Source organism: Harpia harpyja, chromosome 14, assembly GCF_026419915.1.
Source record: "Harpia harpyja isolate bHarHar1 chromosome 14, bHarHar1 primary haplotype, whole genome shotgun sequence".
NCBI lineage: Eukaryota > Metazoa > Chordata > Aves > Accipitriformes > Accipitridae > Harpia > Harpia harpyja.
Genome location: NC_068953.1, coordinates 24,268,007 through 24,383,750, shown reverse-complemented (window position 1 = coordinate 24,383,750; position 115,744 = coordinate 24,268,007). Strand labels below are relative to the sequence as shown.

Sequence of the window (115,744 nt, the reverse complement as noted above, 5' to 3'; positions counted from 1 at the left end):
GCCAACCTTGTGCGAGAGCCCAGAGGGAGAGCGAAAAGTACCTCTGCTGTGTTTGGCTCCTTACTGTGCAGCGCTCTCCACAGGGCCGGGAAGCATCTGGAGGCATCTGAAGGAAACCACACGTGACAACCCTACAACCATCAGGCCAGTACAAAAACAACAGCACAGCTTGCTTGGGACACAGAGCAATTGCAGCTCACTTGTAAAAACAGAAGACTACAAAAAAAAAACCCAACCCATACGCACAGAGGGAGCACCACACTGCTGCCTCTGGGATCTGGACTGGGACAGGCACAGCTCCTGGGAGGTCCCTGTGGCTGCTCACCACTGCTGGGACAAATTGTCAGCCAGTAGCTTGCTTTGATGGGGAGATGGAGAACAGCAGACCAAACCAAGCAGGGAGCATGATCCATGCCAGCCTCAGCCTCCCCCCAGAGTGACTCTGACCAAGCCAGGAAGGAGTTTTGAAGTAGATCTAACAGCTAAATCACAATGGCCAATAAACTAGAGATGGAGCCCAAAACAGAGCATGTGCCTCCCACAGAGCAATTCTCATTACAGGGGAAGAGCAGCAACAGTCCTGGCCCAGCCCAGCCACGCCAACAGCTCACCAGTCCCAGTTACCCTCCACATCTGTCTCACTTGGTCCATAGGTAAAACACCACACACCGGTGAGCTCTCAGTGTCAGTCAAGTAGTGCATTTGGCAGGGCTTTTCTATGCTGTGGGCTCAAAGATGTCAATGTCCTGGCTGGAGATGGTGTTGTGTGTTTCCTCTGCCAGCAGCTGAAAGATTAGGAAATCTACTTGCTCTCAAGTAGGGAAAAATAACAGAAGATGATTTCTGCAGAAACACATGAGCCAGAAGCTTTGCCACACGCTCCAGGGAAGCTATCATCCTGGAGGAGAGTCCTTCCACATGCTGCAGGAAGGGCCACAGCTAAGCCCTCCATCCTGCTTTGGGTCTTAGCCCTGGCACAGCTGTAGGTCTGGCTCTGGAGCATTCCTCCAGCCAGCAACCTAGTGATCCTAGGAGAACCTGGGGGCTGACACAGGACTGTCACAACCTGCTCTCATCCACCAGAAAAAATAGCCCTTCAGTATTTTCAGGGCAGGCATTCAGCTTTTTAAGCTGATGCCATCTCCATTCTCCACCAGAGTGGCATCAAAGAGCTCTCTTGGCCAGAAGACAAAAAGCAACTAGGAAAGGCTTGAGCATCACTGGTGCTTGTGTCACATGCTGCAAGGGAGAGAGGGGGAGAAGATAAAGTCACCCCCCACCTAGCTCCCCAAGTTGGGCTCAGGGAAAGCTGAGCTGCGAGCCTCTGTCAACTGCCAAGAAAGCCACACACTCCTTTGTTCAAGAGCCTGCTAGACATCCTATGCTTAGCCACCAAGCCCAGCCTCAGCAGATGTGACAGCCAGGGCAATTGTTGGATGCTCCTATAAATAGCAGGAATTGTTAAGACTGACTTCTCCCTAGAGGCTTTCTGTAACAGCTCTGTCCTTGTTCTGCTCTCTGGAACAGAGAGGCAGAAGGCATCTCCAGCTGGAGATGACAGCATGGCAGGGGCTGGCACACCAAACATGTTTTACATACAGCCCCTGTGCAGTCTTCCCATTTACCTACTTGATACTCACTTCAGCTTTCAGTGGGCAATGAGCCAGGTCTTTGAGAGGTGGACACAGAAGCTGCAACAAGTGAAAGATGGAGAAAACACCCCCAACACTGCCACAGCTCTTGTCCTCCCCACCCCAGAAATATGGAAGGACTGCAAGCTTGAGGTTTCTCCCTCAAAGGAGGGATTAATTCACATTTCCTAGAACAATTAGGGCCCTTGCATTTACCACTAGAATAGCCAACTAGTGGGTCAAAACATAGAGGCAACACCATAGTTCATGAAACAGGAGTTACTGACAAAAGTTGTCCTGTCTGGAAGTGAGGGAGCAGCAAACCAACTCCTGCCTTAGTGTATACCACAGGGGTATAAGGACAGACTTCCCCCAAGAGTCTTGTTTTAGATAGCACTAGTGAACAGAAACTAACATCTAATACTAATTCACATGTAAGGCCTGGGACTAAAGGATTCCTCTTGTTCCTCCTTTAGCTAATCCAAACTTCATAACTGAGGGAACATGTTCGGATACCCAGTTGCATTTTAATCAGTATTACCTTGTTAGCCCAGTATATTCCCACATCAGATTATCTTCTCCCCACTGCTGAGGAAGCAAGTGAGAAAGCATGGCTGCTTTGCCTGTCAAAGTTGGACTTCATCACCTAGTAACATTGCACACAGTCACTACATGTAGCACTGACTTCAATAAGTCCTTTATTTTTAAATAAAGAAATCCCACTGAATCAAAGATAACAAAATTACATTTTGTTTTGCAATGACCTCCATTTTACACCACACAGAAGAACAAAAAAATCAAAGAAAAAATCAAAGACATTGTTTCATATATATTTTTATATATAATTTTAAAGGTAAACATCAGCAGATATAGAAAAATTGCATTGCTAGTTGCAAATCATCTCCCCTGCAGCTGTCAGCTCCAGAGAATCTGACTCAGAACATGGCAGCAGGGAGAGTGTCTCAGTATACAAGCTTTTTCAGGGCAGCATTTAGAGGTGGTTGCAGAGTATAATTTTGCCAATTTGAAAATATTTTCATAGTAAACTGCTCACCAAGAACATTAGAAGTCACTCAGCCTGTTCTAACACAGCTGCATGGGCAAAATGAGAAGAGCACAGGTCTGTTCTTCCTGAACTCTCCACACACCTCTTCAGCTTGGGATTTTCAGAGAAAGAGGTTATGCTTTCTCAAGAAGAATGTCTAGTGATCTGTCACTGAGAATTATGGTCAAGCTGTCAAGTAACACAATGACAAAACATGCTCCTTTGCAAAGCTGCTGACTTGGGCTAAGCAGTAGGGTTTGGTTATATCAAATACAAGTGGGTTTTGTTTGGCTTTTTTTTTTTTTTTAAAGACTTCCCAGTTGGCAGGGGCCATGAGAAGGGTCAACATCCCAGTAGAGCTACAGTGGAGATCCTAGAAGGAAGTTCTGTATCTAATCAAAGCTCTTGCATGACCAGAGATAGACAATGCAAGCTTGTCATTCAGACAGAAGCAAAAAGGCTTTGTATAGAGCCACCTCGTGGGATTAGGCTCCTTACTGGCATTAAAACTACCTGGCTTAGGCAAGGCCATTGGGTGAGACAGAAAGAAAAGCCTTTATCCACAAGTGGAGCTTTTGGAGAGTGTTATCAGATAGACTTGAAAAAGGCTGTTCGATACCAGCAGAGCCAACCTGATAAATGCTGCCCTGGATTGCAGTGTTTGTGTCCATGGATTAACCAGCAAAACCAAGAATACAGATGTTCAGAATGCAACGGTTCAGGATAACCCTAGAAACCCTTGCACCACAGCATGGAAAGCTGGCAACTGCTTTGACTCATTGATGGTACTTATGCCTAAGCTCCCCCAACAGCTGAGAAAGTCCAGGCCAGTGTAACAGACACTCCCAGCGATAAAAGGGGTACAGTTACAAGGCACCCCTCCCTCAGTCTGGTGTTGCACTGAGGCATTCTAAGCTTGGAGAAAACTCAGAAAGTCCTCACACCAAGAAGGGCTCTTTGCTTTTCACCTAGAAGCCATGAAGGAGACACTGCTCTGAGTCACTGTGGCTCCAGGACCTGCCCAGCCAACTGACCCATCTAATAAGTAAGGACACATGGAGTATGACTCAAGCCAGAAACAAGATGCTCTTCACAACAAATGACTTATGCACCACAAGGCTAGGGCCTTTTCTGGTCTCCTGGAAAAAGACTGTGAAGAATTTCAATAAGCTCCAGACAGGCATAATATTTCTAGAAAAACTTGGAAGCAATCCAGGTGACTAAACTGTTTGGCAATTAAATGCTGAAGTTGCTACTCTCTACTCTTTCGAGATGTAGTCACTTAGGCAACCTACCTCCAGCTACGCTGCTGGAGAGTTAATAGACACAAGAACTTTGGAATTATAAGGTAACAAGTCACATATTAGGCAAAGCAAACCCTCCTTCTATGACTCAATCCCTACTGCTAGAGGAGCAGAGAGCTGAAAATGATCCACTGCTTATGTACACTGTTATTTTAAGCCTTGAAATAGACTGTAGCTAGTTGTAGGCTGCCCACAAGGGTCCTTTAAGTTAGCACACACTTGTACAGTGTACACCACCAGAGGTGTCTCACTATCTAGTGTCTGAAAATTCATTTACTAAAAAGCAAAGCCCCAAAGGCTCTGACAGAGCTGTTACTGAAGTCTCTAGATATGCTGATGTCAAGGGAGGGGGGAAAAAAAGGGCAAGGCACCATGTGTCAAAGGGCTGTGGTCTAGGAACTTGTGACAGACCCAGGACAGATGACACACAGGTAGCTTGGCTAAATTCAGTACCAGAGCTAATAGTTCCCAACATCTTTGCTTAATGCCCTGTCTTGGTAACCTGTATCTTCATAAACAGGAACTGCAGAAAAAAAAAAAGACTACAGGGAAGTGCAAGTGTCTGTCTTTACAGTGCAACTACAACACTGCCAAACCCATCTGAAAACACCGTCAATTTAGAAGCTAAGGGACCATTAAAAATGCTGGCAGATCTGATGTAGTAGAAGCTGCAAGTTCCTTGTGTTCAGTAAGAGCAAGTCCTAGCTGCTCACCTACAATCTTCAGATCTCTCCAGACACTGACAAAGGAGATGGTTGGACCAGCCTAACCAAAGAGTAATAGTTCTACAACTTGCTATCTGATTGAGAGAGTCCTTGGGGTTTATGGTCAAGTGCTACTTACATCCAGTGACAGGAAAGAGGTGTGCATACCACATGAGACTACCTGTGGAAGAGCTCTGCTAATGCTTTTTCTAATCCCAGTTTAAAACTAAACAGAGCACATGACAGATTCATCATGCTGTAATTTTGTACTGCACTATCAGACTATACCGTAATGATCTACAAAAGCACACTTCAACACCTCATGTCCTGACAAAAGATGAAAGAGATGACTTCACCTTTAAGACTTAAAAATTCAGATTGCATTTAAGGTTGAGTTCACTGGGAAAATGAAGACCACCTGCCCACATCACACAACTAGTATTGCCTTATTTTGGGAGAAAAGGGTATTTCAGATCAAGACTCTACATCCTATGCATCTTGGGGTACTGGCACTAGGTATCAGTTGCCAGTCACTGTCAGCAGCAAGATTTAATACACAATTCCTTTCTTTGAAGGTCTTTAGATAACATGCACTGCAGCTTAACTTTCTCCTCTCCCACTTTCCTAAGATCTCTAAGTTACTGCTGCAAGTCTGACACCATGAGTCTTGCTCTGAAAGCAGCATCAAATTGGGTGAGATGAGAACATGTTTTTTGTTCTACTGCTTCCACCTACAACAAGCTTAGTAAGCTGAACCTCAGGCTCCAGAAACCTTGCACAAACAAGCCGTGACAAAAGTTCTCCTTCCCCAAAGAGGCTAGAATTAGTTGGTCAAGTCACAAGTGGTTTGAACAGCTGTAGATGCAAGTGCAAAAACAGGTCAAAGGAGCAAGACAGAGACCCATATTACTTCTGTAGTTGAGAGTTTCAGAAAGACCACAGCATTGGCACTTCTGAAGTATGAAGGCTTGGGTTGCGGGGGAAGGAAGGAGTGTTCCTCAAAAATACCCTCCAACTTTAAAGAAAAAAAAAATCTGATTAGACAAAGCCACAGCTCCTGCTGCTTTGAGAATTGCCCAGTTGCTCACCTTATTTTAGAAAACTTGCCTAAAAACTGGTCATTGATTGACTGGCGATCTGCTGTAGTGAAATCAGTTTGAAACAAGGGTACATTTGACAAGAAGGTCGCTTCCTCATACCTCAGGAACAGAAAAACCCATTTGAAAGCCTAGTTCATCAAGAATGATCTTCTTTACAAAATGGAAGAAGGAAATTTTTTTTCCAAGAAAAAGCTTTCCAAGACAAAGCTCCGCTTTCAGAGGGACTGGCATGACTTGGCCAAAAAGCAGAGGCAAAACACTTGCCTTGCCTCAGCATTAACCTTCCCAGACAGTACCCAGCCAGTTCTCACCCTCCTGACTTTCACATTCCAGGCAAGTCAACTGAACTGTTCTGCCAATCTGGTGTCCTGGGGAAGAAGGCAGCCAGTTGAGGAACTGGGCAGAGCACCCCTGCTTTTGATAAGGCTCTCAAGTTGAGGAAGGCAGATATTTTGCTCTCAAAGGAGGTCAGATGCATGCTGACCTTTCTTTCATAGGTATCCACATGTTGGGTTATATGATGGGCTTTTCACCTCAACAGTGGTATTGGTACCAAGGACAACTTCTGTTCCTCTAGAGCTGTCTGAAGTTGATACTCATCTCGGCATAGTAAAGCTGGATTGAGGAAGGACACATGAAGCATGGGAAGGGCAGTTTTGTTTCCTCAAGGCAGACAGCCATGACCTGTGTAAGCTACAGCTGTAGCATGAAAGTCAAAACACTTCTAAAGTTGTAACCCACTGGAGATAAAAACCATACTCCCTTAACACACCTAAATTTATACTGTATCTATTTGATGTGTACAAGTGTTGTTTACACTCCACTTCTGTTGACGTGAGAAGATATTTAAGTCATATCCAATGAATATTACATGAGCAGCTACTTAAGCAAAAATCTGAAATGTCTTTTATGACAGATTTTAGTGATATACAGATGCAGTATGAATAAGAGGATAACAACATAGAGACAAGATATCCATCAGCTAAGAATATCCTTGCTAACTGATGCCTTAAAATAGTTCTTAAGGAACAGCCACAAGCATGGCCAAGTCTTGCTATAGCTTTATTTGGTCACATCTTTTCTTTGAAGAAAAAAGGAAACCTGGATTTACTAACAAGGAGAATGTGCAGATATCCACAGTTCCTTGTAACAGGCCAAGGTGTCTGGCCTAAGGCAAATGAAAGGAATTTCCTGATATGATAATGCACCTTTGCTACAATAGTTAATTATTGCTTTATTTAAACAAAACACCACCTCTCCAACCTACTGAAGTTCAGTGACAGGACAGTCCAGAAGGCTTGTTCTCCTGTATTACCAGACTGAAGTCTTGCAGCTTGTTTCATCCTTAAGCTATAAACTAAAGTGCCTGTAACACAGACCAAGGCTGAAGCAATAAAGTGCTAATTGATGCCGGAAGTATGACAGGAAAAGAACTTTACTGATACAGTGATAGAGAAGTCCTGAGGATGGATTAATGACACTACCATATTGACAGAACAAACAGTAAAAAAAGATTTTGACCACGAAGTTTCAGTCTCCAGATTGTCATGGGACAACTTTCCTTCCAGGGGATAGACTAGAGTCTTTAATCATCTTGGCACAGAACATAACAGCCACTTGAGGGAAAAGCACAAGGGAGTAGGCATCTTTCCTGCAAACAGCTTTCACACTTCACTTTGCACATTAAAACTAGAAGAGGATGTCTGGGTGTGGAAAAGGAATTCAAGTGAGGAAGAGCCCAGTGTCTTACTGGAGCCAGTAATCCTACAGCATTTACACAGATATGGAAGTAGTTAGCCATGCAAAGATTATCATTTTAGTTGCACAGGGCTAGAGACATCCAGTTCCCCATCAACTGTAAGGCAAGTCATGTGTCTGAAAACCATCTGATGCTTTGAAAGCTAAGGGGAAGAATTTTGGTATGATTTACCCTGACATAAGGGGAATAAATCTAAAATAGATACATTCCCCCCAACAAATTAATCCCTAACAGAATACATAATTGTCTATGAAATATTCTTAAAAACAGATTGAGCTCACAGAAAGATCCTGCAGATTCTTAATCACTGGTTTCCATTTGGAAGCCAGAGCCAGCTTTAAAAAGCCCTGGGTTAAACAAAAAAATCCAGTACTAAAAAGATGACTACATTTAAAAAGAGGCAAAGATGACAAGAAGGTGACTGATCTGGTCTTGGTGTGAGAACAAATTAACATAGAAACATTAACTGGTATTACCAGCCTGCAGCTTTTCTCTACTTGGAGTCCCAGCATAAAGACAGCCCAATCCACAGACAGCTGAAGCATGGAAAAGTTAAGTATTTTTAAACTGATTGACTTGTGTAAGTGCATTCCTAGGAACTAAAGGGCCTCCCTTGAGATGGTGCAAGGCTGGAACTCCACTTGCAGTCAAGCATCTGTTTTTCCAAGCCACACTGTAGTGGCTTACAGACTGAACCACTCACTGGCTTGTGGCTTGGTACAGGGTTTTTCCAGCACCAGGACAAAGAACAGAGTCATAGTTACACTGTAATCTGCACCTAGACAAACACTTCAGATCAAGTTTTTGACCAGCAGGTGAAGAGATTTTGACATCTGAAACCTCTGCTATATTAAAGCAAGCAGTCTTTAGCTCAATAACCCTGTAACAAGTCAGAGTCAGCAACCTAATTCTTCAAGCAGAGCAGTAAATTACAAACCCAAGTGACTATATATGCAAAGATGCTCTGACCAGATACTAACCTCCACTTTAACTCCCCTTTGGAAGAAAACATTGTGATCAAACCCCAGCCATAGGATATCAAAGAGAATGGAACCTGAAGCAGCAGGTGAGGGAACAAGATGTTCCCAAAGGGCGAGATACACTGAAGTGATCCGTAGTCTTTGGGTCAACTACTCCTGGCCAGATACAGCCTGCTCTGTGTCTGAGCAGTGAGACTTTGTCTTCTCCCACTGGCAGATGGCATTGGCATACTGTACCACAAGCTTATCCATCCAGGTAAGAGGTTCCGGGAATAGTACAGACCCCTCAAAAAATCCCAGGTGGCCTCCATGAAGGGGCAGCACATGCATGACATTTTCCCTTTTCTCTGTAAAACAAAACAAGGCACAAAGTTCCAGAAGGTTAACATTTTGGAGCTGAGAATGAAACCATCTTAAGTTATGATAATCAACTTGACCCTTGGCATAGCATCTGAACCAAAGGAGCAGTCACATGTAGGAAGCAGAAATGCACTGAGAAAGGCCACAGCTGCTTTGAAGTCCAAAGCACATAACCTCACTACTTCACAGAACAGGACAGTCTGCAGGAACCGATCCCAGCCAGTAAGATTAGTCTGCCCAAGAAACACTGCTGGCTGGGCCCTTACAGCAGTACCTGTATTGCCATAACAACACTCAATCTTTAGCAAATGAGTATCTTTAACTCGCAGGCACTGGAACTAGGACTGTTAGCATCATGTCGAGCTGCACTAAGCTCTGACAGTATATCAGCCACCTTGTTCCATGTATAGTGAGAAAATCCCTGTGCTTTCTTCTGTCTGGAAGCAGCTGTGAATAAATTCTCTGCTCACAGCTTTCAAACAGGAAAATAATTAACCCTGCTTCCCTCCCTGTGCATCCACTATTTGTGTGACAAAGCAGCAGCCAGCTCCCTCTTCCGAGCTTCTAAAGGTAATTTGCCTTTTTCCTTGGCTGAAGATAGACAGCTCACAGAACTCTTTTCAAGGGAGAGATCCTAGTCCAGTACCAAATAACACAGCCATGCATGTGCCCCCCCCTTTCATCAGCAAAGGGGACTGTTCATATGTACTTGATCAAAACTTTCACTATAACAACCCATCTTTCTACTAAATCCCAGTGAGGAATGAAGACATGGGGGAGCATTTTTCCATTCAAGAATGTAACCTGAATGTAACCTGCTGGCTATCAACACAAGCCAAAACAGCAGAAGGTGCCTGAAAGGACCCAAGTTCCTCCTGCTCAAGGTTAGCCTTGTTAGTTCTAGCAACTGGTGATTTAAAGACACTTAGTACACCTCCCACAGGATTACAGATGTAAGGAGGCAAGTCAAGCTGCTTTGAAATCATGGATCATGATGTGATAAGGAAGCTGCAGGTACACAAATACGCACAGCTGGAGGAAACTGCTTCAACATACCTGAAAGAGCTTTTGGAATTGATAGAAGACTCTCATGCACAAGAGGGTCATCAGCAGCATTAACCAACAGAAGAGGAACATAGATCTGCATCAAGAAACATGGCAGAAAAGGAAAAACAGTAAGGGGTTGGTATTTAAATTTCAGTCTACCAACTGTAAAAGCATCTTAGCTTAACTTAATTAAGACATCTTATTTCAGAATGGCCCTGGACCTGCAGAAGCATCAGAAAAGCAGAAAGAGTCGAAATTTAAGGCTGGTGGCTTTTCACCAATGGAGATCGTAACAGCACTTGATTTTTTTTTTTTTCCTCCCAACTCAATTGTATGAAAGGGGCAGGGATGCATCAGAGCAAATACAGATTGAGTCACAGATCTTCCCCATTCTCAGAATTCACATAGCTACACCCTTTTTTGCTCTGTATTGCTTTGCACATCAGGCAGCTAGTACCAGCTCTATTATGGACACCTTGGTTGAAGTCCAGGGAACTCCCTTGGAACATCTCCATCCTCTGGCTCAGTAGATCTGAGGGGATCTCAGTGGAATTAATTCCACTTCTGCAAAACTTTGGTCTGCTAAGCATCTGCCTGCTAGATAGCATCCTGAGTGTCTTCCACAGTATTAAGTCTTTCTTCCTTGAAACTGCAGGTTCCATACCACCACCCATTTCTGACCTTATATCCTCATACACTCAGAGCAGTTCAGCTGAATGCATGGCTTTATCTAGATCACCTGGGTGCTACTACCTGTCAGAGTTATAAGCTCTTAAGAGCCCAGAGCATCTAGCCCCAGTATTAGAGGTAGCAAGAACCGAAATCCCACTCCAATATACTGTGTCTGTATACAGATTATTTCTGAAAATCCCAGCTAAGACAGCTGTGTCTAGATATCAACAACAGAAACCACAGTGTGTTCTCTCTCCAGTAGGAAAATGAAGGTACAAAAGCAGTCTCTATTACAAGAGATTACCCTGTGCAAGTAATGCAGGCAGCTTTCTTCTTCATAGTATTCCTTCAGGGAACTGTAGCCATGGAACTTCCTGAAATAGAGAAGACTGTCATTGCAATCATCTGCTTCTAGTATCCATGTGACTCTTACTTTCAAGTGAGGGCATACATGCAGAGACAGGAACAATGCCTCAATCTTCATAGACAATGCTTTTTTCCTACCCAGTGTCTCTGCAAAACTCACCTTTGGCAGCACATGCCTTTATGCTTTCTGTGCTTACTCAAACATTGTGATAGCATGGGCAAGTTAAAAATGCAAGTTGAAGTCTAGCAGCCTTCAGAGCATTTATTTTGAAGCATCCCACTTAAGTAATAGTACATATGGAAGAAAAAAAATTACTATCTTGTTCATCTTTACCTGAAAGCCTCTTCAAATACAAAACCACCACAGATTATGAACTTCATACTGAACAAAAGGGCATGCCTACAAGCCACCCAGAATTCACTGTGATTCCAGTTCTTTGCCAAATCCTTAGCACTCCATCCCAAACCAAGAACTCAGTCAACCTATACTCATGTGCATTTTTGTGGGGTTTTTGTTTGTTTGTTTTGGTTTGTTTGTTTTTTTTGTTTTTTTTTTTTTACATAAGAGGCAACATAGCTGTTGTCCCTGAGGCCTTTCTAGTTTGGGCCAAGGGATGAGTAGGGAGATTTCCCTAGGAATGGCTTTTAAAAAGCAGCTAGCAATACTCCCAGTCTGCCAAAAGTGTTATAGCTGTATAGCTGACAGTTTAAAGCTTCATTTTGGAAAGGTGTCAATGCCTCATACAGAACACACCATGGTATGAACACTGCCACTGAAGAAAGTGCTATGTTGTTTTCAAGGACACAGACAGTAACACACTAACTGCTTAATAAAGCAGAGAGCTTAATTTAGGTGTTAGTATGACAAGTAAAAAAGATTGTATTATCTCAGCCAATCCTAATGTTTATTGAGAAGGCAGTAGTGTTTTTTGGGGAGAAGTTGGTGTTTTGTCCCGTCCCCCCCCAAAATTCAAGCAGGGCTAAGAACATTCATGAGCAGTTCTGAGCTGCTTTCCACATTCTGCACTGCTTTTTGCTAGAGCTTGCAGCAGAACTGGCCTCTTCCTATGTTATTGAAGGCTGCAGTTTCAGATTTACTGATAAATAAATGCCTCCTGGATGATTCTACAGAAGCTGTGACTGTCAATAGTAAGTTGGGTTTTTTTCCTGATAAGTTTTATTCAATGTGAAGGCAAGGAAGAATTTCTGAGGTTGTCAGCACTGTATTTCAGCAGATTCCTACAGGTGCAGCAAGGCACACGCAAAAGCAACACTTGAAAGAAAAGGTACTTTCAGAGATCCACGCAAGATCAGAGAATCACCTTTCATACCTCATAACGTTATCATCAATCTGCATAAGTGATGTTGCTGTATAGAGTTTGCTCAGATCAGCATCTGACAGGCTTTGTGGCTTCTTCATGTTATCTCCAAAAAGAACTTGCCTGAAAGAGTAACGTCAAGAAAGACAACCAAATAACATAAGGGCAGCAAAGCCATGACCTGTTCAAGGACAAAGTTTACCAAGTCTGACAAGATAACAATAGAATTAGACTACATATACATGAGGCTTTCTTGGGACCAGCTTATTTGTCCACCTCCCTTTGCAGCAAGACATAACAGAAACCCTAGCAGCCTCTTTATAGAAAACAAATGTTTTCCTGTTATACTGAAAAACTGCATGAGGGGCCTCTAAAAAGAATCTTCCCAGAACAGACAGTGCTAAGGGTATTTGGAACAGAGGCTAGGTTACAGGGAGGGTCCTTTGGCTTCAGACCAAAGCCGTGGGTGGCTCGGGTGAGAGCACTAGCAGTCCTGGGCATAGCATCTCCACCATCTGGTCCTAAAGTCTCCCCAGCACAGATATTAGGTTCGTTCACACAGCAGAAATTACTTGGGACATTACCTTAGCAGAAAGCTATTTACTATGGACACTTGTCATAATTAGTTATTGCCCTCAGGAGAGGACGTGTTTCTTTACCAGAACAAGCTGCTCCCCTAACAAATAGAACAAAAGCCACAAGTTGGAAAGGGGTTTTTATTCTCTTTCAGAGGCAGCTGCAGGGCAGAGCAGAAGGGAGGCTAGGTTTGATTTGGGGGAGCTGCCTTAGAGCACAAGTGATTACAGAAAAAAAGTTTACTTAAGACTTGCCTTTCAGCCAGCACCGTTTTTTTCTGGGCTATGGATTTAAGTACCATTTAATGGGGGCTTACCTCACTTCACATGTGAAATTTGGGCAAGTTGTCTAAATATTTGTCAATCTGGAATGAATTATGTGGATCATCCTGTATGTCAGCTGTCCCAATTCCTTCTACAAGTGTTTCATACTGCACAGGAGTGTAAACAATGAACCAAAAGTTTGCAAGTGACACATGCTCTTAATTGGAATGGGTTTTAGATATTCCCCTCCTTTTCCCTTGAGTCAGGCAACTTCAGATATACACAGATGAGGTACTTACACATTTACTGCCCTAGAAAGAAGTACCCAGAGAACTTCTGATGGAAGAAACAACAATACTGAGCATGCCACCTGTTTAACAAACACATTCCTTTGATATGCGAGAGCCACAGATCACAACAGCAGCACTGGGATCCTACAAGTACACTGGCACTCCAGGAAGAGCAACACTAAGTATTTTGCTAGCTACATGCTCTTTCTAGAGGAACAGCTAGAAGCCAGAGCTACAGTTTGACTATTTGCTTATTTGATAAGCAGCAGCCCCATACAGCAGATCTTGGATTAATCCTACCTGAGGTAGGTGACAGAACAAGAGGCTCCTGGAATAGGGAATTCTTTGGCTAGAAGTGAAGCAGATGCGGAACACTCCACTTTGAAGTCTAATTGCAATGTTTTCCTGTGCGCATCGTGTTTAGTCGTTAAGGAAGTCTCCTCGGAAGGCAAAAAGACAACAAAGCCTGCTTTCTTCTAACAAGATCACCAAAGCTTATTTGTAAATTTTATGGTATATGAATGAGACTGACACGGGCTTCCCTTCTCTGTTGGTTCATCTAAAGACCACTAAGCAAGGAACTGGTGCATCATCTTTCAGTAGTCCTATTTTATTTTAAAGGACCAAGACAAATCCAACATAGCAATTGACCCAATCAATACTATCAAAGTGATGTACTGCAGTACCTGTGAGAAAGGATGATCTTCTTCATGTTGTCTGCCATGAGGAAGTTATAAAATCTTCTACATTGATCCCACTGCATGAAGGTTTCCTGTGCCCTAGAAAAAACCATGCAAAACAACCAAAGCTGTTAATGGAGATCTTGAAAGATCAGATTAATACTCTGTAACATCTTCTGGCAGCCTAGAGGCAATGTAAACAAATCTCCAGGCCTTCCTGCCACAGCTTTAACCTTTTCCAGGAAATGACTTCCACTTCGATGAAGTTGGTAGGATCAGAAAACACATCTGCAGTCTCATTTTGCACAATGCAATTAGCTGTTTTGATAAGAGCATTTAACAGCCATCAGTCAAGATCTGCAACACTGACAAGAGGATTTTAGTATCCCTTTGCATAAGTTGAATGTAATTTACCTAACGGGACTACCAAGGAAAGGACTAAAACTTGTTGCTGAACAAAGTGTTGTCTATTGTGTATATTAGCTTTGCAGAGGAAATAATGTGTGCAGATGTTTCCAGTATCTACAGACACTATTATTGTTTTAGATTCATTGGCAGGAGCTGTAGGAATAAATACTAGTTGCAGCTGCAAGTGGCATCTGAGTTGAAGTCTCACCCATTTTCAAAGCAGAACAGCACTTCACAGCTTATCTGTTGTTAAAACAGAATTAAAGTCATCCAGACTTGTAAGCTCTGCCAGATACCAGCACTCCTTTGCTATGCAGGGTCATGGGCAGGTTATAGCTTTACTCTTAGCAGGGTTCACTGTTACTGAGGAAACACACTATCATTTACTGAGCAACCTAAGAATGCTGGGAGCAGTTTCAGCTACTGAAGTACTACCATTTAAACATTAACATACCATGAGAACTATAGCAGATTTAGCATGACCTCCCAAGCCACAACCTGCAAGTCCCCTACCAGAGCAAAAGCAAGCTATGTTTTCTTGTAGTAAGCCATGCTGGAGTATGGATTTATTAATTTTTTTGTTTTAAAAACCAACTTTCATGTCTTTTTGTCTAGCCAGACTATACCTACCATGTTTATGCCAGGGCAAGGGAATGAAGGAAGACAGGAAGATGCACATTTCTTTCTTCACAAAAGATTTTCCAAGCAAACCTATTAAGTTACTACAAGATGTTATAAGTTAAAGCTACTGCATTTCCCTGCAGTTCCTCTGATGTACAGTAGTACTACTAATATGAAGAGCTGCAAGCACTGAAAAAAAGGCAGCTTCTGGTATTTTGAAGACTGCACGGGTTTCAAAGCTGAGGACTCTCCCCACGGCCTGTAGCTATGGCAAAGATGCATTCCACAAGATCAAGAAGCAGAATCAAGCCTGTGCAGGCAAGATTAAGGAATGAGACATGTCCCCATTCAGCCTTGGGGAACAAGTTCCCCGGACTGTGTTAATTCATTAAACTAAGAGTCTCGTATTCTTCTGGCACATCCTAGTATTGCTGCTACTTTATTATGCCCATCTATGGGACTCATGCTTAATGCTCTGGAAAAGCTTTTTCATATTTCAGATCCCGGCTTCACATTGCTCACCACCACTTTTTTCCTTCACTTTCTAAAGTTATTTGGGGGATAAAGGCTGTACAAGCTAATAAAAAAAGAAAATGGAATTGTAAACTAACTGGTCACATCTACCTGGCTAATCCATTTTCATGTAGCCCAGAGGGATGAGGCCAATTATTTTACCAGACCAAGCCCAGGAAGGCAAACACTTAACCATTCCACCTGGAGGTGCTTTGTACCTCCTCCCTCCCACTTCTATAACCAGGGGCACAAGGCCCTCCCTATCCTGTCTTTTACTTAGTAGATATTTATTGATGTTGCTTTCCCCTAGCTCTTCAGCTAATTAGCCTTTAAAGCAGAAGTAGCTATGAGGTAGGGAGACACAAGATCTGAAAAGCCTTCCTGCTGATTGCCCAGTAATGCACAGCAGATGTTTTGACTGGATATTTGCTAGTAGATATTTACCCAGCAGGTGGAGACAAGAGCTCAATAATCCACACAACCCACTGAAGACTTGCACTGAACTCAAGACAAGCAGCTGTTATTTTTCCACACAAATATCCAAGTGCAGTATTGTTAAACAGGTTGTCCTTGCCCTGCTATTCTACCAGCACATCACGACACACTACTACAGAAATCGGCTTAGGGAATAGCATTACTCACATAATTTTGGAGACCAGAAATACAATATTGTGTAATTGCAGAAGATGAACCAAGTGGACTGCAGCCAGATGTGATCCTTGCAAACCCCATCTGATGGCTGCAATTGAAGAGCTGGCTTCAAAAGGATGCTCTGTGCTCCATGCCAGAACCCCAAGACAACTAAGAACATTTTACTTGAAACAAAACAGAAAAACTGTTCCTGAAAGCATCTGTTCAGATTTTAAGGGTGTGAACTCATGAGGACCTAGCAGTAGATTATATACTCTTTTAGCAGTAGTCACATCTGATCTCAAAAGGGATTAGGTATGCTGGAATATTACTGAAGTGCATATCAAGTTTTTACATCTTAATGCTTCCAGAAAAGCTTCTTACTTTCACCTGTAAGAGCTTAACTCATAAAAGGTGTCTTCAGACTGTATCAAACTGGTCCCAGCACAGGCAGAGCATCAGCAGCACCAAGAGAGTGCCAGCTACCTTGACCAGGCTGCGAGACCGAATTCCATAGCAAGCCCCTCACAGGGCTGCCATAGTTTCACCATTATCTGCCCAAAGGATCTTGACCCAAATACCCTAGTTTCAGCAACCCCATTTGCCTTTCAAATATTCTCAGGGCTCAAAAGTGCAGTTAAGTTACTGTAAAGTCAGCTACACCTTAGTAGTTGTCCATATCTACAGACAGTAAAAACTGAAAGTAGTAGCTTAGCCAGTTACACTGTTTTAATCTTTATTAACTGTGCATACATGGAAAGTTACTGCACACTAGTTGAGACACCAGTTTTCAAGCAGCAGTGCTGTACCCAGATCCTCCATCACTAAATGCAAGTGTTAGCACTAGGTGGAGCTGTTACAGCTCTTGAAGTGCTACAGCCTTGGCTTCCAGGCAGGGAACCACATTTTAAGGCAGACTTTAGGGCTTTAAGCCTTCTCCTCCCCACCTTCCAAATGGTATAACAGAATTGCAAGTGGTTCTTCATCTACTCATTAGCCCAAAGCACTGCTTCAGTGACACACACTGAGAGGTGAGCATAGACTGACAGTGTGAGCTGTGTGTCTCTTTCCAGTCTCCACAAGTTAACAGCTGCCAAACTGCACACTGAAGCCAGACAAGCTATTATGAACCAAGGGATACTTCTCAGAGTGATGAGAAAGTGTAAACTATTGCTTGCAAACCTGGCATCATCTCAGCAGTTTGTCACACTGCCCAGCCTGCCTGGTTAATTACACTAGGACTGCACGGGGAATGCCTCCTCTCAGGACACTGTAGAGTCCTAATGAGACAGAATTAGGCCAGCTTACATGCACAGACAAGAAGCTACCAGCATGTACCTGGCCAGGTACAGAAAACTTATTTGCGTTGTTGACAGAAGCTTATTTGTGCTGCCAAATCAACAAAGCTTTGCCTGCTCCTTCAGGAGGGTGGCATCCCACATGCTGCAGTCAGACCAGTTCAATGCAAGAGAAGCAACACACTCTTCCCCCTGCCCTCCCACATGCACCCTGCCAAAGATCTGCCCACTCCTGCATCCCCAGAAGAGACCAGCATGGAGAAGTCTCTAGACCTACCTCAGTGCACTGTACCCCTGGCACACACTGACACAGCAGAGGACTCGCTCCTGGTTGGCCTGGCTCTCTCCCAGGTATTTGCACACAATGTTTCCACCCAGGCTGAAGCCCACAACAACCAGCTGAGTCTGAGGGTAGGTCTTCTTGATGTAATTAACCATGGCACCAAATTCCCAGGTGCAACCTAGAAGGTAAAGACAAAGTCAAGAATCATCTTTTAACAGACCTAGATTCCCACTTCAAGCTTTAAGTTCAGCTTCTTACCCCTTTCTGACTTTTTAACAACCTTAAGGTTAAGAGCTCCGATTCACACGTGTTCATGTATCTGTTTTATGAGTCCTGTGGACCTTAGCTCATGCTTAGTTCTAACAGACTGCCAAAGAAAGATGAAATTAACTTGCTTAAAAAGTCACAGCAACAGCTAATCTAACAATCAAAACTCTTCCTTTCTAAAGCAGCTTAAAAAGCAGAGTTCAGCAACTCTGGGCTTGACATTACTACCTAAGAACAGCACACATCATTACCTTCCTGAGGCAGTTTGCCATTTCTGAACTGAAGTGGGTGTCTGGAAAGCAGCTTGCTCCTTTGCTTTTAGCAAGACTGCCGTGGATCCTTAAACCCATGCTGATGCAGGGAGGGGATGGAAATGCAGAGTTGGCTTGTCAGGACAGAGCTCTCAGTGGACTGCTGCACAGACTAAGCAGGTGCTCTCTGGAATCAAAGGGAAGGGTTTAAGCAGAGGCAGCTAGCCCTTTTTAACCACTGACGAGGTAAAGATACTGCAGCTTCCTAGAAGACATATGGGTATCCCCTCTTCAAGAGAAGGGATAAGTGCCTCTCTATACAGATCTGTTCTGCTCTCAGCTAACACCTATTTGCATCCCCCAGGCTACAGGCACCAAGGGGTCCAGTTTCTGGCAGTACTGGGGTCCTCAGATTGTTTTACAGTCTTGAAGGCCTCCATACATGCAACATCTGAATACCTACAGCTATTTCTCCTGCCTTTGAGTTTGGGAAAAGGAAACATGAAGAGAAGCAGCTGCAAAACTGATGGCATTAGTACACTGGTATCAACTGCCTATGCACTTTAACCTTCCCATTGGATTTAAGACTACAAACAAACAACACAGGAGGCATCGCATGAGCAACAGAAATAAAACTCCAGCTGTTTATTCCTGCCTAGAGTCTGAAACTCAGCTCTATCCTGGGGAAATTGTCCAGGGAGATAAATCCTAAGAGTTGGGATTTTACCCTGTGCCAACCAAACACTGCTCCAGTGTGACCTCACCCCAACTGTAGCATCCTTGCTAGACATCAGGCTCAGGTTTTAGCTAGCTCTGGAGCAGACTGAGCACCAGGGTTTGTGCTTACTTCAGTGAAACAGCAAACTTTAGGCTGAGCATTTCAGGAGGGCTTGGGCACTTCCTTGTGAACATTCTTAATGAGCAATTTTAGTCAAGATGACAAATGCTGCATTGCTCTAGTTTCCTCTGTAAGAAGACAGCAGTCAAAATACTTTAGTGTTTGACCTTCATGATTTGAGGACAGCTGGTAACTATTTCAGAAATCCAAAACTAGATTAGCAACAGGTCCAGCTTGATGTAAAGCTGGAGGATTCGGTGAATCACAAATTTAGGCTACTTGCTCCTCAACAAATATGTCAGGAATCCAGCAAAAGCTGGAAGGACACTGGGATATTTGGGTTGGAGGCAGAGTAAAGTCTGCTCATGGTCTTGCTGGCCCTCCGCTTAACGAGCGACTCTGCCAAGTGATTTACTGTCTTACTCAACAGAAGTACTAGGCATTCCTTGCCCTTTCCAAGGCTATAGAAGACTCGGAAAGGTATGTCTCAGGAGATGCACTACATAATAACCCGTAAGGTCTAAAGTAAAGTTCCATGGAAGAAAGCTCTCAACTTTTATCAAAAAAGCAAATGCTTTAAGGAGGCCAAGCTTAGTTCCCAAGACATGGTAGGCTTGAAGCCATTAACAGCCCAGGGCCCCAATACAAATTGAGGTACTTGGTATTCCTGAAATGTTTTCCACCAAGGAGTAGATTTAATAACTATAAAACAAGCAACCAAGCATTACAGCCTATTTGCCTGCCAGACTCAGAATCTCAAAGCACAGTATTTCTATTTCAGCAATTCAACTATTCAAGATAAACATTCAAACTGTTAATCCAAACTCTTAGCAATAAGTATCTTAGTTATCTTTAAAAAAGAAAAAGAAACCTAACACTGGCCTGCTAAACCCACAACTGACTCCTGACATAATGTACCTATAGATGTTTGCAGTAAAGAGGGACATGGGGGCTCAAGAGCTCAGGAACAAACAGATCAGGTCACAGGCAAGAAGGCCACATTCTACAAAGACCATGTTACTCACTAGCAGGGCAATTAAGAATTGTTGGAGTCACCCTTTACACAGTTCCAAATCCTTTATTCCTTTTAATTTCTAGGTTAAGAATGATTTCCTTATATTTGAGGTGAAAGCCCAAAACCATGGCAGTTAAGCACTACCACTTCCGTAGCTTTACTGTCATACTGTAGAATTGTTGCTTTTCTTGACATTTGTGTTACATCCAGGGACCAATCCTCATGTGTCCCTCCTAGGATAGAAATGTACTTTCTGGATAGGCTAGCACAAACTCCTCTCATATTACATTTAACAGAGCCTCAGAAGTAGTGTTTATCCTTCAGAGCCAGGTTGTTTCACATTCCACTAAACTAACATTTCTAACAGCATCTCTAAAATCATTTGAGCAGGCTCTTAGTAGCCACAAGAGGGTTTTTTTCCAAAAGTTTTCTTTCCAAAAAAACTGCCTCCTTGATTAGGATACATGTCTAAAAGCTGGGAGAAGAAACAAGGAAAAGTGAACCCCAGTATTAGCCTCCCCTCTTCCTCACACGTAAGTTCAGTTTAGTTCCTAAGAAACAGTACAAAATTATTATCCTTGTTCAGATACAGCAGTTGCGTTACACCAAAGGAGGCTGATCAAGCCCTAGAAGTTCCACAAGCTTGAAAATAAGTCCCCAGCTGCCATAAAGTACCTACCGTATGTGAACATTCGTGGAGAAGTGAGCTCAATATTTGGTAAGGCTCCCAAGTGATTCAGGACAGCACATCTGTACCCATTTTTTTGCGCATAGTCAACAAAAGTGCGGATATATTGCTTTTCACTGTGGTTAGCAATCCCGGGGCAGATTACCATTGTGACATCCTCTGTGCACAGAAAGAGAGGGAAGTTAAGTAAATGTCACTTCATGCAAATTAAGAGACTCAGAAGATTTCCATTTCAGATCCGTGGGAAACCATTACCAGAAACAAGCTAAAAATCCTACTAGTCTGCCAAAAATCCAGTATGGGACAGGAGACTAGTGACTCTAGTGCTACAGATGTGAAAAAGTAATTCATGTTGAGATGAACAGTTTTCTGACTTCAGGGAAAGCTGCCCGAACAGCTCTACAGGCACTGCCTAGAGACCAAGAGTAAATTCTTCCCTTTAAAAAGATGTTTTTGAGATTACAAGTCCTGCCTTCTGACAGCCTGTTGTGACTGCTAAGTCTGTGGAAGCTCTGGAGTCCACTGCTCATTCATGCACCAAGTAGACTGGCTATGCTACTTTTCCTTTGTTTCCCTTCCAGAGTTGGGTGTAACACAGATCTTCAAAATGAAGCTTTGCTATGTACAGACATTCTGATAGGCTGACATTAGCCATCATCTGCTTTGTGGCTAATCTAACGGTATTTGATCTGCTGACACTGTTCACTAGTTTAACAAGGCATCATTTCATCAACTAAGAAAGTAATTGTTGTAATTCAAGTAAGCACAGTAAATTACATTCAGGATTAGCATATGCACTTCAAATTAGCTATCAGACTCTGATGTGCAAAGCTCCAACATTAGCAGCTCTAGCTGCTGAATTTTTGCCTCATTAGGAAAGCACTGCTCAGATTCTCTTCAGTGATAAAGATAACAGTAACTGTTCTAGTGCAGCTTTATACCATGAGGATCTCAACACTGACAGTTAAGAAAAGAACTCTGCTTTTTCTGAAGGCCAAATGAGAGTCATGGGCTTACAATGAAATCGGCTACTACAGGGGTAAATTGTACTTCTGAAGTCAAGCCACAGTAACTCAGTTTTAAGTGTTGCTGTTACTACTAGTAACAGTGAGTTTGAAAGCTGACATTTACTCTGAATATACATAATGTTGTAAGAAATCACCATGATTTTCTACTTTTTCATGGAGTTCTCTTCATGGCTGGACTCCTTCAAACCCTGTGCACACAGGGTTTGTTTCCGTGCAGATCTTGAAACACCTGTTAGTAAAACTACCAAGAATGTTTCTACGGGGGAGATAAAGTCTAGTTTCTTCTCCATACACACCAGGCTATGAAGAACCTCGCACAGCTAGCCTCTGTTCTATAATCCCACCACCTTAACAGGCAAAGGGCACTCCAAACAAGGCTTACCACTAGATTCTCTTTGCCAGCCTCTCACTTGAGGAACAGGTTATGGAACTTTTCTTCCACTCCTTAACTCCCCACCCCTTGCCACAAACAGTTAATTAGTCCAGTAGGGTCTCTCCTGCTGTCCGAGATACAGGTATACAGCAAGATGGCCTCACAGCCTCCACACATTGGTTAGTATTGCTTAGCAGCCCCCTTCCATCACCAGAATTAACATCTATCCTCATCCATCTCCCAGAGCACAGAATCAAGGTTAGCAGCTAGATGCAGCCAGCAGCTGTTTGACTGACCTCCAATGCAGTGCTCAGACTGTGGCTCAAAGAGATCAAAGGTGGCTGTTGCTCCATCTGGCATTGTGAGGTACTTGCGAAGTCCGTACGGATGTGGTGATCTCACTCTTCCCATTTTTCCGTAAAGGGCGGTCTGGATATGTCCACTCTTTCCCCAGATCAGGGGTGGAACATACCTGAAAGAGGCAGTAATTTAATTGCTTATCCCTGCTGCGTTAACTTTGAGAACAGGTAAGCACTCCCATAACAAATCTCCCCCTCGCTAACAAATATAGAAACTAATATGAAATTGTTTTTGCTATGAGTGAACTAGCAACACTGATCTTTGCAGCCTTACACAAAAGGAGAGACTGATACGCTCTCAACTCTTGACAAATCAGCACTGATAGCAGAAGCCAAAAACCAGACACTCCTCTATATTGAGGTGTAACATGCACAAATGCTTCTCACCAAAGAGATGCCTTGTGCCTCAGTGAAATTGGGACAGCATGTTGCTAGTGAGCCAAACTAACCTCCAGAACCTGTAAAGTCTTGTAAATATGTTTTAATTGAAAACACTGAAGCTGGCTGAGCCACGTGAACTTGTGTAAGCACTTGACTGTACAAGCCAGTGGCAGAAATGACACCATTCATAGCAAGTTCTAGAATACCAAAAAGCCCCAAGACTTGCTGCTGGTTTCAACAATTTTACACAGAACTGCTTTTCTCGGTTAAGTGAAGAATATGGTACAGGGCTATTTTGCCTCTCAAGCAGAGTTAGGTAAAGCTGGGACAGTTTTAAGAGGACCTGTCAGAATTGGCCAAACTCCACTGACCAGTAAATCCCTTTCAACATAAGACAGAGGCACCTACCAGTTATCTTTGTTTATCAAGGACATATTAAAGCTAAGTGACAAAGCAGATTGTCTTTCTTTTCCTGGCTTACTAGCCCTCAAAAAAGACATGTGGGAAACATGGCTATTAACTGGAAGGCATTAAAGGCTTAGTTATCAGGTTTTTTTAGTACAGGCAGAGCTGCAAGTGGTTTAACAGGAAACATACCATTGCCCACATGGTGGTAGTAGGGCAGTCACCTGGCCACTCCACAAAGGAGAGACTGAGCTGATGCCTTGAAAGAGTTACATCAGCTCTCAACAGGAAAGCATGAATGATTTATTGTTTAGGAGAATAGCAGTCCCAGGGGACATGCTTCCAATTAAGGAGCTGTGGTCTCTGCTACACAGAGCAGGATAACAGAAGAAGCTTAAGAGCTGCTGACACCACCTTGAGTCCTGAGAGATTAGCAACTCCCTCCCTGTTGTATTTTTTAGGGCTTCCTGCAATTATTCCCTTCAACTTCTTGAGACCACATGAAGCAGAGATCATGTTCTTCCCTGTTCACAGAAAACTAGGCAGCTCAGGACTCAGATTTTCTGCTTAAGCCCATAACCCACTAGAATGTGACAGAAACCTTGCCTTTGTGCTCTGACACTACCTACTCACACAGCTGGACCTTCTTCCCCATGCCAGCTCCTATGTGTCATATCTACAACAAGCTGTTCCCCTTACACACTTCTCAAAAAAAGACTTCCTATAAAAATAAGAACTACCTAGCCTGTTTAGCAAGACAAGAACAGCAGTATGCTCTTTCTCCCTGTTCTCTTCTCTCATCTACAAGGTAGACTTTTTCCAGTCAAAGCAACACAGCAGTTCATTGTACAGTTTTAGTCAGTTTTTGCAAGTGCACTTCCCAAAGAGACCCAAAATAGATTCCCACAGAAGTAGATACCACACCTCAATAAAGGCTGCAAAAGCTGCCAACTGATGCTTGTAACCTTGTAAATTAGCACTCAGTGCATCTTGGATTTGATCACTCCACTATAAAGCTTTTCAAAGAATCTATGTGAGGTTCATAGCACTAGCTATCTTTTATCAGCCCAGCATCTCTGCACTGGGACATATGTGCTACAGGACTACAGGTGGGTCTTGCCAGGTGCAACATGCAGCATGCCAGGCACACAGGCATTCCCAGCAATGATAGGGACTATACAAGCTCATCCTCTGCAATTGCTAGTAGAGGTGGGAAGTAGTCAGTGGATACATTCTTACAATTCAAAGTAGACATCCATTGGGATAGTGCACTCAATGTAAACAAGGCTGCACAAGAACTATAGATGCTTCTGCTCAAGTCACATACAGCTCACTGCATAGGCTTTTGAACAGCAACTATTATGCCAGATGGAAGAGACACTGCTCTTCCAGCATAAGAAAAAGCAGCTAGCTTCACCCCGGTCATTTACTTTATGAGCAGTTCAGGTCAGTAGTCATACCCCACACTAGACAGTGCTTGACTGGCTTTTTGTCTTCTTTCACAGAAGTCCTCTGCAGATGGGTTTTGCTAGCAGCTTTTGAGCTGTCAAATACAACCTATAATAAGAATTTGCAGCTCTTTTAGAAGAGATTTAGACATCAACATTGTTGCATGGTTTCTAATCTTAGGTTAAGTGCATGCATTCCAAAGTTTTGGTGATTCTGCTTCTATATAGCACTTTTCAAATCAAAGATTATCCCAGGTAAAAACCAAAGTTTTACCCCATAGGGCTAACAGGAAAGCAATTTCTCCAGCTACAGCAGCTAAGTTATACAGCTGTGACTGATTACTGCTACCACCCTGATTAAAAAAAAAAAAACAAACAAACACACCAAGGATCTCTGCAAGCACCAATCCTTTCCTCATGTTTACCTACAGTTCAGTTTCCAGCTATAAGTTACAGTCATCCAGTGGAACAGATGCAGCAGCACATACCACAGGATGTTGTTAGAGAGAAAATTAGAAGAGTCTTCAAAGCATCATCACTACTGCTGGAGTTTAAATGAAGACAAATGGCTTAGAGCACACTGCTTCCCATAGCCTGCCTCCTCAGGTCACAACTGGTTTCTTCGGGGAAAAAACACCCCAAACCTGCCTTCGAATAACCTGACTGGCAGTTACCTGAAGTACTGATCTTCAGTAAGTCAAGTCTTTACACTGCTTTTACATAGGCAAACAGCACATGCAGTTTCATTGATATGTTCTTCATTAAAGGAAAGACTAAAACCAAGACAGGAATCCCTGTGACTCCATCCATAATGATGGACAAACGATACCTATGGGTTCCACATTTCCCTCAACGCCAAAACTGTGTGAAGCCCTACAGACAAGGGTGCATTCACTGCTTGCTCCCTTCAGAATGCACAAGCTAGTGTTTCTGAGCATCCTATGGACCAAGCAAGTAAAATGCTCAGCTTATCTTTTGTTAATTCTGATCAGATGTTTAAGCATCATACTGCCTGCAGCAAAGATGTGCTAGTGTTAGTCACTCTGCACATAACTACACTCTTCTAGACAAATATCCAAAGGTCAAGTTCCAGCATGAGTAATGTGCATAGGACAGTACCCTAATGCAGAGATTTGTTACTCCTGCTTAGTCATACTTAGGCACATTAAGTATATTTCTGCAGTTTGCACTTAAAAATAAAGCAGTTAAAGCTCTGAAATACAGGCAAGTCTTAGAGCAGCAGCTTATCATCTCACATATCTTTTCTTTTACTACTGCCCATCAGCCTTTAAGCAATAGGCTTGTGATGAGATAGATATCCTAAAATCCCTTAGGTATCCAGGCTCCAGGAGACTGAACATCACAAGACTTCAACAGGGAGGGGGAAAGAAGTTGCCCAGATTGTATAGATCTTGCATAATCAGTGAAAAACTAAGACAGATTAAAATTTATCTTGCCAGACTGATGCAAAAGCAAGCAGCTATTAAAAATATTAAGACTTTCATTTACCAAGACAAGCTGCCAATCTAGCCTACTACAAAACCCTATAAAGCCTTGACAGTAACAAAGCGATGCCTCTATATCATTGCATTCCAGTAAAAGCTGTCCTGAGCCGAGGGCCAAGTTTGACTTTGCAAAGCATCCTTATAATCTATAGCAGGATCAGGCATATGATCCATCTGTCGGACTATTTCTATTGACCCTCCATTTTGGCAATGGACAAATCTGTTTTTGAAACTATTCCTGTAAGTGACTTCTATCTACATCTTTCAGTGAAACAGTCTACAAGAACTTTCAGGACCAAGTACCAAGCATAATAGTGCAAAACTGTATAGGATTGAAGGACGAGACATCTTTTTATCCAGGGTTTGTGTGGACTTTCAGCTTGGTTTTGCTAAAACCATTCAAAGAGGAGAGCATAGAAAGAACTCTTCAGTCATAAAGGTGCATACCAACACACTGGTGAGGGAAAAAAGCTTGCCAGGAATTGTGCAAGAGTCTTCACCCTCTGAAAGCACAGATCAGATGAGCTTAAATAAAATTTAGCTTATTATGTGAAAAACAGTTCCAGAGACATTTTCATACTTAGCCCAGCTGAAAAAACCTAACTATCCACTGATGATAGCAATAGCTAGCACAGATTGTTTTGAAGTGAAGCCAACACTCCTCATGGCAAACAGCTGAAAAGAGATGCTCCTCTGAAACAATCATCCTGTAGACAGAAGAACATGTACTAGGGTATTTTTCTTATGGCTTACCTTAATAAAACAAGCTCAGCAGGGTGTGACACATGGAAACACAAGCTAGATATCATGCAGACTGAGCAACTAAGTAGTACTCAGTTTAAAGAACATTCAAGCATTGCCCTTTAGATTTTATGCTAAAATTATCACTACTGCTAAATTTAACCATGTATTCCAAACAAGGGCCCCTCACTCATAAAAGCAGGTGGTTTCCCTCCAGCATTGATATTAAGTAGAAACAGGGAAAGTGTTAAATGACATGACAGACTTCAGCTTCTCTATAACACCTGCTATAAACCAAAGCAGTTTTGAAAAGCAGTGTACTGTAGAGGTTATCCCAGCACAGCAAATTTCACTGTATGGAGATGATTCACTATCTATTCCTCAGTGTGCCCTGTTCCAGTGAAGCTGATCACAGGTGTACAACAGCCCAGGCACAGACACCATGTCTATAAGCAGCATTTCCACTGTTCTGCAACTGCAGTTTACAGATGACACAAGCTGAGCAGCCAGCTGTGTGGTGAACAGCAGTCAGGAAGACTTCTTGCAAAAGAGGTATACGCATGCCCACACAAGGACAAGGATGATGTACCACAATAGCACAGATAAGCAAGTACTGATGTCCTGGTTTCAGCTGGGATAGAGTTAATTGTCTTCCCAGTAGCTGGTACGGTGCTATGTTTTGAGTTCAGTATGTGAAGAATGTTGGTAACACTGATGTTTTCAGTTGTTGCTAAGTAGTGTTTAGTCTAAAATCAAGGATTTTTCAGCTTCTCGTGCCCAGCCAGCGAGAAAGCTGGAGGGGCACAAGCAGTTGGCACAGGACACAGCCAGGGCACCTGACCCAAACTGGCCAACAGGGTATTCCATACCATGTGATGTCACATCTAGCATAGGTACTGAGAGGTGGGGGTGGGGAATTGCCGCTCAGGGACTAGCTGGGTGTCGATCGGCAGGTGGTGAGCAATTGCACTGCGCATCATTTGTACATTCCAATCCTTTCATTATTGCTGTTGTCATTTTATTAGTGTTATCATTATTAGTTTCTTCTTTTCTGTTGTATTAAACTGTTCTTATCTCAACCCACGGTTTTGCTTCTTTTCCCGATTTTCTCCCCCATCCCACTGGGTGGCGGGGGAGTGAGTGAGCAGCTGCGTGGTGCTTAGTTGCTGGCTGGGGTTAAACCACGACAACTGATAACATAGCAGATCCAAAGGCAAAGTTGCATTGTACTGGAAACAAAAATCTCAGTTTCTGTGAAACAAAAATGGCCTCCCAGTTTGCTCCAGACCCAAAGGCTTTTAACTGACTCATTTTCCTGTTTTGATTTGGTCAGTTGCAATAGATACCAAGCACTCTGAGTAAAGACAAATATTTGAGGCAGTTAGTTATGGCTTCCAGTAGCCAGTCCTGTAACTTCCAGTAACAGGATTCTGTAATAGAAGGAGAACAGATCTGCAGATGCCAGTTACTTATTATGGAAGCTGACTTAAATGGCACAAGTACAGCATTCATCAGTCTTAACTGGCTAAGTGAATTCACAGCCAGTTACATAAATCTGCTCACAAATACTAATGTTCTAGCTCCAAATGCTGCATTTTAGCTGTGCAGCACAGCCCCACATCTTGATAGGTGGCTGTCCACAACAGTGCCTGAGAGCAAGAGAATTCCTAGGTGTTCCACAAACATCCTCCTAGCATTTTAATATTAAAAACAATTCCAATATGTGATTGTAGATTAAGTTTTAGTGGCTCTCAGGCAGCAGATTATAGTTTTAGAGCACATACATCATCCAGTATGCAGGAATTTAGGAAAGCAGCAGCTGTATAAGCAGCTCACACAAAGCACATAAAAAGCGTGCTATTTTTATTAGCAAGCATCGGCATTCAGGTCCTCAAAGATCTGAAGTGGAAGTTCAGCAACAGGCTTATTTTTGGAGCATTACTTCATTTCATCTGAGGAGATTAACACTTTAAACATTAACTCTTACATCACCTTAGATGTGCTGTAGTACATTGGATACTGATGGCAAGAAAGCAGAGCCTAAAATTTGTCCATGTCAGGGGACACCCTGAGAACTGCTGCCTGCATTACAACAGGTGACAGGTTATTTTTTCCCCACTTTACAGAGCAGTTTGGAGATACTTAAAGGATGCTTTACAGATCAAACCTTGTTTGAACCTTGTCCCTTATTGGATGCTAGGGAATACAATTTGAATTCTAATCAAGAAAGCTCATCTAAAAGTCTGCAGAGTTCAACCCCCCCCCACCCCCCGTGACATGTAGAAAGCAGCTTTTTCTGCATCAGCTCAGCTAGACTGTTCAATATGACAAAGACACAGCAAATATGTAACAGCAAAAATTTAAAAGCAGCTTACAGAGCTTCCATGTCCCCTGAGCCCCTGAAAAAGAAACTAACATAAGTGGAGTAGAAGTGTTTGCTGCCTACAGAAACTGTATGAAGTCAGAACTATTTAAAAGTACAGACTGGCCTCCTTGGTTAAACCACCTCCTTCCCAATTTAGGCAGCTTTTAGTTAGTAAAGTGCCCATCCCACCCCTCCTCAACCTTCATTAACTACAAGAAGTATTCTAGTCAAAACAGGGCACAAGTATTACAGCACATCTTCCTTGCTGATGAGCTAGAGAACACAAGGCTGCTGCCAATGCCACAGCAGAGCATCTAGTAAGGACTCAGACCCCCTGAGGCTGCTTCTCTCCCCAGGGTCCATGCTTCAACTTATCAAGAGGGAGCTGCCATTCTTCTCTGCCTCTCAACATGTTCACCTGCCAAAGCTTCAGGAGTAACACTGTTCTTCTAGTTTATTATTCTCCTGGAAGTGTTCCTCCCAGGGTAGAACACTAAGGGGATGACAGGAATCAAACACTGTTTGCTATTAGATAGAAGAAAAGAACATTGAAAAGCTTGAAGACAGCTTTTCTGACTACTTGTCTCCTTGCATCTAGGAGAAAAGCAATGACAGTGCAAAAGAGTCTTATGGTACCAGGCAGCCTGCTTACCCAGTATAGGTTATTGTGCAAACAAAGGATAAGAAGGATCTAGGCTGGATCTTTGACAGTGTTTACTAACAGGCTTGACAGTCATTTGCCTCAATCTTTGAGCAGGTTGCCTTTATTAATGATAAAAGTGTGCAGACAGCAAGGATAATTATTTTCGATAAGGATGACACTTGTGCCACACCTCTACAGGAATAAAGATACACACAGAGACTTGATATAAGAAATTGGGAACAGCCAAAAAAATGTCTAGCCCAGTACAGCAAGCACTGGCCAAATTTGTCCTTATGAATCAAAGAGCCAATACTGGATTTCTACAGGAATAAGAGAACAGATGACAGACTTTCTGTACCAATCTGAAAGACAGGAAAAGGAGACAGCTGCAGCCAAGGGTTCGGCCCAACTGCTCAAGGGCACCAGTAGCTGTGCTGATTTGCAAGTTTCCATGCAAGAAGCAGTTCTTTGAATGAAAAAGGGTCTGATTATGCTACTCCACTTGGTAAGCCAAAGTACAGACCCGGATGGGGGTAGAGGAAGGGAAATAAAGAGGTAAGAAAACATGAGCTCTAGGAAGACAGTCTCTTGCTTACCAGTGTTTGATCAATATGTAGAAAGCTTCTAGCAGTTTAGAGAACTGTAAAAAGCAGTACTAACATCTGCAAGTACAAGGTACCTGGCATGCAGCCATCTCAGGCAGCTTTACTATCCAAAGCTCTTAAATTATTCATCCACCATCATTTGGCTTACTGAATGACACTATAGTTACAATGGATTGAGTAAGTCCATAGGTGAGGATGGTGCCATGAAGGGGAAAAAAAACCCCAAAGTGGTTTTTTCCAAGTATTTTTGAACAGCTGCACAGATAGAATAACTTTGCATATTTCTGCTTTCTCCCTGCCATCCTGTTTTTTTCCAGCAATATCCTCACCCATTCCTCCCTTAAGCATAAGGGAGCTGAACAAACCAGGTCTGAAAGCCAGTTCACAGCTGTACAGAAGAATTGGTCTTACAACCAATCTTACAACAAACCCAGTACTGATATAAGAGGAGGGATTGCTGGGCTACTTATTTTGCTTTCATGGTAGAATTTGGAAGAGCTGCTTAATCAGCTTTCCTAACACACTGAATAATTAGCAAGCAATCAAAGCCTTGCAAGATTTTTCAGAGCAGTATGGCACAAGCTGTTTTCACATAGCTTTTTGCTAATTAGTCCTACCAACTATTTCATGCATAATTGCAGGAATTTAAATATATTTGTTCCCCTTTAGTCTCCAGGCGACTTTCATACCTAAAGACCAGATTTCTTTGATTTTTTTTTTTTAATTTCTGTATTGAAAAAGTCTGTGATAACATCAATAGAATAGCAAAAAAATCACATATACATCATCTTTCCTGTAAGCCCTTTCAATCTCCAACAGCAATTATATTCCTGTCTCCCCTAACAGAGGTGTACAGGTAACAAGCCTGAACAACTACCTCTTGACACATTTTGTTGTAGTTCATTTCAGCTGTGTTTGTTTCCTGGGGTCATGCAAGCCTCTCAGACAGTGTTCTGCCCAAGAACCATGTGTTAGAAATCACTGCTAGTTTTCAGAGAAGTTGGCAAGCCTGAGCTCTGAGCTGATCCAGAGAAAGTAAACCACCCAAGATTGCACACTATTAATGCAATACTAGGGTTCTGCGAGAAGCTCTTCACTCCTGCAATTAACACAACAGATGTATTGTGATTTTTAGACATGTTCTGCATTTTTACTCCTTTGGGAATGCTTTGTTCTCTGAAAGTCAAAAATATACCTCTAATGCAGTAGTGCTAGGAGCTTGTGCCATGAGAACAGAGCTGAAACAGGAGTAAAACAGACTCTGAATTAGCTTACAATGTGTTTCCAAAGATTAGCCTGATACTAATATGCCTTCAAGACTGATCATCAGCACAGCTTCATGCTTGCTCTTTCAGTGACTAGGGACATGTCAACCTGAAGTGCCAAGACTGAGATGACAAGTGTCTAAGATACCAAGTAACTAGAACCTCCTTAGTGTATTTTTTAGGGAAGCAACTGCTTTGCAGTTCAGGCACTAGCCATAATCAAGAATCCAATTTCAATGCTCAGCTTCAACACACACTTACATTACTCCAGACTCAGAGTGCATCAGGGAACCCTCTTTAGGCTCCAATTTAAAAACAGATAATGCTTTGTTTCCTGTAAGAGTTTACAGATCCTATGGCTTAAGATCTTACACTTTATGTAATCAAGGCACCTAACAGCACTGCTAAAAGCCCCTCATCTCCCCTAGAAAGACTATCATTAAGTCAGCTTGACCTTTGAGATCCAAAAGGTTCATGCAGCTGCATTCAGCACCTACTAGGTAACTGATGTATTTAGGGCTTCTAAATAGGACTTGCAAGTTTTCAAAGTGATTGCAGAAGAAATACTGTAATCGAAATCCTTGTGCCTCCAAAGCCTCATGAAACTGTAGTAAATGCTTCATATTATCAGCAAAGGTAAGGGCAGCTGCACTGATATTGGAGGTCCTAGAATGGAAGGGCAAGGATCAGCCTGCTCAAATACACAGCTGACAAGGTCAATCTGAAAGTGGATTCAACAGGCTTAGAACTGGCTAGTATGTCATTACTTTACTAAACTAGTTATGATGATGTGCTCTACCCAGTAACATATTTCATTAGTCTTCATCAACTTAAGGCACTTCAAATAAGAGTAGGCACTTTAAAACCAATAGCCATCCCTATGTTCATTGCAAGTGTACAGACACCACAAAAACAATTCCTTCCTGTAAGCCCCGACAGATTTCTTCCCTAATAGAAAGGAGAGTACATGAACAGGAACAAGTGCTGACTGCATCCATCCGTCCCCCATTTCCACAGACAGTGGGCTATATAGTGCAGGTATAATAATATCAGCATATAGCTACCATACAGAAGGGTAGGGATGACTTTTTCCATACATCCATGGAGAGCCCTGCACAACAAGACTTGGTCCTAACTCAGGTACCTGGGACACTAACAATAATGAAATGCTTAACTTGGAACATGTTTATTTTCCCAAGAGAATACCCTGACACTCATTTGCACTCAGGTTTAAGAAACACACTAGGCAGAAGAATGATGAAGTGCAGCTCTTCTCCCTGTAACACAGGTCAACACGGAAAAACATATACTACTTACTCTTTGGTCAGAAGTGGGCAGGATTTGATGAGAAAGCGGGCCAAAGCAGAGTCCTGGTAAATGAGTTCAGGAGGGGCAGTTGGGCTTTTTAAATTCAAGCAGCGAACAATAACATACAGAACAGCAGCAACTGCGGCTAGCTTCACCCCATCAAACACTGCCGGTAGCTCAGGGGTTTCCAACATTGCACTCATTCTGAGCCTGGAAATAAGAACCAATATTAAAGCTTTTTGCAATATACTGCTGGATATGAATATCAATTGCTATGTTAAATATAAGACTGTGCTAACCAACTAAATTTGTCAGTTAACACTGCTACAAAAATTGTAGCTTATCAACTCAAGACTAACAACTTCTAAGATGAAAGGAAGTTTATTTTGTACTGCTCAAACCCCTGACCACTGCAAGAAATAGAACCTGGATGATCAGTTGGACAGGAGATTTATTCCTAATCAGTGCTGCACTAGAATTGCAACAGCGTCTCAGGTGTCAAACCCTACAGTTTGCAGACAGTCAATACTTTAAGGATCTTGGCCAAGACTATCCAGCTCGAACAGAAGCCGAGTGAAAAGCCAGGCTATAAAGACATATCAGCAGCTTTGGACACGTCTTTCTTCCCAGATGTACAAGCCAGACTTGAAAAGGAGACCTTCAAAGAACTACTGTGTTAGCTCCACAGCCTGAATTTTGCAACTCCATGAGAATACTGGTACTAACACCTGCATGTATTTAAGGTGGTCACTTTAGGCACCAGTGAGTTCAGCATTTCTTTTAATTCACTGTAGTTCTGCAGCTGAAGGAGGACTAGATTAATAGTCTTGCAAGGGCTTCAAAGGAAGTGGGGCAGGGGAGAGAATTAAAAACCCCACGACATAACATCCTTCCAGCTTGAAATCAAGTTTTTAAACCAATCCAGTTTCTTTTGAACATATGGTTCAAATAGCTGGCTGCAGTTATCACAGGGACATTTCATCCATATGGAAGGAGCTGGTTTTTCCTGGGTCCTTCCTCAGCCACACAGGTAACCCAAGTCAGATAGCAACTGGCAAGTCAAGTCTTACCAATGTCACTTTTTCTTCAAACTGGAAATAATTGCCAGTCCTCAGTACAATTGTCACCGTCTGGATCCACGTGCTACTGGAGTCACCCTGTGAGGGGAGGAAAAGCAAATTGATTATTACTGATAAGGTTACATCTCTCAGCTGGAAGGGAAGAACACAAATTTATACAGAGGTCCCATCACAGACATTGGAATTGATTTGTGTATTCAGTCATAACCGCTTCAACTCTGATCCATCTGCATCAAACCTCTTGCCTACAGACAGATTCCAGACTAGATCAGTTGCCTACATCATATTAATTCATCTACAGTATGCAAATACACCTTCATGAGATAGGCAGAAAGCAATAATGAAAACCAGTGCAACTTCAGAGGAAAGCCAAGCTATGAACTCCAGAACAACACACATTCACCATCTTCACAGGAGAGTGACATTGTCCCCAGTTACAAAAACTACCCAGATCCCTTCCTATTTAAAAGGCTAGAAGTAACTTCTGAATTCTGTGCAATATCTACACTGTTACTGAAGTGTGAAGCCAGTCTGAAAGAAGTTTCCTGCTACTTTTACTCAGGCTTAGCAAAGCAGCTCACTCCTACACATGGAAGCTTGTAAACAGTCTCTGCTTGTTCCCACAATTGCTTTTTTGAGAAGTTACAACATACCACACTTCAACAAGATGATGAGAGCCACCAGGAGGCTCAGATACAGCCACCTAATTAACACTAGTGCACATGCACCAAGGCTTGTTACAAGAATTTGATCATGCCAATAAAAGAGAGATAGCTTTCAGCCTGTAACTGTAAAAATGTAAGTGGTATTTACAATTAGAACTGGATTCCCTACAGGCACAACAAACCAATGGGGAATTAGAGCTTCCAGGAAAAAGCTCCAGAACTGCCTGCTTTCTACCACAGCTACTGCTTCTAACTTGGAAAACACACCAATGGGACAGACCATACCAAAGCCTTACTCTTCTTCCTAGCAGGAAAACAAAACCTCAGAAGTACTTTCTGCACTCAGTGCAGCTACACTAAAATCCCTTGGAAGAAATCAAGTCTGACATCAGCTATTGATTAACAGTATGCTGGAAAGCTCCAAGTTTCTGCCACCATAACCATCTGCGCTGCAGGAGAACAGAGGGTGAGGAAAGTGGAGACATTTAATATTTGACAACTCTGAAGCTTTTATTTTCCAGTTCTGAGCTTCACAGTATAAGGGAGAGAAGAGCAGGCTACAAAGCCATTTATTGTTCTCATCAGCAAATTACATTGGCATCATGTATCTCAATGAAGAGTTCGAGTACAGTGTTCAACTGTAGCACATTACCTCACTTCCATACTTAGTAGACTTTAACCAACACTACCATCAACTGCATAGAAGACAACAGGCCAATTACAGCAATGGCTTCTCCAGGGAAGGTACAATCAGTAGAAGAGCAGACCAAGTTCCCGAACAATCACTGACTCAGGGAAAACTAGGTGCTTGAGCAAATCTTCCCCCCAGCTGAAACACCCAGAAGTTCTGTTGGCATCTTCCTTTCACTGTTTTATTTAGAAAATTAACGGAGACACCAATACAAAAGTTATCCAAGACCTTCCGGCCACCTGGATTTTAAGCTAGTTTGCTATTTACAGCTTTCACATTATTAGTGAATTTGTTAAAAATAAAATTAGGCATGATTAGTCATTAGCATTTTGTATTTGTGACTCAATATAACTGATCCAACTAAGCTGTATCACCCTGAGAGTCTTCTCTCCCACATAATCTTCAGATTACAAACACATCTTTTCTGATACTTCCCTCATTTTAGCCTGTTGCTACCTTAAAAAAGCATACTAGCTTGGAGTTACTTTCAGAAAAATCAGCTGTTGGTAGACAGGATTATACTTTGACACTTGTGAACTAGTATTTTTCCATTTTAGACAGTCTAACTACACATTCACTGAACATACACACCTCAAACATGTGCTAGAGGGTCATGTATTTGTCAGGATCTTTACCTAAAAGCTCAGATCAGTCTGTGTACAGCTAACACGAAGTTGGCACTGCTGTTGCAGTTGCACAGCTGTCTGCAGTGATTAACTAAGCAATGGATCTAGTCCAAGATGACCAGATTGGTAAACGCCATGCCCTATGGATCCAGCTGTGGCACTTCAGGTACTTCCTTGAGAGTCTGGTATTTCTGAAGACCTAAACAGACCCATCTCAGCCAGGGCAGATTTACAGGGGCTGAGCCAGAGCACTCTGCTCTAAAATTTTACAGGTTTAGCTTACTGAAATGGATTTGAGAGCTCTGCCTCTAATCACGTAGGACAAATGCCTCCCTATTTATGAGCAGGGATGAGGTCACCTTGCTTCTGTTTTGTTAAACCCTTTTTGCATTGACCCAATAAACTTGTCTGTTTATGAAAAAGGACAGATAACCAGTGTTGAGCAAGTCAAATTTTAATCTAGGATCTCCTCTAAATGGGTCAGCATTAATATAAACATACGAACATTTGGTCTTTTCTGTATACAGAACACTAGACTTACTTTTAGCAGGCTAGACAAAATTAGGAAGAGGCCGTAAGCATATCACTGAAGCAATCAAGCCTGCCTTTTAATCCATCACAGGGTTTGAGATCCACATTGAGGAACACAAAGAAGTTGAAGCTCTTGGGGCTAAGGATGTTATTTTGAAGCACCTTAAGTGTACAGTTCTTTTTTTTAAAAATCACTAAAAGGTATGACAGCCCCAAAGACTGACAGCCTTTTCAAGCAATATTCTTAAGTCCCCCTTGTGACCAAGGACTAACTTTAAAATCAATCACTGGAAAGCAAGTGCTGGGTTTGTGGAGTCTTTTCATTTGTCCTTTCATCACAGAATAAAAAGCTGAAAAACGTGTTATAGGAAACACTTCAACATTACTGCTAAGAGAGTGCACCTCACCTGTACAAGTATAATGAGGAAAAAAAACCCCATGTCTCCCCTTTCCAGACAGGAATAGAAACAAGTACAACAAAAGCCAGTAAAGCTACAGCAAATTCCTCATATATCCTTTCAAAAACAATGGGGTTTGGGAAAGCCATCAAGAATTTTACTTGTACAGTAAGTGAACTCACAACTGACAACAAATCTGAGACCTGCACACATTTCTGTTCCAGGTTTACTGGGGAGAGGAGGCTCTTCCAGGGACAGAAGTCACTTCACCCTGTGACTCAAGGGGGCACGCACAGGATTTGGTAACTACCAAGCATTACAGCTCCTCCACCCATGCTGAAGCAGAGCCTGACTCTGCATACTGGAAAGCCAACATTAAAAAAGCAAAGACATTAAAGGAAGCCACTCCCATAGGGTCCTTCCCTCAGGCCTTTTAATGAGCAAGAGACTCATTTCACTGAAGCATTAGATATGCTTTGGGCTAAAGCAAAGATGCAGCTGTATGGAACTGCCCACAGACAAGAGTAAAGGCAGCCTCTTTAAAAGGGGCTCCACTAGCAAGATATTTTATGCTCCATTACATTCACTGAAGAATCTTGAAGGAATCCTTTTTCCAGGAATGACAGTTTGATACAAAAGCCTCCTAGATGCCCTCCCACCAGTCAGCATTCTGGCTCACTAGTGCTTTCAGAGCTCAGCTGGACACCAAAACACTGGAGCATGTCTGGCCAACACTGAAAGCCTTTAAAAATCCCCTTTCCTATCCTTCTGCAGCTTCTACCAAGTAGTGTAATACCCTCTCTTCCCCACTAAGATTCAGAAGAGCCAAAGAGGCTGTTTCTAGACAGATTAAGCAGACAGACTTCATTAACTAACTTATCAGACATTTCTTGGACTAATTTCATTTATTTGTAGTGCCTACTTGGGGACTAAAACTCTGAAAGCAAGTCTGCCAGACCAGAGGAAAGCAAAACACCCTACTTTAAAGAGTTGTGCCTAGGCAGATTCAGATCAGAATTTCTGCCCCCCTCCACTCTTTGAAGGGGGAAGAAGGAAGGCTGTTTCACTGAAGTTAGAATGTTTCCAGGAAATTAATCATCTTTAATATCAGCCAAAGCTAATGCCTCTTCCAAAGTGACAGGTCTGTCACTACCAGGTAAGATACTTAGAACCACATTATGGAGAAGGGAACTTTATTAAGGAAAGGGTGGGAAGTCAGAGCACTACAAAGGTTTTTTAAATAAAGCCAAGTCTTATGCCAGCATATTATTTGAATCTCACTTCAGGAGGTGCACAGAAGTGTGTCACACTGCTGAGATTTCAATGGTTTAAAGGCAGAGGAAGATGTTTAGAGACCATCCAGATGAAAATATACATAGGAAACATATACACCTGGGAAAGACTCTGAAGCAATGTGTCTTGATGGGAAAGGCTGGCAGACTAAGGTTTTGTAAAGCACTGGAGGACAGTCTGAGGTCACACAAGCTACATGAGTACAGGAATCTGTGCAAGGGGAACCATGAAAAAACCCTCAAGCTTTGTTGCACAGTCCAGTATCCTGCCTTTTACACAGCACCTTTTGTATAAAAGATGCTTTCATTTTTACAGAGAAGTGTTAAGCCTAAACTGCTACTTTAAGGTCTCAAAAAAATTACATAGATACAAGTATTTTAGGGCCACACCAGTACTATGCCCCATTGGTTTAGACACACAAAGCAAGGCATTAGACTGCTTATTTTGAGACTGGCATCTAACCAGCCCGATCTTACCCCATGTAGAACCTCTTATTATCTTCAGCGGTAGCTCAGAAGAGAACACATCAGAAGCAAATGCTGAGGTCATCTTGATGTATCACTCAGTACTCCTGTCCATTTAGAACAGCCAACTAAGTCTCAGACCTCAAAGCATAGAGGGTATAATTAAGAATTAGCTGAGCACTTCAAGCACTTAAGCTTAGGTTTTCAGGAGATGTGGCCATGAGAGATAAAGTGTAGTCCTCGCCACAGTCATCAGGAGTCTGGCAAAGCCCACTGCAGTTCTGTCATCAAACATCTGACAGATTTTATCTCCAAATAAAAAGGGCATGCTGACACGTCCCATCACAAGGATGCTTAAAAGAACATTATTTGGACAGCACACAGAAGTCCTTGGTGCAAATCCCTCTGCCTTGTGCGAGAGCCAGCACCCAGGCCAGGATTTGGCTGGTTGGCGAGTATACAAAGCAGCAGGTACTGTTTACACCGTGTTCCAACAAGAATTTCTTGGCTGGTGCCTTCACTGGAATTTGACCTTTTCATCAGATACAATAGATGGCTCATATACTAAATTTAGAGGTACTGTGAGGTTACAGGGACAAAGTTCATAGCACAAGGCACCATCAGCACAGCCAGAAAGACAGGTGCCTTTAACTGGAGCTTTTTTTCCTTTTTTGACTTTGAGAAGTCCTACACCATCAGAGCAGAAGCCAAGCACCTAAGAGGGCTGGGTGTACAAGCCAAGGCAGCTTGCTTAAGAAAGCACCTGAGAATAATTCCATAGCCAACAGGGCCAAAGACTCTTTGGGTCTTTCACTTCCCCAAGAAGGCCAATTTACAGACAAATGAGCCTTGAATTTCACTTCCTTCTGACTACAGGAACTGCTTTTGTTTCTTCACAATATCATTTTAACTGCTCAAAATTGTTCTACTGCATGACAGGCAGCTTGTGTATTATTTAAGAATGCTGCTATATAGACTCCCTGTATGTTACCTTATCTGGTTCCTGCTTGACACAGATGGATTGAAAAACACTGTATTAGCTTTTATTGCACACACCTGATATACAAGATTAAATTAAGACAAGACAAGGCTCTGCTGACTCCACAGAAATCAATTCATTGCATCTTATCTCATAGGAAAGGCTTATGTTATTTAGGCAAACATAACTATTTGATTACTGCAGAGAGACTTAGGACTTTGTCACACCCTAACTACTCACACTGCCTTATGGAACTACAGGGCAGAGCTTCAGGTCCTTGTAGAAGAGGTCAAGCTTACTTTTAAGTACTGAGGGAGAAGAAATACTGGCTAACACCTTTCCACAGTCTTACAGCATTAGCAGGTGTCACTTACCTACCATATAACCCTGTGTCAGTGGGCAGCATTAAGCTCAAGGGAAGAAGTGGAATAAACACATTGCAGAGAACCCAACAATCCATGCTCAGTAGTTGAGGCAATATGCTACTAGCATCAAGCCACAGATAGCTAAGTGAGCTAATACAAACTGCATTACAGACTTAAACCCCCATGCAAAAGCATGCTCTATTCCTTCACTGTATTTTGAAACACAGCATCATACTGTTAAAGCCTCATTTACCCTCAGACTCCAACCCCTCCATACCCACCCTGTCACAGAGCTCAGATGTACACAGCAGAGGAGCAGCCCAAAGTCCAAGCACATCACAGCTGTTTGCTCAGCTACAGGGTGCACAGCTGAGTAAGTGGGGAGCATGCTCCACACCAGATTAGGTGCACAGCAGGGCAAGACCACCTATCACCAAAGCACAAGTTAAGACAGCTAAGAGAACTTTATTCAAGACTGGTCCAATTCAAGCAGTCTGAAAACACCTATATCTGAACATGATCAAAAGCTGAGGTGCCACTTCACTCTGAGGTCTTCAAACACCTTGCTTCCCACCCCTCCCCCGCCCCCAACAAGCAGCTCTGCTCCACAGCAGTACAGAAGATTTGCAGAGTCATTCTCTCAGTCTGTCCATGACAGACAGAAGGTTCATGCTAGAGAAGTTTAATTCACATAATTACATTAAAAATGAAGGAACAACATTTCAGGATGAAGGAACCAAATACAAAGAGATGGGACCTGACCAACACACAGCTACCACTACTGCAGAATACTCAAGTTTTATCAGAATGCTGATTAAAACAAAGGTTTTGAAGCACTACAGCAGTCACCAGCAACTCAAAAGTTTGAAGAGCTATATTGCCCACTCTCCTGTTGAATCTGAGTGCGAGGTTAGGGATATTACAGCCACACATCTTAGGACATTTTCTCCTTACCTCTGACAAGGATGTTAACTGTAAATGACTGTGCATCTGCTTATTTCACTTAGTGCAATCTTTCATAGTCACATATGCCCAACCAACACTTCACAGAACTGGGTGTTCCAGTTAAGGGACAGCCAGGCTTGAATACCCTCAGCATAATCTTTCTGGAATCTGCATCTCTATGCAAAAGCATCTTTGAAGATGTAAGTAAGTTTAGAAGCAGGACAAGTTGTTGAACAGTGAACCAACCCCTCACTAGCAGCCAGTCACTCATCCGAGCTGACCCTTTCCATAAGGAGCCTATATTACACTAAGTACTCAATGCCCTGAATAGGGCTGTAGCTCAATTATTAGCAACTAGTACATCAAGTTTCAGAAGGCTTTGGTGTTTGCAGGAGCTCAGTCCATATTAGCAGAGGAAGTTGTCATTGCCATTTTAGTCAAACTGAACCCATGATAATGAGAAACTCAAGCATTTCTCAACAGCAGAGTAAGTGCTAGGCAACTGCACTTCTTTGTCAATCTAGAGATACAGATGAAAGTCTTCTGTACATTGCAAAGTATGACACTTCCTTCCACTGCCATTACCTCTAACAGAGCACAGGCACAAAGAAGTTTCAAGCACCTGTTTTGTACAGAACTGCTTTGCACATTTTGAATTACTGCTGCCTAATGCTGGCAGAGTAAGGCTGGCAGTCGGAGACAATCTTTATTATCAAGTCAACTGATATAGCTGGAGAAAAGAGAAGCCCTTGGACACACAAGCCTTCCTAGAGCTAAAAGAGGCTAAGGCAGCTGCCTGACTAGGTTAGCATCATTACCACCCACATATGTTGGGCAAGCGGGACTTTGCTCTCCATAAGGACGGACTGCCCTTGCACATTGAAATTAAATCAATTGTTTGGTACTGGACTTGATCAGCTGAGTTTGATCAGATTTTTTAACTGCATATAAACTTAATCTTCACAAGCTATTTAGGCTGAAGAAGGGCAAACACTTGCACAGAAGTTCAGTTGATCTATAGTACACATTAAGAATAGCAATTCAGCGCTGTAACACATCGTGAAATACGATCTTGCAGAGAAACTCAAAAGTGTAGATGAAGACGACTCCAATATACTACCCAAACTATGATGATTTAGACTTTTGCTGAAAAGTCCAAAACACCAGTTTCAGGCTGGTGTCTGCATCTTTCAACAGGAATTACAAGCACCAAAGACCCCAGAACACACACCCCTACTAGAGATTTTGCTAAATCCTGTTCTTTATTGACAAGTTCTGGCACTGCCAGAGCTGGCAGCATGAAAGGATGAAGAGGCCAGACATAGAGAACAAGAAAGGGGAGTAACAGAGCAAAGAGAATCCAACAGCACCCAGGACATTTCCATTATTGAGTGAGGTTAAACTACAACTACAGAGGGTTTGAATCACTCCTCTAAAGCCACCATTTTCTATAGTACATCAAATTACATCTAAAAATACAGTTGGAACTTAGATTTGGATAACCTCTCCATATGCCTGTGTCAAGGACAAATGATGTTATTCTGCCACCTTTCCTGCCCAATACCACATCCCAGAACAGTGACTATTTCAGCACGTTAATCTCTGGGTTTTCACATGACAAGTTTAATAATGCAGCTTTATGAAACTCTAAGACACTCAGCTGCTATTCATTCCCTGAATAGAAAAATATAGCTTTTACAAGAAGAGTAGAACAAATTAGTTTAACTTCTTCACAAACAGCTTTGCAAGATGGAAGGTTTTACCCCCAACCTCCACATCTTTTCCACCCCTAGAAAAGACAGTCTAGCACAATCTTAGGTCAGCCTCATCCTCTATGCAGCTAATTCACTCAGTAACACAGGGGACCTCACATGCAAAAGCCGAAATACAACTATTTTTAAGATTAAGGCAGAATAGAAGAACCCAAACATTAGCTCTTAGTTCTTTTTTAAAAATCCTTCCTGTTCTTACTCTTGACTTTGAAACCAAAATAAACGATGGCTAGAATAATAAGTCTGCATGTCCACTGATCCAAGAAGAAACAAGAGAATTTATTCAAACTTCTCTTGTAATATGAGAACTAAGCAAGCATCTAGGAAAGAAGACAAGTAGATGAACCAAGAAAAGATAATAACAGAACAACCAAAGACTAGTTGTCAATAACAAAACACCCTGCACAGGAAATTACTATTATCAAAGAAGGTCTGAAAATGAGATATCACAAATGCAAACAGCTGAACTGTGTGTTCTACAAACACCATATCAGTGGGGACTAGAACATGTCAGCCTAAGCAATATTACAAACATGGCTGAGCATGATAATCATTGATAAACAAGGCATGTAAGCTGAACACACTGTACCAGTTAGCTAATTAATAAGCCACAAACGTTTGTTACAGAAGGAGGCTCCAGTGCTGTGGAAGCCAAACAGCAATCTGCAAGAGGGAAGCAGGAATCTTTAGTACTTACCACACCAGTGACAAAATGCCTCCACAATAAGAGGAGGCCGTTATGAATTCTCTGAAGAGACCTGCATGAGAGCACAACTACAGAGTGCAGTCCCTCCAACCACAACTGTGACAATAAAGCTGCTGCTAACATACCTCTTTTAAAAAGTTAGTGTCAGGTGAGGGATTTCACCAGCTGGAATACGTCAACTGTGACAGATATATATACCCATCCTGTGCTGGAGTAAATCACGAGTTATACATGAAGTTGCAGAATGGAGTGGATAAAGTCCTGTTACACAGGCTAACAAGCAGGTATACAGTACACATCAACAAAAGGAAGTCTAAAGTTGTTGCAAAATGCTAGTAGCAGCGTCAGGACCTAGGAGCATGAGTAACAGAGGAGAAAAGCCTCATTTAGGGGGAGCAGTGTGACCTGACAGACATCAGCCAGAACTCACCTGGCTCTAACTCACACAAGTATCATCTCCTCAGGACCTCCGCTCCACACTCAGCTCCCCAGCAGCACAGGATTGCTTCCCACCTCAGCCGTCACTCCCTGTCAGCACAGGCTGCTCACACCACTGCTTTTCTTGCCCTGCACAACCTCACACCTCCACAAGGCAACGGGGAAAGGCCATCACCACACCACCAGCCGCACAGACCTTCCAACGCCGGCAAGAACCGAAAGGAGAGGCACCGGGAGACGACCAGACCACAGGTCACCACAGCCAGGCCAGGCTGAACCCCACCGCAGGGCTACCCCCACCTCCACCCCAGGAAATAAAGACATAAGGCAAGCCTGCTACACAAAACAAACAGAAAGAAGGCGGCTGGGCGGGCACGGGGAGCCTGAGGCCGGAGCGAGAGGAGCGCCACCGACCGCTCAGCACCCGACAGACCCGGCCGCGGGGCAGCGACCGGACGGCCAGCGGACGCCCCGCGCCCCCTCAGGCCCCGCACTGCTGAGAGGGAGGGAAGCCCAACCGCCGCCGCGCTGTGGGGAAGCTGCTGCCGGACCACCGCCGACCTCACCTGCAGGCCCGGCCCGGCTCGGCTCGGCCGCGCCACCGCCGGCAGCTCCCGCCGCCACCGCTCCCACCCGTCTGCACCGGCCCCGCTACGCGCGGCCCCTTAGCAACCGCCCTCGCCTTCCCATTTGCCGCGCCGCCCTGCCGCTCCCGCCCATGTCCGCGCGCGGATTGGCCGGAAGGCGAGCTGAGGGTGGGAGCGCGCTCCAGCCGGACTGCAGAGGCGCCATTGGCTGGTGGAGATGCAGCGGGGCGGGACACTGCGGTTCTGTTGGCTTGGGCGCATCTCAGTCAGGCGGAGGGCGGTGATTGGCGTCCGCGGACGGGGCGGGGCTGCCGGCGCCTGTGGGCAGCCGCGGGTACCGCCGCCATGACAGAGCGGGCGTTCGACGAGGCGGCGGGGAGCGGCGGGAGGAGCTAGGATGAAGCACCAGCCTCGCCCCTGGCCGCTTCCTGCTGCCGGAGCCAACACCCCTGCCGCGGGGGGGAGGCAGCTTGGGGAGCGGCTCCAGCTGAGGTGCACGTTCACCCCTCAGTGACGGGGGGCTTGGTCCTGAGGGCCAAAAACTCCACTAGTGTGGCAAAGGCCGCTGATAATCCATCTAAGTGAGCCCAGGTGCTGAATACTGGTCGCATGATGACATGTTGCAATCAAAAATTATTTAGAAATTCTATCGTAGGGCCTTCCAAATGGCGGCTGGGCCTTCAACGTGCTGGTTTTGTTTCCTGTGGGGCCCCAGGCCACCTCTGTGCAGCAAACCTGGCACTGGGGTGCAAGCTAGGATCACCTTGGGCCTTGCCAGCAGGAGTGAAGGGGTCTTCTCCCCGGGCCCTCAGAGGCACACGAGTGCCTGCCTGGTTTCCTCCCACCAAGTGGGATGTGTGACAGGGACAGCAAAATCTGCCGGGAGGTAGACGGAGCCTGCCACATCTGGAAGGCACTGGAGGAAAACAAATAATACAAATGCCTGCAATACGATGTTTATAAACTTGCTTTTCTTGTAGCTTCCCAAAAGAGCCACATGTTACGTTGCTGCTAAGTAACATGAACTGTTCCTAGCTATGTTAATGGTTGCTTTATATAACTGGATGGAAAAATCCTTTCCCTGATTTCAGACAGTTTGTTTCCTCTGTTTACTGGGAGTTGGAGCTTCCTACGTAGAGAAAGCTCTTAAGGAGCAAGTCACATTTTCCAGAGAGTTATGTATCTGGAGAGATGACTAACTGCTGTAGACTGAGTCACAGTGAAGAAGGGAGCTCTGAGGAAGGGCAGAGAGGGGACTGCTGAAATGGCTGTGGCAGAACAGAAATAACAGCAGCTCCATGGCAAGCGCTCCTCTTCTCTTTGCTTGCTACTGATGTGATCCCGTACCACTCAGTTAAACAAGAGCTGGGTTCGTTATCTTCAGCTTTTAATTAACCTTGTGAAAATACCCAGGGTTTATGGTCGTTGCTAAATTAGTCGGAAACTCAGCTGGGCTGAGGTTTGGTATGTCTGAAGGCAGCTGAGTTATGTTTATGATCAAGCTACAAGATAAGCTTAGTAGATAAACTTCCGGTGTCAGCCTCTTAACTAAGTATTTGAAGAATGTGTTTGAATTTGATTACAGAAAATTGCAGTCCAATTGACTCCAGGTGTACCTTGGCTCCTCACCATTGATCTAGGCAGGAAAACACAGATCCAGGCAGGAAAACACACCACAAACTGGAGCTGAGCCTCCAGGCAAGGCTTTTATTTTAAATCCTTGAGGCTGTTGGAGATTTCTCTGACGTGAGAGAAGCTCAGCTATTAGAAGAGAGCTTTCTTAAGCACACCGTTACAAAGCAAACCAAAACTCTTAGTTGCCCACTTCTTGCTGAGAAAAAGTGAAACATAGGGTGGTCTTTTATATCAGGGGTGCTCAGATACATCAGTGAGGAATGAAAGCTGAGAACCTGAGAGGACTAACACTGAAGAGGTGGCAGCACAAATTCACAGGTGGCTATGGCAGTGGGAGCCCAGCTCCTGAGCTGTCTGCTTATTGCAAGAAGAAGGGATGTGGTGGAAAAGGTGCTGCATCTCCAGAAAGGGAAGGAGGAACCGGTGCAAGTCAGTTGTTCCGCACAAAGTTGGGGGGTTCCAGCTGCACCTTCTGTTGTGGGAGCAGAGATGGCTGGGAGGGAGCAAGCGTGTTTTGTGAATACAAACCCGGCTTTGGGCTACTAAAACAGCTTGTGAGCCCTGTCTTGTAAAGGAAGCTGCCCTCCCTATGAGTGTGCAGAGAGCTGACGTTGCTGCGGCCAAGCGGGTGTGATGATGAGCACCGCAGGGCTGGTTGGTGTTGGGAGCAGTGGTGTGTGCGGGAGGTGGAGTGCTCTGGCCAGGAGCCAGGAGTGAGGCTGTACCTCTTGCAGCAAACAGCTCACACTCAGGAAATGCCATCTGAGCAGTAGCCCAAACCATCCCTTAAAGGAAGGGTGCTGGGAAGAGCCGAGCTTCATTCCCAGCCTCTTGGGGAGGGATTTGGCAGCTCCAGCCCAACAGATGCTTCTGTCTGATGTTACTGCAGAGAAGTGGAATGGGGGTGTCCAGGAACACCCTAATGCTTCAGAGACAGGAGGATCCCTCTTTGAGTAATGTGGCTACTGCAAAAGAGGCCAAATATATGTGCTGGAAACTGTAGGGACAGGAAAAACACACAGCTTTGCCTTGTGCTTTGGGCAGGCACTTACCTCTGTACAATGAGACCAAAAAAAGGCTGATGATAATTTAACCTTTTTAAACCCAGCAGTTGGAAAGGTACCAGGCAGAGAGAACACCCATGTGGTGCTGAGCCAGCCTGAGACACCTCCATGCAACAACATGGTGACAGTCACCTTTTGTTCTTCACATCCCTCTCTCTTTTGGCTGTTGCTGCCGCAAGAAACTCAAAGTCTTTTTCTGCTTCATTTCCCCTGGCCCAGCTTTTCTCCTGCTCAGCAAACTCGCTGTGTGCTGAAGGACTCCTGGGGACTTCGCACCTCTGAGGAAACCTTTTTGCTGGAGGAAACACTGGGGTGTTGATCTCTGCCAGTGTAGCAGGAGCAAAAGGGAAAACATCTCTTAGGACACAGTTTGATTGCCGGCTGAAAATGAGCTAAGTGCCTGTCAGTGACATGTGAGCACAAAAAACCTTTGCAGATGGAAATAAAGGCAATGCTTTTTCCTCTTTACCTGCTCTGCCTTCCCTGCAATGCCAGTGAGGCACTGGCTTGCAGGCTGCAGAGCCATGCTGTTTGAGAGCCTGTTGGATCTGGATGTGCAGTGCTCTTTGGGCTCAGGTATTTTCTGAAAATGGTGTCTAAAAGCACAATGGGCACTTTGCAGATCTCAAAATAGACTAGCTTCTGTCCTGAGGAGCTGACAACGTAAGGAGACAAGTGCCAGGGATGGAAGAACGGCTGCATCACACAAACCAGCCAGGGAGGTGGCACGTGGCCCACCTGCTCAGTACTTTTCCATCACATTCTCATTCAGCTGCTCCTTGGCAACTTCTAGCTCTGTCACCTTCCTCAAAAGCTTCTGCTCTGGATTTATTTAGCACGCTATTTATTTCCTAATTATAGAACTTAACTGACTAACCTCAGCCCTACTGGGTTGCTGCTGCCCACCTTTTTGTCCCCTGTAGACAGGGGCTCTCGTCTCTTCTTATGACTGAAGGCAGTTGCTAGAGAGTTTCTGACTCTTTTTTTGGTTTTGTTTTTCTACTAAACCGAAGAGGGCTTTGGCTACTAATACAGGGAGCTTCACTGATTATTTCAGAGCAGATGGGCTATTGCATTCCCAAATTCTTTAGGCCAAAAGAGAAATGCTGCTGGGATGAGCACTTTACCGGGCCATGCTCCGCCACTTCTGTCCACAAATTCCTGACAGCCAGCTCACTCCTTTTACCCCACGTCCAGTCAGAGCTGCTGGCTGGAGGAAGAGGTTTTGAAAACCACTCCCCGGCATCAGCAGTGCCACTGGTCCTGCTTCTGGATGCTCCATGGTGCTTGAACACTTCCTGGCTCCACAAGCAGACTCAGTGCTCTAGGGGAAGGATTCGTCTGTATCTCCCTGAGATGAATCTGTGCCACAACACTCCTGAATTTTCCAGGGAGTCCAGTTAGGTGAAATTGCTGCCTCTTGCACCAAAAGCTGCCAGGCTGAGCAGACCTGTTCCCTGCAGCCACCTCCAATGCCACCTCTTGTTCGCTTGCAGCCATTTCTGCCCCTTTATCACACATTTTGGTAAATCGAGACACAGCTGCAGAAGCCAAATGGTGCTTTGGTGTGGCACCTGCCCCTAAAGCTATCTGCACAAGCAGGGGGGTCATGTGCAGGACAGGCTGCATGAGAGCAGCAGGTATCTGGCAGGCAGCGAGAGCAGGGAGAGGCGGTATGTCTGGTGGAAAGCAGGATGGATTGGAACAAATGAATGTAGTAAAGCCAGAAGGATGTATGAGCTTCTTCTGGAGTGTTTCCAAGATGTCATACTGAATAAAGGAAACTATTTGTCTTCTGTTAATTCTGAGTGGTCTGTCTGACATTTGCCATTATACTGTGTTCCTGAGGTTGGAGTTTGGAAAGACTATGATTATCCAGCTTCAGAAAGCCAGCGAGGGAGACTGCTAAAGCCACATTTTTTCCAGCGGCTGCTTGTGAAATACTTCCTCTGGAAAAGTTGCCACAGAAGTAGTGGTACATGAGGAGAATAAAGCATTGCAATCCTGCAAACTGAAATGCTTAGTGAACCTAACAGTGGGATCATCAGCCCCCTGTAAAAATCCAGTTTTAATATTGCCTAAGGAATGGTGAAGAGACTCTTCCTAGAGAGCAATATTTACGGAAATAAAGTGAGCGGAGGAGGAAGCTACTGCCTTGTGCCAAAATAGTGGGAATCGGGATAGGTCTGGGAGGTAAGGAGCAAACAACTGTGTGTGGATGAGGGTGAGTACGAAAGAAACGGTTACGGTTGTGATTTGGGGGAAAGGGTGATGGTGTTAGGATGCAGAGAGCCAGACCTCTCTTTCCTGGAGGTGTAGAAGGAAAGTGGAGGTGAGAGGAAACAGGCTTGATGAGGGGAGGTGGGTTGTGGGTGAGGCTGGTGGGAACCACAGGTGTATGGTTTGGGGGGTAGGCAGGTGGGGAGGAGGCAGCAAGGAGCACTGGGATGGCTGGGATGAAAGGCTAATCCAGAGCACCCTCATCTGCCAGATCCTTTCCTGGAGATGCACTGGAAATCACAGCCAAGTGGGGAAGGTCTGCTGCCACATCCAGAGGTGAGCTGGGGGTGACCACCCTCTTCCACGCACAAGGACCTGGCAGGCTGCAGATCAGCCTCCCAAGAAAACACAGCAACTGCAGAGCTATTGCCGTCACTGACTCTGTTATCCCTCAAACTGGGTTCATTTACCCAGTGTGCAAGCCAATAACACACAGAGTCGAGGTGTTTTCAAATTAATTTCATTGATGCGCATGAATGGGTGCCTGTCTGAAGACAGCACACCTTTGTCTCAAAGATTCACACATTTATACACTTAAGTAATACATATTCATTATTATTTTCCTTAATGAATGGTTCTTTCTTCTTCGCCTCTCATGTAAATTAGTGCGCAGACTCTGTCTTCTTCTTTCATTGTCTTCTTTTGAGTAGGTGGTATCATGTGAGTAGGTGGTCAATGAGTCGGTGGTCGTGATCTCCCCCTGTAGGAATTACCTTTTACCTACTTCTAACTCTGTCTTGGCGGTTCCAAGCGGTTCTTCAAGGTCTGTTGATCAGACCACAATCTATTACCTTTTCTGACATAGACATAAAGCCCCATTGTCTAATAGTTAGTTCCTAAACCCTAAATCATGTCTACTTATTGTTTCCCTATTGTAAATATTAACTGATGGGTTTGTGTACAGGACTTTAGCAGCTCTCTGGTTATTTCAATCATATTACACACATTAATTGATAACAACTCCACGCCACTCCTCCAGCTGACCTCACCTGGCTTCACAGAAGCAGCACTACCCTTTTGAAAACCCTGCCTGTACCACCACTGACTTAAATTATTGCATGGGCTGGAGGAAATAAACAGTGCTGCTGGCACTGTGTAATGATCACTTCTCTGGGCTGACACCACCATGGCTCACTTGCAGGCTCCATCTTGCAAAGCTGGTGTCTCAGCCTGTTGGAAATGACGTCTGATTTACCATGTCTGCTCAGAACAGACCAGCTTTAAGATCCTGATCCCCGAAGTTCCCGTGAAGTCCATCCTTGGATTTGGCAGTAATGCCGCAGAAGGATTTTGCTGGAGCTACGCAGGGCTGGACATGTAAGGGAGCGTTGCAGGACTGAGAGGATGCATGGCTGAATGATGGTGGTGGAGGTCCTCCTTCCAGATCAGCAAAGAGCTGCTGCCCCGGCGGAGGCTAGAGGGTGCTGTGCTGCAGGGAATGGGTGTCCTCCCTCCCCGCCCAGCATCCCTTCAAAGGCAGGTAAAAATTTGCAGGAAACGCTGCCTTTGAGCTGAGATGAAGACCAACGTGCTGGCTGTAGTTACTAACAACCTCCAAGGCTTTTTCAGACTAAAATATCAGCCCCATCTAGCTCATTAGTTAGTTCCCAGAAGGTGACATACAGAAAGGGTGGCTTTCCTCAGATGGGTGAAAAAGCAAAAAGGAGGAGACAGAGACAGGAGTGGGGAAAAGGGGTGAGAAAATGAGGAACAGATCAGAAGATCAGAAGGAAGCTGAGTGGAACAAAACCAGAGAATAGAATAATAAAGAAAAAAATAGAAAAATAAAGAAAATAGAAGATGAAACCAATGCAGAGGATCACATCAGCTGCTGTGTCCAATTAAGAGATTCAGACCTGCTGAATGATGAAAAGGGAGATTTGCTTGGGAGAAAAATCAGGGACCACCTCTTGCTTGTGGTAGCTGAGGCTGAAAAGCCCTCAGCTGATGGGGCAGGATCAGCTCCTGTTTACCCAGCTGAGGTGTGGCTAATCCTGAGCCCAGCAAAGACCAGAGCTGAGGAGAGAGAGAACACGAAAGGGGGGGCACGGGAGACAGGGCTGTGTTTGTACAGTGGCTGACAGGCAGCTGCAAGTCCAGGCAAAAGCACAACATGCTCCCAAACAAGTAGCTCTCTGAGCAGATCACTTCTCCCTGAAAAGCCTGCCAGCTAACCGCAGGCAGCTAGAGTGAACGTGACTCCTGTGTGGGGCTGCACGTGCTCTGCAAAACACAGCCCTGCCGCCCCGAAGCTGTGGTTGTGGGGTCACTGCCCTCACTGCTGGCAAATCTGCTCTGGCTGCCTGCAGCAGGTGAGGCAAATGTGCAGGCGTAGCTAGAAGAGGAGGAAGCACAGGTAGATGTTTTCTTACATTCCTAGGTCTTGCAGAAGACAACCTACCAAAAGTGAGAAGATGTAGACATGACAAAGGAGGAGGAAGACTGCAAAGGAGCCCCATTTCACAGCTACCCTAAAGGGACTGCACCTACCTCTGGGTCATGGGGAGGTTCTGGTGTTCGTTGAGATGAGCAGCGTCCGTACAGTGTGGTGTGCCCACGAAGCCAGCCCTGCTCATGGAAATGAGTCACATAAGGTCTTGATATAGGTGGCCTCCCTCCTGTTTTCCTCCTCGAGCCTGAGGTGGGATAGCAAGGACTGGAAGGGAGCATCCTAAACTGGACATGGGTTGCCACACAAGCCCTTAATAATTGACCTGGCCCCACCATGCATACCAAAGGAGGTGCTGGGGCTGCATCCATAGGTCCCTGGGGAACATCTCCAGGAGATGCAAACAAATCTGGCCCAGAACATGGACCAAAGGGAATGCTCCAGCAAGATGCAAAGCTCTGTTAGGAGCTAAGAGGGGCTGTGAAACCCACATGTTTTCACTCACTGTATCTACTCTGGATGTCTCCAGCGAGAGCCACTGGTTTTACTGCTGGGGCTGTCAGGGCAGCAGCCCATTTCCAGCTGGGGACAAGTGGGGACTCAGCACTGGAGCTGGGGCTGTTTAATCCTCCAAGAGCCATGGGGAGGATGCAGAATAGGTGGGCTTTGCATCCAGTATCAACTGGGCCGTGGGGCAGGACAAGGAGGTGAGAGGGAAAAGTGAAATGTGAAAATGCCTGGAGCGGATTTGATGGCAGAAGGCAAATCTGTTCATACTATAATAAAGGCTCTGGTGGAGGCTGGGCAAGGTAATTGGTGCGGTGGGAGACCTCACTGAGAAGGAGGGGTGATTGCAGAGGACATATGGGGTATGACTAACAGAATGGATGTCTTAAAAACACATTAGTATAAACTTCCCAGCAGGGAGGGAGAAACACTTGGGAGACTTTACAAGGGTCTGATGCAAAACTAAGACCTAGGAAATCTCATTTGGAGGAAATTTGTAAAGCAGCCAGGGGTTGAGTGGATACCCCTGCCCCTCAGGACACTCTTGTTCCTGCTAAGGAGCTCTTCACCTCTCCAAACGGTGTGTATGGAAACTGTATGGAGACATCTGTGGATGTGCAGAGCTATCAGCTGGCTTCTTGCCTGGGAGCTGTTGTCGCTGCTGAGACAAGAGGTAGCACAGCCCCAAGGCAGAGCGCTCGGGGAGGACGCGGCGAGCCCGGCAGTCCTGTGGCGTCCCCTGCTCCGGCCTCATGTCATGTGCGTGCTGCCCCTGGGGCTGGCTACGTGCACTCCTCCATGGTGGGTCTGGATGCCCTGACCAGGCAACAGCCCTGGTCGGGCCATGGCCGTGGCTCTCACAGATGGGTTTCATTCAGGACACATGTCTGGCTTGGAGCTTGTTTTCATTTCCTTTTGAGGAAAGGAGGAGTCATGGGAGAGGAGTGACTGAGCGGCTGAGCCGGCTCTCCTGGACACGGACCTCAGTGCCAAACGAGCTCCTGCTGCGGTTTCCGCGGCGGCTCTGGAGGCTGCAGCCCAAGGGGCAGGAAGCGACGGAGAAGGAGCTTCAACCGGTGTGCCAGCGGTGCAGGATCCGTCCAGGATGGGAGAGAGATTGAATTACAAGGGCGAGGCTCTGATGGGACTCAGGGTAGGGGGCGTGGATGGCTCTTTGCCAGCACAGGGGCTCCTGCAGCAGCTCCAGCTGAAGGCACTGGGCACCAGGAGCTTCCTCCCAGAGCAGAGGTCCTACAGGAGCCAACGTCCTGCATCGATGGTCATCAGCCACCCCACACAGGGGCACAACTGGTTCCAGGTGGCCTCTGAGAGCTGCTTTGGGCTGCAGGAACCAAGGGAATAAGGAGCCATCTTTGAGGTGTGATCACCCTGGATGCCCCCACGGGGTCGGGCATTTGTGCGAGAGGGAGGGAGGTGTGCAGGGACCTGTGCTTTCCTGCTACAACCATCCATAGATGTGGCTACTGGAGTGTGTCTTAAAAGGCCCCAAATATGCCTCTCTTCAGGAAGAAATGAATCCCAGAGCTGTGGCAGATCTCCCCTTGCCTGCCAGGCTCTGGGGGATCCGAGCAAGTGGGAGGCACGGAGAGGGTGGGGCGGGCAGAGTTCAAACCTTCTCATTATGCTCTGAGATACAGAGATCAAAAGGTAACTTAACAAATTAATAAGGCCTCCGCCTGGGCAGAGCCTCTCCCCAGCATGGATGGGCGGGAGGGGAGTGTGCTGTAACGAGCAAACTGCCTCTTCTTCACCAGCCAGTAAGACAGGTTCTGAGCTCCTTGCAAACACCGTGGCCCAGCTCCTTAGAGTTCATTAGTGTTGTTACATATTCATATAGCATTAGCACCATCAGGGCTCTGATGTTTAATCAGGCTGCGAGCTTGCCTTGAGCCCTACAAGTCTTTGAGGACCTTCCATCAAACATATGCCAGAAGCACATGCACCAGATTGATGGCTTGAGTAAGGGAGGGGTCTTGTGAGTGTGATAACAGGACAAGGATCTGTCCCTTGCCACAGAAACCTGGGTTATCAGAGGAACCTCAATGATAAAGTTATCAAGTACACAATTTAGTGCTTTGTGTCAACTTGGGAGCTTGCCAAGAGCTTCCTGAAAAAGAACAAAAGAGCCATGGCTTATCTGCCTGCAACATCTGCTCAGTGCTCAGGCACAGGCAGGCCGCTCGCCACTGCTAATCCATGAGTGGTTTCGATTGTGCGTTACTGCGTACCATGGAGTGTCAGTGTTACCGTATGGGTGCTTTCAACCAACAGGCTAGAGACGGGCAAGGCGAGTCTGGGATGCGGGCTCTGCTCCATCTATCCTGGGCAGTCCTCTGAGCTGGGCGCTGCAGGGAACCACCACGACCACGCAGGGCTTTAGTCCTGGCCAGTGGTCGGTGCTGATCCATCGTCAGCAGGGAGACAGCTATTTCCCAGTGTGATTCCTCCTACAGCAGATACGAATGACTGTTGGAAATGCTGCTGTTACCACTAGCTATTGAGGAGGTGTGTGTAAGAGGCGAAGCCCGCGTGCCTACCTTTTAGATGGACAAAATTAAGAGAGACACGTCCTTCCCTCAAGTTCCTCCAGCCCTTGGTTTCCCATCTGTCAAATGAAGATGAAGGCAACACCTTTTCTGTTGGAGATATGCATGGATAAATCCTTAAAGTCTGCAAAGCACTCCAATTCAGAGAAGGGGTATTATATAAAGGTGCTTATATTAAGTACCTTACACAGACACCAGCTCTAAGATGGATATAATCTTGTTTATTGAGGTTAGAGCAAAGGACTTGAAGTTAAACGGGCTAGGATCTCATCTGAGCTCTGATGCAATCAGCAGCGGGAATGGAGCAAAACTGGGAGACCGTGCTGCCCTTTGCCTTCTTCCTTTTAAATCACAAAGTTTTATGTACCCTGAAGGGCACTTGGTGGGCGTACTGAGCTTTCCATGCCCTGAGGATATTCAGTATCTAGGTTTCTTCAGATAGTCCTGAAGTTCCTCGTACCTAGACATTAGCATCCCTAAACGTAAAGCCTGATTTTAAAGAAACTGTTGCCCTTTTGGTGGAAAGGGCAGAGAGTGTGGAAAGCTTTTTTTCTCTAGAAAATAAACGGAGAAGTCCAGCTACATGCAAGGATTGTCCCAGCCAGTGGACGTATTCTGCAGCCGTTAGAAACCATGCATTGGCATGCCAGCAGGCAGTGACGCTGGCTGGGGCTGCAGAAGGTTAGAGATGCTGGCACTGAGCACTTGGTTATCCTGTTAGAAGGATTGGGAGCAGACTGGGTCTTAACCCTCTGCGACAGTGCCATGGATCGCTTCTCCTTCCCACTCGGAGTGGCTGACACGTGTGGCAGGATGGGAGGCTTGATCCCACGGGGCAGGAAACCTTCCCAGGACCTGTGCTGTGGCCTGAACCACAACCTGTGGCTCTAGGAAAGAGCTGTGCCTGCAAGGGATGGGGCTGGCTGTTTTTGGGCCCTGCACGCTGGGGCGAGGGAGGAAAACCATGTTGCAGGGAGAGTTGTGGGAATGTTTCGGGTGGGGAATCCCTCTGGGGTGTAACGGCTGCCTTTATTTTGAGATAAACCGAAGCCAGTGAACTCCTTTATACAACAGATAGCTGAAACAATAGGGGCTGCCACCCAAAAAAAGATTCATGCTAAATTGGAACTTTGCTGGGAGTGGGGGAGTGACATTGCTGGCGGGGGGGGGGGGGGGGGGAGGTCCCGTGGGTCAGAGGTGTGTGCCTGAGAGGGAGTGGAGAGAAGGAACATGAAATCCTGGTGATACTTGAGCCATCACTGCAAACTCATCGGCCGTGAGATGCACCCCGGCCAGTTTTATGGAGAAAGAGGGCTTTATGCTTGAGCAAGGGGCAGGCTGTGTATTGTTTGCCTCCCTTATTCACAGGAAAACACCTTTGTATAAGCCTGGAAATACAGAGGATTGCGTCAGAGAAACATACAGCCCCATTACCTATTTTCCTCTTTATTAGCCCAGCTACGGGAACCAGGATATCGGCTATCTGCACAGCTCAGAAAGGGTTACGGCACAGCAAAGCCTGGCAGATCTCCATGCAGAAGAAACCAAACCAGTAGTAAATCCTGCTATAACAAGGCCTAAGTAGTCCTTGCAGAAGGGAGTGAAATTATGCCTGACCTTCGACCTACCCAACTCTTTCAAGTAGAGCCATCCCTTGCGAAAACTTGGCGGCTATATGAACCGGGGGTGTGGTGTTCGCCTGTGGGGGCTGTCTCCATTCCTGGCTGCTTCCCTGTCCTTGACAGGTTGCTTCTCTCCCTTCTCTGTCTCTCATAGCCAGAGCTTCCCTCTTCCAGCTAGGACAGCGGGGCTCTTCCCAACCCCGATTTCTCATTGGGATCCCCTGCTCCATCGCAGGTGTCCATTCAAAGAGCCACCGGTGCCTCCAGGAAGCGCTGTCCCTATGGAGAGAATAGCTCCGCCTGGCCTCCACTGCTCGCTTTTTAATGTCCTTTCCCATGCATGTTCCTCGGGACATCGGCATTCATGCCCCTGGGGACAGAAGGAAAACATTTTGCTTTCTGTTTTTAGAGAGGCTGATGATTTTTCTGCAGCTCCCTCTGGGTCTTGCATCCTCTCTGAGACTGATCCAGGCAGTAGCCCCTCAAGAGGCTGAACAAACACCCTTGTCCTAGTTGCTTGTGCACAGGCCTGGGAATCTTGCCCTGTGCTCTTCCTGCTCCTGGCCTTGTTTTCCTCTGAACACCACAGCAGTAATTAGCTTGAGGTTGAAGGGTTATTCGAAAGCAAGTACTGTGTCTCCCTCCTTTCCAGCCGCTGTTTCTCCCTACGCTGGAGTTAGTTAAATTCTGCCTGGAGTTTCCTTTGTATCACTATTAATTGAAGGAAACACCACCAGTGAGCGTGGTGGGTCTGGGTGGAAATATGTGTCCAGCTTCCTGTGTTCCTCACGCCCTGGTGCTCCGGCAACGCTACCAACAGCCAAATTGCCGGCACACCGGGACAGCTGGACCTGCCAGCGGGTCTGTCCCTGGGGTTTCGCTCCCAGTCTGGGTGATCTCATGGGCACTGGTTGACTGCATCCGAGAAGAGCATTAGCTGGACACTGGAGTGGAGGTGGAAAAGGAGGTGGAAACACTGGTCAAAGTGCACAGCACGCAGCTGGGCTGCCTGGCTTGCTGCTGGCTGAGGTGGCCGCATTGCCAAAGCCAGAAATGTAGCAACACTCCAGCAGAGTCAACATGTAAATATGAAGAGCCAAAGTATTTGAAGTGGGTTAGTTAGTGCTGAAATGGAGGGTTTTGCAAGAAGAGATAAAATCAGCTTGATGTTTAGGAGGAAGGCTTGGAGTAGATTTCCAGTGCGGGGTCAAATGATCCAGCATTCCTATACTGTGCAGTTCTCTTTTCCAAAGCGTTTGCTGCTGAATATGAATTTAGCTGAATATGCTTTAGCCCAATGGTTTCTGCCTTCCAGGGCAGAGCTCCCCACATGGCACCAGCTCCTCTCGAGAGCACGGCTGGGCTTTTCCAGCCCTTGGCGGCCAGGCACAGCTCAAAGAGGAGCTTGTTTGTGGCTGAACCAACAGACCTATGCCATGGTGCTTTGGGCAGAGAGCTGTTGACCCCCCCAATCCCTTTACCACGCACACCTGACCTGGCTGCAAGCAGTTTTCCTTGATGCTGGTTAGGAGGAGCTTGTGAAAACCCTGTGCTGCTGGCATGCTGGGTGCCAAGGGTGGTGGAGGGCACTCATGCATGCCCTGTCCCGGTGGAGGGGAAGCCCTCTCCACCTTTCACTCCACCCTGGGAGAAAAAAGTGGGGTTTGTGCTGCAAAACAGCTCTTCCTCCTGCCAAGTGCTGGCAGCCCCCAGTGCATCCCGCTCCAGCCCTGCACTCCTCTGCCTGCCAGCCAGGGCCGGGAGCCATGGGCACCGCCAGGCTCGGGAAGTCCCCAGCGGGCGGGCACCCGAGGGCAAAAGTCTGGCGTGGGGCGAGCCGGCGCACCCCCGGCACCCGGAACATCATCAGTGGGCCGTGGTGGCGCTCGCTTCGGGGCCGCTAATTAAGCCCCTTTGGCTACGAGGCCAGTCTCCCAAGCCTGCCGCTCGCCCTCCCGCCGCCTGCCTGCACCCCGCACCCCGGCTGGCCGGGGTGCTCCCCTTGCTGCCTGCACCCCCCTCCCTGCCGCCTGCACCCCTCTTGCTGCCCGCACCCCCCGCCTCCCCGGCCCGCAGCCCCCTCCCGCTCCCCGGCGGGGGATCTCCGGGGAAGGGGGGGGAGAGGAGGGGCGACCCGCGGGTCACCCCCTGCCCGGCGCGGCGGGCCCGGTCCCCGCCCCGGGGGCGGGCGGCGGAGCACGTGGGGCCGCGCCGGGGCGGGCTGAGTCACTCCCCGCCCCGAGCCCCGCGGCGGAGCGGTGCGGAGCGGTGCGGAGCGGTGCGGCTCGGCGCGGCTCGGCTCGGCGCGGTTCCGCGGCACGGCTCCGCGGCACGGCTCGGGACGCAGCATGAGGATGGCGAGGCTGTGGGGGGGCCTGCTCTGCCTGGCGGTGGGGCTCTCGCTGCTGCTGTTCGTGGCCGGTGAGTGCCAGGGGTGCCGGTGTACCAGGGGGCCGGGGTGCAGGGGATCAGGGGTGCCGGGGAGCCGGGGATCACGGGTGCCAGGGAAGCCCCGGGTTACGGGGATCCGGGATGAAGGGGATCCGGGGTGCCAGGGGGCCCGGGGTGCTGGGGATCCGGAGTGCAGGGGATCCGGGGTGCTGGGGATCCGGAGTGCAAGGGATCCAGAGCGCCGGGGATCGAGGAGGGTGCAGGGCTGTCCGGGGTGCTGGGGATCCGGAGTGCAAGGGATCCAGAGCGCCGGGGATCGAGGAGGGTGCAGGGCTCCGGTGTGCAGGGGATCCGGGGTGCACGGGAGCCCAGGGTGCAGGGGATCCGGGGTGCGGGGTGCAGAGCGAGAGGATCTGGGGTGCAGGGTGCGAGGGTCCGGGCTGCGGGCTGCGGGGTGCAGGGGTGGCGAGTGAGAGGGTGCGCAGCCCCCAGGGCTGCCGCTGCAGGAGCAGAGGAGCTCAGGTCCCGTCCTTGCTCCCGAGCCGGGAATAGCTCCGCCGGGCTGGCCCATGCTTTCAGGCTTAGATAACCGTGCCTGCAATGTAAACAGCTTCCCTGGGACGGGCTGGCACAGCGCGCTTGGCGGGCCTGGCCAGGGGAATCCCGGGGAGAAGCAGCTCCACCATGACCCTGTGGGTCGTGCCTGGGTGGTTGACTCTAAAAGGGATGGGGGAGACCAGGGAAAAGGGGAGCAAAGCCCAAGCGCAGGATCTGGGGCCTGGGGACGAAGGGCAGCAGGAAGGTGTGCTGTGAGGAAGGCCCCGTTTGTGCTTGCTTTCCCCGGGCAGAGGTGCCCATTTAGCCCTCGCGAGACAGGCTTGACCTGACCTCCCCCAGCCCCGCTGGGATGAGCCGTCCCAATTTTTGGAGGATGTTATTTTTGTCTTCCAGCCAGCCTGTGGGTTCATATAAGCAAACATTTCCAAAAGCGGTGGCTGATCTTTGTTGCCTTGGTTCCTGACTGTCCAGCCCGTGACAGCTCTGTCCCTGACCGGAGAAAAATGTATGTGGGGAGGATGGAGATGCTGAACTGCTCCAAAACCAGGCCTGATACAGCCGAAAAATAGGAGCATCCAAAACTACTTGCCACAGTGGAAAATGTGACCCGTGTGCCTCGCTGCTAGGCAGGGGGCTGGCTAGCGGGACCCACCACGTAAGGGATTGTTCCTGGGAGGGGATAAAAGGGAGTTCCATTACTTGGCTGTATATTAAAGTATAAAACTGGGACCCCTCCTGTCCTGATCCTCGGAGGAGCCCTTGCTCCTTTGCTGCTGTGTCCCACCCCAGAAACTCCTGCGTTGGAGGCAGCGCGGATGCTGGGAAGCACACGTTCGTTGGTGCTCCGTGCCTGGGGAAGCAGCCGGCTCCTGCTGCTGAACAGAAGCAGCTCTGTCCACAGGGCCTTGGCCGGCTGCTGGGAGAGATCCTTGGGATGGGGCAGCTGGATGTGTCCGAGACCTGCGGAGGGGTGTGGGGCAAAGGCGTCCCCACGTATCAGCACGAGCTCTCTCCTCCCATGCTGTAGCTCATGGCAGCACATTGATAGAGCATGAGGTCATGCAGAACAGGCTGGGCAACGCAGGCAGCAACTTGAACTGGTGCCCAAGTTTTTCTGCCTCCTGAGGCTGGGCTAAGGGAGCTACAGCATCTTTTCGGAAACCTTCACATAACGCTGGCCTGTCTGCCACCAGTGTGTACTCTACAGATGTGTAGTGTCAGGAAGAGTAGGATTAACTCAAAGGAGCCCTGCTATTAAAAGACTAATGAGTAGGAGCTCTCTGAGTAGTAGCTTAGGCTAATGAGAGCCGTGCTGTTTGGTGTGGGTCCAGGCAGCGAGCCCACAGCTCATTAAATTCCACTGTCTCCAGGGCATGCAGGTAGTGGGGGGTTATTCCTGGGTCTCCACCTGAGTTGAGCCCTTGCTCAGACTCCTGCAGTGTGGCAGAGAAGAGCCTGGCATCAAGGGATGTGCTGTCCCAGTGCTTGGCGAGGAGTTATTGAGGCTTTCAGCCAGATCTGTGGGAATCTGGTCTAGGGTTATGGAGAGTGTTGCCATCTTGCAGCTCTTGGGGCAGAATAAATTGAGTGTGGGAAGAATTTCAGCCTGGCTCTTGCAATCTGATTCAGCACTGCAATGGGCAGCAGAAGGTTGATGGGTATGGTGGGTTGACCTCAGCTGGTTGCCAGGTGCCCACCCAGCTGCTCCGTCACTCCCCCTCCTCAGCAGGATGGGGGAGAAAAGAAGATGAAAAAGCTCCAGTGTGGGTCCTTTCCATGGGGTACAGCCCATCAGGAACAGACTGCTCTGGTGTGGAGTCCTCCATGGGCTGCAGCATGGATATCTGCTCTGGTGTGGTCCTCCAGGGTTTGCAGGGGTACAACCTGCTTCTCTGTGGTATTCACCATGGGCTGCCAGGGAATCTCTGCTTTGGCTCCCGGAGCACCTCCTCCCGCTCCTTATTCTCTGCCCAGGGTGTCTGCAGGGCTGTTTCTCTCACATTTTTCTCACTCCTCTCCCACAGCTGCTGCACAGCATTTTTTACCTTATCTTACTTACGTTATCACAGAGGCAACATGAGTGTTGGGCTCAGCTTTGGGCAGCAGTGGGTCTGTTTTGGAGTTGGCTGGGACTGGCTTTCTCCAACATGGGGGCAGCTCCTGGTGTCTTCTTGCAGAAGCCACCCTTGCAGCCCCCTGCCACCACCATCTCGCCACGTAAACCCAATACCATGGGAGATGCTGGAGGTGGATGAACAGGCAGGGAAGATGGTGCAGCCTCACTAGGTCCCTGGGGAGCCTGCCTGTGGGCTGGGGCTGCCTCGTGGGAGCTGCTTGGAGAGTGGTGGGGGTCTGGCAGGCATCGTGCAGGGATGGACTCTGTGCTTCCTCCTTGCATGTTTCCAGGACCTGAGAACCAAGGCATGTGGGCTCCCCCTACAATGATTTTTTTTTTTTTTGGTCTTAAGAGTACTAACTTTCATTAGCAAAGCCCAGCAATGGGACCAGCTCCATTCCCTTGAATAAACAATCCTGTCCTGCTCCTGCCCGAGCGAGCCCCAGCCTCGCCACCCCCACTTCCCAGCTGAACGGCAGAAACATTTGATGCACCAAAAACCTGGGTTTCCCCTGGCTTCAGTTTGACTTGCAGGCTCTGTTAAACCCCCTTTTTAATGTGCCAGGGCAAGGCAGGTCCTGGCCACCCTCTCATGCTCCTGGTCTCAACCATCGCTCTTGAATGCCAGTGGTCCAGTGCAGGATCCAGCAGCCGGTCCCGGCCAGGTGCTCCCCTCCCCGCGGCATCCACAGAGGAGCAGTTCCTGCTGTCGAGCCGGGATGCCTCTGTGTGCATCCGCGGGGCTCTGGTGGATGCCCTCCTTAGGGATGGCTTGCAGTGACACGTGGCTTTGCTTCTAGGTGACTTCTGTGACGTGAACCACTGTCAGAATGGGGGCACCTGCCTGACTGGGATTAATGAGACCCCCTTCTTCTGCATCTGCCCCGAGGGCTACATTGGGATTGACTGCAATGAGACGGAGAAAGGTGAGGGGCTGACCCCCTCATGGGTGCTCCATGAAGGCCAGGAGCCTTGCAGCGTGGCAGCGTGCCCTCGTCGTGGCCCTGCACCACTGGCCCTGGGGTCTGGTCCTGGGGTCCAGCCATGCTGATGGGCACGTAGAGTGGAGATCCAAGCAGGGATGCAGTGACGTCCATCACTTGGGGGGAATGCGTCGTCTTCAGGGAGCGACAGCGCGCTAGATGCTCTTCTTTTCCACCTGTGCCCATATTACAGCCATTCTTCCCCTTCCCCAGGCCCCTGCCACCCCAATCCTTGCCACAACAACGGCGAGTGCCATCTGGTCCCAAACCGGGGGGACGTCTTCACCGACTACATCTGCAAGTGCCCCACGGGGTATGACGGGGTGCTTTGCCAGAACAGTGAGTACAGTGGGGTGGGGGGGTTGGGGGAGGCTGCTTTGCTGCTAAAGGCTTGGGGACCCCCTAGGCAGCAGTGGGGGGGACAACCGCGGGTGTTTGCAGCTGTGGCTGCACCAGGCACTGGGCTCTGTCGGGGGCCATGGGCTGGTTTGGGCCTTGCAGGGTGGAGGGAAGGACTGTGGCGCGGGGACATGGCAGCATCTGAGCCTTGCTCTGCATTTCTGGAGGGAACACAGTGCCTCAAGTAATGGGACAAGGGGTGCCTGGAGGCTCAGCCTGCTCCACACAAGCTCCCATCCTTGCCGTGGCTGTGTCCCAATGCACCCGTGTGGCTGCAGTCAGGGGGGACAAGGCTTAGGTGGCTCCTTGGGTGAGAGCTTTAACCCATGCCACCATATCAGCAGGAACGTTGCCGTGGTCCTTGCTCAGGGGATGCCTCTCCCCTCTTACTGCTGCACTGAATGAGGCGTCTCCTCCCCGGGACTGGCTTTGGGGTCACCTCCTGAGCTCCCCACTCTGTCTTCTAGACAAGAATGAGTGCTATTCCCAGCCTTGTAAAAACGGAGGCACCTGCCTAGACCTAGATGGTGACTACGCCTGCAAGTGTCCTTCTCCGTTCCTGGGGAAGACCTGCCACGTCCGTAAGTCCCTGGCACCAACTGTACAGAAATCCCTTCCCTCCCTGTTCTCCACTGCCCTGTTCCTCATCACCAGCATGCCCAGGAGAGATCTCACCAGCTGGTTTAGGGGATCTGGAGGGCAGCCGTGGGTGGCTGTGTGCCGTCTGCCCTTGGTGCCAGCAAGCCTGGTCCTGATGGAGGGAGCATCCCTGGGAAAATGCCATCTCCTCTCTCGGGGGGCCCCAGAGCAGCCCTTTCCCCCTTCAGACCTCCGTGCTGTGAGAGGGACTGATGGATGGTGTGGTTTTGGCTGAAGGCTGGAGAGGGGGGGAACACCTGAGGGACAGGCAGATCCTAGTGCTGGTCTCCATCTCCTGCCCTGTCCCCAGACAAGAGGCAAATGACCCCCTGGTGTTGCTCCCTGGTCACCATCTCTCTTTGGTGCTGATGTCCCCACTGCCCCCAGGCTGTGCCGTTCTCCTGGGCATGGAAGGAGGAGCCATCTCTGACGCCCAGCTCTCTGCATCCTCTGTCTACTATGGCTTCCTTGGCCTCCAGCGCTGGGGGCCGGAGCTCGCCCGCCTCAACAACAATGGCATCGTCAACGCCTGGACCTCCAGCAACTACGACAAGAATCCCTGGATCCAGGTACCAGTGGCAGGACCAGGACCACCGGTGTAGCGGGCAGCCCTAGTAGCCATGGCTTGTCTTGCTGGGCTGCTCTTGTGGGATTTCTCTGCTTCTGGTGGCAATGGCAGGGCTAAACTGCTGCAGTGAGGTGCCACCCAGGGGCATCCTGTGACATACCTGGAGAAGGCAAGGTCCCTGAGGGGGCAGATCGGGACCTAGGATGGCAATCCCCCTTTCTCTGCCCACCCCCAGATGCGAGGCTGGAGGGATGGAGGACTTTCATCCCAAGGAAGTCACAGTGCTCCGGGCAGCCCCTTTACTGGTCCTGATGCTGAGCGTGAGCCCACCCTCCCACCCAGGCTCAGCAGTGCCACTGGGCACAGGAGCTGTGCACCCCATCCGTACTCATGCTCTCCTCTTCCCCCCAGGCCAACCTGCTGCGGAAGATGCGGCTGAGCGGGATCATCACACAAGGCGCTCGCCGTGTGGGCCATCAGGAGTACGTCCGCGCCTACAAAGTTGCCTACAGCCTGGATGGGCGGGAGTTCACCTTCTGCAAGGACGAGAAGCAGGACGCGGACAAGGTGGGTTGCGATGCTCCAAGCGGGGGCCGTGCTGGCTCCCCCCACCCAGCAGTGCTGCGGGTGCTGAGGGGGCTGTGAGCTGCAGCCCAAACTGTCCCCGTGTTTGGGAAAGTGCTTTTGATCTAGGTCAAAGCCACGTTGGGAACTGTCCTTGCAGCAAGACGGCATAGGCGGTTCCAGTGCCAAGCAATGCTCTCTGGCTCTGTTTAATTGACCATAATCATAACGAAAGAAGCAGCGCTGACTTATTTAGGTCATTCAGATAACGTCTTTATCACTGATACATTGTGGGAACTGGGCATGGTCTGGAAGTGGTAGTGAACGGCTTACACGGCTCGGTGCTGTGTCTGCACCAAGCATGAGCCAACAGCATGTCTCACTCTCAGAGCAGGAATACTCATTGATTGCAGCACTCTCCACTCTGTTTTTTTATGGCAAGTGTCTCCTGGTTGTTTTTTGAGCATCCAGGGAATGGCTGGGAGTTTCTGCCTTGCTTTAAAAAAAAGAAAAGTTTCTCTTGTTTCTGCAGCGGTGGAAAAAATGCATGAAAACATGACCTGACTATTTATTGCATTAAAAAGAAAGAAGCGAGCCACCTCTCTGCTTGTCGCAATTTGAGGAATGTTGCCATAGCGGGAGGGAGCCGGTCTTGCTGCATGTGTGGCTCCTTGGGACGAGGATGGAGCACGGGGTGTTGTAAAGCTCTGTTGAGAGTCTTGAGGCTGCTGCAAGGTCATGCACTGCTGCAGGGCACAAAAGCAGAGCCCAGCTTCCCCCAGTCTTGCCGTTGGCAGTGCTGGGGTCTGTCTGCTGGGCAAGGGATTTCATGCACGAGGCTGCGGGACAGCTGGGGCACTCAGCCCTGCTCCCCATTGCAGGTTTTCCAGGGGAACATGGACTATGGCACCATGCAGACCAACATGTTCAACCCTCCCATCACTGCCCAGTTCATCCGCATCTACCCTGTGATGTGCCGCCGCGCCTGCACGCTGCGCTTTGAACTTATTGGCTGCGAGATGAACGGTAAATGTTGGTGGCTCTCCCTTCCCCAGGGACAGCAGGGTGGGGGGGTGACATGGGGCAGAGCATTGCCCCTCGTACTGGTTCTGATCCCCTGGGACCGGGGATTTGTCAGCGCTTGTTTTTCCTCACGCTGGCTACATGATGCCTGGAAATACCCACGGGTGCTTTTGGGGAGCACAAGCCATTAATCCCACCAGCTCAGCTAGGCTCAAGCTGCATTCTCAGGCTGCTAACGCCTTCCCAAGCCAGGGCTTTTTATTATGTCCCCTCCCTGCCTAAGCTGCAAACCAGCTGCTTTTCCTTCCTTTTCCTTCCGGAGAGCTTGAAAAGCACTGGAGGATCAAAGTCCTCTGGGAAACCTGAGGGGTGATTAGCATGAGCCCTTTCCCTGTGCCTCCTGCATTCCTGCTCTGCAGCATGTTCCCGGCAGCCGAGTGGGACCCGTGTGCCAGGGTGTGAGTGGGGTGCCGTGGGGGCTTGGGTGCTGTCCTGCTGCTGCGTGGGTGTGGTGCCAGCTGTGCTTTCGGCTGGGGATGTCTTTGCATTTCTCTCTTCACCCGTGAAAGCATCCTCCTCCGCCTCCTGCCGAAGCTGTCTGTATTCCAGGGCTGGGCTGTGCCGCAGGGATGTCTGTGTGTCCCTGCAGCAGGAGGCACTGTAAGCCAGGGAATAGCTGGGAACTAAAAATCCCGGGAAAAGGCAAGCTGGCTGCGACCCTGCACATCTGCTGAGTGTTTCCCTGCCTGGCCCTGCCTGCCACTCCGGGCAGTGGAGATGTGGGAACGTGGGGATGGTGCCTGCCGGGGCTGCGGGATTTTTCTTGCGGCAGTGCCGTGGACTCTTTCCTTTTCACTGCCTGTATAAACCGTTGTGTTACAGTGTATTTCAACACGGCAGGTTGCTCGGAGCCTCTGGGCATGAAATCCCGCCTGATCTCCGACCAGCAGATCACAGCCTCCAGTGTCTTCAAGACCTGGGGCATCGATGCCTTTACCTGGCACCCCCATTACGCTCGCCTGGACAAGACGGGCAAAACCAACGCCTGGACAGCACTCCACGACGGCCAGTCTGAGTGGCTGCAGGTGGGTCTCGGTGCCCTCCCTCTGTAACCTCATTTGTCCTCCCCAGCTCCTCCGACTGTGTCTGGGGCCACCTCCTGTGCCTGGGGCCACCTTCTGTGCTGGGGTGGGTGGAAGCAGGGTGGGCACGGCGAGAGAGGCCGGGCAGAGCTACGGGGACGGTGTGGCTGGAGCCTTGCTGTGGGGCACGCAGCCCGGCGGTGCTCTCTCCGAGCTGGGATCGCGGGGGCAGGTCAGGATAGGGCTGCAGCCACCAGTTTTATCAGCGATGCTGGAGCTCTGGGTCAGAAACATCAGCGCCCATAGGGACAGGGTGGTGCCATCTCTGCAGACCTTCTTGTGGAGTGCACTGAGCCCACAGCACCCCAGTTCTCCATCACCCCTTGGGAAAGCGCCATCCCAGCCTGGGGTGACCGTCCCATGACCCTCCAGCTGCCCAGAACACCGTGTTTCTGTTTTGCAGGAAAAAATCAGGTTTGCTTTTCTCTTCCCAGTCTGGAATGGGAACAAGTAGTTTTGAAATTTCCTTCTCAGTTTCCTTTCCTCCCCTGTTTTTGTACTTTTCACATGATTTCATGACATAATAGGACAAAGCAGTTTAGATATTTGTCCTGCTTTTTATTTGGGAAATGATTAAAAGCAGCTGCTTCACGGCCCTAAATAAACCAGCTTATCAAGATGTCTGCTGATGGGGTTGGGATGACACTCTGACTTGAGCTGTCGCACTGCTGGCTCCCTGTTTGTGTACGTGTATATAGATTGGCATGTATACTCATATATATACACATATACATTTATACATATAGCTAGTACTGCCCTCGACAAGCATAAAATAGAAACTAAATTAAGGAGACTCTCAGCTCATTTTCTGGTTTACCCTGTACCCTGCCAGCAGCAGTAGCACAGTGTGGCAGAGTAAAGAGAATAGAAACCATCTCACAATCCAAATGTCAGACTGCGCTGAACTGCATATTTTCTCAGCCAGAATCACTTTCCAGTGGAAATGCATTTCCTCCGGGAATCCTTTATTTTTTTTGAATTGAGATTTTTTGCTGTCATTCCCACATTGACCTTTTCAGCAAAAAATGTCGAGGTGGCAGCAGTGGGGAAGGGAGCTGAGATGGTGGGGGTTTGTGTCCTGCTTTGGGTTGCTTCAAGGGATAATGCGAGTGTTAAAGGGTCAAATATTTCACAGTAGTGTTTTATTAGTCGCTCTGGCATTGAGGTGGGGTCAAGCGGTGTTTTCTCCATTCTTGACCCCCGAGGGCCAGCACGTCCCAGCTGCCTCCAGGACATGCAGGATGCTCTGGAGTGGGAGCACTGCTCCTGCGAGGAGCCTTGACGAGCCTTGTCTCCATGCCAGATTGACCTCCGGGACCAGAAGAAGGTGACGGGCATCATCACACAAGGAGCCCGTGACTTCGGGCACATCCAATATGTGGCAGCCTACAAGGTGGCCTACAGTGACAACGGCACATCCTGGACCCTCTACCGGGATGGCCAGACAAACAGCACCAAGGTGTGTGGGGAAGGGCAAGGTGGGCAGCGACCTCCCAGGGCTTGGGGATGCCGCTGTGGGGTGGGATGGGATGGGATGGTGGTGGGGAGATCCTGGCGGTGCTGACACCCACCTTTCCCCTCTTAGATCTTCCAAGGTAACAGTGACAACTACTCACATAAGAAGAACGTGTTCGACGTGCCCTTCTATGCCCGCTTTGTCCGCATCCTGCCCGTGGCCTGGCACAACCGCATCACCCTGCGCGTGGAGCTGCTGGGCTGTGACGAGTAGCCGCCCGGCAAGGAAGGACGGGGCTGCTCTTCCCCGCCGCCCAGCCTGCGCCCTGCCCACCCCTGCCCGTTCCTGCTCTGACCTCACACCCCCCTCTCCATGTCCTGAAACTCAGGAGGCAGCCAGGAGGGCTCCCCTGCCCCACATTGGTGCTGGGACCGCAGCACTGCACTTTACAGGGTCCTTGCAGGTGGGATGTAGGGATGGCTCCTGCCCTTTTGCCCCGCTAGCTAAGGGTGAGATCCCCTCCTGCAGCTGGGGCTTGGCTGGGGGACCCTCTCCTGCAACTGGGGCTTCGTTTGGGGACCCTATCCCCCAAATGGGGCTTTGCTGGGAGACCGCATCCTGCAACCAGGGCTTGGCTGCATCCTCCCAGCTAAGCCTGGAGACAAATTTTCTCCCCCTTCTTGCTTCTGCTTCCAGCAGAGAGGCTGCAGCCAGCAGCAGTCCCCTGCCTGCGCTGCAGCTTGGGGCTCAGCAGTTTTGGGGGGCTTAGGGCAGGCACCCCAGGCTTGCAGCCTCTGATGTCCCTCCTGCTCCCTGCACGGCTGCAAGAAGGGGCTCCGAAAAACCTGTGCGGCTGTTGTCCCCTGCCTGTTTTGCCAGGCCCTGGGTCTCCTTGCCTGTGGTGTCAGCACCGCATAGTGCAAGGGGAGTGATGAGACGGCTCCTATCAAGAGGCACCGGGTCCCCGTTGCCAGTGGCTCTTCCCACTGGGCGCTCCTGGCAGGCGCTGCGGCTGGCATTTCAGCAGGTGCTGCCCATTCTCCTTCCCGGGTTGCCGGCTCCAATGTCCTCCAAGTCTCAGCATTGCTGCCGTCCCCACCTTACTGCAGTTTGGGGTGCCTGGAGGTCCCTTGTCCCCAGAGCCAAGCAGTGACCAAGGGCACTGCGGTCTGGTAGTGGGAGAGAGATGGTTTGTAGCCACAACAGCGCGGAGAAAAGATGGGAAAGGTGGTGGTTAAACCACCCAAATGCAGTAGGCAGAGAGCTGTCCCATGACTCTTTTTGTAACCTGATTTTTTTCGCTTTTTGTGGGGTGGAGGGTAGCCTCTTGCAATGCTCGAGCCCTCGGGATTAGCAGTAGGAGACAAGTGAGACCTGGCACCGGCAAGCAGGAGCATGGGCAGGGTGTCTCGGCAGCGGCACTGGTGGCGATGCTTCCCCCACCTGCTGGGATGTGAAGCAGCCGTGGGGCCAGGTCAGCAGCAGGTTCACTTTGGCGTGCGCCAAGGGAGCCCAGGTGGGATGGCAGTGGCCCCGCTCTGGGGCATCTCTGACAGTATTAAAACCAGCTGAAACTTTGGGGCTGTTGGCTTGGCTGCTCTGTGCCTCCCCGAGAGCCACCTCCCAAAGCCCAGCAGGTCCGGCAATCTCCCAGTATCCCCTCTGAGCCACCCGGCTCCTCTGTCCCGGTGGGCTGCTGGCTGCCGTGCTGACCCGGCACGTCTCCTTTCCCAGACTTTCCTAGCTCCCTTCCCCAGACTTTCCTAGCTCCCTTCCCTGCCTGAAAACCAGGGTACCAGGGCTTTGTGCATCTTCCCTGCTGCCTCCACCCCGTCACAGCTGCTGGAGCCTGTGCTCGCAGCTGGCCAAGCGCAGCGGGATGGGACTTGGGGAGGGGAAGCTGCTATCAGCAGCCCACACCCTGCATGTCCTCCTTTGGCTTTGATCCTAGAGCAAATCCCCCAGCTTGGAGGAAGATGGGCTCTTACACCCGAGCACGCTCCCAGGGCTGGAGGGAGCTATGGGTTTTGCCAGGGCTGCCTGTGGGGATGCTCCCAGCAGAGGCTCCCTGGGCAGGGCAGGGGAGCAGATGCTGCTGGAGCAGGATCCCCCTGCATCGAGGACAGGGTCCCTGGTAGGGAAGGAACACTGGGGTCAACGGACAGAGGAGCTTTGCTCCTCTCCAGAGTCTTCTGCCACACTGGGCAGGGACCCCTGAGGTTGGCACGAATGGCCCAGGGCCACCTGCATCCCACCACAGCTCTCCGTCCCCGCAGCTCTGGAGAACCTCCATGCACCTTCGCGCTGCCAGTAGTGCCCTGCTCAGCCATGCATTCCCTCCCCAGGCCCTGGTCGTGGGAAGTGGGCTCCTGCCTGGCCCTGTGGGTGCCAGCCCTGGGCACCAGAGGGGCTACGGGGCTGATTGCAGAGATCGGGTTGAATTCATTGTGGCTGTGGCTGCTTAGTGACAGATAGCAGCCACAGCTAGAGCCGGGGACAGGGGGGACAGTCAGCCCGGTTCACCTCCAGACATGCCACCCTTATCACCAGGAAGCTGGGGCAGAGATAAGCGCAGCTTGCTCCAAGTCCAGCCAAGACAGCCCTGAGCTGGGAGCATGGCAGAGGCTCCATGGGAGGGTGACGGGAGCAGATGCCGCAGGGGACACATCCTCAGCGCCCGGCCGCTGCTTCCCCCTGCCCATTGCCACCCCCAAGGCAAGCCCCTCTGACGGATGTTGAGCCCTTTCCCAGCTCTGCGGTGTTTCCTTCCTCCTCCAGAGCCCCAGGACGGGGGGGTTGGCGAGGGCCAGGGCGCCTTCCACGCCATGCGCAGCCCCTCATGCTTGTCCCCGTGTCCCTCAGATGCTCTTCCCGGACGCGGCTGGGTTGCTGGGGCAGCAGGAAGGCCTGGAGGGCCGGCACGCTGTGGCTGAGGCACCCCGCTGCCTGCTGACTCGGCTGCCGGTGCTGCCAGCTGCCCGTGAGCCAGTTCCTCAGGAAGCAGCCGTCGGGAAGAGCATCCTCTCGCCTCTACCCGGAAAGCCCAGCACAGATCACAGCCTTCTTCATCCCACCAGGAACATGGGTTTTCCTCCCCATTTTGAGCCTTGGGCAACAGGTTCCTGCTGGAATTGTCCTGTGCAAGTGGCATTTCAGGGAGAAATCTCTCCGTTGGGGCCACGGCGGAGCTGTCAGCTGCCGGGTTTGAGGTGGGAAAGACAGGGATGACATTTTCATGGCTCCCGTTCAACCAAAAACTCAGCCAGCCCTAAACATGTGCCCTAAACACGTGCTCCTGGGTCAGAGCTACCCTGACCCTGTGCAGCCTCGCTTACCCTGAAACCCACGGTCCCACCCAGGGTCCCTCTCAGGGAGCAGAAAACAAATCTGGCATCATCCCTGAAGCTCCAAAAATAGGGTGAGAGGCAGGAGGGAGCAGAGGGGATTCGTCCTTCTTCGGGGGGCTGCTGGTGGCTGGATCCTTCCCCACGCCAGCTGCTCCCCAGGAGGAGGTGGAGGGCATTGGTGACCACATCCAGACAAAAGCTGTGGCCAAATGTGAGCCATGAGCTTTTGCTGAAAAGAGGTGCACAAAAGCATCCCTCTCCCCCTCCCCGCTGCCATTCCCCTCCTTGGGCTGGGCAGAGGATGGCTCCTGGCAGGCGCCGCGGTGCGTGCAGTGCAGGCAGCACAGGGCACCGTGAGGCTTGTTCCTCAGCTCCAAAACAATGGGGTGGCCATGCCAAGGAGCAGCGTGCCCTGATGCGGCTGTCTGTCTATCTGCACAGCCGGGGGTGGTGGAGGGAACCATCCAGATCGCCAGCTCACTGGGACATGGACAACTTGGGCAAGCAACTACAGGGGGCACAGGTGGCCGGGATGCAACTGGGATGCAGCTGGGATGCCATCCCACCACCTCCTCTGGCCATGGGGCAGGGCTAGGGGTCGGGGACCCTTGGCTGGGATGCAGGCAGCGCAGCAGACCTGTGCTGCCGTGCCGGGAGATGTAATCGCCCCTCCATTGTGGGCTGCAAAGCAGCCTGCTCCAGGCAGGCAAGCAGGCAGTGTGCCCAGCCGTCACGCTCCCACATCCCTGGACTGCCTGGCTCCGCTGTGTCCATTCTCAGGGAGGGCTGGCGGGCCCCTAGGGGTGGGTGTGCAGGAAAAAGGAGAGCAAGGAAGAGCAGTGCCTCCAGACCCTGGGTCCCACAGCCATCCCCAGTTGGGGCTTCCCACGGGGGTCAGGAGCTGCCGGGCCGGCGCTGGCGGCAGATAACACTGTTTCCGTGCCAGCTGCTCCCTATCAGCGTGGCGGCGACGGGCAGACGAGATTGCACCCTGAGCGTGCCGTGCTGGGGGGCCATCAAGAAGGGGTCCTGGCCCCCTTCGCCCCACAGCCAGCCCCAGGGCAGTTTATTTTTGCACGAGTTGTTTTCTTTCCGGCTTGACGCCGTCCCACGCAGCAGCAAGGGCCGGACCGGGGCCCCCGCGCCTCATTTCCTTGCCATAAAACAACAAAGCGGGGGGCGAAGCGGCGCGCTGGGCCAGGGCGGCAGGTCGCTGGGTCAGGGCACACGCCGGTCCGTGGTTCCTCCATGTGCTCGGCCCCCTTGGCCACTCCTGGACCAGCATCCCCCAGCTGTGTGGCCACCGTGCTGCCCTTCCTGAGGGCCAGATCGGTGACTCTCAGAGCCAGGGCTGCATGTCCATGTGCTGGTGGAAGCTGGTGTGGAGGGCATCACCCAAGTTTAGGGATGATGCCCCCTCAGATGGGTGCAACCAGGTACCCCAAAGCTTTTGCCCTGGTTTCTGTCCCTCTGCTTTGCTGCCATAGCCCCAAGCGGACCCTGAGGAGGCTGAACCCTGTGGCTCAGCTACTTCCCTTGGAACCCAGAGCAGGCAGGCGCTGCCTGCACATCCCAGGCACAGACCACCCCCCTGCCACAGCCCACCCGTCCCGAGCCACTCGTGCCCACGGTGCTCCTGCCATGTGCACGCTCGATACCACCACTGCCTGGGGACCGCGACCAGTCCCGCCGCTGGGATGTGGGACAAGGGATGGCTCTTCTCCCCCAGCACTATGGCTTCACCGGGGCTTTGCACGGGGCATCACGAGGTCCCACCAGCCCCAGCGGTGCACCCCGCTCCCTGCCACTCTCCCCCTCCAGGCTGGGGACAATGCTGGCAGCTGGCACATCACAGACGAGGCGTGCGGGCAGCGTGCAGGCACATGGCGAGGCCATCACCCAGGCACGGCGGGCAGGCGGGGGGCCAGGGGCACCCACCCCATCTCCGGGCTGCGAGCAGGGGGTTGGGAAAGGCGTGTGTTTCCCTTTAAGAGGCAGGCCCTGGAGCTGCTTCCTCTCAGCCCTGCAAGAGCCCTAAACACAGTGCATCTGCCTGCAGCCTGCCTGCACGCCTGCCTGCAGCCTGCCCGCAACTAGCGTGAGTAGGGCTTGGCCTCAGAGCCGGGGCTGGGGAGGGCTGGCACCCCTGGGTGATGGACACCTTGCTTGCCGTGGAGGGCAGGGAGGGCTGGCATCGCCTTGGAGGGTGCCAGGCATCACCGCGGAAGGTGCCAGGCATCGCTACGGTGGGCGCTGCAGCACGATGCTCACTGACTGGCATTGCGGTTGAGGACGCCGGGCCCCCCTGGCATATGACCGCAACGCTGGGCTCTGGGAGGGTGGCTAGGCACTGGGGGCGCAGGGGGGCCGGGGCTGGTGCCCCCCAAACCGAGGTGCGAAGCTGCCGATGCCTCGAGCCCGCCCTGCCGCACGGGCGGGCAGCACGTGGCAGCGTGCCTGCCGGGCTCTGGTGCCTGCAGTGCCACGCACCGCTGCCGCGGGGCTCCCGGGGCTGCGCTGGCCGTCGAACGGGTGCACCCCGCGCCCTGCGGCGCTGGCTCCGCAGACCTCGGTGGGTGGCAAGCGCAGGCTGCAGCCCACGGGAAGGTGAGCAGTGGCACCGACCACGGAGGAGAGCCACGGAACAAGCAACCCATGGTGAGAGCAGCCGGTTGCACGCCCCGGTCCCCGGAAACCCTCACCGTACCCGGTATTGGACCCTGCCGGGGCTGAGCACCCGCTCTCCCACAGCTGCCTGGCCTGGGGCACCTTTGCAGGCACTCGTAAACCTTGTCTGCCCGGGGGGCACAGATGTCAAATCCCTCCCAGGCTTGGAGGGGGGCTCCCGGAGGCTTGCCGGGTGCCGGGCCCCCTCTGCCGGCTCTGGGAAAGCTCGCAAGCCGGCAAATACTGCTGTGAGCTGCCCTGGGTGAGCCCCGTGCAGGGCACCCTTGGGTGCCCAGGGCACCCAGAGCTCGGGGCAGCACGGGTCTCTGGTGCTGCGGGCCAGCCGGGCTTCCCCCCACCCAGGCGACGTGGTTTGGGAGCGATACGTGTTGCGCGGTGTCAGCGCCAGACACGTCTGTGGCGCAAAGCGGCAGCCGTGGGTCAGAGCTGGGGGTCCTCGGCCGGGCTGGCTGGGTGCCGCCGGGCTTTGTCCGGTGCTGGGGCACTGGAGGCAACCCCGAGCTCTCTCCACCCCTCCTCGGCTGGGTTGCACGCTTGGCTGCCTTTGTAAACCCAGCTTGCGGCTTACAGCGGGGCTCGGCCAATTCTCTCCCCCCGTACCCCCTATGTGATGTTTTCCCAGTGCTCCCTGTTCAAAGGACGCCCTGGCATCCTATTTCCCCTGGCTGCCCTGTCCCTGACTTGGTTTCAGTTCCCCGCTCTGGGCTGGGTGCTCTGCAAGCCCCAACGGGCAGCAGTGGCGAATGCAGTGGTGCGTGGTGTGACCCAGGTGGGAGGATGAGGATGGAGGGTACTGGGAGCCCCAGTCGTGGGGCAGGTCTGGGAGCACAGCTCAGGTTGCCTGCACCCTTCCCTGCAGGCAGGTGAGCGTCTCTGCCGGCTCTTCCCACCCCTCTCCTTGCATCCTTGCGATGGGGTCTGCCCGGCACCATGTGCCAGGCAGGGCTGGGGTGCTCCTGGTTAATTTGGGGTGTTACCGCAGCCCTTTCCCCCTCTGCAGCCCGGGCTCAGGATTCTGCCTCGCTCCCCAGTCATGCTGCTGCTCCCGCTGCTCCTGGAGGCCACCCTGCTGCGCCTGGCCAGCAGCTCCCACCACCCTTTCTACAACGGCTTCTACTACAACCACATCATGAACGACAAGGACAAGGGGCAGGAGAAAGGTATATCGGGGATTAGCAGGGTGGCGGAAAGCAGGGCTGGCAGATTGCTGCAAGGGGCTGAAGTACCCAACCCCCGGCTCTGGGATGGGGAGGGGACACATCTCTTGGAGGGGATGTGGGGCCCAGAGGAGCAGATGGGGGTGCTCTGGGGATGCTCATGGAATGCTCAGGCAGAAGAGGAGGTGGCTGGAGGGAGGGAGCGGGGCAGCGGCAGGAAGATTTGGGGATGCCACCCAGCCCTGGACCCTAACCCACACTTCATGCCTTCCCTCCCTGTCCCCAGTGGTTTACTTCAATGGGGCCAAGCTGGTGGTGGAGACCTCCAAAGACCCCATCTACAGCTCCAATGGTGCCAATGTCACCCTGCCCTGCCGCTACTACTACGAGCCTGACATGGAAGCCAAGCGCAAGATCCGCATCAAGTGGTCCAAGCTGCGGGATGACTACACCAAGGAGCAGGATGTGCTGGTAGCCATCGGCAAGACCTACGTGGCCTTTGGGGACTTCCGGGGCCGCGCTCACCTCCACCAGGCTGGCCGTCGCGAGGCCTCACTAGTCGTCAGCGACGTGCGCTTGAAGGATGATGGCAAATACCGCTGCGAGGTCATCGATGGGCTGGAGGATGAGAGCGACGTGGTGGACCTCCGGCTGCAAGGTGGGGGCATGGTGGGGACCGCATGACCCCCTGCACCAAGCCAGTGAGCCTGGCCTTCCTGTGGCACCCCCTCCTTGGGGGAGGTAGCAAGGCAGGGGGGTTGGGGAGCCCACTTGTGGGCAGAAAGGGGCTGGGATGCTCAGTGTGACAGGGTGGTGGCTTGGGGCTGTCTGACTGTGGGGTCTCAGCAGCGAGTGAGCTGCTGTCTGCCCAGCTGGGATGCTGGGTATGCTACTGTGGAGTCAGAGTTGGGGGTGACCCTGTGGCCGCAGCATTTCCTGCCTCTACCCACCCGTCTTCCCGCTGTGTTGCATCATGTGCAACCGCCTCCTCGCCTCCCAGCCCTCGGTGTCCCCATGCATCTTGTGATGAACCTTGGTGACTGATCCAGCCCCTCTTGCTCACTTGCCACGAGGGACCTGACTCAGCCCTGGCTCCACCGCCAAGCCCAGAGCTGGGGAAACATCCCCCTTTCTGTGCCCCTGCCCACCCCCGTGGCCCCTGGACCCTCCCTCCCTTGGTAGCTTGTCCCCACTGGCCCCTGTGACTGTGGTCTGTGGTGGTGGTGGTGCATGTGTTCCCGTGGTCCATCCATCCCCATGACTGTTCCATCCATCCCCATGTTGGTGGTCCATGTGTCCTGGGATCGTGGCCCATACATCCCCGTGATGCTGGTCCTTGTACCCCTGTTCCTGTAGCCTGTGCATCCCCATGATGACGGTCTGTCCATCCCCACAGAGGTGGTCCATGTCTCCCTGGGACCACTGTGTGTGTGTCCCCAGGACCGTGGTCCATACGTCCATGGTGTGGTGGTCCCTGCATCCCTGTTATCATAGTCTGTGCATCCCCGTGTGTGCCGGTGCTGTCCCCATGAGGGTGGTCTTCGTGTCCCCAGGACTGAGCCCCTGTGTCCCCGTGCCACAAGATGTCGCTGGCAACTCGCTGCTGGCAGCTGCATGCCCAGAGCAGCCCTGTCCTGAGCCTCAGACTGTGCCACCCTGGGGGTGGTCCCTGTCCCAGAGCCTGAATTTGGGATGGGTTGGGGACCCTTGCGGCTCCTGCCGGGGCTGGACTTGGGGCGGGTGGGCTGCCTGCAGAGCTGGCTGAGTGCCCCGTCTGCCCCCAGGCATCGTGTTCCCCTACCAGCCTCCTCATGGGCAGTACAGGCTCAACTTCCACGAAGCTGAGCGAGCGTGCCAGGAGCAGGGTGCCATCCTCGCCACCTTCAACCAGCTCTTCCAGGCCTGGAGTGAGGGGCTGGACTGGTGCAATGCGGGCTGGCTGGCTGACGGCACCGTGCAGTACCCCATCCACCTGCCCCGCAAGCCCTGCGGTGGGCTGCACCTCGCCCCGGGCATCCGCAGCTATGGCCCACGCCACCGGCACCTGCACCGCTTTGATGCCTTCTGCTTCTCCTCTGCACTCAAAGGTAGGGGCTGGGAAGTGGGATCCTGGAGAAAGATGCTGTGCCCCATCAGTGGCATCCCACGTCCTCCCTCCCCCTTAGGGCACAGGGCTCAGCCTGTGTGGGGATGCTCCAGGCAGGGATGCTCTGGATGGGGATGCTCCAGATGATGCTCAGCACTGATGCTCCCATCTCCCTCCTAGGAGAGGTTTTCTACCTGGACCACCCGGCTGGGATGACACTGGAGGAGGCCAAGCAGAGCTGCCAGGACGTGGGGGCTGAGATTGCCCAGGTGGGGCAGCTCTACTCCGCCTGGAAGTTCCTGGGGCTGGACCGCTGTGATGCCGGCTGGCTGGCAGATGGCAGCGTCCGCTACCCCATTGCCAAGCCCCGGGCCAACTGTGGCCCCGCAGAGCCTGGTGTCCGCAGCTTTGGCTTCCCCAGCAAGGGCAGATTTGGGGTCTTCTGCTACAAGGAGAGATAAGGAGCTGGGAGGGCTCCTTCCTGGCCGGAGGATGTTTCCAGCCTGACAGTGCCTGGCATCAGGTGTTTCCCAGGGCTGTTTTGGGGGGACTGGGGGAGGTGGGGCGGGGGGGGGGGAGGCTTCTTTTTGTTTTATTTTGTTTCCTTCCTTTATATTTTCCACATCTTAGCAGCTGGCATGTGGAGCTGCTTGGGGTGGCTGCCGGCTGGGGCAGCGCGGGACTGTCCCTGGCATGGGGTGTGCATGAGGATGATCCGCATGGGCTGCTGCCACCCCGCTTGGTCGCTGCCACCCCGTGGTTGGTGGCCCCTTCCCACGGTGGCAGCATGTCACTGACACCCGCCTGCCCTTCCAGGCTGGTCCTGCCCCTGAGCTTGCAGGGTGGGAGCGAGGCAAGGCTGAATTTGGCCAGAGGCAGAGAGCGGGTGCCTCTGTTGCATCCTGGCTCCTCTTCCAGCCCCGTCCCCATCTCACTGAAGGATGCCGTTGTGCCTGTCCCCACGGGAGCGCCAGTGCCTTATCTCAATGCACCCCTCGCCTGGACACCACTTGAACTCTGGTGCCTTCTTCTTCGAGCGTTTGGTTATGAAAAGATGTATTTTCCTGGACCTCTTCTAATAAATCAGTGGAGAAAGCCCTGGAGCGACATGGCTGTGTCCCCATCTCTGTCCCAGCATGAAAGAGGGGTCTGTCAAAGCGAGAGGATTTGGTGATCCCTGGCTGGACATCTGGGACTGTCTCGTCCTTGGCTGAGCATCATCTCATCGCTGCTGGCTCAGCCTTGCACCCACCCGAGCTCCTGCAAAGACCTTGTGCTCCCACATTAATGAGTGTTAATCAACCCCCTGGGTGTCAGGACTGAAAGCTGGAGGGTGAAGCGGTTCCTGCTGGTGATGGGTTTTAGGCATGTGGGTTAACCCCCTCCTGGGGTGAGAGCTGAATGGGGGAGGGGTGATGTCCTACCCCAGGATCCTTCTTCGGTTGGGACTTGGGACCCCCCCCCCCCCGCCCTGTTGTCCCCAGGGCTGCACTCTTGGGTGCTGGCTAGGGCTGAGCTGGTCCCTTGTAGCCTGGAGTACCCTGGTTGGGCTCCCCTTCTTTCTGTGCTGCCTTGCCATGGGAGACCACCCCCCAGCCCCCCTCCCTGACACCCCCCTTCCCCCAAAAAACAACACTGACAAAGTGCCCATTCTGATTTCACTCTCTTTATTATTTATCATTCTTTCAAAATAGGTTATGTTCAAAAATATAAATAGGTGCAGGGAACGCTGGTGCCCCGCACGGTCCCCTGGAAAGAGCACGTCATGCCGGGATGGGTGCTGCGCTGCAGGGAGGGCAGCAGGAAAGCAAAGAGGGACCGCAGCCCCCAGTGCCCAGATCCTGGGTCTCAGCATCCCCTCACCTCCCTCCTCCTGCAGCTCCTTCCACCACAGCCCCCCGGCCCTCCCCACTCGCCCTGACGCGCTGCAGCAGTAGGAGGATACTGGAAAAAAAATACCCAAAACCCCAAAAGGTGCTGTTCACCCCGGAGATTAAATAACAGAAATAATTACATTGTTCGTGGATAAAATCAGGAAAAAATAATAATCTTTATTATTTAACTTAACCCCCCTGCCCTCTGCAACCCCCCCCCTCCCAGTCCCCGAAGGCACGAAGATAATTGGAACCGGACGGTTAGTAAAAATGCTGAGATCTAATTTGCTTTGCTTTGGTGCTTGGAAAAACATTAATTTTTTTTTTTATATATATACACAAAGGTGGGTTTGTCTTTAATATAATTTTTTTTCCTTATATGACAAAAAAGCAACAAGAAGAAGAAGAAATCGACTCTGTTAATATAAGTGTTCCGTTAAAAATCTCTCTTTCTCGCTTTCCCCCTCGGTCTCTCTCGCCCCGCTCTAATGGGTGGGTCTGTGCACGGCTCTGCCGCTGGATCTTGACCGGCTCCTGGGGCTCCTCTTGTATAGCCTGCGCTGGTAGTTGGAGGCTGTGGAAAAGGGAGGAGAAGAAAAGGCACCTTGTTAGCAGGAGCTGGGACAGAGACGCTGCTTGTCCTGCGCTGGCTGCCCTGGCCCCTGGCTCCCTTGAAAAACATGGGCAGCCGCAGGCAGCACTGCCTGGCAGGTGGCTGTGTGTGCCCCGGCACCAGCCTGCCTGCCCACGCAGAATCGGCCCTTCTCTTGCCCCTGCAGCTGAGGTTTGCTTCACCCAGGGGTGAAGGTCCCCAGTGCCTACTGGGAGCCTGGGCAGGAGCGTCCTCTCCACGGATGCTTGTCCCATCCCTTCCCTGTGCCCAGCTGGGAGGGCAGCTCTGCTAATGGGGTGGGCGTGGGGACCGCTTCCCCATCTCGTCTGCTGCCTATCAGTCCCTCCCTGATCCCCTGGGACAGGGAGGGAAATGTCCGTCAGCAGTGGGATGTGCTCAGGGCACAGGAGGGGAAACAGCCCAGCCTGGCTGGCAGGGACAAGGTTTCTGCCTGATCTTTGCTGCCAGTCTGTCTCCCTTGAAGCTGGCACCACTCCAGTGTGATAATTGCAGGAGGGTTTTGACGGAAGCAGCAAAAGCTGGTTGGGAACAGCCCAGGTCTCTTGGTTGCTGGCGGTCCATGCCGGCAGCAGCCTGCGACTCTCCGGGTGTGCGGCAGAGCCAAGGGAATCAGCGGCTTGGTCTGCACCACACGGTCGCCCTCGGACACCTCCTCCATCCCTCCTCCTTCCATCTCCTCCCTGGGGTGGAGGTGTGTCCCTTAAGCCCAGATCGACTTTCCCTGGCTGTGGGACTGTTGCTTTAGCTGGAATTGCCCAGCTGGACCAGAACCTGGAAAGGAGGCCACTGGACAGATGCGATTTGGCCAAGGCTGACAAAATTATTGCGAAGCTGCAGGCGAGCAGGGATGGGACAGGGGTGTAGGCAGGCCTGGGAGTGGGGTGGGACGCCAGTGGGAGAGGGCTGACTGCCATCAGCTGGAGGCCTGACAGGAGAAGGGTCAGGACCCCAGCCTGGTCCCTTGGTTTAGCTCTGCTGCAGGGCTCCTGTCTGCTCCCAGGGCAGTGGGATGCCGGGGAAGGGCTCGAGGGGACCGCAGCCCCCCCTCCTATTCTCTCTGCTGATGCAGGTGGTGCCAAAATTCACCCTTTCAGAAGCCACTTCTTTTTCTTTCCTTTCTTTAAGTAGCCTGGGCCCTTAGTAAGCTCCTTGTTGCTCTTTCCTGGCTCAGGAGCTGCCCCTACCCTGCATATGTGGAGGACCTTCCAGGGCAGGAATTGTCTGGGCTGCCCCAGAGCCAGACCCCATGGTCCGCACCTGCCCAGAAGATGCCAGCTCCCATGGCCCCATCACGGGGGAGCTTTCAACAAGTCAAGGGGACCATGATGTCCCCTTCTGCCTGGCTCAGAGCTAACCTGCACCCTAAGACGATGACCCCCTCATTCCCAGCTCCTTCTCCCAGCTGCAGGGATTCATCAGCCCTAATCTGAAGGTAAAGGGGCAGAGACATACGGTTCATGCAGGATATCCGTGGCTCCTCCCACTGCCCGTTGGGCTGGCACCGAATCGTGGGCACGTGGCGCTGGATGTAGCCTTGGTTGCACTGGTACCGCACCATGGAGTTTATTTCGTAGCGGTCCTTCTTCCGACCGAAGGTCCTGGCATTCTCCACAACAGGGGGGTCCCCGCAGGCCACTGCAGGAGGTGGGCAGAAACATGGAGAGCTTGAGGAGTCCTGCCTGGCTGAGCAGGCAGCTCACACTCGGGCAGCTCCTGCCTGCCCGGCAAAGGCTGGGCACGCACAGCCTTGTCACTCCTCTTCTCCCATGCGTAAAACCTTAAATCCCTTTGAGATTGCCTCTGTCCACAAAATTTAGGGGCAGGGGAATATGGAAATTCTGTGATGGGTCTTGAAATTAAGCAGCAGTCTGCCTCAGGGCTCCCTCCATTCCTGCTTCCCAGAGAGGCAGTGAGACCCAGGCATCACAACAGCCGCTGGCATCTGTGGGAGGGCACGGAGCTAGTATGTGGGAGTGATGCTGCAGCCAGGGTATGGCTCTGCCTGGGGACATGAAACCCCATCCTTGGTGACTTGTATTATTTGTTTTCAAGCTCTCGGGAAACTTTCTCCTAGAGCCCTGGCCAACTTCTATTGCTAATTCCTTCCACCTCTTTGACGACCCTTTGCGGTGACAAAACCCATGTTCATGTGCACTGGGGGCTCCACTCCAGCCCTGCGGCCACTGCCTGAGCCCCCCATACTTGCTGGCGCGGTGCAGGGTGCTGACCTGTTCCTTTCTTGCAGGTGAAAGGGAGGTGATAGTTGCAGGGAACATCGTTCCATTCGCCTTGCTCGTGCCAGATCATTACAACGCAGTCCTCACCCGCCGCAAAGAAGTTATCAGGTTGGTTGGGCCGCCAGTTCTCAAATTGCTGCCAAGAGAGGAAAGCCTTTCACCTAAGGCTGAGCCCTTCCCTCTCCTACACCCTCCTTCATCCTTGCTGCTGCCTTGCCCATGCATCTCACCAGCAGAGACCATGGGTTGCCGGCACTGCTACTGCAGCGGTTATTTCTGTCGTGATGGTGCCCAGTAGCTTAGCTGACCAGCTTTACTGGAGGCTTGGAAAAACCTACAAACTTTAGGGCTGCCTCCACTCAGTGCTCAACCCAAGCACTCAGCACGTAACTCATGGGGCTTTTCCCACCCAAGGGGAACCTCTTCCCCCCCCGAAAGCCAGCACCTGCCCGCGCCGCGGGCTCCAGGCTCACCAGGGAGTGCCCGTCGGACCAGCGGAAGTCGTTCTCCACAGCTCTGTCACTGAGGCCGATCCACTGGTAGTCCTGTGCGTGGCCTGGAAGAGCCAGAGAGGGAGAGAAGAGTGGGTCATGGTTCCCCTACACCTTCTTGGAAGCGTTTCTTTGCCATCTCAGCTGTCTCTGGCCCTGGAGCCTCTGGGTCATTTGGCTCCTTCCCAGTCACTAGCCCCTGATGTCCTTTTTTCCCCGCATCATGCTTGTGCATCTCCCTCCCCACTCAGTGCGCCATGAGCATGGATCCACCCACGCTGGCACGGGTTACTGTGTTTGTTGGATCAAGTGAACGTCTTGTGAACAAGCCACATCAGCAACATGGTAAGAGCAAAGATCTGTTCTAGCTGAGAAAGGGCCCTCTTCTGTCTCATGGCTGGACAGTTCTTCCTCTCCTGCACAAGGGTGAGGTCTTGTTAGGAAATATCTGAGCAGCAGTGGGGGAAATTGTAGTTTTTACATCATTTTGGATAAATCTGCCCATAGACTCAGAGTCCAACGGATGCACGCCTGTCCAGTCTCAGGCTGCCCTCAGCACTCACTGTTCACAAATTCTTGCTCCTCTGGGGTGATGATACTGCTCAGGTGGGCTTGATGTTGTCGGCATCTGGTCTCTGCATCCATCCAAGTCTCCCTCTCTTCAAAGTGCCTGTAGCAGTGGCCCTGGAACTTGGTCCAGCCTTCCTCACAGTTTTCCAGGTCTGAAACACACAAAGGAGGGATGAAAAGGAGTTGGTGCATGAGTCTGGAAGCCCTCCAACTCACCTTTTAGCAGCTTGTGCTGTCATGGCATGGGACAACACGTGGTGACTTCCATTAAAAAGCAAACCCTGACACTGTTGCCTGTGGGAAATCCCAAGGAAAATTATCAGAAGGCATCCAAGACACACGCAGAGAGAGGAGCCTGTGTTGAAGACCCCGTGTTTGCAGTAGAGTGACCAGAGTAGAAAACTTGAGTGATACAAACTTATTCCTGTGCAATTCAACCCGTGTCATGTTCCTGGACTTTGTTTTTGAGTAACTGACCAAGCAAGAACCTCTCTCTTTCCACTTGCAGAGTTTTCTTGCTTTGGAAAGAAACTCCAGAACCTGAATTCAGATGCCCAGAATCAACACATGTATGTTGAAAATGAAAGAGGGGAGGAGAGCCCAGGTTCGGGTGGTTGCATCGCTTGGTGTGGTTCTGGGGCTCTGGAGGAGAAGCAAGCCTACCAAGATGGGAGAAAAGAGACGGAGGCAGGAACTTACCATGGTGGAGAGAGAAAATGAAATCTCAAGGAAAGAGCTTGGAAGCAGCTAGAGAAGTACGAAAATATCTTAACTTTTCAGAACATCTTCTACCATCTGAGAAATACTGAAGAGTTGAACCCATTAACTAAAAAACCCATAAAACCCACAGATGGGGGAGAGCAGAAGCAAATGGAGAAACCACCACAAAAGACCTTCAGCAGCTCCCATGCAATGAAACACCACACATCTGCTCCACGTGACCAAAGGAAACAGAAGATGAAATGTGTTTAATCTCAGCCTTTCAGATGCCCAATCTACCATCCTTTCTCAGGCACTTCCTGCTCTTGGAGTGGTGGGCTTTCATGAATCCTCATGCCTCTCTCCCTTTCCAGTGAGGTTTTCTGTACTCAGTTTCTTTCTTCGTTAAAGTTGGTAGGTCAAAGCACTTGTCTCCTTCAATCACACTAATTCCTCCTAATCCACCCTTCTGGTGTTCTTCCAGCTGGAGATTGCAGACTCTTCATAGATGTTGGAAGGGTTGGTAGTTAGTTGAGGCATTAAAAACTTTTTCTGCCTTCTTCAGAGATCAAATGGATTATCTGGAAGTAGCTGAAGCTCTAAGGATTCTTGGTCTTCGCAGGCCAGATAGCTTCCAGAAGGTGAGCAGAGAACACACTCTGTCTTTCAAGACATTTTTGCAGCAGCTTGAATGCCACCCCTTGTCATCACAGAGGGATGGGACAGCACACAGCACAGAACCTCAGCAGGACATTTCCTAGGAGAAAGGCCACTCTTTTCTACATAGCTGTTGCTTACAGGGAAATATGACAGCAATAATCTTGGGAAAGAATGACGAAAATCTTGTTCCCTGGTAGGGACGCTGTTGTGGTGACAAGAAGGACTGGCTGTGTGCACAGATGGCAGAGCATACCCACGGTGTCCTGCTGTTCTTGGAGACGACGGAATGGATGCTCTGCCTCATGGGAATAATGAAGATTTACATTTCCCACTGGATTTGGGGCACTGGCTTCCTCTTGCATCTCCCAGCCTATAGCCCCCAGGCATCATGAGCCCATAAATCAGAGAAGAGAGGAAATTAAGTCTGGCTTGGACGAAACAAGATCATAAGCAGCTGCACGGTAGAAAGTCTCTTCTTGGATTACAGGGATCTCCAACAAGAGGTAGCATGGATGGGTAAATCAGGAGCTGATTAGGTTGTGTTGGGAAAGTGATGTTAAGACAGCACAATTCCTGCCCAGATGGTCCAATGATCCTGAGCATTCTTCTTATGGTCTACTCCATATGTTCATACTGGAAGCAGAAAGAGAGATGCAGAGAAAGGGGAGGAGAAAACCCGATACATATTATCATTACTCGTGCCAAGGTGAAGCGACACTGCAATGTTATTTCTCTTGTTTGAGCAAGGCAGAAGAGCTATCCCTCAGCTAAGCTGATAAAAGTTTGGACTTTCATCAGCTTTAAGGAAAAAAAACCCAACTTTTTTTCTTTCCTTGTAGAAACAAAAAGAAGTATTAGTGCAGGTCAGAGTACCTAATTTTGATGGAAAAATAGGTCACTTCACATTTTCTCAAAGATATACATTCCCTGCTGATTTTGCCACAGGAAACCATGTTGAAGAGATGACAAAAATATCATGCTATGTCAAATCGGTGGAGATTCCTGGAGTGAACGAGGCTTCTCTCAGCTGCATCTTCACAGAAAGAAACACAGTCATTTTTCATGGCTCAGTTGAAGCATCCTTCCATGAAATTCTAGTCTAGCAGAGAAAGTTTGCCTGGGGTGAAGATGTACTCAGATGTTTCCCTACTGTTACAGATGAACAGAAAGAACCTTGACCCAAAGAGACAGCAACTTCTGTAATCAACATTGTTAACGATCTGTATGGAACTTCACTAGAGAAACTTAAAAATGAGAAAGTTGAAGAAGACACCAGAAGCTCCTGCTTAGGAATCTTAGAGGACATGGTGCTGTGACGGACAAACTAATCAAAATATATAAGCAAAAGTCTCAAAGCTTTTCCCTAGTGTATTTTAAGCTGCTGTTAGAGGTTAGCTTACTGAGATGAGGGCAGGACTGATGAGAGCACTTGGGATCAACTTTTTTTTGGGGGTAGGGTGGGAACAAGGTAGTGCAGCAGTTAGTAAGATTAGCTGAAGCCAGGTAGGCCGTACCGATCTCACACAGGTCCCCTCCGTAGCTGGGAAGGCATAAGCATTTGAAAGAGTCGATGCCATCAACGCAGGTAGCTCCATTCAGACAGGGGCTTGAGTGGCACTCATCGGTGTCTGCAAGAAATCAAGGGCTTCCATTAGGGCTCTGGGCAGACAACTCCACCAACAGGAGAACTTGTTTCCTTGCGTGTTTAGGAGGGAATATCAGTTGTCTGGGGGGAACTTGGGAGTTCCTAGGGTCTTATTTTAAAACATACTGCCACTGCTGCTGCTGGAAGAATGAAGGCAAGAGACCCAACCCACCCTACAAGGAAGACATTGGTTTTCTGTCACTTGATGGTTGAACACCACTCTGAAGATATCAGTACAAGCTCAGCAAGATGTATCCAATACACAGAACTCAGTGTCTTTGACAGCTGTGGTAACTTCCTTGTCCGCTGTCTCTGCCTGATGCATCAAACATGCAAACTTGTGTCTGTGTCTCCACTGGCTATGGGTCTACAAGGAAGAATGTGGAATTCTCATAAAAGATGGAAACATCCTGAAATAGACCTCTATCTCCTAACTGGCCTTCCTGGTTGCCAGCACTCACGACTAGTTTCTTCTGAACCATAATTTAGATGAAGTTCTGGGGCAAGAAATTTCTTCTCAGTGAAGATGAAGAAAGTGCAGAGAAGAAAAAAAGTAGGTTAAAAGGTGGTTGAGAGACCCTCATTTTTTTCCCTTTGAGAATCTTAGGCCTAGCTATGTGTGCCTCTTTCTTGGTGAAGAATACTGGAGTGCAGTGCCATTTTCTCCAGACCTGTCCCCACTGTGCACTATCTTGCTTGCAATGGGACTGGAAGAAGCTGGTACATCTTTTCCAGCTGTGGATTCCATCCTGGTGGAGGAAAATATTCTTAGTTTCCCATCTAAATAGAACAGCTCTTAAGATCCTTTGTGCTTTTCTGGAGGTGAAAAGAGAAGTTGGTATGGAAAGAGTTTGGCCCCCAACTCTCCTATGTTTCTCAACTTACTAATTAGCGTAAGCCTAGGTAGTAAATGCCACCGTTTCATAGCACTTCCATCCCCTGTCAACCTGGTGCAGAAGGAAGAAAGCATAGATGCTCTGAAGAAGGCCACAGGAAGCCAGTTTGTATCTATATATTGTGAAATCTAGCTTGTATTGGAAGTAAAAGCTCTTCTCCCAGCATCCCTCCAGACTGAGCCTTAATCCTACTTATTGAGCTTTGGAATCAGAGGACGAGTCATTCAGAATGGAAAGATTTCAGAGACGTTCAACTCGGAAACAAGGAAGAAGACTAAGGAAGAAAGTGGGAGCACATCCACGCAGGTTAGGTTAAATGATGGCTGGTTAGATCCTCATGCGAGACAGCGTTTCTCTCTTTCACGCTCAGAAGAAATGTAAGGCTTTAAAAGTGCTGACTAACACTCCATGCTCTTCTTGTGGATGAGAGGGGTTAGTGAGGAAACATTCAAACATGGTAAACATGCTGGCTATGGAAATACCAGAGCAGAGCAGCAACTCCCTGAGGTCCATGTTCATCTTCTGACTGGTGTATATTCAGTTGGATATTGTCTCCCTGCAGAACTGTGGCCCAGCTGCTCAGTGTCTCCAGACATATGAGAGCAGATGCGTGTTATACCCCATGTGGCTGTCTAGTCACTCAATGGTCAATGTCTGATATGTCAACTAAAAGTTGACATGTTCTGTAGCATGCCTAAGTGATGGAGAAAATTCTTTCTGACCTTGGATGGTAAATCCGTTCATGCTTTGGAGCATGAAGATTGTCATCATTATTCTAGGCTGTATCACTGCGAGGAATGCAATTATTCCTCAGATGGCTGATGAACTTCTTACTCCAGTTTTGCAGTTCTTCCCTGAGAGAAGGAATTTTTTCCTCTGGACTGCCCTTCTAAATACTCAGTAATGCCTTCTTGATTTCTTTGTTCGCTGCAACATGAAAAGAATTCCTGTTTTCATGTCACTAATAAATACTTTGAGACTTTCCAGAACAAAATGGGGGTCACAGGCCTAGTAGAAGAGAGGAGCTGAACTTGACTGACTATTGCTTTTTAGTTACACTTGGAGTTCCTAGAAGATAGAGAGCATAAAGGAAAATGAGGTATCCTGAGGGATCATCACAACTCTAGAGGCCTCCTGGGCTTCCCAACAGCAGTGACAGCAGAAGTTCATGTTGATTCCAGCGGGCTCCAGCTGAACAAGCAAGGAAAGGCTCTCCTTTGTCCTTTAGGCTCCATGAAGTGGAAAGCACGCTGCAGAAGTGGGAACAAAGCATGTACGAGAGCTAAAGCAGAATGTTTAGCAGGGAAAAATTAGTCTTCAGCTGTCTTTGGCCACGTGGACTAAAATTTGGCGCATCCAAGATCTCTTCTGAGATGCAGGAGACCTGCTGTGAGTTGCCATCGCTGGTCTTGGAGGAGGAGGGAGCAGGCACACACATGCAAAGTCATTGCCACGAATTTCCAGCTGGGAAATAACACTGGAACAGAATTTCCTTTTACAGATATTGTATATAATATGATTGCACATATTATATATGCTGTAAAAACAAATCTCTGGCTATAATATATATGTTATATATCTCTCCATACATATACATATATATTTTTATATATGACACATAGAGAAAGGGTGTGTACTTGTAGGTAGTATTGGAAAAACAGACAACAAATATAAGTGAGACACAGACAGGTTTTCTTCCCAGAAGCGTGCTGCAAATGGCTAGAGAGAAGATGTTTTAAACACATGATGATCATAAATACCAAACTCCCCCTTCAGCCTGTTGTGCTGTTGGAGCCGTGACCCTATCTCCATCTGGATGTAGAATCACCTCATATCAGGAAACTCAAATATATCTGCTGGTTTGGAGGAAGCATTGCTGATTGTGGTCCTCCCAGAAAATCTGGGTCTTGAAGGTCTTTTAGAAAAGTAAGTTTTAAATGGTAAAATTGGCAGTGATGTTGTCTCTGGAAACCCTGACAAGTTGGTTTGTGGGTGCTTCTAGGATATCGCATCTAAGCCGTAGGATTTATGGGAGGTAAGAATGCCCGTAAAAAAAAATAATCCCATCTATCACGCAACGCTTGACTATTTTCTTCATAACCTTTTATATACCATAAATGTGTCCACTTCCACAAAGTTTAGAGCTAGATGAGGTCAGTAAATCACTGTACACCTCTTCAGCCAGCTGAAAAGCCCGCGGTGTGCTAGGTGTCCAGCTCTGCTCAGCTCGGAGCAAGCCCCCATTTCCACAGCACCAGCTGCCACATACCATGACACTCAAGGATCTTACACAGACATGAGCTATTTATTTGCTTGGGTGAGCAGTCATTCAAAAAGTCAGCTCTGCTTTGAGATGCAGCTCAAGTGCTTATCAACCGACAAGAAGACAAGACTACTGCTATTATTACCCAACGCTAACAAAGGACAAGTGATGGGGCTTGGGGTGCAGAACAGAGGCAGCCCTCGCTTTCAGGAGCTTCAGCTCTGAAACAAAGACAGGGGAGAAAATGCCTTGTGCTGCCAAGAATAGGAAGCCCATTTAGAACATATTACTAACTCACTTCTTGAGGATAATGCAAAATTAGCAGGTCTTCAGAAGACGATTTGTACTGCGGTTAATATCGCCCAGAAGTTGCAAAAGATTATTCAAATCTATTGTCACAACAGTTTCTATTTTCTGCTACTAACAGGACCCAAGGTCTAACTTCTAGATTTTTTTTAAAAATTAAAACAATTAAAACAAAATATCCAATGTAAACAGGATCTTGCATCTGGAAGATGTAAACTGTTGGCTGGAGAAAGCAAGGGGAGTTACATAGCTACAATGCAAACTTTGAATTTGTTTCACCAGTTTCTTCCTAAGATTTCTTTTACATTGCCAGACACATACTATATTTAGTCAGAACTATTTTCTTTTGGTGCAACTAAACACAACATAAGTATTCTCCCAATGCCTTTGAAAACAATTTGCTGTACTAGATCATGGAAACTGGAAAGAGAAATCCTTTAGAAATGAAAGAGAAATAGATTGGTCCTGGTTTTGCTCAGAAGGCAAATGGCATACAAAAGTGAACATGCAGTGCCAGTGGTGAGAAGGAAATGCTTTTAAAATCCTTCATCCGAAGCTAAGAAGACAATACTAGAAACAGTGCTAACACTTTTTAAAACAATACAGTCTGTACATTTCTCTCAATGGCAGCCTGTATGGAAGATGAGCAAGAACACCCATTAAACAAGGCCAGCTTTGTGCTTAAAACATCTACTAAGGAGAAGCAGCTTGTGAACAGAGGGGATGCTATCACCCAAGCCCTGAACAAACTGTATAGTTTCCCTGAAGCTGTGAGTAGCCGGTTTAGAAATATACCCTAGGATTTAAACGCCTGGTTTTGTTCTGCAGAGAGGAAAATGTAAGACAGAAAGGCAAGGCATTTTCAGGATGTCCAACAGTCCCTGTTGTGCCCCTCACCCTTTCTTTATAGGTCTCCTTACAAGTGTGATTATGCAAACAGGGACTCGGAGACCAGCTAGATAATTATCTTCTAGAGACTGAGGAAAAAAAATAATCCAGATACAAAATAAATTTGCTTTTCAGAGACTCCTGGGAAGTTTGAACTGCTGATCTGATAGCTCAAACAGCAAAGGAAAACATTGTAGCAATTGTAGGGTGACTCCTACAAGAAAAGAATAGGAGGAGTGAGGGAAAATAGTTCTTTCACATTTTAAGTAAAAAGCTAGCATCAAACATCACATAGCCAGCTAGTGACTTATGATGAGCAATTAAGTCATTAAAATAATTAACTACAATAATTAAACCAAACCAAAGCCTCCATGCAGCAGAAGGGGCAGATATTGCTACAGTCTTAAAAAGCTATATTCATCTAGAGAACAGCAAGTTTCCAGGAAAACCTGTTGATCTGCTGGGACATTCGATTTGTCCAACACTCTCACAGAAGGAGACCTCAGGGAATTTGGACATCTCTGCCTCCAAAATATTATGTGTAGAAGTAAACTGATATGTATACAACGCTAATCCAGGACTGTAGGTTGCCTCTTTGGAGAAAGGTTTTAATTAAGCTACTAAACTTCTGATGCAAAATAGACAGTATATCCAGGACACATCAAATCATCTGGTCAGCCACAAATGGCCTGTGCTTTTGCTTGTCTCTCAGCCAGCACTGGTACCTCCATCTCCTCCTTGAGAACATACTCCTCATTCCACATTAGATGAAACATTATGCATCAGGTGAATGTTTTCTAGACTTTTTTCTTCTCGGTTGATCTTCTGTGGACTAACAAAATTCTATCCTTTGGAATTCCAGGGCATGAAGAATGAGGAAAGCCCATCGAGACCTTTCCTCATTTGGATTCTAACCTTCAGCTGTGTCAGGGCCATAGGCAGCAGTCTTCATGAACTCGTTTCACCAGAGACAAGCAAAACTTAACATAAATAGCTGCCATTTCAGCACATTTCTCTTTTTTCCCCCAACCTGAGTGAAGTTTTTAAGTCATTGACTGGTCAGAGTGCTCCAAACCACAGCCTTTCCCTGAAGCGCCAGAATGCTTTTTTCAGCTAATAATTATTTGTCTTCAAATGTTACCAGAAGCAAAAAGACCCGCTGAGTTGGCAAAACTCTGGATGAAGAAGCCAAGCCTATGGACAATTCTTCAAGCTTGTGGGGTTCCTGTCCTCATGGAGGAATCAAACTGCTGACTAAAGACGTGCATGCATAGCCTTCAATTTGGTTAAATACTAAAAAATACTGGCATTCCAAGTGTTAATCTTCGGTCGTCTTATGCTTCTGGCTCTGGCTTTTAGAGGGAAGTAGAGACTACAGCAGAGCAGAAAAATATCATTCTTCTTAGATCATCCCACTAAAAAGACTGCTGGATCTAACCCTTCAACGACAGAACAAGAGGGCAACAGCCAGATGCCTCCCTGCTCCTCACTCTAAGCTCCTTCTGTAAGCTGAACTAGCTTCACCCGTGCTTTAATGTTAGTCAAAATTAAATGCACTTAATGGGCATCCCTTACATCCTACAAACTCTGAGCACAGCACAAGGCACAGATGTTAGAACTGATCTTTTTTGCAAGAGCTAAATTTCAAGACTGGGAAGCTTCAGGTAAAAAGGCAGCAACAACATGGGAAGTAGCATTTTGGGTTCCAGCCTATGGCTCTTCCTTGTAGACTTTCCATGTTCACAATCCCCAGAGCACTGTAAAGAGTAATGACCCAAAAAAGGAAATCTGTGATTATTTTTCCTTTTCCCCGCTTCTTTTGTCATTACTTTGCTCTAATTCTCTAGAAGAAGTTCACCTTGTTGCAGGGGTGTTGCAAGTTCATGGTCAATACACTTTCTTGCCACCTGGATGAGCTTCCTTCAGACTCTGACCAGGACTGTATTGGACTCTATAGGGACACTGTAGTAAAGAAGCTTACCAATAAAAAGAGAAGTTTTACCCTAGAATATCTTCCCTGGTGGGAGCACCAGCCACACATGTGTGTACTCAAGCCCATCTCTAGTTTATGAGGAGTCTACAATTAAACTTCATGCAGTGGTCGCTTAGCTCTCCTTGTCACCTGTTAAGAAACCCCAGCTGCTACATCGTCATCTCTATGACTTGGAAATACACAACATGTTCTAATTTCAGAACATTTTTCAAGCTTCTTCACACATGAGTGGCTGAACACATGGTTTTCTTTCAAAATACTTCACAAGAATGTTGGCTAACAAACGCTCTGAAGAATCTGGCAATCGCCTTGTGGGTAATTTATAAAAAGAAAAAGCAGTGAAATAAAACCATACTTTGGAGCCAAAATTTTTTTAATTTTCTTTTCTTTTTTTTTCTGAGTCTCACTGGCTAGTTTCCTTCCTTCCTCCCAACCCTGCCTTTGCTGGGTTGTTTTTGTCTCCAGGCTTGGACGTGGCAGCGGGCATGGCCCAAAAGCAGAGCCCATTAGGTGCGCAAGGAGGGCTTTTGGGTGCGTAACTCCTGCACCACCCTGCCAGGTGCCCCATGCACCCTACCCCCGATGTCATGCCAGGCTGGACCAGTGCTGTGGGAATGACCCCACTGACTTGCCCTCATCCACTCTTGCAGCATCCGCTGTGCAGCTGCTCAGCAGAGACAGACAGGACCTCAAATGTGTTATGAGCAGGGCTGAACAAAGGTTTGTGATTACCTGTTTTCTCAGAGGGAGAGAAGTGACACAGAGGGAAATGCAGTGACTCATTCGAAACACTTTGGGGATGGAAATGATGTTAGAAACCAGGCTGAGCTTCACAAAGCCCTGCACTTACAGACCCTTACTGAGTCCAGAGCTACCTATGCTGAATGGTGTAAATTCACCAAAAAGTTCAGGAGGTAATGTGGGAAGGATGTAGAATTAATATTGCTTTTGCTGGAAGGAACTGAGCAAATCTCTCTGCACATACATTTTGTACCATACTTAAGCAATATATCCTAGGTGAACGTGTGGCCCATTGAGAACTGGGCATATGTAGGACCTTCATACAACAGCGCAAGCATTGATGATTTTCAAACAGGGCCTGTCCCCAGGACCCTGCTCCTGATTGCAGCAAAATGAAACCAAGCCGTGGCTAGGGATGTTGCAGGACATCCTGTGTTATCGGGACTGGGCTCCTCCCTTGGCCAAGAAGCAGCCACCAGCAAGCACAATAACATCCCATCTCGTTTTCTTCTCATTGCAGTATCCTAATGCCTCCACAGCACGTGAACACTGCTCAGGGGAAGCTCATCAGAAAGCTAGCAGAGTGTGTTCACCATAAATGGTTACTCAGATTTAAATATTTTGTCTGTTTATACTTGGCAGCAAGGGATCCTACGAAAGACAGAGTGCTACAACACCAAAAAGGGGCAGGGTGGAAGGAAGGGCATTTATCAGCAGAGCTGAAGAAAGATAGCGATGCTCTGAGCATTGTCTCACACATTTAGCCCACTCTAGCTGCAGAGAGCAATGTAAGACACAGACCAGAGGGCAGCCACACCCTGTGCCAAAGGGATCGGAGCAGTTTGCCTGATGCAAACATTGCACTCTGAGCATTATCTGCGCTGAGCAGAGATTTTTGTCCCCAGCTGGCTTGCTTTGCCTCTTCCCCCTCAGCACTACAAAGCTGCTGATTGCCAGCCTCCCACTCCGGAGCAAGCGCTATGAAACACTCGGGGATACAGGTAGCAAGTCAACACATCATGGAAAGAGAAACAAAACAGGACAGAGACTTGCAGCCTGTCTTACCCAACTTTTCAGCTGCATCCCCTAGCCAGGGTGGAAGCCTCTGGCGGGTGGAGCCATCTTTGCTCTTGTTTCCACATGAGAAGAAAAAATTGTTGTTTTCTCCAGATTATACCAATGGCTTAGAGCAATTTCTGAGGGGGCATGAATGCCGTGGTGCCTTTCCCAGCTATATCACACTCAGGGACCTGGTCACAGCGGCTCTCAATGACCATTCACAGAATACTCTTTTTCGAGCTCCCACCTCTGGCAGCACTGAGGTGAGAGCTCGCCTATGTCCCAGTGATGGCCTGGGTACCCTGGGGGCCACAAGCAGATGATGCCTCCATCATGTTCCTGGCAGGTGCCAGCTCCACTGGGCTGCTCATCAAGGCTGGGGTGCAGCTGCGTCCACCAGCAACAGCAATTCAGAGGAGCGACTGATACCTACTGCTATGGTGCAGTGGGATAAGGCCAGATCTGCATCTCCTGGTGCTTCCCTTGAACTGGTCCTCTGCTGCTCTCCCCAGGGATATGTAATTGCCATGGACAGGCAGGCAGGAAGTCCTGGAGGCTTCTGGGGATGCAGTTATTGTGGCTGGATAACTGCATTACCTGCCCAAACACAGACTATCATTTGTTAAGACAGAAGCTATTGAACACGACCTGTGAAAACCCCCATGTTTATGGCTTCCCACCACAATAATGTTCTGCCGAAGTCTGCTTCTCTTAATGTTCTCTGCTGTAGAAGCAGCAAAGAAGTGACAGCTATGCCCCCTCCCTTCCTTCCCTTCCATTGCGTGTTCCCTTCCATACAAGAAGACACAATACCTTCTGTAGTGGGTCCTAATCCATCTATTGCTTCTTGTGAGACTTGAGGCAGGGCAGCAGTAGTGGTGGCCAGCAGATGGGGATTGTCCAGAACAACAGCTGTCTCCATCTCTTGTCCCGACACTGCGGGAGGGGAGGGCTCTATTTCGAGCTGACCCTCTTCAGGGTTCCTGGGTCCCTGTGTTGGTTCAACATCTGGAGTACTGGTACTAATTACAACATCTGGGACAGACATTTCCCCTGAAATGCCTGCGATCGAGTGTGTCACAGCTCCAGATGTTGCATCAGGAATTTCCTTCTCCTTGGGAGCACCAGAAGGCTCACCATTGGCCAAAGATGTGGCAGCTGTTTCGATGTTAGCAGCAGGCAATGCAGATGCTTCTCCACTGGTTTCGTGGACTGTGGATGTTTCTGTGCTGATTTCAGGAAATGCAGATGTTTCCCCACTAGTTTCGTGGACTGTGGATGTTTCTATTTTAGTTGCAGGAAATGCAAACATTTCACCCCGGGCTTCTTGACTTGTGGATGTTTCTATTCTAATTTCAGGAAACGCAGAGGTTTCCCCACTTACTTCTTGAACTGTGGATGCTTCTATGCTAATTTCGGGATAGGCAGATGTTTCACCCCGGGCTTCTTGACTTGTTGGTGTTTCTATGCTAATCTCAGGGAATGCAGATGTTTCCCCACTGATTTCATGGACTGTAGAAGTTTCTATGCTAATTTCAGGAAATGCAGATGTTTCACCTCGGGCTTCTTGACTTGTGGATGTTTCTATTCTAATTTCAGGAAATGCTGATGTTTCCCCACTGATTTCGTGGACCGTCGAAGTTTCTATGCTAATTTCAGGAAAGGCAGATGTTTCCCCACTGGTTTCATGGACTGTTGAAGTTTCTATGCTGATTCTGGGAAATACAGATGTTTCCCCACTGGTTTCGTGGACTGTGGATGTTTCTATGCTAATTTCAGGATAGCCAGAAGTTTCACCCCTGGCTTCTTGATTTGTGGATGTTTCTATTCTAATTTCAGGAAATGTAGAACTTTCTCCACTAATTTCATGGACTGTAGAAGTTTCTATGCTAATTTCAGGAAAGGCAGATGTTTCCCCACTTACTTCTTGAACTGTGGATGTTTCTATGCTAATTTCAGGAAAGGCAGATGTTTCTCCACTGGTTTCATGGACTGTGGATGTTTCTATGCTAATTTCAGGAAAGGCAGATGTTTCTCCACTGGTTTCATGGACTGTGGATGTTTCTATGCTAATTTCAGGAAAGGCAGATGTTTCTCCACTGGTTTCATGGACTGTGGATGTTTCTATGCTAATTTCAGGATATCCAGATGTTTCTCCCCTGGCTTCTTGACTTGTGAATGTTTCTATGCTAATTTCAGGATATCCAGATGTTTCTCCCCTGGCTTCTTGACTTGTGAATGTTTCTATTCTAATTTCAGGAAATGCAGACGTTTCCCCACTGATGTCTTGACTTGTGGATGTTTCTATTCTAATTTCAGGAAATGCAGATGTTTCCCCACTGATTTCTTGTATTGTGGATGTTTCTGTGCTACTTTCAGGAAACGCAGAGGTTTCCCCACTTACTTCTTGAACTGTGGATGTTTCTATGACAATTTCAGGATAGCCAGATGTTTCACTCCTGGCCTCTTGACTTGTGGATGTTTCTACGACAATTTCAGGAAATGCAGATGCTTCCCCACTGATTTCTTGAATCGTTGATGTTTCTATGCTAAATTCAGGAAATGCAGATGTCTCTCCACTGATTTCATGAATCGTTGATGTTTCTACACTAGTTTCAGGAAATGCAGATGTTTCCCCACTGATTTCTTGAATCGTGGATGTTTCTACACTAGTTTCAGGAAATGCAGATGTTTCACCACTGATTTCATAAGCTCTTGATGTTTCTATACCACTTTCTGGCAATGCAGATATTTCCCCACTTAGTTCACCAGATGCAGAGGCCTCACCACTTGGCCCAAAACTGTAGGGAAATGTGACAGCTGTTTCCCCACCCAGTTCCTGTGATACTGTTGGTCTTGTCACAACTTCCACTAAATCAGAAGTGACTAAAGTGACTTCTGGAAGCCCTGAGGCCTCCCCACTAATAGCAGTCACTGCTGAAGATTGTCCACTTAGGTCTGTGGCTCCAGAAATGTCTCCACTGATGTACGGGATCCCGGATGGCTCTCCACTGAAGTCTCCTGTCCCTGAAGGAAACCCACTAGTCTGCATGGCTCCAGACCCTTCTCCAGATAGTCCTCTGTCTCCAGAAGGAAATCCACTGATTTCTATCATCCCAGATGGCCCTTCTCCCACCTCCTGTGCAACTGACATCTGTGTTACAACTTCCACCACAGTGGTATCCACAAGAGAGACAGTGGGAAAGCCAGAGGTGAGTCCACTTTCCTCTCCAGACAGTAGGCCACTGGTGACATCAGCTCCAGAGACTTCTCCACTGCTGTCAATCACTCCACTTGGATGTCCACTCATCTCGAGCACTCCAGAAACACTCCCACCAAAGTCTACATACCCAGAAGGCTCACCACTGCTGTCTAAACTCCCAGATGCCATGCCTGATGCATCTTCACCTCCTGAAGGCATTCCACTGACTTCCAAAATCTCTTTTGCTTCTGCTCGTGTAATTGAGGGGGTTGTCACTTCCTCCAAACTGGCATCTACAAAGGTAATGCCCGAAGCCTCACCACTTCCATCGACACCAGAAGTTAGGCCACTTAGGTCCATCAGGCCACTGAACTCATGTGTTCCAGATGGTTCTCCACTGACATCCAGTCCTGAGGGCAACCCGCTGAGCTCAGGCCCTCTGGAGGGCTCCCCCCTGAGCTCAGGCACCCCAGAAGGCTCCCCGCTGAGCTCAGGCCCTCCGGAGGGCTCCCCGCTGAGCTCAGCTCCTGAAGGTAAACCTTGGGCTCCGCCACAGGTGACCCAGTCAGTGGATGGGAACCCTGACAGATCTCCTTCACCGCTGGCTCCAATGGATCCTTTTCCCTCCTCTTGCCGTTCTGGCGCAGTTGTTACAACTTCCACCAATGTGGTATCCACAAGAGAGACGGTAGGAAAACCAGAGGCGAATCCACTTTCCTCTCCAGATGACACGCCGCTGACTAGCTCAGTGCCAGAGATTTCTCCGCTGAATCCAGAAGGCAGCCCACTGCTTTCCACTCCAGATGGCATCCCGCTAATTTCTGGTATCCTCGAAGTAGACACCGATACATCTTCCTCTGCAGAAGGTAAGCCACTGATGTCAACAGTGCCAGAAGGCACGCCACTCAGGTCCCCTGAGGGTAGCCCACTTTCTCCAGGTAGAAAGCCACTGGTATGCAGGTCTACTGATGGTAATCCACTTTCTCCGATCCCTGAGTGTTCTCCACTAAGTTCAAAAACTCCAGAAGTCGGTTCTTCACTCGTATCCAGGACTCCAGGTACCCACCCGGATGCTGAAGATTCACCACTGACTTGATGTTCTCCAGATTCAGTCACCTCCTCTGACACTTTGCTGATGGAAGCATCGGTACTTGTTTCCTCTGGTATTACAGTAGCTGGGGGAAAAGCAGATGGACTCACTGGAAAAGAAAGAACAAACAAAGAGAGGGAGATAGGAAAATTATTTACTAAATTGTTTTAAAGAAGCTATTAACAATTTCCTGATTGATTTTACCTCCAAACTGATACCTTTGGGATAAAGGCACAAAGTCCTGTGTGCTTGCAGAAATAATTTGGTCCCTTCAAATTTGTTAATAAACGTTATATCTTAAACTACTATAAAGTAAATATCTCTGGGAAACTGACAGAATATATAATCTTCTGACACAGCAGGACTGCAACAGTGACACCAATTCCCGGGTGCCAAAACCAAGCTACTGCTTCCTCGGAGATGACGTGGAAGAGAAAAAGTTTAGTGCTGCTCTGACCACACTGCAGCTCTGCCCTCTCTAGAAGGCATGGCCTGAGATCTGTTTCTAGCCTGCCTTCCCCATCTCAGATACACAATATTTTGTAAGGTGCTCTGGCAATGCTGTGCGTGCTGGTCTGCTGGTCATTTAGTTCAGTCTTAGACAAAAGTTCAAAAATATACATGTGTAGCTCCTCCTGTGTGTGCAGCCTCAGGCTTTGCTAATATGGTGATAATCACCTAGATTTAGAGGGAGTCCCCTTCAGCAAGGACACAGCCCATTTATTTTGGGAGTGTCCCAATCCTACAACACCAGCCAAGTGTGACCCAGCAGATGGGGCAGCTCTGACCCACCTGAGAGCAGTGACACGTCAGTTGGGAAGACCTCTGTCCCCCACGCTGTCTGATTCTCAGGTTGCGTAGCAAACTCTGTCTCCACGGTCACCTCCTCTCCGGAGGGTACTCCCTCCACTCCAGGGATCACTTGGGTTGCCAGCACATCTTCAAAGAACGAGGTGACCCCCTCCTCCTCCACAGGTGGCAGAGCTGGAACAAAAAGGTATTGGAGGGAGTTTCCAAAAATTCACAGTCCAAGATGCCAGTGAAGTTCTTCACCCAAACCAGCACACTGATGTGCCCAACCTCCCTCATGAAATCCCCTTCCCCGAGGAGACAAGTCTACATGCCCTGTAAGGGGTTGGGGGGTACCTCTGAAGCAGAAGGCGTGGTGCCGGGACAGCGGGTCGGGAAAGCCCGTCTGGTTGTAGTGCTGATAGACGGTTCTCACGCCAGGCGCGTCCCCCCCGCAGGCGGGACGGGGGGTCACGATGGGGTAGCGGAGGCTGCCGTCAGCTAACCAGCCTGCGTAGCATCTGTCCAGGCCCTGCTTCCAGGCGGCGTGGAGTTGGCCAACAGAGGCCAGCGTGGCGTTTTGGCTCTCGCAGTACTGCTGAGCTTCTGGGAAGGTGAACTGCTCTGGCTTGGTTGCGAAGAACACCTCGCCTGAGGGATGGGAGAGAAAACAGGCATGAGACCCTGCATCCCACCCCCTCCCATGCTCACATGCACACGTGTGGAGGTGTGAAGCACATTTTTGCTCCACAGCCATGCACTGGGGGAAGGGGGAGAATGTACCCTTGAGCCTGTCGATGTAGCAGTACACATCGTAGGTCTCTGAGGCTGGGCGCATGCCATAAGAACGCACACCCGGAGAGCTCTCTTTGTCTCCTATGCAGTTACTTCGGGGATTCACAATGGGATACCTACCGAAAGAAGAGAGGAGGTAACCCAGGGTCAGCCTTATGTACCCTGGACTGAAGAACCTCAGTGTACTTGGGAGCTGGACACGAACACTTCACCATTAGAGGTGCTCAGAGCCCCCACCGTGACATGGAAACAAGTCCACTTACAGCTTGAGGCAATAAATACAAACTTTCCTCCACTTCTACTACATGTCAGGGAAGCTCACTGCTGCAGGAAGTATACACAGGTTAGGAAACGGGTAGGACAGGTTGAGAACAGGTCTATTGGCCACCAGATATCATGGCCTGGAGAGAACCTTAGGTCAGGAAAGCTTTAGATGCTGATGAGCAGAGCAGCAGGACATACCAGAGTAAAGCCTCACTTTCATGGCTGAATAGTCATTTTGAAAGGTGTCTTCCCAAAGCCAATATAGTTTTACCTGACTGTCTGGTCCCGCAGCCAGCCGGCATCGCACTGGTCAAAGCCAGCCTCGTAGGCGGCTTGGAGCTGTTCAGGAGTGGCGATCACTGCGTTGTTCTCCAGGCAGGCCTGCTGGGCTTGGACGAAGGAGAAGGCATATCTGCTGGTGGCGGCACGGTAGTGAAACACCACACCTGGGGGAAGACAAGCTGTGGTGAGACAGTAGATACAGGACCCCCCTCCACTGAGATGCATGACCAGAAAGGGTCTTCCCAACAACAATGCAAGGACCAGTGCCTGTCAAACCCACTTCGATGGAGATGCCTCATTCATTGAGCTCTGCTGCCATGGAGGGCGGTGTTCTGGGGATCTCTTTAGCCCTCCTCTAGGATCTTCCTACCTTGACTTTCCCCTTCCCTGGAGCCAGATGCACATGTGAGTGCACAGTATGACTGCTGCAGCCCCAAGCATCAACCAGCTGAGCCCTTTTCCGCACATGATGGGGTGGCCCACAGCCTCCTCTTCACCCCTCCTGTCCTACCATAGTGGAGACACTCAGCCTGTCCCTTATCCCAAACAGGCCTGCACACGTCCAGGGACCTGGATGCCCTCTGTGAAGGCAGAAGCTTAGGCTGTTTTCAGCTGAATTGTTAACTCTAGGAGAAACTGTTCTCCATGTTTCTTGGACTCCTGGTGACTTACCTGTGGGGGAGATGGGCTGCTCAGGGAGGAGACCGACATCGGGGGCTGCTGTCACTCGCACGAGCTGATCTTCCACTGTGAACACTGAGGCAGGCTCTACTCCTGGTGTGGCAGTCACCCCCACGACCTCTTCCACCGAGCTCACCTCTGCCATTTCAGTGGTGATGGCAGTGCCTAAGGCTATGGTGGTGATCTTTTCAGGTACAGCCCACACTCCTGTGACATCCCCCCTGGTCACGTTCTCCTCCTCTGGGACAGCTGTCTCTACTGTGACACTGGTGGCAAAGAGATCGGGCAGGACAGTGAAGCCCTCGTAGAGCTCGGTGGTGGTGGGTGTGATCTCAATGGGCTCCAGGGTGGCGATGCTGCCACGGGCCTCCTCCTCCGTGACGTTGTGTGGCAGAGATAGCTCCACTTCGGTCTGGGTGACGGTCTGGACAGTGAAAGCGCTGCCCAGCTCGCTTCCCGTCTCATCGATGAACTGCCCTGGGACAAGAGTCTCAGCGTCGTCCCCTACATGAGGAGACAAAGCAGCCATCAGAGAGGAGGACGTGGTCAGTCTAGCAAGGTGTACTGTGCTGGTGCTGCCTCCAAGAAGCAGCTGGGCGTTTGCTGGCTCTGAGAGGATCAGGGAAATCATGACGGTCTGGTAAAAGAAGTGGTTGTCCTTCCTCCACTATGGCTCTGTATAACACCTCAGCATGGAGGGCATGTTCATGAGTTAGAGGCAATGAGCCACCGCATGCTCCACAGCTGATAAATCAGAGAGGACTTTCCTTGCTCTCCTCCCAGCTCTCCTTCCCGGGAACACCTTGCCCATATCCAAGTCTGCACTGACCTCTAGTGCCTGCTGCAAGGAATTTAAGGTGGCCGGAGGGAAGTAAGGGAGCTTGGATAACCTCAACAGCAGGTCTGAGCCGTGGGAGAAAGACAACTGGATCCTCTCACTCAATGCATGAAGTCTCACCAGGATCACGATCTCCTTCTGCTAACTCCATCACCAGGACAGCCAAGGCCACTTGCTGTACCAAATACATTCAAACTACTCCCACCGTTCCCCTCCCAAATCACTTTTCTGCTCAAGTCACATCCCTTGCGTGTAGGAGAATGTGCTTAACATGCCACTGAGCAGGTCAGCCTACAGCACGGAGGGCGGTTTAAAGAGCAGCATAAACCAGAACTGGGCAGGTGAAGGAGGGACATCTTGGATATGGAGCAAGGCAGGTCTTGGCTGGGAAGGGAGAGATAATGAGACATTGTCAGGCTTTTCCCCTAATACTGCTTTCCTTGCTCTATTTATTTCCAATTCCATTTTCCTGCTAGTGCATTTTAGCCAGTACCTCTCAAACTTCAAGGCATTCAGAGAATTAGAGATGCTCAGCCAAGGACTGGCTGTACTCAGCAGTTTCAGTTGCATAACCTGAGATAACCAGGAGGCTGTGGCTTGATGGACCAGTCTTTAGCTTGGCCACATAGCTGGATAACTTGAAAGGGTCTGGTAGGTTTTACAGGGCCTCCTGACACACTGATCATGCATGCGTCTGGGCACAATAGGTCTGTATCAAAGGGGTTTCAAAATGTATTTTAAAATATTGTTGTTATTTTTTTTAAAGATGGCAATCCTATTTGAATATTAGCCTCTGGTTGCCTTGAATAGACCACACGCTCCTGTGCTTTGCCCCCTTTTTGCTGCAGGGATAAGTCTGCAGTTAGAAGAAAGGGGGAGTAGCTGGGATGCTCTCGACTTACGAGGTGCAATTTTGCCCCATTTCTGATTGCCAGAGACTGCAGCAGTCTCTGATTTATCCCAGTGTGGAAACTCAGGCACATGTCTGTACCACATCACAGCACTATACACATCTACAGGGTCAGATCTGTTCTCTTTTTCCTTCTCTTCCACCTCCAGCATTCAAGATCTTGTACATGAAGCACCTGAGCTCTGCTCCATGTCTCCAGGAGAGCTACCAAAGCTGGAAGGTGTGGGAGGACTGGAGAGAAGAGGGTTGTGTTACACCCACCTCCTCAGAGCCCTCCCATACAGGCCAGACATCCATGCACTTGCGGGATCCACTTCCTACCTGAACATGAATGGGGGACTAAGTCCTTTGCCAAACCTGCTTTCCCCCCTACTTTTTTTAAAAAAATAATTAAAGAAGCGAGAGGTTAGCTTTGGCCAGGGAGCTCCTGCTTGCTGATGTGTAGAGACACATTGCTTAGTCCCACAGCCCCGATGCACTCACCATAGCAGATGGCATCATAGCGAGAGTGGGGGTGAGGGTACCCCGTTTGGTTGACGTACAGGTACACTGTCCGCACGCCCACCAGGTTTCCTCCGCAGTTGGGCCGGGCTCTGGAAATGGGGTAGCGGACGCTGCGATCAGCCAGCCAGCCTGCGCTGCACATGTCCATGCCATCCTTCCAGGCCAAGTACAGCTCTCCCGTGGTGGCCAAACGGGCTCCCAAACTGCGGCATTTGTCGAAAGCTTCTTGGAAGGTGAACTTCTCGGGGGCGGTGGCGTAAAAGACTTTACCTGCAATCACACCATCCATTAGCACAGGATTAAGCTGTAGAATTTAATCCCCATTCCCTTTCTTTCAGCTTCCCACTCCTGAGAGTCTGGATAAGATGAAAAGTCCTGTGTATTACAGCTGAACCGCAACCCCATGTTGGTGACTGTCTATGAAGACCAGAAGAAAGTGAGTCTTACAGACCAAATACAAACTGGAGCAAAACATACCAAACCAGCTGGAGCCACAGGGCAAGAGGAAGATTAAGGACAATTTCAGTTCTGATGTGCTGAATATTTCAATGGATCCCTGTTATAAGCATGGGTGATGGACACTTCTGGATGTCACAAATGGATGACCAAAGACAAACAGGATGGCATGGACTCTGGTGGAGGTTAGACGGACTCCACCCTCTGTACTGCATTAGTCATTTGACATTAAAATTGTCCAAGGTCTAACAAAGACACTGTAGAGAACATCTGGCCTTGCTGGGTATGTACTTTTCCATCTTTAACCTGTCTTGCCTCTAGGCCTTTTGCCTCTGTATTTACCGTTGTCCAGTCTAGGCATGATCAAAGCTTTAGCTGCTTCTGTGTCTGGTAACAATAAAAGCCCCAAATCACCTTGCATTTGCTCTGCATAGCAGTAAACATCATAGGTTTCATCTGGCTCGCGGACACCATAGGTCCTCACTCCTGGAAACTCATCCTTGTCGCCGTAGCAGCGCTCCCGGGGCCAGTGGATGGGATACCTGGGGGAGAGAGGGTGTGTAAGGAGTGGGGGGCAGGACCCCGGCAGCCACAGCAAGGCTGGGAGGGAGCTCCAGAGCACTGCGTAGCGTGATGATTTATGGCTTTTCCTGGGTTATGGGGAAGGGGAAGGATGATCTGCTGTCCTACCCTCCCTCTGATGGTCCTGAGCACAGCAGGTCCCTGGGAGCACTGGCCAAAGACATCAGGCCAAGGTGCCTCCCCAGTGGGGGATGCACAGCTCGGTACGGTTGAGCCACACTTGTGCATCTTGGCATAGCATCTGTTTTGTTCAGGGAGGATGAAGGATCAGGATTAAGCCATTGTCCACTCAGCTGTCACCACCAGCTGAGGAGGACAGTGGTGACTCTGCTTTCCGACTATAGATTCCCTCCCTGGCAGAGAACGGCTTGCAATCCACCACCTCCCTCTGAACACCAGCAATTACAACAGCTGCTATTTAGCAACTATTTCGCAACTGTTTTCAGTCAGTGGCTTCATTACAGAAGGCCTTCGCTAATGACCCTGCTGTGGCTTTTCTTTCCCCTCCACCATTCATTACCTGACAGTCTGATCAGCCAGCCAGCCAGCATCACACTGCTCGTACCCATCCTCGTAGGCAGCTTGCAGCTGCTCAGGAGTAGCAATGACAGCACTGTTCTGGATACAGGCCTGTTTTGCTTTCTCGAAGTTCAAGGTGTACCTTGTGGAGATTGCTCTGTAGTGGAATACGATGCCTGGAAAACACAACGGCCATCACTCACACGCCTGCTAGAGAACAACCAGCCCCTTTTCTTCCAAAGAAGTTATGGATTCAAAGAACAGATACTACATGTCAACTAGAAACAATGAATTATTTATGCTGATTGTCTGTATTTGAGCATCTCAAGCCAAGGATGACTTGATGGGGTCCTTTCACAGGACCTTGTGGAGCACATTGGTGACCTCAGACAGTGACTGCCCTCCCATGGTGCTGTAACAAAGTCACAGTGCATTAAAAGCTGGTACCTGAATAGTAGTGTGAACAGTGGGAGGAAATCTATCGCCCCGAACACAGAGCTGTATCACCATCAGAAGGACTCAATACTTTCCTGATACAGCTCTGTGCAGTGTTTTAAATGCATGGTTCAGAAATCAGCCAGTGGGGCAAAGCAGGGACTGTGCTGTTGTGCAGGTTTGAAAGCTGCCGCCTCCCAAGGTCCTGCTCAGGACCAAGGGTGCAGAGTGTCAATCACTGTATAAACACCCAGGAAACAATTACAATCTCCAGATCTGCTGCAAACATATCTAAGTCATATTTTTTTGATGAACAGGGATCTTTATAAAGAATTGCTATCGGTACACTCTGGTCTGGCACAAGCAGGCTTTAAGTCAAGTGGAAAATTCACCAGGAGGCAATAAGGGGGCTCCCAGCCTCTACTGTCAGAATTGTACTCCAGTGCATGTGAGCAGCAGTTAACTGTTGTAGTGGAAGCTGTCTCCCTGTCCTACACTGAAAACAAAAACCACGATACAGATAAGGATTGTAGGAAACTTTTGTTATTTTATCCACCTATTACTAGGATGGGCTTTGCAAGATGATGGGGAAAGTTTTTCCACAACAGACCAATTCTCCAGTTGAGGGCATCCCATCTCCTAAAATGTTTGGAAGAAATAAAAGGTCTTACAACGGCCCTATTCCAGCTTCACCCCTCTGAGCAATAGCCCAGTGTATCCAGTACCACCTCCTGCCAAGGATGTCGTCTTGCTGTCTCTGTAACTCACCTTCTGCCAGAAGAATAATTTTCTTGCCATATAATCTGCCATGAGTCATTTTACTGTTTGTTTAGTCTGGTCCTAGCCTGCTAAAATAAATGTGTGGCTCGGCTTCTGCTCACTTACCCATTGCCTTATCTGTGACCTTACTGAAAAGGTTTCTGTCTGTGGGGAGAGCAGTAGCTCCTCTGCCCATATATTTCTTCCTCCCTTCTGCCCAGGCCAGGCAGCAAGATCTTGAGAGGAAAGAGCAAAGGCAGGACCTTACCTTTCACTAGGACCTCTATTGTGTCTTGTCTGTCCTCAATCCCGTACATCACTTCACAGCGATAAATCCCAGTGTGGTTGGATCTCAGCGCCTTGATTTCCAAGGTGGCATCGGTGGGGATGGCGGGGTAATTGGGCAAAGAGATCGCCTCTCTGTATGCGGTGTTGAGCCGGATTTTCCCACCGGTGGCCACTAGCAAGACAACTTCGGTCCCGTTTGAGAGTTTGCTCCATTTGATCCGTGGGGTCAGCAGAGCACTGGTGTCCTGTTCCTCTGGGATGTTGAAGTAACAGGGGATGTTCAGGGAGCTTCCCAGTACAACACGCAGGGGAGACTGCTCAGGTATCTTCACTTCCAGGCCATCACTACTGTCTGCCAGTTCCCAAACAAAGCAATGGTTACATCAATAAGGCATTTAATCCAAAATACCCAGTGCTTCCATATGCTCCAATGCCTATATCTGCTTTGCAAACCTCTACCCACATATTCAGACATACCTTTTTTGGTCTAGTCTGCTGAAAATAACTTGCAGAAAGGGAAGTTGCAACCATGACCCTTGTGCCATGGTTGCTTTTGGGATTTGGACCAGTGCTGGACGTGGGAATGAAGGGCTCTACTGCAAGTGTAGCTGCTGCCCATACTACAAGATCACACCTGATAGGCTTTAAAAAAGGGAATGCTGAACTTCCCTTAGTTTCCCCATAAATCTGCCTTTGCCTGGAGCTATCTCCCTGGCTCCCCAAGCACAAGAACAGTGAGAGGCTATGGCGTAGCAGCCATCCAAATAGAGGAGCCCTGTGTGTACACAGAGCAGACCTTGGGTACACTTATTTCTGGCAGCTGCCCATGCTTGGGGATGGGACCAGAGTGCAGCACATCACTCAGTCTCGCTTTCCCACACCCCACGGCACGTACCTGAGAGCTCCACAGAGGTGGCTGCGGTGATGACTCGCAAACACACAAACACTAATAGTAAAGTGGTCATAATTTACCTGCAAGAAACAACACAGGGAAAAAGGATTTATGACAGCTGTATTTTCATAGGGAGCTGAGTGCTACGGCTGCTGCTGCGGGGCAGTGCAATGCTTTCACCTGCCCCTTAAGCCTCCTACATGTGACTGGCAGTGAAAGCTGGTCCTTGGGGAAGGACGCTGTATCAAAGTGCCTCTTGCTTCAGGAAATGAGTCTGTGAGACAAATAAATAAGATGCTCTGCTATGTATAACAGACTGAAGTGTTATTATAGATCACTTATTATATTGCTCTCCCATTCTCTCTCTTGTGATTCAGTCTTCCTTGTGGAGCAGAAAGACAATTTTCCACCAGATCATCACACTTATTACGTATTTACTCAAGAGGGACCATCACACCCGCTAAGCCTTTGCCTCAGAATAGGAGCTGCCCCTCACCAGCATCCTCCATTCAAGCCAGCACTGGCTCTTGGGCCAGATGATTGGATGCATTTTGTATACCTTAAAGTGCTCTGAAGGGAAATCTGCCCTCTATGTGGTGGAAAAGCCAAAAGTTATAATGCTTTGGTCCAATACTCTTGCATTGACAGCACACACAACCTTAACTGCAAATGGATCCTGAACTGATACAAGAAATCTCCAGGATACAATTCCGGGCATCTTAATTCCACCCTAAAAACATCCTCTTGGGATCCCTCAATTAGTCAGAGCCACCTGCTACTTCTGAAAGCTTTAGGAAAGGAAAGGACCATCCTCCTGACATTGAATGGCAGAAGCAATACAGGGAGGCCAACTAAATTAATCCTAACTGAATTATCATCCAGTATAATATCATGAGATTTTAAATAGCCACAAATGTTCAAATTGTTTTTGATATTTCAAATAAAAAACATGTCCTCCGGCAACACAGTGTTGTTTGGCATCATAGTTCAGCACTGACTCAGCAGGAAGGACCACGCCTACTGAATCACTGGTGTTTCCTTTGAGGTCACCTGTCCAAATATTGGCTGTTCAAGTCCTGTGATCTAGAAAGATCCCAGCTGACTTCAGCTGACAGGGAACATTCTGAGTATATGCCTATCAACCTTGCAGAAAAGTCCATTAAATACCCTCACTGGCACAAGAAAAGGCCAAAAATAAACCTCATCCTGTACAGTCCAGCATTAGCCTTTCACTTATGAAAAAATTGACCTCCATGCACTCATTCATTTCAACCTGACACATCACAAAATCTTATCTTTGTGAAATCTAAGTTAATAGAGACACCTATACTAGCAGAAAATAGGACAGAACAGGGCTGGAACACATCAGCAGAGAAGCATGGAGGCTTGAATTTGTAGCTGTAGGGCTGAACAAGATCAAATGGACATAGCTCAATTTCTGCTGGGCCTGAAATTTTATTTTCAGGTAAGTGCCAAGCTGGGGGGGGGAAATGGTGGAGTTGTGTGTCTGTTTGGGTGTCTCTCCCATTAGGAATGATATCCGCATAAGCAATGTATTATGAACCTCTTCTGCAGCATGACAGTTCACTTCACCATTTCCCTCTACTGATGGCTAGTACCAAGTCAACTGCCATGCTGCAGAAGAGGTCAAGGTGTTTGGCAGTCGGTACCTGGTCGATGGCAGGGGATGTGCCCATAGGAGGGCCTGTGTGGGGCAGTGAAGTGCCTTCTGCTCATCAGTAAGCAAGGAGAATTGGAAACACCATCTGCTATGGATAAACAGTCTGAAATCAGCTTGGCTAAGCAACCATACCCAAGAGTCCTTGAAGAGCTGGCTGAGTAAATTGCTGGCCCACTGATGTTCGTTTATAATCTGCTCTGGAGCACTGGGGCAGGTCCCGAATACTGAAGCACTGTGCCAATAGTCAGCCAAGATATACAACAATGAGCCTCATAAATACATGCTAGTTTGATTGATATAAATTCCAGGCAAAATAATGAAAAATCTGATACAGACTTCAGTTCATTAAGCACTGAAGAATAGGCATAATATTAATCTTAGTTGAGGCACTTGTATATAAAACAGGTGCTTCCAAACTTGATTTTATTAGTTGGTATGATTCTAAGTTTGTCTGATAAAGCTGCCTGCGTGGTTGTAACATAATGTAATTAGATTTTGATAAGGTTTGACTTTCACAGGGTTCCATGATATGAAGACATGTAATGTCAGTAGTACAAACATTAAAATGGCTTAGCAGAAGCCTAGCTGACAGGTCTCTAAAAGGAGCCATCTGAAGGACACTGATGTTGAAGGGGATATTTCTAATGGGCATCTACAGGGGTCAGTATTAGATCCAATGTGTTTCCAAATAGACTGTATTTTAATAGAATCAAATATAAAATTATACAAGGGATGCAGAACATGCCTGACACTGGGATGTTGTGTCCTAGAAAGCAGTCACTCAGGAGACCTACTGCCATTATCTGACATAAAACCAAACAGGAATATCTCTGTGCATCTGGTAAGCAACGGGAATACTCTGTGCACCTCTGGGTTGGCATAAGGGTATCGGAAAAAGGTGGTGCAGAATATATCCACTAGCAAGGATCTAAGGGTTGGAGGAAATGCCTTATGGGGAGAGACTAGGAAGTCTGAATCTAATTATTGTAACAACACACACAAAAAGACTGAGAAGTTGACAACAGTGCACAAATATTGTTTTAAGCAGAAGCTGCAGATGCTAAAGGGCTCTTTAATCTAACAGAAAGTCATCACCAAAACTAATAGCTGGGAGCCATATGCCAAGCAAACTCAAATGGGAAACAAAGCCCACATTCTAAACAGGGGGTGATGGATCATTGGAACAGGTACCAAGGGAAACAGTGGAGTTTCTGTCCCTTGGTAGCTTCGAATCCAGACTTGAAGGCTTTATTGGAAGACATGGCTTAGGCAAATGCAAGTTAGTGGGCTCAATACAGAGGTAACAGGGTGAGGTTTAAGGGGCCTACATTCACAGGACATCAGCCCAGAATGGTCCCTTCTGACATTAAAATTTATGAATACGAATGTATCACTGTTTTGAACTCTGCTCTTGTATTATTCATCTTACCTGGCACTAGGCAGTACAAAGAATTATGTTTGTGAATATCACACACATTTTTTACCTGCATTGTAAGATCTAAGGCAAAAAAGATATCCTGTAAAATTAACCGCCTTCCCTGCTCAATCTCAGCCAGCCATGCCTGAAGTCTGCACAGGCGAGGCATCCCCCGGCTCCATGTCAGGCAGGGAGAAACGGATTCGGGGGTAAGCTGCCAGTGGAGGAGAAGGAAAAGGGCTTAACCTGTATTTTGGGGAACACCTCCAGGTAATAGACCAGTCACTGCTAACACATGAGGCACTGCAGGAAACTTGAAGCAGACACAGCTTCTGCATTTTGGCGTATCTTTAAACTTTGGGGGGAAACTGACGTTCACTCTCTGAAGTGTATTCTTGTTTAGTTAGAGGAATGCTTCCTACAAGAACAAATAACTGTGGGACTGTGCATCCAGAGCTCTCCTGGAGTAGGCCACTCCTTTCACTATGGACCAGCCTGACATCACCTGAGGACTGTCACCCTGGAATGAGGTTGTGGGGTGGGCTCAGATTATTTCTACTTGCACCATCCCAAAGCTGCCATTCCAGTGGATATCCTTCATTCTCATCCTCTGGAAAAAAGGAGAAATAGGAAAGCAAAGATCACATGAGTCCTGGGAGCAGGGGTGGACCCTCCAGGGCAGAAGGCACTTGGAGGGGATTCAGGTAAAGGACACTCTCCTAGCCATTCGTAACTAAGTCTTTCCTCATGATACCTGCTTGAGCATTATATAAAAGCTCTTACTTCTCCAGGCTCCTTAAATCAGGTACTTTTCAGCTGGCTCTGTGTTTTGCCAGAATCAAAGCAAGCTGAACAACCCTGAGTGTCATGTGATGAACTCAGCCAAGAGAGGCAGGCAGCTTTAGACCAGGATTGCCTCCTAAAGAGTAGAAACATCCCAGAACATGGAAACAGAGATGTTTAAATAAAACAGGAGCTGGCTGGCTGAAAAGGTTTTTACAGTCCGTGTCTATAGCAAATGTATTGTTCTAAGTCCCACACAGTTGTTATTTCTGTGTACATTGGCAATGGGTAGGAGGAGAGCAGGTTCATCTGTGCATCAGTTAGACATCACAGAACAAAATGCCCTAAATAGAGGAAATTCACTTTGTCACAAAAGCTAAGACAAGCCCATGTACTCCTACTCTTATTCAAGTTTTATGCTGATCTTTCACAAGGAAAAATAGCTTCATATCATAACAGTTAGGATCAGCAGTATCTCTGCAGTTTGGTTTAGCTGTGGAGAAAAAAACCCAGCCTCCTCTTCTCCCACAGAAGCCCAGAGGCAATGGCTTTTCCTTGTGATCAGTGGTTAAACAAATCACAAAACCAATGTTTTGGGTGTATTCTGCAAAAGTGTTGACTCCCTGCCAGTAAGAAACCCAACCTACTCCTCAGGGTGCTGTTTGCAATGTTGATCTCCATTTCTCATTCCCCTTCAGTGTGCCAAAGAGATCCAACCCTGAGTCTGCACACAGCTCTTGTTGGGATTCACTATGCTGGGAATACCTTTGATTAACATCCCATTGTTACAGCAGTGGTTCCATGCTGCAATACTTCTACTACACGCTGTCTCTAGTGGGTTGACCAAGCACGTGATAACGAGCGAACAGCTGCTTGAAGGAGCAGTTCTGGATGTAAGTAAATAAAGACAGAGGTCTGTCTGAGCAGACATGGATAGCACAGATTATGGAGACCTGGTCCATCTAGCCAAGGGAACTGGGGAGGACGTTCCTCTTATTCTAAAGCAACATCGAAAACAGATAATATAATGCATACCTCAAAACTGATGATCCCTCTCCACTGACTGTCAGAGCAGAGGAGGGTGATTAGCTCAAGCGTGGGTGTTGTCTCTACAGAGGTGTGGGTTCAGATTAGATAAGCTGTACCCAAGGAGCACAAAGGTACTGTTCAGTGCATGGGAGAACCAACCTGGAGCAGCGTGTGCTTGCTGAGATGGGATCTGGCACAGAGGAAAAGTTTTCAGGGATAAGGAAGTGCCTGAGCTGGATGACTGAGTAAAGGCAGAGTAAAGCCTGGAGCAGGCTAAGCAGTGGCAGGAACGTCCCTTGCTCAGCATCTTACTGATTGGCCCCCGATTATAGCTGAATGGCTAAGGAGAGAGATGAACCTTAGCAACATGTTGGGGATACAGTTGATGCCCCTATCATATATGTCACAAATAACACAGGCCTCTGGAGATAACTTCATTTGACTACTTTTCTGAAAATCATCAAGGCTACTAGAAGAAGTTGAGCTACTTTATGAACTACTGAACCTATAGGAGGTACCAGGTCACTGCTGACAAACTCCAGTTCAGTTGCAGGGTCCTTATCTCCTAGTAGAGAAAGTTCACCTTGAAGAGTTCTGCACACACTTTGGTGGAGCGCTTCCTAGGGTGACTACTAAGAGAGGATTGCCCAGGCTCTAGTGGGGAGCACTGGGTGGGACTAATACTTGCAGCACAGAGCCCTACACACAAGCAGCAGTGATTACGCTATGCTTTCTGCAAGGTCCATGGTACAAAACCACCTTCCAGCCCTGCAGATTGCTTTCTTGCAAAACTCCATTTGCGCTTGCTGGGAGAACAGCTGGAGCAGGCAGCTTTTGTGGTGAGAAGAGAGGAGGAGGTAGGACAAGTTACACAAGGTCATGGCTATGCCTCTGCAGCAGAATAACTGTCCTTGTGCAGGATACCAAGCAGTGTGGAGGAACAAGAATCCAGCCAAACTGCCACAGAAATCCCGGCCATCCTATCTTCTCTAACCAGTGACTGAGACAGAAACAAGGCCCTCTCCAATTCAGCCTTGGCCAGGAAGAATTCAGGAAAAGCTCTTGCCTTTCCAAAAAAGACAGAGTTGGGAAATGCTGGTAGGCTCAGGAGCTCTCCACCCCAGAGAACAACTGTCCCTTTCACTGAAGTTTATTGCCACTTTATTTTATGCCTAAGGCTGTGCTTCTGTATCAGGTTGTGTGCAGACTGTCCTAAATTGGCTGCATATAAATATATTTATTTGAGAATCTATGTGTGTGTGGAAGGAAGTGTGTACATATGTGCAGACAAGTTTAATCCCTTGCTCTTCCAACCCTGTCCCCATGTTTTCAAAGGACTGAAGAATCTGGAGGGAGCAAGAAAAGGAAAAGTCACTACAGTGAAAGTCGAACAGAGTGCCTACACAGTAAGACTATACAGTGGAAAATAGCCAGATGGCCTATTTGCAGTACAGTCTAACTTGTTTGCTTGCTGGAAAGCATTTTCTGTTCTAGTCTATTTTAATTGAGTCCCATCTGCAGTTTCTCCTGTGGCCTTTGCTTGTTCCAGACCATGGTAATCACCCTTGTTGCAATTAAATTTATTTTCATCACCCTTAATCCTGCTGTTGTCTTTTTTTTTTTTTTTGGATGGGGGTGGATGGGTCATTTTAAGCTTCCTTGTTTCTCAATTTTGGAAGACCTTTAATACACTTACATATTGTTTCTGGCAGCTAATAAAATGCCACTCATTTCCTAGAAGATATGCCTGGGCATAAAGGTATTTGCAAAGACAGTATTTCCTTTAAAATTGTGGATATAAAGATGCTCCTGAACAAGAGTCAAAACCAGCACTACTCATTTAGCCTTGCACTCTCTCTCAACTGGTTTTTCCATCCCCAGTTTATTCCCCATCACGGAACAGACCTTAGTTTCTCTAGGACACATGGTCACCGCCATCCAGCCGTACTTCAGCACTATTATTTTCAGACACCAGCACTGGGGACCAAGGGTTTGATGAGGTCTGAGGAGACACCATCACCCAGCAGGGACATCAGGAGGGTTCTCATGTATGTTTAGACAGCATGTCCCATGCCCTTGTAGGCTTCAGAGTCAAACGGTGGTTTCTCCTCTCCTGTGTAAAACTACAGACCGTTCCTCTATGATCTCTATGAACAAACACTTCATTGTCCCTCTGCATGTTCCCAGCCTCTGTGCAGGACTGAGAGCTTTTCTGTTAAAAACCTCAGCCTGGTCCAGGAAATGGGAGGAAAGGAAGGGGGGGGGAAAGAAAAGTGAGGGGGGTGGGCAAAACCAGTTTTATTTCTTCTTCTTTTTTTAAATAAGGCAAACTTTGGAACTGAAATATGGCAATAAATGCACTCCTGTGATTTTTCATGTTTTTTCAGCTGTAAAGAAAATAGGAGAAATATTCCATTCTGTCTGGCTTCCAAACCATTCTGAGAGTAAGGTCTTTATGTACAGAGCAGCTTGGACGCTGCTCCTGCCTGCTCTTTTTCTGAAACCATCCCTGGAACAATAAAGTCCTTTTTCCCCCAA

The 115,744-nt window shown here is 48.7% G+C and overlaps 4 protein-coding genes across 8 annotated transcripts; 2 read left to right on the top strand and 2 right to left on the bottom strand.

Annotated features, from left to right (window-relative positions):
* Window positions 1-2,306: 2,306 nt before the first annotated feature.
* On the bottom strand, window positions 2,307-45,512 carry ABHD2 (abhydrolase domain containing 2, acylglycerol lipase). Of its 3 annotated transcripts, none has more exons than XM_052807127.1 (11): window positions 44,848-45,512; window positions 34,405-34,491; window positions 33,344-33,544; window positions 22,606-22,781; window positions 20,900-21,067; window positions 17,844-18,027; window positions 14,103-14,195; window positions 12,300-12,410; window positions 10,907-10,976; window positions 9,940-10,024; window positions 2,307-8,870 (listed from the first exon to the last, which is right to left on the bottom strand). In XM_052807127.1, exons 3-11 carry the CDS (start codon window positions 33,535-33,537, stop codon window positions 8,674-8,676), a joined length of 1,278 nt encoding a protein of 425 aa, XP_052663087.1. In that variant the 5' UTR covers window positions 33,538-33,544; window positions 34,405-34,491; window positions 44,848-45,512; the 3' UTR covers window positions 2,307-8,673. The 3 variants fall into 3 exon arrangements, with proteins under 3 accessions (XP_052663087.1, XP_052663085.1, XP_052663086.1); XM_052807125.1 differs by having other exon boundaries at window positions 44,853-45,512; XM_052807126.1 differs by lacking the exon at window positions 44,848-45,512 and adding an exon at window positions 44,279-44,771.
* A 13,690-nt stretch (window positions 45,513-59,202) lies between these two features.
* On the top strand, window positions 59,203-70,354 carry MFGE8 (milk fat globule EGF and factor V/VIII domain containing). Of its 2 annotated transcripts, none has more exons than XM_052807886.1 (10): window positions 59,203-59,358; window positions 62,803-62,928; window positions 63,199-63,324; window positions 63,852-63,965; window positions 64,411-64,592; window positions 65,003-65,158; window positions 66,037-66,181; window positions 67,079-67,263; window positions 68,624-68,779; window positions 68,906-70,354. In XM_052807886.1, the coding sequence occupies exons 1-10, from the start codon at window positions 59,286-59,288 to the stop codon at window positions 69,047-69,049; spliced, it is 1,407 nt and encodes a 468-aa protein (XP_052663846.1). In that variant the 5' UTR covers window positions 59,203-59,285; the 3' UTR covers window positions 69,050-70,354. The 2 variants fall into 2 exon arrangements, with proteins under 2 accessions (XP_052663846.1, XP_052663845.1); XM_052807885.1 differs by having other exon boundaries at window positions 67,061-67,263.
* A 195-nt stretch (window positions 70,355-70,549) lies between these two features.
* Window positions 70,550-79,163, top strand: HAPLN3 (hyaluronan and proteoglycan link protein 3). The gene is made up of 5 exons (XM_052807887.1): window positions 70,550-74,221; window positions 75,812-75,971; window positions 76,255-76,626; window positions 77,753-78,055; window positions 78,235-79,163. The coding sequence occupies exons 2-5, from the start codon at window positions 75,845-75,847 to the stop codon at window positions 78,513-78,515; spliced, it is 1,083 nt and encodes a 360-aa protein (XP_052663847.1). The 5' UTR covers window positions 70,550-74,221; window positions 75,812-75,844; the 3' UTR covers window positions 78,516-79,163.
* A 302-nt stretch (window positions 79,164-79,465) lies between these two features.
* Window positions 79,466-108,369, bottom strand: ACAN (aggrecan). Of its 2 annotated transcripts, XM_052807883.1 has the most exons (21): window positions 108,300-108,369; window positions 107,385-107,756; window positions 105,924-106,098; window positions 105,236-105,363; window positions 104,345-104,635; window positions 102,105-102,617; window positions 101,422-101,596; window positions 100,875-101,002; window positions 100,449-100,742; window positions 100,095-100,286; window positions 97,551-99,411; window positions 97,221-97,430; window positions 96,771-97,040; window positions 96,321-96,710; window positions 95,824-96,269; window positions 86,734-86,847; window positions 83,854-84,012; window positions 83,273-83,355; window positions 82,791-82,935; window positions 82,015-82,197; window positions 79,466-80,502 (listed from the first exon to the last, which is right to left on the bottom strand). In XM_052807883.1, exons 1-21 carry the CDS (start codon window positions 108,367-108,369, stop codon window positions 80,414-80,416), a joined length of 6,288 nt encoding a protein of 2,095 aa, XP_052663843.1. In that variant the 3' UTR covers window positions 79,466-80,413. The 2 variants fall into 2 exon arrangements, with proteins under 2 accessions (XP_052663843.1, XP_052663844.1); XM_052807884.1 differs by lacking the exon at window positions 86,734-86,847.
* Window positions 108,370-115,744: the final 7,375 nt, after the last annotated feature.

Excerpts from the sequence above, each read along its gene's own strand:
- ACAN (XM_052807883.1), bottom strand. The coding sequence starts at position 108,369 with ATGACCACTTTACTATTAGTGTTTGTGTGTTTGCGAGTCATCACCGCA. Across the intron at positions 84,013-86,733 it reads AGGGGACCTGTGTGAGATCG|ACCTGGAAAACTGTGAGGAA; the intron begins GTACGGCCTACC and ends TGTGTGTTTCAG. Across the intron at positions 83,356-83,853 it reads GGAGCAAGAATTTGTGAACA|GCCACGCACAGGACTACCAG; the intron begins GTGAGTGCTGAG and ends TGGCTCTTCCAG.
- MFGE8 (XM_052807885.1), top strand. The coding sequence starts at position 59,286 with ATGAGGATGGCGAGGCTGTGGGGGGGCCTGCTCTGCCTGGCGGTGGGG. Across the intron at positions 59,359-62,802 it reads GCTGCTGCTGTTCGTGGCCG|GTGACTTCTGTGACGTGAAC; the intron begins GTGAGTGCCAGG and ends CTTTGCTTCTAG. Across the intron at positions 64,593-65,002 it reads ACAAGAATCCCTGGATCCAG|GCCAACCTGCTGCGGAAGAT; the intron begins GTACCAGTGGCA and ends TCTTCCCCCCAG.
- HAPLN3 (XM_052807887.1), top strand. The coding sequence starts at position 75,845 with ATGCTGCTGCTCCCGCTGCTCCTGGAGGCCACCCTGCTGCGCCTGGCC. Across the intron at positions 76,627-77,752 it reads GGTGGACCTCCGGCTGCAAG|GCATCGTGTTCCCCTACCAG; the intron begins GTGGGGGCATGG and ends GTCTGCCCCCAG. Across the intron at positions 78,056-78,234 it reads CTTCTCCTCTGCACTCAAAG|GAGAGGTTTTCTACCTGGAC; the intron begins GTAGGGGCTGGG and ends TCTCCCTCCTAG.
- ABHD2 (XM_052807127.1), bottom strand. The coding sequence starts at position 33,537 with ATGAGTGCAATGTTGGAAACCCCTGAGCTACCGGCAGTGTTTGATGGG. Across the intron at positions 14,196-17,843 it reads CAGGGGTACAGTGCACTGAG|GGCACAGGAAACCTTCATGC; the intron begins GTAGGTCTAGAG and ends GGTTTTTTCTAG. Across the intron at positions 8,871-9,939 it reads AATTCCAAAAGCTCTTTCAG|AGAAAAGGGAAAATGTCATG; the intron begins GTATGTTGAAGC and ends TTTGTTTTACAG.